The sequence below is a fragment of the Accipiter gentilis genome, chromosome 33 (genome assembly GCF_929443795.1).
Source record: "Accipiter gentilis chromosome 33, bAccGen1.1, whole genome shotgun sequence".
Lineage (NCBI taxonomy): Eukaryota > Metazoa > Chordata > Aves > Accipitriformes > Accipitridae > Astur > Astur gentilis.
The window spans coordinates 13,469,136-13,613,314 of record NC_064912.1 but is presented as its reverse complement, the minus strand read 5'-3'; the positions used below and the strand labels follow the sequence as shown (position 1 = coordinate 13,613,314).

Genomic DNA, 144,179 nt, shown 5'->3' with positions numbered 1-144,179 from the left:
CAGGCAGTGGCTCAGAGCTTAAAGCCATAACGAGTTAACTGGCATACCCACATGGGAAGGTGCTGCCCAGCCCATCTCCGTTGCTGAAATACTCGGCTGCCGTTGCTGAGCTTCAGAGACTCCCATTACCGCAGAACGAAGAACTTTTGGGGCATCTTTAAATTGACCGAGTCTTGTGTTCTTACATGTCTTAATCTCACTAGAAGCATTCTGGATACCTGTTTGGATCGAAGCCCTTCAGGAATCTGAGGGAAAACATTCCCACTGTCAGCTCTGCTAAATTAAGCAGAAGAAAATGATTGTGATCTTCTACCTGACTGCCTTTAAAATACTACTCCCACGGACTTCTTGCAGCGATTACCCTGTTAAACCGTATCATTTGTGATTCTCTCTAAGAAAGAACTCTGATGTAAAGACTGAGCCAGGGACTCTGCAGTGTTGGAAGTGCAGAGTGCTCCCAGCTTTGGCAGCCTTCAGCACCCTGCCCACCCAAATGACGTCTAGTGAAAAAGCTGGGTACCTTCCATTTTTGGCTAATAGCGACCTGGGAGTGATGCTCCTGTTCTTGATGACTTTCTTTTGCAATTCCCTTGGACAGATAGAGCTAGAAAGGTTGCTTTCATTTGTATATATTCGGAGGTCTGGTGACCTGATTCTCATTTGCACCGAGTGAAGAATTCCCTGGCCTCACATTTCTTTCATGAAGAGTAGTGGAAACAAACGTTTCCATGAGTGACCATAATGATCTTTTCCTTGCTGTTTTGGCGACAGTTACTGTATTCCATTCTGATCTAATTTGTGGCATTTCCTCCTCATATTTGTTGTTTTATATTATATATTTAAATATGATGTATCCATAATATAGAAAATATGTTCTATACTTCTGAGCACATTTACACAAAGGCTAATTCTTATGCCGTAATTTGAAAAACATGAATCAAAACCAAAAATTAAAAGGAACAACTGCCTTAAACATATTTAAGGTAATGGCATACTTTCAGGAAAAACAGCAGTGTATGCATTTTCATACCAAGTCAAATGTACCCTGGAAGAAGAAGAAGATCTGGATATTAATATTCACTTATTTTAAAATCCATGATATATCATAACTTAAACAGAATGAGGTAATCAATCTTTATATGGTTATATAAATAAAACAAACTACTTAATTTGGTTTCAGTTACAAAGACCTGGACTCCTAACAGGAATCAAGTGCATTTGTGAATTTATGTAACAAACATATCACTAGCAACACCAAATTACATCTCAATCAATGTTAAAAGGCATCTGACATTTCCCTTTGATTTATGGATTAACCTTTACAGTTAATACAGTCTAGCATTTATTGTTTTCATCAGTTTGTGGTTTGGTAGCAACCCCAGAGTTCATTGCAAGGAACTGACTAAATTAATAGCTTTTCCCACCATGATCAAACGACTAATGAAAAAGGTCTATTTTGCACAGCTGGTGGATGCTAATATTTAAACAAACAAAACAAACCTTTATGAAGGACAAATGAGTCTTGGGTCCTGATTCTGCTCAGTAAAGTTATTTATCTTGGGAAACCAAGGTGCGCCTATTGACTGGGGTTAAACCTGGCTAAAATGTAATGTATTATAACCAAAGTGACATGAAAGCATTCCCAAAGCAGCAGCCAGAGGAATACATTTTATTTCAGGATCAATTTGCAGGCAAAAAATAGAAAGTTTGCATACCTCATTGTCTGACATGTTCTCTCTTTGGCATGGAAAAGATTGGGAAAAAAATTACAGGTAGTTTTGCCAAGTTCTGCTCTCATTAATATTGTTCAGATGCTGAGGGATTACATATTAGAATGACAAAGCATTAAGCAATTATCTGCATCACTTTGTGGAAATAATTCAAATACAAATGAGCTTTTTTGAACAAAGCATAACACTGCCTTAAAATAACCAAACTAGTCCTCCAAATTACCCTGACTGAGGACTAATTATTTTAAAAAGAAAAACATTATGCAACTTAAACTGATTTTAGTGATGAAAAGTCAGTTAACTGGGGACTTTTCATTTCAAGCATCACTTTACACACATGTAATCAACATGAAATTCCCATTAATTTTTGTATTGCAAGCAAAAGGGGATTAGCACCTGGTTGAGTATAACACAGTCTGGCTCCACATAAGCCATGGAGAAGATATGACAGGCTTGTCCAACTGCCAGATACACTCATCTTCTACTTTGTCATGATCAAAGATAAACTGAGACTAAGAGCTGTGAGAAAATTGTCAGATTTGCAGGTTACATTTGTACAACTCTTTTGAATTTCTCTTATTTTTGTCCTAGATGCCTCATGGTAGCAGTGAAATTTCCACTCTGTCCCATTTGGAGGAAGGAAAAATTCACTAAGGAACGTCACTGTCATTGTATTTTGGCATGTCTCCTTCCTCACTCTCTTAAATATTCATTTTTCTTAAGGTTCACAGAAGTTTTCCGAGCCTTAAAAGTCAGGGTTCATTATAGCTAAGCTTTTGTTTGAATTGCAAACATCTGGCATTGCAAAGAGACAGAAAGTCCTATGCTGCATCCTTATAGCTTAGGGTGGCCCCAACAGATGCTACCTTACACCTTCAGCAGCGGCTGCAGGTGGAGGATCTCTGTAATTACAGCGCAGTTTTATCTGTTTTATTCACACTCACAGCTAGTTTTTGCTGCAGCTTAGTCATACTTGCAAAGCCCCAGGGACTTCTGAAGGATGGAGGAGGGCAGAGCTCATTAGCAAAAGCTCTTTTCTCACAAGTCACACAGGCAAGTAAAAAAACCAAAACCCAAACCCAAACAACTTTCCCACTTCTGCTGAACTTTTCTTCTGAAAAGGTTGGCCTGTCGAGAAGCCACGATCCATGACAATCCACTTTTTCTCAGCCTTTGCATAACGGATGGCCATGGATCATTACTTCAGGATGGCACCAAGACTAGGTTTGTAGCAAATGCTGAGTAACGAGCTTGTTTTCGCCTGGGAAACTTCTGTGAAGGCAAAATCAAAGCTCTCTTCTTGTCGAGCCTGTATAATTGGGATAATGAATACTAGTCCCCTCTGAATAGGGTTAGGAATATCACAAGAAGAGCCAAGCTGGATTCTCCAGGAGATCTTGTATCCATGGAGCATCCACTATGGCAAAATAATTTCAAGCTCCTGCCTGGGTTCCTTGGATTTGAACAAACATCCTGGCATTATAGAGATCCTTTGAAGAGAGTGGTTCGATAACTCATTGCAATACCATCATTGCTGATGCTAGAGACTCCTCTTGAAATTATAGGGGTTCTCTGCTCGTTTTTGCTGCCAGTTTTGTTTGTGGGCATTTTTGGAAAGAAGTGGCTGTAAAATGCTTCTGCTTGCTACAACAGCGCAATGTTTGCCGATGCAGGTGGCAGTGTGAGTTAATATGTGATGTGAGTTGGAAAGTTTCTTTCATTTAGCTGCAGACGTGCTTTACCTCATCTTGAAAATGAGGAACAAGAAGATTATTTAAAAAAAAGCAACAACATTTCCAAGCCTTGTAACCTGATCTCAATTTTCTTTGTATGTTTTTGTGTTCTTAAATTTCCCGCTCCTGGAGTCATGTGAAAGTGGAAGAGCTGGTAGTTTTTATACATTTATGCACGAATCAGTCCTCTACAAAACTGATCTGTGGCAACTGGTAAGTGGCAGGATGGATGAAATGTTCAAGTACTAGAGAAGATTAAAGCAGAGGCAGGAAAGGTGACAGCAAATTAAGAGAATGTAGAAGGTCAATAACATAAGGTTGCTGATATAGCATGATTTTAACAAAATGCTTTGCAGAGGTGAACTCTCTGTACTGCCTTGCAAATGGGGGTGTGGAGACACAGAGACATAAAATTACTTCCCCCAAGGCATTGCCCATGTTTGAGACAAAATAGACCTGAATCTCTGGAGCCAGAAGGTTTTCTTTTCAGGCTATTCCATAGAAAAGGCTGAAATACAGAATCAAGCAAAATGTTTTCTTGGCTGTGGTTTAAAAAAGAAGTATAGAATTTCCTGCTATCTCGAACGAGCGCATTATAATCAGAGTATGGCTAAATCTAATAAAGGAGTCCATGTGCCACCACTAGCAATACTCCTTTTGTAATTGCCTCCAGCTATTGCTACTAGTAGTTCAGATTGCAATTTCCTTGTACCATATGTCAATATTACTGGATCACAAGCGAGGAAACAGGAAGCCTGATAATCAATTTCAGTAGATATACAGTCATTTAGCTTGTGAATTCGGCAGTTGGAAAATTTTAAACTTCAGCTCCAGTAATTGCAACCCAGAATTAAGACAGAGATATCAATTTCATATGTGCTGTACACACACCCACATGCCTGTAGAGCCCAGTACACAGCAAACTCGCTTGCTAATAGGAGTAATCCTTACAGGAATAAATTGCAGTTGGGTTTACAGCTCAGGTACAGTCTTTGCTCTCCAAATTCAGCTTATGCTGTTGGCTTGATATAAATGATTTAGATTCAGGCAGGCTTCGGAGTAAAGAAAAAAAAGTTCCTATACGTTAACATATATTCATTTCTTCTCTGAAATGTATGTCTGGTGTTAAGTAGCAAGCTACAGCTTTATGATGCTGTAGCACAGACCTGCCATAGTTATTCATTTTGTCTTACAAAACATCTTCTAAAAGAAGAACTGAGCCTCCTCTCAAATAAACATCTGGCAAACAAGGAGTGTTTCAGGTGAGAGCTCTTCGTTACAGAATCTCCTCTGCCAGAGAGTGTCAGTGGACATGCTGGTGGTACCCACACCTCGCTCCGCTGTCTGTCCCCATCACGGGCAAGGACAGTGCATGCACTACACAGCAAGTGGGCAGCAAATGTCTCACAAGGAGAAGATCCTATACTGTTTTCAACCATGCAAAACGTGCTACCATTTTTCCCCCAAGGAACTCAGCCCCAGGCACAGATTAGGCAGTGGTCGCCAAAGATGAGGTGGTCTGGTCCTCACACATCTTTCCCAGTGGCCCTATGTCCCTTCTGCTGTCACCTGATGAGAAGGGACATGGGTGAGAGCAGGCTGCTGGGAGTGGGGATTGCCTAGGAGCAGTTCATACGGCTTGTCCCCTCCATCCACTCCTGGGAGAGACGTCAGGTGAGACTGGGCTAAGGGATGGTCTTTGAGGTATACATGTCCTGGGTGGCAAGGATCATCCCAGGTGTCTTTATGAAACACCAAAGGAGACCATGCCTGTGGAAAACATGTGTTTCCCATCCCAGATGTGAGGTTCCCTTAAAGGCAAGGGAGATGTTTTCTAGAAAATAGCTCCACCTCTGCCATGTCAAGGTAAGTATGCGTCAGCAGAGGATAGAGATACTTTGACATCGGTCCTTCCTTCATGTAGCTGAGGTTGGAAGTCAGGCAGGTCCCCTGAGCCATCTGCTGCCCTGGGGGCTGCTTGCCTTCCCACTGCAGCCAGCCCTGATTTCAGCTCTTCCCCAGCTGCTCCCCCAAGCACGGGTGAGGACCAACAGATGGAAGAAGGACTGAACCGGCCCCCCCCTCTCTTCTCCTGACCCTCCCGTCCTGGTCTGGTGTGGGAGCAGGCTGCTACTGCCTTTGGGTCATTTGTTCTCTGATTGACAAGAAATTTGTCTTCTCTTCTCCCTCCTCAGCAAACCTAGCTGCGTGCTTCCCTCCCAGTCTAGGCTTGTCTCGGTTTCATGCACTGGGGAGCAGAAAGACCCAAGCTTCCTCTTGATGTCAGGATCAGAACCTAAACCGGATTAAAATGTTGCTGCTTGAATTTTAAAATGCTGTTTTCCATGACATGATTATGTGACCAACCTTTGTTTATTATAAATCTAATACCACAAGTTACAGTTCAATGAATTCACATTTTATTTGAAATTTTTGTCTGAAGTAGCCTAAAGCTCTTCAAGAAACAATTGCACAAAACCATATGAGAGCTGCTAATTTATAATCTGCAGCATCACAGCACAACTAGCATTTCATTTGGTTAAAAGGAAATGGTTACTTAAAACAACAAAGCAAACCATGTGTCCATAGTTTATATTAAATGCCCTTGGTATTTATTAGGGATACACAATGTATCATCTCGAAAATATTTATTTTCCTGTAATTTCAACAACAGCAAAACAAAATAGAAAGTAATACAGTGTCATCCCATTGCCAAGATGTAGCAGAGCTTGGGACAGTTTCTTGTTGAAAGAGAATGTGAGATCCCAAGTCTCAAGCCTAAGTATTAGCATAGTGTAACTTGTTTATTTGAGTGTGTACACCAGCCCCAGATCAGAGGTGCTCTCAAAGAACATACAAATATTTTTGCACCCGGAGTTTCACCCCCGATGCCAACATCTGGTTCTGCTGCGTTTGGCCCTTGGGCTTTGGGGAACTTCTTCCCTATTTGGATACATTTCCCATTGAATTCAGGAAGTATTTTGTCTGGCTGAAAGACAGAGCCAAAGAAACCTTTGGAAACGAGCTGCTATTTTGTCTTGAGAAGACACCAAGTAACTGCTAGAAGGTATTTAATTTTCTCTGTAGTCCACGTGGCCTTTAATCTGATTAATCTCTGGTCCTGGCAACAGAAGATGAAGTTTTGGTCCCTTGAACCCAGTGGCAAAACTCCCATTCATTTCATGAGAGTCAGGATTCAACCCATGGAGCCAGTCCCAGATGCTCCAATGCAAAACAATGTTATGGGCTGATTAGTACTGAAATGCCTCCCAGGGCTTGATAATTGCTCATATAGCCCTCAGCCTCGGAAAAGCTTGAGAGAGATTAATCACAAAACACAGCTCATTGCACCTGTTATTTTCCACATTCATTTTTATGGGGAGTACTGCTTCTTTTTCCCAGTCTCAGAGAGGCCGTGCTGGAAGGAGAGGATGGCATCAGAGGATGCTGGTTGCAGTCAATACTAGCACAGCGTAACGCCTTAAGGCAAAGAGGAGAAGACAGGGAGCAATTTTGTTGTAGGAATAAATATCTGTGGCATGAAACCTCAAAAAGGATTTTCAGCTAGAGCAGATCTTGCTTGGGACAGATGGCTAATGGTCAGTGGAGCCTTTGGGCTCAAGAGGAAAGTAGATTCTATCCTAATTTTTTTCCCGGACAAAGGAAAACATGACAGTGTTTTACCATTAGCAGCTATGGAAACTGCAGCTTCAAGGGGACAGTTAGATCCACAAACATGGGGCTGTAAGGGCAAGTGCTAGTAATAACAAAAGGTTTTTATGACTGAGGGAAAGAGTAGCATTCCTGTAGCTGTGCGAATTTCAGGAGCCTAATTTTTTTAATTAGAACCACTGATATGACTATGAAAATTGAACAAACTTACAAGCCTACTAAGTCTTCATCACGTCTTCAGCAAAGACCTAAGAGGGAGCGGCTTTTGTGCAGAACAGTTAGTTTGTGGAGCCGTAGAAAAGACAAAGCTGCACTGAGCTGCACCGTACAGGCTGACGAGTCAAAAAGCATTTCGGTATCTTATTTCTAACCTGCTCAGAGCAAGACAAGAATAGTATGTGCCTAATGTAAACACTGATGGTGGAGACTGGCAGCTCAATTCTGGAGTGCAAAACTTTTTTCTGAAATACTCCAGCAGAACAACAACCCCCCAAAAGATGAAAGGCTGTTCCTGTTGCTGCACACTGCAAACCCCTGCTAAGAAGTGACAATGAACAGAGAGAGAAACACTCATGACAAAAAGAAAGTTGGTTGGGCTTATTGCAACTTCTAGTTTTCTTCTCTGACAGTACTCTGCAAGTGCTATTTTCAGTTTCATAGTTATGGTGAGAAACATGGTGTGTTTTGATTCCTAATTTAGCCTGTTTATCCTGAGAGATTCCAGGATCTTCATTTGAAAGATAAATTCAAACCTTGTTTTTCCTTTGCAGCGCACATTCCATAACAAAAACATTGCATGCCATACTTCATTACAGGGTTTGGAAGACCTTCATGACCATAAATTTAGGAACTTGTGGAACACAATGGACTTCAGGATGGAAACAAGCCAGTTGGCCTATCTGGTCAGGTCCATCCCTTCTGTTTGAATTAACAGCTGGATTTCACAGTGGGAGAAATCCGGCAGTTCTTTCTCAGGCAAAATTCTCACAGTTGGATTTGCCTCCAACTGTTGTAGCTAGGGTGGGAGGGAGCACAACTTACTTTGTTATTTTATGTTAGCTCTCTGGGTAAAAAAATTCCAGTGCAAGTTCCATAGGACTTGGACCTACCCTGTTCTTTAATTTAATGACCCTAAGTGCAATAAGAAAGACATTCCCAGTAAAATAGAGACAGAGGGTATGTACTAGGTTCTTTGTGCATTGCAGTGCATATGGTGCCCATGTTCTGGAGAAAGCAATTAGAAGCTGGATGCCGAGGCAAAATAAAGAGGCAGGACCATTTGTTACTCTGAGAATGCTATCTAGGACATGAGTTACTGGCACAGTTGGGCAGACTGTGTGAGTAGAGATGTTGGGTAAAACATCAAAGTTCAGTTTCACATGTGCTATTTCAATTAAAAAAGTAATTGTACCAAAGTTATTGGAATTGCAAGGATTTACACCCGCACGGCAGGGAAGACAATGCACCCCAGAGAAGACAGAGAGGAGAGAGGCCAGCTGCAATGAGCAGAGCAGGATTTCCATGTCTTTGGTTTGGGATCTGAAGTGCCGATCACAGACAGGGATTTGTGTTACGCTGTCAGAGGCAAAGGTTAAAACCCTGTTTTCTTAGGGGCATGCGGGCTGAGTTCCCTCTTTTGCCTCAGCTTGTGTGTGGTGGGACACTGGGGAGATGCTGCCCAGGATTTACAGTACAGAGACTTGATATGCAACCCCAAGGGCCCTTGCACTTTACCGTTCACAGAGTCCCAACCAGTCTGTACCACAGGAAGAGGTGTAGCAGAGATTTTTCCCCCAAGGTTTGTCCCATCAAACCCCTTCCCCTCTCAGTGTGTCCACTCTATGGGTAGAAAGTGGAAAGGACACACAGGATTTGGACCTGAACAGGCAATTGCCACTCAAAAGGAAAACCCTCTGCCAGAAAATTGTGCAAAAATCTCAGTTCAGCTTTGAGGGAGCATGCAGATCGCTCTGCAAGGTAGCTGAGAACCAACCTGCTGTGTGGTTGAGGAAGGTTGTGGCAGCCCAAGCAACGAGATGGAGGACAAAAAGGCATGGGGAGAGCCAGCTCTCCAGGGTGGTTTGACCTTCAAATGCTCCTTGAACACAGCTTCTGTTTATACGGGGAGTTAATGGGTCTCAACTAATAAGATCTATCTGATTGGCAGAAAAATAGGGGAACTTGGCTTTACTGACAAAGAAAAGGTTTGTTTTCAGCTATCCTAATTTGCATTAACACTCCCATAATGAGGAGGATGTTCTGCTGAGGGACAAGTTCCTGTAGATGAGGTCAACCACTGGCCTGCTTTGGGTGTTATCTGGCCTCTCTTCACTCATGGTGGGAAAACAAAGTGCTGCATCCTTGCCCAAGTACTTTGAATTTCATTCCGAGGCAGAGCACCATCTTGCTGTGCAAAAACCACTTCTGTGACACCAATGACAAAAGCCTAAGAAATTAAATCATTAGAAGTCAAATTGCTGCAGAATAACCTGGCGTGGCTCCATCAAAATCTTTGTTTTATCATGGGAAGCCTTCCTTTAAAAGGCTAAGTAAACAAAACACCCCAGGGTCCCTCAGTGAGGCCGAGTCTAGCTTCTCCCCAGAAAGAAACCTTTCATCTTTCCTTTGCAAAGGTATTTATGATCCCAAAAGGAGAGGACAAAAGGCTTGTTCTCCCCCCGCCTTGCCCACCAGCCCGGCAGGGAGGAGCTGCTCTCCCGCGTCTGCCTCCTGCCTCATCCCGGGCTTGGGACAGGCAGAGTCAACAACCCCCCAAGGCAAGCACCTCTTTTGGGGGTAGGAAATCCACGGCTCATTCTGGGTCTCTCTGTGCAGTCAGGAAGACCCCTCGGGATGAGGAATTGAGCCGAACACCAATACCTTTGCTCATTTTGGCTGCTGCGCACAGCCAAACCAGCCCGGTGATGGCCTTGGTGGGGTGCAGAGCCCTGCCCTGCCCTGCTCAGCCCTGGCTTCAGCTCAGCTTTTAACCCGTGTACCAAACCAGCTACAGCTGCAGAATATTCACTTGCTTCAACGCAGAGCAAAGAGGGATGTTCCTGCGAGATTTTCTTTTTTTCTTTCATTATGGCTTTATGTAAGTGGCTGACAGGCTGTGATGGAGCTGAAGAAATAGCTCTAGACTCAGAGTGCAGGGATAAAAAGAAAAAAAACTAGACTTCATCCCTTCTTCCCTGAGAAAAGGTAATTTACGTAAATTTATCCACGACCAGCATACGGCAATAGCTCACAACTTTGTTAATGGAAACCTGGTGATCCATAACACTTGTGTGGGAGACATTTGCTCGGGGGTAATACAATATTAATGTTAATATCAATGATCGATCAGAGGATTTGCAAGAAAGGCATAAAGTATTTAATTATAATTACATTGGGAATGGCTTTGTAATGGCTACGACATTTGAATAAGGTCACGTCTAGCCCTCACCCCTGTTATGTTGTTCTATATTAAATGCCATTCACTTTAAGTGCTGGAAACCTTTCTGGAGTCGTCAGAATATAATATACTGTGTAAATTGAAATATGTCCCTTCATTTTTTGAAATATGATTGATATCCTTTGCAAAACAAATGTTAACACCTATTTGTACACAAATTTCTTTGATTATATGTTAGGGAAACTCAAGTATGACTGACTCTCCTAGCAGGCACTTTACTGTGAGCAAAGGACATGGCTATTTGTGAATATTAATTCATCTTATTGAAAATGGTTTTGGATCTCTGCTCTAAATCCACCTGGGTGTATTTCTGCCTTTCCTAATACATTTATCCTATATTGCTTAGTAGCCATAACTGAATCTCCTCTAGCCTCAGCAGCCCACTGTGTTCACCTGGGTAAGGTGCATGCTTAGTAGGAACTTTCGCTGTCATTGAGTTACCTTTTGCTAACGGCATTAACAAAGAACACATAGTAAGAATCATATCTGCACATTTCACAGCAAAAAATATATATTTCAAATATACTGCAGATGTGTACTATCAGCCTAACAGCAGCATTGCCATGTTTAAAACAATCAAGAAAAAATCTGCATATAAAGCATGAATATATAAATGTAGGGAGGATCCTAGAGGTGCACACATACCAACCCACATGTGAGTGCATGCATACATTGAAGTACTAAATGAGGACATGCTCTTCTCACATCTATTTACTACTGAATATAAATACTAAAGGAGCAAATCCTTGTCCCTCTTCAAATGAGAATCCACCTGCCCAGTGACCCCAGAGGTTTTCTTCTTTTTCTAACATCAATGTAAACAGCAGATCAATCAGGTCTAATGAGTCAAATTTTGCTTTCAGATAATTGCCCAGCACAACCATCGATTCACAGAGAATGGAAAGCTCCCATTTGAAGGCAACATTTGGTCACAAGAAATCATCCCTTCAAAGTTTGGAAGACATGCAGTGATGTAACTGACATGATTTTCCATTTTGCCTATTTTGAAGAAGAAGCAAAGACTTTTGCATGCTATGGAAATGCCTGAAGATAGCAAGTTTTATAGTTTTCCAAAAAATGAGCATTTATTACCAATCAGTGTGAAATACCACTGATGGTAAATTTTAAGTATATGGCAGGAGTTTCAGCATCATGACAACATACATCATGCATTTTTACAACATATAAGTGCAGTGATATTGCTCCCTTTCTCAATAACAATATATAAGAATATATAGTATAAATGTACAGTATATATTAGACACAATGTAAAATAACTTAGTGAAATGTCAAAGCTTCTGCATAAAAATTCAAGTCATGCCTGAGCATACCTCTAGCACAATTTTGCTTAAATTTATCTCATATACCTTCATTTACCTTTAGTTCATGTTGCAAAGATAATTTTACCTCCCTGTATATAATTGCTTAAAACCACCAGAATCCTTGTCTTTTTTTTTTTTTTTTTCTCCTACTATCTGCAGTAGGTGAAGATTGTAGTAGCCAAGCCAAAACCAAGATTTTGTGGAGTCTTTAGTAATGCTGCCTAAGGTACTGGGAAGCAATTCATTGTGAACAAGTTGTATAAAAGCAAGTTCTTAAATGCTCATTACAGTTCATCACTGTCCATCAGGTTCTGTTCTGAAATACCTGACCGCATGTAAATGGTAAAGAAATGGCTTTCTTTAGAAATGGAACTCATGATCTAACATTGCTATCTGTAAATTATAAATCTCACCAGCTTTGCTGAAATCTTATCAAGTACTACTTTGGTAATTGCTTCCAAGAAGGATCAATAAAAATCTATTTAATAGGACTATACAACTTGTCTCAAAGCAGGTAGGTAGAATTTTGGCTTTGGTCAACACTGGATACAGCTTCTTGCAAAGCTGGGTGTCCCTTCACACTTGCTAAATGAAATATATTCAAGGACTTTCCCGCAGCATCTCAGGAAGCTTTCTGATAGTACAAGGGGAGAGGGTTATTTTTTTTTAAACCAAGGCATTAAGAGGCCCTGTGCCTCTGTCACATTACCCATCAAAGTCAACCAGAGTTCAACAGCCTTGAGATTAGCTTTCTTGGAATTATTTTGAATACAACTTCACTTCACCAGTTTAAACAACTCTGCCCTGAATATCAACAAAAATATACTTTTAAAACATTAATAACTACATTTTCTAATTAATGATGAATTGGAGCTGCACAACAGTTTGAAACATGATGTTAAAATGAAAAATAAGGGAAGATAGAGTGATTTTCTGTGATTCCTTTTAAGAAAACTAAGCCCCCCCCCCCAGCTCCCCTTACATTCTCAGCCAGTGTAAGTCGACAGAATTACACTGTTTTAGATCAGCTTAAGTTCTGACCTATATACTTCAGTGGAATTAATCCTAATTTCCACCAGTGTAAGTGGAATCAAATTCACTTTGTCTTTAATAAAGCAACGGGTGATAAGCAAGTCTCTTTTCTGTCAGATTCTGCTTGAGAAAGGAAATTTTTTTGTGGTGTTAAATGATGTCCACGACAGTTAAGAAAACAAAGCTAGAATTTCATGAATTTCAGCGTAGTGAGAACCGATATTGGTAACTGTTATTTATGCTTTAATCTTAGCGAAGTTCTTTGGGTACAGACAGAGTATCAGCTCGTGAGTCGGTGACCCTTTCTGAGTACTGCTCGGGAAGCAAACGAGGAGGCAGGCGCCTGAATTTCAGTGACATGAAGCTGCTGAATACACTGCAACTCGGATTTTGTTACCACGAATAAATAACATCACATTGTCCAGAACTGGAGATTAATTTGCTGGGCCTCCAGGAGATGATATTTATTTTCTTGCCTATTATATTGAGATCTCACGACAGGCAAAGGGTCAGGGGCTGAGAGGATGTAATCGATGCTGAATTTAATTTCAGAATCCGATTTTGCTAAGGAGGAATTGCTTAGGCTTTGCCTGTTGGTCACGCTGTTTGGAGCAAACCCACGAGGCTCCAGCAGTCTTGGGCCCGATTCCGTTCTTTCGTGTTTACTTTCAGAAGAAGAAATGTTGTTTAAAGCTGAGTCCACAGAAGACATATTGGGGGATGAAGGACTTTTCCCTCTGCTTGTTCTCTGCTCCTTATGTTCCCTTTTCACGTTCCTCCTCCTCCGTCTTCGCCTGTAATTCCCGTTTTCAAAGAGATCCAGCATGGATTCGCATCCCGTTGCAAAGCTCCAATAGTTTCCTTTCCCCTTCTCATTCCCTTCTGTTCTGGGAACCTGTATTTATTTAAAGGGAGTTGAGTATTTGTATGTGTTACAGATGCTGCTGCTTAACATCTGCATTCATTTACATTCAAGAATGGTGTAAACACATTTGACAAGACTTTTAAGCCTATTCTCTTTCATTATACCAATAGGATGTAAACTCCATCCTCTTCAATTTGTTATCTATTAGCACGCATCAGACAAGGATATACTCTGTATCTCTGTAACTGACAACTCAGAGAGATTTTAAGTGATTCGCAGCTCAGCTGTTTGTTTTCCTTCTTTCTCAGTGATGAGATTGTTCCTGCATATATTTTTTTTAGCCACGCACAGTGTGTATGTAAATATACAGTTAGTGATCTTACCTTTACAAAACAACTGTTAAGCGATAAGTTATGTCGGATGGAGTTCTGCCAGGCTCTTTGATTTGATCTGTAGTAAGGAAATTTCTTCATTATAAAGTCATAAATGCCAGAGAGGGTGACTTTATTTGAAGGACTTTGCTGGATGGCCATTGCAATTAAGGCAATGTAGCTGAAAAAAGGAAAACTTGCTGTTACACCATCGCCTAACACACTCAGGTTTTAGGACCACATGGGTGTATCCGTGCCTATATCCTGCTTCCAAAAGTTCTCCCAGTGGATCTGCGCCCTGACCCGAGGCATCCCAGGGGTAAGTCCCGAGCATGGTTGCTGCCTCTCCGCCCCGAGCCCCCGGGGTGATACTCAGCCGTTACTTCCAGGCAATTGAGTCCCGACCGGGCTGTTTGCCCCAGCGCTCAGCACAGAGAGCTTAGATACAGGAGGACTGCAGAAAGATCACGCACCTCTCAAACCCCATCAGAAAAGTTTCCCTGAGCTGGCAGGCTGCAGTGAGACAGACCAGGCTCAGAGACACTGTCACTGGAGACCTTGCCTGCTCGTGGCAAGGACCTTCGGTGCCCCTGCGAACATTTACACCGCGCATCTTCCCACCACACCGGGGGTTATCGGCATCCGTTTCACCCGTTGGCATGTCGCGCATTTAATTCCCCTTCTCCCGGGGCTCCTGGAGGTCGGAGGAGACCATCTGAGGTCTGGTGGCTCAACGGCATGCCGGAGTTGCTGTGACCCCGCACAGGAGAAAACAAATCATGAACACTTCGAACAGGGAGACGGGGCGAAATCTGCCTGCTGCGGTGCCTGCGCCGGGGCCAGACCCACCGCCCACACCTGGGGAAAGGTCCCACGCTCCCCCAGGAGCTGTGGCCCCACCATCCCAGAGCTCAGAAACCTCCCCAGAGATGGGGAGACTTGGAAAAACTTCATCTTACCTGTACGCCGGTCGGGTGAATTTTTTCTCTTCGTCAGAACTACAGGTAGGATAATCATCCCCATCGTAATTAAAGCAGTTATAGGGGTACTGCGTGTTGTCAAACATCGTCCTGCTCCTTGCTCAGCTCCTGTGGAGTGAGAGAGATGGAGTGATGTTTCTCAGAGCTTGGACTCCCTCCTCCCTTCTTCCCTCCCCTCTGTCTGTCTCGTTGCCTCTCTCCCCCCTCCTCACGCTCCCTCTCCTCCGTGCACACATACTCTCCGTGATGGGGTGGGGATTGTTTTTGCAATTTTCGCGTCCCAGACAGCCTGTCTGTTAGGATTTTTTTTTTAATTTTTTTTTTTTTTTTTTTTGGGGGGGGGGGGGGATGTTATTGTTGTTATTGCTGTTGCCTCCAATGGGGTGGCGGAGCCAGGCGGCTGGTGACTGATGGAGCTGGTGAATTGGGGGTGAACCTTTGAACCGGGGTGTGCACCGCCAGTAGCTCCGCTCAGCTCGCTGGGTGGTCTGGGCTGGAGAGGGGCCAGCGCTCCCCCCGTCACATCCACAACGTGACAAAAGCAAACAGCATGATGTTAATAAATCATGCTTCAAGGTCTCTACTTGGAAATTAAAGTTTGAGAACAGAGTGCAGCTCCCCCCCCCCACAGCCCCCTAGTCCTCCCCCTTTGTATTTTTCTCTCCCCAGCGAAGCAGGGTGGCTTTCTTATTTATTTATTTTTAGAAACCCGACGTACAATAAACAGACGTTCCAGGCGGTAATGCACGCTTGTCCTGATCTGCAATCTATAATACAGTATAATAGACATAAATTATATTTCCATGACTAAAGGAAAATGTGTATGTTCAAAGAAAGTAGAACAGAGGGATATGAGGGACTACTGTCAAGCAGGAAAGTAAAAGGAAAATAGCTGTAGGCAGGAGAGCTGCCTGTGTGGGCTTTGATCTGAAGGATGAATTAGACTAATAGCCCTGTGTGTTGGCATCCAATACTGTAACAATTTAATAGTTTTTCAATGCTTTGGAGTGTTTTCCAACAAGTGATGTAAACCAAAGGCATCACGCACCATTTCAGGGGGGACTAAAAAGGTGTATGGCACATGATAATTAAATTATTTGAAGACAGCTCTGTCCCAGGAACTAGCCCCAGGAGGAAATGGGTATTGGAAAAGAGAAAGCAAATTGGTGTGCAGAGAGTTACCTGGATGGAAATATAAAAGCAGAACCACTAGCAATGCAACTTCTGTTTTCTATAGCACCTTTCATACAAAGTATGTCCCCAAACCCCTTTTGGAGTTAAAGGATACAATTAGGGGAAAATTCATCCTAGTGATACAGAGCCCTTGAAAGTGATGGTTAAGTGGCTCCTCCAGTTTTGATATAGATGGACTTAAGAAAGCTTTTTCTGTGGAATATAACAATACATTATAGCAGGAGTAGGGGGAAATACGTGGCATGAAAAAATAGACACAAGAGGTGTTTTCTTAGGAATATGAAGCCAGAGCAGGTACCCAAAATAAAAAATTATCTCCACTCTAAAATACATCAATGGGCATATGCATGAGGCATCCACTGCAGAGGAGGTCTTAATACAAAGGGTCAGCTACTGCTGCCTAAGGCATTAGCAGGGCTTTAATATTGAGTAAGATAGAGCAGATTCAGTGGTGGAGAACGAAATATATAATGTCTGATCTTCATTCATACTCTGTCCAGCTGGACTAGAAGGTTTAAAGCAAAGAAGAAGCTGGGCCACAGACTTGGAAAGATTTTCCCTCACTAAAACCCATGAGTCTTGAGCCACAAGTAAATGCCTACTTTGATTTTTAGCAGCGGCTCTTCTCTTTGGAGGTATTTTATCTCACTGAAATTCCAGTTATTCAAACAGTCTTGCTTCTGATCTATGACAATTTTTAAAAAGCAGAACTGGGTTGGTGGTTGGTTGACTCTGATTTTACAGAACCTGTTAGCGCTCTATTTTCAGTTCTTCATATTCCGTTTATGGAAATTGCCTCGCTAAGAAAGTCGGACAATACACTTTGACCAAAATCCTCACATATTTACTGGCAGTGTATAATAGCTAAAGTTTTCTCTAACAGGAATTAGAGCAAATAATTGTAGTGTCATATGTTTAGTAATGCTATTTACCTCAATGCCTGTATTTTCTTGCTGTGGTGAGTGTAATCAGCTTGCCCATGTCTAGCACATCTATAACATGCATTACAGCTGGTGGTTAGCTCTACTCTCTATGCAAGAGCTCATGGCCGCTGTATTCCTCACCCATTTCAGTGGAAAATAACACTTAGATTAAATTTCCATCTCAGCAGATGGTTTGTCAGCCTAAATTCAGCAAATGGAGGTGGGTCATAACAACCAGTGCTGGTGTCCTTGAGCAGCATCTCAGGGGTGAGTGGGACCATGGATGGGTGCAGGGGCAGCTTGGCAAGATACATGGGGAACTCCCACCATTGCCATTTGTGTAACACATAATCTGTGGATAAATATTATTATTTCCTGATAGCCAGCAGTGGGCTGGAGGATTTAGTTTCTGCCTCTGTAAATATCACTAAACTCACCTGCTGCAAATTCATATAGACCATGAGAAGAATGCAGACCATTTTTGAATTCTAGATGATCGGAAACAAATTATATATTATCTCTCGTAAACTTGCTTCTGAAATCCATATATGCAAAACTGGCTGAGTATTTCTCAAGGTATATATTTTTAAAGCCTGCATACTGATATTTTATCCCCAAGTGAATGTTTATGGTCCAGTTATAACCCTTGAAAATAATATTCATAAAGAAATGCTAATACCCTCTTATATGTACCGTGGTGGGGCTAGCAGGTGCCATGCTTATGGTGGCAAAACATGTTGTACAATAGCTTTTCCCCAGCATCTGTGCAGCCATTATAGTTTAACTAGAGTAACTATAACTCATCCCTGTCATTATCATAAAAGCATAATTTTGCCAGGCTAGTGTTTTCTTACGTTGTATATTTTCAGAAGACAAAGTTGTAAACCATTTGATTTGAGATTGTAAATAGGCAATAAAAATGCTGTGAAAGATTTGCCTATTTTTTTTTAACATTGATATTAAAAAGTTATTTGCAATTTTTGTAATTATGACACAGATTTTGAAAACTGTACATGAAATTCAGACTGGTCATAAATCCAAACAGGGATGAATTACAGGTCATTATAGCTCCTTGGAATAACAGTGGGTACCTCAGTGTGTAGGACTGCACGCTGATAACCCAGTCCTCTTACTGGTGTAGACTGGAGTTTCCCAGCAGCACAGCTTCTCCTGCTCTCTCTCACTGACTTGGGAGCCAGAGCTGGTTGCAGTTTAGGACTTTATCCCAAATCTTTTAAATTTATCATAGAATCACAGAATCATTTGGGTCAGAGGGGACCTTTTAAAGACCATCTAGAACAACCCCCACCCCCCTGCCATGGGCAGGGACACCTCTCACTAGATCTGGTTGCCCACAACCCCATCCAACCTTACCTTGAACATTTCTAGGGATGGGGCATCCACAACTTCTCTGGGAAACCTGTTCCAGTGCCTCACCACCCTCATAGTAAAGGATTTCTTCTTTATATTCAATCTAAATCTACCCTCTTTTGCTTTAAATCAGTGGAAACCAGTGGTGGCCTTCTGCAGGCTTTGGATCACTCGACGGTAGTCTGTATCACCAGTAAACTGCTTTCTTTTTGGTACAAGATCCGTAGCTCTGGCAAACAAAGAAGAGGATGGGGAAGTAAGGGTGGTGGTACTTAAATTCCCAGTTGCTTTGATATGGGATAAGGAGGAGAGTTCCCCAGACTTGGCTGGGTATTTGGGCTGCAATGGCACCTGATTGAATTGCTTTCCCTTCTGCTTCTCTTTTGTGTTCATACGTAGAACTTCATGGAAATACAATTTACACCACAATTTGTGGTTTTCTGCTGGAGCTCAGTGAGAATTGTTTATATTTCCTAGCTAGGGGATTATTTGGAGAAGCATTCTTCATCTGCATGCCTTCTTGCTGCAGCAGTGTAAAACTCACGCATAAAACACAGCACGAGTTTCTACTAAAACAGGAATGTGGATAAGAAACCTTCAATAACAATTCATCACATTAGAGGCGGTAAATAAGAGAGCAAGTACATAAACTAGCTCAGACATATTATCCCTGCCCTAGCTAGATATGGAGATTCACAAGGCATACGTGAAAATCCATTTCTGGAGTTGCTCAGTGTGTTTTAGTAGTGAAAAACAGGAAAAGAAGGGTGTTCAGGGTGAAAAGCCATTTCTCCTACCTGGGTTGTGACTATTGGTCAAAAAATGTTTTTTTTTTCCCCAGAAATTCCAGCTGGCCAAGCTGAGGGCTTTGCACAGTCTTATGAAGCTCTGTGACCACATTGTCACCAGGAGGGACTGTATTTCCCTTTGGGCCAGGGATGAGTTTAGACGGTACTTTCTTATCTGCTTGGCGTGCAGATGTGGTACCCCACTCCATCACTCTCCAATGCAATGGACTGTTCTTTTTTCTAACATTATCTACCTTTCCCAGAGAACAGCAAATCCTTTTCTAGCGAGCAGCTCTCAAACAAGTGAAGTGACAACCACCGAGTGGGCAAGAAGCCAGGAGCTGTGGAGAAAGCCTGCAGGTCTCTGAGACCAGCTCCAGAGAGCACTGGGTCTCCTTCTGGAGCCGCTCACACTGACGTTCGAGGGTTGACTGCGAGTAATATCACACAAATTAGCACTCCAATATATTATTTCTCCTTTGCTCCCATGAGGTCATGGCTTCAAAGACAGTGGAGGGAGAACATGGACAGGTCTTTAGCTTTTAGCCATTTATTAAGCGAAATCCTTGAATTTGTTTTTACTCATTTTCTACTTAAAACCAAAAGTGATGGGAAGAGATTTTAAAAGCTTTACAAATATATATATAAAAAATTCAGTTTAGGTTGGACAGAATGGTTTGGGTTCACCGAAACAGATTTTCAAAATTTTACATTCTGTCCTTGGTTTGCCCAGCACCTTTCTGCAGGAGGGCTGCTGGCGGTTAAAAGGACATATCCCCATTTCTTTATTTGATACGAATACACGAAGCAGATGTTCAGAGTTTGCCTGCTTGTGATTTGGTATTCTTCTCCTTCTCAGCAGTACAAAATTACATCCTTCTCTTTCACTTTTCAGATAGATGGGATAAAACGCAGTAGGCATATGCAAGGTTCACAGGAGACCTGTCCTGCATGTTAGTGGGATTGTTCCTCCCCAAGCTGAGAAAGTCTCTGCAATCACTGATCCATGAGGCTTTTGGAGACAAGTAGGAAGAGCTAGAGGGTTTGAAGACGGGATAAATCGAGAGGTGATGCCTATTCTTTGCCACATAGTGCACGTCTCAGTCTGGTACAACAATCATGCCTTGATTCAGTCTACACTTGTTTACCAAAAACGGACATTATCTTGGCAGCTGCCATACCTCATCCATCTTTGGTCATTTCTCATTTTAGCTGTGTACAAAATCATTTGGCTATAGGCCTCACTTCATACATTGTTTGAATTCTGCGCCAGACACAGCTAATAACTCGGGCCAGGAAACTTGTTCCAGATGTTAATTAACTCCCTCTGCATTAACTGGAATCACACAATTAAGGCCCGATTATTTATAAAACCATTTTGTCGAGAGAATTAGGAGAATGAACACAAACATCCTGGCTCACACTTTCACACAAATGTCCATGTGCTGTTAAACTGTGGAAATTGGCACAAGTTGTCCCACACATTTATTTTCAGCCATCATAATTATTCCAGAGGAGAAAGGACAACAGTCAGCCAGGCGTGGAGGAGCAACGCTGAAGCAAAGGAGCTAATTCCCAGCCGAGCTAAGGTCTACTGTTGTGGCACCAACAGGCATCAGAGATGCCTATCAAATATCCCATAGGCAAAGTGGCTCTCCTACTGCCGTAAAGCTAAATGACAGAGCAGACTCATTTTACCCAGTCATAAATTGCAATATTTACAAGTTGGTAGCTACTCATGGGCTGGAGGGCCTGCCCAGTGTCTGTGGTGCTTTGTCTGCTCTCTACCACACGTTTCTTGGTTTAAGGGATTTTTGGGACGTCACACAAACACTTGACGGATCCACGACACAGCAAATTCAAACCAGTTCAAACATGTCTCTCCCATCTGCCTTGCACACAGCTCAGAGTCAGAGAATCAGGGACTTTTTATTATCTGATATCGCAAAATGGACAAATACAAGGCAAGCAAATACAAGGTGCAAGCAAGCTGGCTGGCCGCACGTGGTCCCGTAATTGCAAAGGTAACTGCCCCGTGGCGATGCAGGTCACCAACTTCTTGATGGAGGAGGAGGTGGGCTCTGAGCCGCTGGAGCACATGCACAGCTCGTCTACATGTTGTCTGTGTCCCCAAACACCAGAGATGGTCACTGTGAAAAGCTGTGACCCTCCAGGGACTGTTTGAATCAAGTCTGAATCAAGGGGCCATTTGAATCCCCGGACTCCTGAATCCTCCCTCTCCTGGTTTCAGCTGGGATAGAGTTAATTTTCTTCCTAGTAGCTGGTATAGTGTTATGTTTTGGATTTAGAATGAGAATAATGTCAATAACACACTGATGTTTTCCGTTGTTGCTAAGTCGTATTTATACTACGTCAAGGTTTTTCATCTTCTCATGCCCAGCCAGCAAGAAGGCTGGAGGGGCACAAGAAGTTGGGAGGGGACACAGCCAGGGCAGCTGACCCAAAGTGGCCAAAGGGGTATTCCATACCGTGTGATGTCATGCCCAGTATATAAACTGGGAGAGTTGGCTGGGAGGGTGGATCACTGCTCAGGAACTAGCTGGACATCAGTTGGCAAGTGGTGAGCAGTTGCACTCTGCATCCCTTGTTTTGTATATTCCAATCCTTTTATTATTATTATTGTCATTCTATTATTGTTATTATTATCATTATTATTTTTTTCCTTTCTGTTCTATTAAACCGTTCTTATCTCAAGCCACGAGTTTTACTTTTTTTCCCAGTTCTCTCCCCCATCCCACTGGTTGGGGGAAGTGAGTGAGCGGCTGCGTGGTGCTTAGTTGCTGGCTGGGGTTAAACCACAATGCTCCCTTGGACAAGCCTGTGAGGTTTAGTGGTGTGTTTTGAGCTGGGACTCACACCTGTGGGGCACAGGCAGGCTGAGCAGCTGGTGGTCACTTACTGCCTCTTTGTCACCCTGTTGGCACCTTTAGCCTTACAAATCCTGCACCTTGGGGCACAGAAGAGATAGGGAGAGGCAGCAATGTTGTGTTTTGCTGCTTCTATTTTCATTTGAAAGTAGTAATTCATTCCAGTTCACTTACTCATAACTCTCACCCACGCAGAAGTTTTCTGGGAGCTGCATGAACAATTCCAAAACAACGCAGATCAAGCTGGCAGGACAAAAGTAACTGGAAACTGGCCCCTAAGCAAGTGCTGTTACTGAAGAAAGGGATGGTAGGCAGGGACTCCTCCTTTGCTCCTAACTGAGCTGCAGGATTACATCCCTCCAGGTTCTCCACCTACTGGTTTCGCTTCAGGCATAATCCTTTCCTATTTCTCAATAAGTTTGTGGTGGGTTGACCCTGGCTGGATGCCAGGTGCCCACCAAAGCCACTCTATCTCTCCCACCCAGCTGCACATGGGAGGGAAAATATAATGAAAGGCTTGTGGGTCGAGATAAGGACAGGGAGAGACCACTTGCCAATTACTGTCACAGGCAAAACAGACTCAACTTCAGGAAAATTAATTTATTACGAATCAAAATCAGAGCAGGATAATGAGAAATAAAACCAAATCTTAAAACACCTTCCCCCCACTCTTCCCTTCTTCCTGGGCTTAACTTCACTCCCAATTTTCTCTCCCTCCTCCCCCCAGCAGCGCAGGGGGACAGGGAATGAGGGTTGGGGTCAGTTCATCACACGTTGTCTCTGCTGCTCCTTCCTCCTCAGGGGCAGGGCTCCTCACACTCTTCCCCTGCTCCAGTGTGGGGTCCCTTCCACAGGCCACAGTTCTTCACAGACTGCTCCAGTGTGGATTCTTCCCACGGGCTGCAGTCCCTCAGGCACAGACTGCTCCAGCATGGGTCCCCTGTGGGGTCACAAGTCCTGCCAGAAAACCTGCTCCAGCGTGGGCTCCTCTCTCCAGGGGCCACAGGTCCTGCCAGGAGCCTGCTCCAGCGCGGCTTTCCCACAGGGTCACAGCCTCCTTCGGGAACCCACCTGCTCCAGTGTGGGTCCTCCACAGGCTGCAGGTGGAGATCTGCTCCCCCGTGGACCTCCGTGGGCTGCAGGGGGACAGCCTGCCTCACCAGGGTCTTCCCCACGGGCTGCAGGGGAATCTCTGCTCCGGCGCCTGGAGCATCTCCTCCCCTCCTTCTGCACTGACCTGGGGGGCTGCAGGGCTGGTTCTCTTGCGTATTCTCACTCCTCTCTTCTCCAGCTGCAATTGTGCAGATTTCCACCCCCCCTTCTTAAATGTGTTATTCCAGAGGCGTTATCACCACTGTCACTGATGGGCTCAGCCTTGTCCAGCAGCGGGTCCGTCTTGGAGCCGGCTGACATTGGCTCTGTCAGACACAGGGGAAGCTTCCAACAGCTTCTCTCGGACTCCACCCCTGTAGCCTCCCTGCTACCAAACCCTTGCCATGCAAACCCAATACAAAGGCGCAATTTGTGGCTGCATAAACATCCTAGGATATTCCAGTTTTCCATAATACCCATCTTTAAGATAGGATCACACTTCAAAAGAGGTTTCCCACCTCTTAGTTACCAAGTGGTAATAATATTTCCCCATTATGATTTCTTTTTTATATAACCCACCCCTCCTAACTGACAGATCTGATATGATGTATTTATCCCCATAAGTAAGTTCAATTGTCAAGGCTTTTCTTCATTCTGAAAAAATTTCATGTTTTGATAGTACCAGTTAAACTACTCGACTTCATTCCAGGATAAACACTTGATGGTTAATGAGTCAGGGACATCTGATTACATCTTCCTCAATGCCAGACATAAGCCTTCTTCTCTTCCTCTGAATTAGAATAATCATTCACAGTTCATAATTTATCATCCTTCAAGTATTTGTCTATCTATCACATGAAAGCAACTCTCAGCAGAGAGCCGTCAGCTAACATTGTATTTTGAGGTTTCTGCTGATAGCTCCTTAAAGAGGTGTAAGCTCCCTTCTTGCTTTTCCATCCTTTTCATCTTATGAGAGGCTTTCCAATGCACACAGCAGAGTCTAAAAAGAAATAAGCTTTGATCTCTGGCACCTGAAGTGTATTCTCACCATTAGTAGTTTCAGGTGAAAATATTTGTAGTGTAATGCTAGTCCTCCGTTCTGCTGTCTTTAGGAAGGTTGGGAGCTTTGCTGTGTGTCTATTTGTGAAGTCATATTTTATGTTTGAACTTGGTTAGTGTGATAAAAAGAAAATGTATATATAAATATAAACCAGTTTTGTTTCTGCTTCTTCTCATTAAATTTTGACCTTAGTTTACTTTTCTTCATCAGCATTTCAGTTTGATCAGTTTGAAATGTCTTTGGGATTTAAAAGTGTTTGAAGCCAACTTGTAGCACTAAAAGTTTCTCACTTGCCTTGTGCTCAGTGTATAACTGCCTTCCTTTAGACAGTTGAATTTAACAAAATGAAACTTTTAAGAAGCTGACTATTTTAATGGAAGCTCAGCTTCTTCCCACATATTTGGTGTGAGGTGCTTTCAGGTATGTAGACGTAAGTTCTCAGTAAACCTTATATTTTGATTAAGAGTTGAAGATTTCCTTATCTGAGAGTCAAATCCTGTGTATTTTCTGACTAACCTATTTTTGCAGTAGCATGCTAGACTAGGTGCGTAAGCAAAGGCATGGTTATTTACAAGTATGCCTCTCAGTTAATGAGTATTTGTGAGAGTAGTTTATTTTTCTTTAGTGTCTTCCTTATTTTCCAAGTTGTTCATCAATTCTGATGAATAATTCTCAGGACTTCAGAATTTAGAAATATTGGTGCTAATTCTTGAGCTCTGGATAGAACACTTTTGGGGAAATAATAGAAGATGACTTACACATATTTAACTGCTGGTGTGAATTTCTAGGCAAACAGTAATTTATGAAACTTCTAGCATTCAGGGACTCTGTATTTGGCTGTATGCTCAAAAGCTAACAAATAGGATCTCAGAAATCACAGGGGAGCAAAGTCAGCACTTCTACCATGCAAAAAATATTCCTAAATCCAACTGCTTATGTGCTCATCTGCTCTAATACTGGTGAACGGTCCCCAAAGTGAACAAAGCACATCTCTCCTCAGAGCTGCAGCCCAGCCATATGGTGAAAATGGTGTTGTATGAGGTATTTTGCAACGTGAAGCTTCACAAGCAACAGAGCTAGGTTTGTGCCCCATTTGCTGCCCACGCAACAGTCTGCAGCCCCAACTCCAAGGGCACCCAAAGAGCCCAACGTTGTACTTGTAAAATAGAGCCACAAGCAAGGGACTTGTATCAGTCGACACCCCAGCAGCTGCTTGGGGTGAACGTGGGTGGTGACAAAGGTAGTGACATGACCCAGGAAACAACAAGGAATGTATCTATTTTTAATTGCAGATCCTGTTGTTCATGATAGTCTTAAGTAGGAACTTGAGTGTTACTATTTGTAGACTGGTCAATAAAGGGGTGATCAGTGGGTGGAGGTAAGACACGGGGATGATTTCAACCATTCGTTCTCTATAGCTGCCTGCGAGTCTTGACAAATTGCCTTCCCCCCCCCCCTTCAATACCAGTCAATTTGGAAAACAGATAGGCACAATCACAAAAAGGAATTTTAAATGCTCTAAGACTAATAAGGAATGTGCTGACCCTCCAAAACACATACTGCCACTGCCCGACACAGAGCATTGATCTGAAAGGAAGCAACAATACAAGACAGTCCTGGATGTTTTGCTTCATGTCTCTAGTTTTATCCCAGCCAAACAATGCTGTGCCCATGCTAAAAACGAGAAGTAGTGATCTGCAGTAGAAGTAACCCCACTATGCAAGCTGCCTTTTCCAATGCAGCGTCTGACAGCAGGAGAAAAAGTATGGCTCTTTTCTGACTTAGATGGGCTCGATGGCACTTGGTGTTATTTATTCAGCATACTTGGGAAAGACTTGAAGCAGCCTCTTACCTGACATGGGGCTCTGGGCTGCTAAAGGCAATTTATACTGCAGAAGCAGCCTATAAACAGAAACAATCTTGAAAATTGCTCAGATGTGGAGAGAGGCATGGGTATTGACAAAGGACATTGGGGTAGAATTAGGATTTCTAGGAAGCAAAGCAGCCAAATTATCACTTAAAATAAGCAGAGAATCCTATTCTGGCATGTACTGCAGAGTTATCTGCTGGCAGTGCATTGCTGTGTGCTGGCAGTTGGGAAAACTGGAGCGTGGGAGTTTTACAGGTGACACAATGCACTTTTGAGCTATTCTGCAATAACTAAGCTTGGGAGAGAACACTTCTTTTTGTTCATTTTATTTAATAAGTAAAAATCAGACACCAGGATGAGAAGATCACAGAAGGGCTGTCTGAATTGTGAACTCTTATTTGCATTTTGAAATAGAACTCAGTAGAAATCTTGGATCACAATAACTCTAAATTTGGAGCATGCAGAATTCATTTCGGTCTTTTTGTGGTTAAGGGCCTATATATCTCTTGCTAGCTTTTGTGGGGAAAACTTATTCTAAAAAAAGGCATCGCAACTATTTATGTTTGTTTGTTTGGTATGGGGTTGAACAGCATCAAGCAGAGAGCCAGAGATGTATTTAGATTCATTCCCCTGGAATACGGGTGGGGATGGACATGTTCTTAATTAAAACTTGGAGTTTAGAAGATTGTTTCCCAAGGTTATTTTTGGTTGCTGGAGTCTGGATCTGAAGCTTGTCGCCTGGCTCCAACTCCAATGCATTCATATCTGATTCGGGCAATTTAGAACTTAATCTTTATTTGGACGCAAAGAAGAGCAATTGTTCACTTCACAGATTTCAAGGGAAGTCCCCAGACTTCTGTAGGACAGCGTAAAGCTGTTTGAGCAATCTGAGTTTTACAAACGCACCCGTCTTGCAGCTTGTCAATGTATTTTGTTACTAGATGAGGGGTAGACTGGGAAACCTCTAAATTTCCTTGGGGGGGGTGTCTATGGAAAGGACAACACCTTTGTGTAAGAGTACCCATCTGAAAAGTTTTCTCGTCCCATTGCCCCGCTCTGGCATTGGGTCCCCCATGCAATGGAGCTCAATGGCATAAGCTGTGCTATGATGGGAGGAGTGGTGGGAGGGGAAATGGTGACTTGTTGGAAGGGGAACCAGGGATCGTGGGGACAGATCCAGCAGCTTCAAGAAGCTCCTGCTTCCTTCCATCCACAATGGGAAAGGCAATCCAGAGATCCTGCAAAAGGCAAAACATGACATGTATGAGCGATTATCTGTTCAGGTGTTAACTAACACGATTCACGGGGGCTGAAGTGCTGAAAATGCTCAATATTCAGAAGAAATAACTAACTTGTCCATTCTGAGGAAACTAACCCAGTGGAGCTAATGAAATCATCACGAGAACTACGTTACACGAAGTTGTCAACAGCAATTTGGCTTCAAGTTGTAATGTCAAAATGCATTCAGAAACTGGCAGTATTATAACGCTGGAGCAGGTCGTCACCGCAACGACGTAGCCAAAAAGGGTTTGGCTGCATCGGGATGCTCTCATCAGAGTGCCGGCATCTGGCAGAACGTGGGGATCCGGCGAGGGAGCACAGAGCCTGCTGCAGGTCGCGTGGGTTTGGCTAAGGGGAGAGCACAGGGTATGCCAGGCTAAGCAAGAGCGGAGGTTCCCACACTGTATATTCCGTCAGGATGCTCACTGCTTGGGATCAAATCCCCCTTTAATCCCTTGGAGGGAAAGACCCCAGATGCTGCCTGCTTGGTTTCATTACGCAGGAGCAGAGCTGAAACCATTAGAGAGACCATATCCAAGCACAGCTGCCTAAAAAACTTCATGGTGCGTATTCACGCCTTTTCCTCCCCAGACGGCCAAGCAGCAAGGACTTTTTGTGCAAAACGCATTTAAAGATTTAACTCAGCTTCTGCGCTGTGCTCCCTGAGGAGGAAGGTCAAGGTCCTGCAAAGATGAGAATGATGCTAAAAATTATTAAACTGCAAAATGAGGGTCACCGTCACTGTTCTGGTCATTTAGTTTGTACGTTTTCTTCCTACTCCCCCCAGCCTCTTGCTGTAAGGCTGGTTGCATTAGAAATGAGAATTACACGAAGACATTGTCTGTGTGCAGGTATTCGTGCATCAGGCGGTTTCTTGCCTCAATCTCTAGGCCTGTTTCAAACAGTTTTTGTCGTAGTTCAGAATTTTATTTAATTAACTTTATTAATGGTTTATTTATTATCTGATGGGAAAGCTGAGCCTGGACACATCTTTTGCGGGATATCTGAGACATCACATGGACCTGCACTTTGGAGGCAGAATTGGTGGTTCTGCCAAGCTTCACTGCTCCCTGAATCATCCCCTGCCATTTGTAGCAGCATCCCAGTCCTCCCCCAGCTGTGTAGCACCTAATGGCCATCAACTGGTAATGCAACAAGTCAACAAGAAAATTAATTTCCCACTGCACCACTAGATGCCCACCTTTCTAGATAAGTGGTCAAGGGACTGGAAAGGGGTTTTTCCTTTTTGAAAGATAAATATTCTCCAGCTGTCACAGTGTTTAAGAGTGGTTTTTTGCTTCACAGGCGACCTCAGTTCTAGCTAAGATTTCATGGATCACTATGTAACCTGACAAAAATATTCACCCTCCTCTGAACAGTGCCTTGATTAATACAGTAGCATGTGCTAATAACCTAATAATAAACTGGTTAATGGTTTGATAAATCAGTTGTCACATAGCAAACCAGGAAATACTTCCCTTGCCAAATAAGAGGTGATTATTAAGCTTAAGGTGAATTTAATGAGAGCACCCATGCAACTGCTGGCTCGGGATGGTGGTCTGCTCGGCTACAGGACGTGCTTGGCCACAGTGAACTTTCACGCAGAGATGGTGAGGATAGTTATTTAAAAAAAGATGTAAGCAGAAGAAATGAAAGAGGTCTGTATACATCATATTGTATAAAGGCTTCTTACTGGTTAGAGGTTGACCATAATAACAAAAGGTTATATATATAAAATATATAATATATTATATATATTATACCTATAATTAAAGGAGGAGTCTGATGCTAATGAGGGCAGGGAAGATTTACTGTGGTCAGGGTCATGTCCCTGGACGTATTTCATCCTGCCGTGGTACACCGAGCCCCTCGCCTTTGTGCACCTTGGCAGCAAGTTGCACGGAGCCAGGAAAACCTTTTCGATAGCACACGTTCCTGCAGAGCTGCGCCGACTATAGCAAGGAGGGAGTGGGGCTATAGAAATATTTTCTATACAGTGGGATGGAGAAATACCTTCGCAGTGGTGGTACCCCTCCAGGAGCGGTTCCGAGCTGGAGCTGGGTGATGCTGCTATCGCCCTCTAGATGGTGCAGTCTGATAAAAAATTTGAGAAAAGACTGTCATTTGCTTTGATTAGGGTCTCTCCCACTTCTTTCTGGGCAGAGATTTTTTAATTGCATTTACAGGAAGGCATATTGCCAACGACGGGGAACTGGAACACTGCACCGCTGGTAATTCCCTTAAGTGTTGGGATGAGAGCCAGATCCATATGCTATATGCATATTTCCTAAAACCTGGTGCACCGTACTGTATGTTACCTTGAGATATATTTTGCACATTAAGTTTCTACCTAAACCATTCTATTTGATTTTTCAAAAAACTTTTTTTTTTTTTAATCCAGGAGTCTGTGTCAGGAAACGCACAGCATTTCAGAGGTCAGACTGGGAAATATCAGAGAGCTGAGTAAGAGAGCTGGTCTAATGGTTTTCGGTATTTATAGCTCAGAACCACAGGTTGCTGACTGTAAATTTTTAGGGAACAAAACCAGTAGTGTATATGTTGTGCTGCAGAGGAGATATTTCCCACAGCTGAACACTGTCAAGTGGAACGGGTTGAAAAAGAAAGAAGGAAAGAATATGGGGATAAAAACATGCCAATTCTTAAATTGCTGTCTTCTGTCTCAAGTGGAGTTTTTGCATGATTTTTGCAATTTGAGGTGGAAGCCCACTTTTGATTCACTGATGAAATAAATGCACCCGCTAGGGTGAAAAAAAGCAACCTATACCACATGAGAAAGAGTTTGTGCATGAATGGGCAGCAGCAAACACAAACTGGAGATCATTTGGTCCAGAAAATGAATGTGAATCCAAAAATGCAGAGCAGGAAGGGCTAAGGAAAATAAAAGAGATTTGTTTTTAAGCAAAAACATATCCTAGCAAAATCACAGGCCTAATGTTACGTAGCGATAACGGAAGCTGACACAGTCATGGGAAAGGGGGAGGTATCCAATAGATACTTTCTGTATTTGGAAAGCAGATCTCTTCTCACATGAGCTCTGCTGGTACCTCCTGGTCCATCCAGCTAGGAAAATGCTAGGTATCGTCTGCTAGTGAAAAAATCAGACTTAATTATTCTCGCCACTAAGCATCTCGGAAGAATCGGCTGAGGAAGTCTCTGGCCCATGAGATTTTGTTTTTTGATAGCTTGAACACGGTAAAGTCCAGGACTAGAAGGGTGCTACTGCTGTGTCAGTACTTGAATGGGGCCAGCCATTCCTGCTGGTGGGACATTTTGTCATCCAAGAGGTAGACAGTGAATCCTATGAAGACAAAATGCATGGACAGGACTATAATTAATACTAAATAAATAGAAAACAGATTTTATGGATAAGGCCTAAGTTTACATAGTTGGTAATTGCCTAGATGTGGTCCGATTGCTGGACTGGAGAGTAGGTAGATAGGAGAAGGTTGTTTTGCTTCTGATCAAGCACCTGTGATGCCAGCGATGGGACCGTTCACGTGTTGAAGGGTTTCAGAGTGCTGATGGGAGCTCAGAAGACTGGCACTGCCAAATTGGAAGAGCTTAGCTGAAGGGAAGGTTGCAAAGGAATGTGACTGCAGGATATATATAACGTGGTGAAAAAGGACATAGCAAAAAAGTGACACATTCAGACTGGAGAGAATGCACCCATGTTAAATGCAGGGCATCAGAAGAAGCTGCCAAGGGAAGCAGGTCACTTTGCCATTTCCCTGTGGCTTCAAATCAGCTGTAGTTGCCTTCAGGTAACTGCTTTTGTCAGATAATTACTGGGCTCAGCCCAGGGATACCTGGTGAAACACTGACATAAGGAAGATCAGGTTTAGATCGGGTCTAAGGTCCCCTCCTGGCCTTTAACTCTGCAGTAACAAAAATTGTCTCTGAAGAAAGGTTGATAGAGGCAGTGCATGAGAGGAAAGGATAAGCTGGGGATTTTCTTCTCCCTCCTTGTTCATGTAACCTGAATTTAGTTGCTTCTTATCTCAAGCTTGGTAGGTCTCTTAGTCTGCAGAAGAAAATAACAATGTTTGCAAAGGAGAGCCTCGAGAGGTTTTTAAGGACGTTCAGCACCTGTGAGTGTTTGAGGACACCCAGCACCGGCCCTGACCCAGCTGCCAGCCAAGTGCCACACAGCTGTGTTGGCACGACGTCACACCTGAGCTCAGAAGCCTCAGTGAAAGGCTCGTTCCGGCACATTTCGGCGATTCACTGTGTCCTCCAAGGTGACACGTCCCCTCCAACACTTGGCAGGTCGGTGTGCCACTGCCGGGAATGGAGGTGACAAATCTGAGTCTGTGCGCAGGTCGGGGGACCTGGACAAACTGCTTGACCGTGGACGTCCCTTAGAGGGGTTGGGCATGTCCACACCAGCAGCCATCCTGCCAAGCAAAGCATCAAAATAAGAACTCTGGTGCTGGAAATGTGAATGAATTTTTGTGGGTTTAATTTTTTTATTTTTTAATCTTTACGTTTTCTTCTTGGTGTATAATTGCTATTTACAATGAATTCTTCCTCTCCTGCCCTTTGAAGTAACCTTTGCTCAGACCTGATGGCCTCTTCTCCAGGTTGCAAGGGGGACAGCATGACTGGAGCAGCTGGGACTTCTACAGATCAGGGAATGTGGTGCAAATATGGCTGGTTTTTGCAAAAGACTGTAAGTTCCAGTCCAGTGGGTTTTCAAAAGTATTATCAGAAGCGAAAGGCTACATTTAAAAATGTATAAGTGGGGACTTTCAGCACTGCATGCCTTCATTCATAATTCACCAGTGCTTTTTTTCTAAAGAAGATTTGATATTTTTACAAGGTAAATGTACTTAAAACCCTTTCTTTACTTTGCAGTGAATGTGCAATTAAGTGAACTTACTGAAAAGGAGGAGAGGGAAGCAAGGTTTAGAATAGGGTTGCCCAGATAGCCATGAACTGATTGTAATTTTCATGTAATTCAGCTGTGATTGGGAAATGTTGTTGCATTCCTGTTCATAGTACAGCCATGGGTTTGGTGCTGGTAGAGCGACTTTCCTGAAAAGATCTCCAAATTCTTGGCTGGTGACTATTATTACCTGCACCTTTATGCCCAAAGCAAAGAAGCTGCTTGGTGAAGAGGACATCATTCTCATGTCTCCCTGACATGCCAGAGGCCCACATTGCTGAAACCAGTTCAGCAGACTGGTCTGGCCTGAAAGTTGCACCAGTGTGTCCTAATAGTTAAACCAAGCCCAAAGACCTGTTGATATGTAGGTACAAGAGAGAGCTCTGTATATGCTAAACCAGACTTGGCACGGAGCAAATTGTCCACTGAGTGTAAGACCATTTTCCCAGCAGACCAAAGAAAGAAGTGACTCCAAGTCCCTGCCTCGTGCCCACAACCACGAGGTCTCGCTTCTGCTCGGCTTTGGTGGTGTGCTGAGCCTGGGCTTGCTGATTCCTGCAGGCTAAGAGAGATTCACTTGTGCCACTTGCTTTCCTCCCACGAAGCAAGGATGCAGGCTGAAGTTGTTCATGTTTTCAATGATCTTCCAATGCATTCCCTTGGAAGTAGAGACAAGGTTTTCCTGTAAGTCACTGGGAAAGAGTTATAGCACATCACGGGTCACTGTAAGCCAGAAGCTGAGTGGAAAAACTCTTGAGAAGTTGGGGCAGACATCAAGTCACAGCAGTTTAGGTCCAGTTGTGCAATATGGCTCTTCACACTTCAGCTAAGCTACCCCAAAACACAGATATGTGCATACTTGATTTAGCTCTGTTGGAAAGAGACAATAAACTAATTTGTCCAAAGTCACTGCCTCTGGCAGAAAAGGGAATGGGACTACAGTTCAGCCACAGGTTGGGTTCGACATGTTGTGTTGTAAGCTCTAATGCTTAAGTGCCAACACATAGCAGCTCCCTGGTTCTGGGAAGGCTTGTGCTTGGCATGACAGATCAGTGCTGTTGTACCTTGAGGATCAGCTCCAAAAGAGCTGGACTCTGGTCCATGCAGGGCACGAAGTCCCCTGAAGTGAGGACGCTTAGTGCTGATGGAAGCACATAACTTTACTCAAGTCCATCATGCTCAGGCTCCTGCTGGCAGTAGCCAGCTGGTACCTGCTACGCTCCCGCCTGGATGTGGTCTGATCACCCAGGTCCAGTGTTGGCACTTGCATAGATCTGAGCTGGGGGAAGGCCTGAGAAGATGTTTACTCTAACAAGAGATACCCACCGTTTCAGTCTCCACAGTAATTAGGAGCAAAGCACTTTTAAAGCACCTTCCCTGCACCTATTACATAGGCACAGTGTGCAGCCATTAATCAGACAAGCTGCTGGAGATAACTGCTAATTGAGAGCAGTCTGACTCCCTGAAGTTTCCCTCCCTCTTTCTACCCATGCTGAAATATTTAATTTGTTCTGTACGCTGGTGTTCGAGAGCAGGTTGTAGCAGGTTGTGGTTTTACACGTCTACTGCGCAGGGGATCGGGGAGGCGATAAGCAGTGTTTATACAATAATAAAGCGTGTGTGTCCTAAATGCCCCTGTCCACATCTATGCAATAGTGTGGATGCTGTGTGTTTGTATTCCAGTTCTGCAGGAAGAGGTAGGAGTGGGTGGCTGATAGGAAGCAAAGGGAGAATTTCCATGGACATCTGACTTTGAATGTCCAAATCAGTGGCCACCAGCTCACCAAAGCAGCACCAGTATCAAGAGGGTTTCCAGCTGGTGTTGGAAAACTCAGCATGCTCAACTCATTTGCTTAATGCAAGATTGTGTTGCAATATTCAGTACTTCAACATGAGGAAGTCTTTCTTTGCACTGGTAATCCTCTTAAAGACAGAGAGCCACTTGTGGATGAAAGTGATGCTCACTAGCAGAGCTCTAGAGCACGACTAGCTGGCACTAAGTAGCGAAATGGAGAAAAAATTGTAATCTCATGTATGGTTGGATGTATCAGGTGGAAAATTCATGGAAAGCACTGGAGTTGTACCACGGTAAAACCAGAGTAAGAGGAATCAGTCAGGCCCCGTGTCCCAGATGTGCCACACCACACTCGGCAACCTCCGGACAAGGTCTCTACTACCTCAAACACTGTGAATCAGCACCTGCTGCTTTATTTTCTCACCAAAATCAGCATTTTTATCCTAATTTTAATTTTCTGCCGATAGATGCATTTTTTTCCCCCCATCGCTATCATGCGCAAAGGGTGCTATTAAAAACTGCACTAAGTCGGAATTCACTAGGAAAGACTTTTGATGTGGCACTCTTATCCTTCCTCTTTGTCGCTGGCTCAGGTGGGTGAAAAGGGACATTGGCGGTTTGGGCTCCGTTGTACGAAGGCGGATGGGACAGGGACGGTCCCCCATGTTGCATCTGAAAGGGCGTCGGGAGCTGCCACTGGTTGGACCCAAGACATCTCTTTGTGTGGGGTGTTCCTGCTTGGTTTTGTTCCCAGCATAGTTTTATTATCCAAAGGGAAGTCTTTCTGGGGAAAATATAAGGAAAAAAGCCTCTGTCCCTAACAAAGCCATTTGGGGACAGTCTCTGCCTAAGCTTGTTCCCATGTAATCCTCAATTGGATCTGGCTTTTTTTCCTTCACTGCTCCGTTCTTCATCCTTTAGGAGTTGCCTAGGACTTAGCGATGAAAGCCTGCCACATTCCCTCAAAGGATCAAATCCATTTGGCCTGTTTTCCAGCCTGATTGATGTTTATATCTATTAATTGTTTTCCCTCTCATTTTCTGATTTCCTACTGATATCACAGAAAGCCCTGAAGAAAACAATCTTTGATGGAGAATAACATATTTCAGAAGACAACTTCCCACCTCCAATGTTTGTGGATAATTAGAAGATTGAGTATAAATGGCTTGCAAAGCTGCTTATTAATGTATTTTTCCTTCCATTACCTAAACCAGTTCATTTCTCTGTGCATTTTAGACATCCCAGACTCTTTTCCTTGCAAAAGACAAAGGTGACCCCCTCTACGCCCATTGTCCATGTCCTGCCAACTGTGGTTTTAAGCCATAGCAAATTTTTAGCATCTCTTGCAAAGATGAATCCTGGCGTTTACATACTCCTTTATCTTCCACATGCATTAGCAAGTGAGAACAGTTTGACCTATGCACTTCCCAAGACAGACAGGTCCCACGAGTTTCCATAGATGGACAAATTGAGGTGAAAAAATGTAGTGATGTCACAAAATCACAGGAGGAATCAAGTACTGGTACTGGAGATTCTCCTACCTGGTAAGTTTTGGCTTTAGATGAAGGTACACATAAATGATGGGATGTGACCTTATCTGAGTCAGGTTAATGTTTTCTACTTTTAACAAAGCCCAAGCTAGGAATTCAGTGGAAAAGGACTTCTGAGTCACAATATATGGCAAACTCATATTCAGGACAGATGGCATTTTCTAAAAGTAGCTGTTTACTCCTAGAATTACTCTTCTTCCTTCCTGTGGCATTTCTTCCTCATTTTGTGGTGCTTCTGCCCACAAACTTGTCTTTTTCAGCATATTTCTGGTGGCAATTTTAATGATCTTAAAAAAACCCTGAGCTATAAAAAACCCTCTCTCCCTGTCTTTGTCTTCTTACCTTCATGTTCCTCTCTGGCAATGCCCTAATTATGGATAAATGTACAATATTTAGTTATTTTGGAAAATGTCTTTTGTCTTCATATAGGAGGTATAATTAGCAGCTTAGTTCATCTTAATTTTTGTTCACCTAAATGTCACACTCTCTATTTGTGTTGTTGCCTTTGTTTCCATCTAAGTAAGGAAATCAAGAATAGATTGCAAAAAGAAATACATCTTGTTTCATTTTCTTTTAGAGAACTGCTTTCAGCTGCACTCTCCTCTCCTCCTTTCACCTTTCGTAAAGGACAGCAGACTGCTTCAGATGTCTGCCACCGTGACCTCTCCCTTCTGACAAATCCCATCTGGTTTTATGCCAGTGTGCAAATCAAGAGATCAGGATTTGGCCCAGAAAACCCAACAGGAACCATTCGCAGGGCTTGACCCAAATCGTTAGGCACCTTATGGGGCAGAACTAGACCCAATTAAATACCTTGAAGGTGCCGTTCTGTGTCAGCCTTATAGTTCTGTGACAAGACTCAGCTTTTGTATTCCTCAGCCACAATCTTGAACATTAGATTTTCTGTTCTTTAAGCCATGTTTTCTTTCAGTTTGGATGATGGTGACTTTCCACTGGCACCATATTCACTAAACCGCCTGTGAGTCCACAGCAGTATTCAGAAGTGCTGCTCATTAAATCTTGGAAAGCAGACAACCTTTCCTGTTGTATGTTGGAGAGGATGAAAGCACTTGCAAAAGTCTTCTTTATAGAAATAAAAATAGTCCCAGAAGCACAGCATTTTTTTCCTTCCTATTCTACCCAGGTTGCTCTGCTAACAATGGCAGCTATATTGTCTTACGTTATTTCCAGATATATTTACGATATCCCCAGAATAATTTTACAGAGATTCTTCTCTTCATGTAATTTACTAGTATTCTTGCTCTAGTGTCTTATTGGGACCCATCACCTTGGTTTCAACACTCATTTCAGAAATCAGACTAGAGACACAGATGCTGAATTTCGCACTACTCACAATGCTGAAGTTTGCTTTGCCTGCTTTTATCTTTTAACTCTACGCTTCTTATAAAATTAAAGACATCATACCTCTCAAATTATGGAGTTGCACTTATTTTAGGGATAATGGAACAGCAAATGTAGTTATTAACTTGTTTGCTTGGCGGGGGGGGGGGGGGGGAAGTAAGAGAATTATTGTTGGTACTGCAAAAGAAATGTGGAAAAAGCGCTGGCTTCAGATTACACGTAATATGTGACTGAAAAAATGGAGCCAAGTGGGAACCTGCAGTGCCAAACTGTTTGCAATTAATCCCAGCTCACCAAAGCTTGAAAAGCAGATTTTCAGCTGATATCTATTACATAGCACCCTGGAATAGGCAGGCAGTGGCTCCATTCCTCTGGCAAAATAGTTGTCGGTAAGAGAAGAATTCATTTGTGCGGGAGACTGAGCTTTCTCTGAGGTTACGTGCTGTGGTCCTGCTGAAGAAAGGGGCTGCGGGAAACCCCGCTGCTCTCTGCTTTGATCCGGACATGGAAGTGCTACTTCTTAAGTTTTGCCTTCTCCAGTGGAATCAGAGTAAAGGGATCGGTTAAAGTGGAAAAAAAAAAAAATCCCCAGACAAAATACATACTTTGCTATGTGTATACTGCACTGGCTGAGTAAAACCACCTGTGACAGATGTCAGTCATGCAGGACAGGACTGGAAAGTGCCCAAATACTCTAATGGTGGCAACAGTATCATTACTACAGCCTCACAGCCGAGAAGGCTGGGCAGGAATAAGCAAGAACAGAAGAATAACAGTTTTGAGTTAAAATGTTGTTAGGCCACTTTTTAGGAAATTGTTCTGTTTATGAATATTTTCAGCATTTTCTTCTTGTTCTTGTTAATTTTTCCCCTGTAAAAGAAAAACTTTTCCTTACTATTCATTTGACATCTGGTCTTTAGAGTGCTATTTTTCGTAACTTCTTTGTTAAATTTTTCAAAACAATGGTTACGCTTTCCCAGATGGTGCAAAGATTGGGATTTTGGGAGAACACAAATCCCACTTTCACTATTAATTAAAAAGAATTTTAAATATATTGTAGGATACTCCTGCTGCTGAATTTCCAGTGGAAGACTTTGTCCATCTTCCTTGCATGGGTGGGACCATTCTCTAGGTCTCTTCCCAACGTCCCTGTCCTTGTTTGTGTTTAGTCTTACATCTCTACCGCTATTTTATGTTGCTGAAGTGAAAGCATATAAGTTCTCTGTTGAAACAGTTGCCTTAGACCCAGTCAGTTTTTCACCATTTAATAAACCTGGGCATGTAGAACTTCAACAGTCTTTAATACTACTTTAAGGGTAGGACAGAGCAGCTGCTTTCATTCACAAGCACCAAGCATATTACCACAGTCAAGCACAGACCGATGGTCTCACGAGCAACACTTATTTCCACTGTTGTTCACGCTCATGCCAAAGATTAATCTCTTTGCCCACGGCAGTCTACTTGTCTATTTCTCTGTATGGAAGGGACCCTACCCAGGGCTCTGGCTCTGTGCAGTCCTTGCAAGGACATCCAATTATCAGTTCATCATTTTAGTTTGATTAAGTGATAGTTATGATGAACAGCCCCACTTGTATTGTGTCCTCTGCTCTTCTGTGTTGCTATTAACACACGCTTAGCACTGGCTGCACAAGAGACCAGCCCTTGCCTTAATGCAAAGCCAGCTGGACTCAAAAAGGGCTGCCTTAGTGACTTCAGGGGACCTTGGATCCAGCCTCTGATATGAAGTATCGTAGGCTGGTAGTCATAATAATTTCCTTTTTCAATCACAGGAAACTCCATGCTTCTAGATACAACCAGCTCAAACAAATACATATTCAAATGAGAGCGCACCATAGGTGGGAAGATAAATATAATTGCACCCAATTTTGCACTTGCACTTGTCCTCTAGGAGCTAAAACGAGATTTTTAATGTACTTATTATGAATATGTGCATCTGCTCTGCCATTTTTGCATAATGAGCACATTTCTGATACTTAAAGAATTAGCTTCCTCTCTCTCTAAGAGATAGGCAAAATGAGGCATGCTGTTATTCATGTATTTATTTATTCATTCATTATTTTTTGCCTGAAGCATACTGGGCAATCCATCTTGTTCCCAGGAAAACCCCAGGGGATATGGAGAAGGCTCAGCCTTCAGCTCTGAACTCAATTACCACAAATCTCATCCTATAAATTAGAACATGTTGCAGAGAAAGAAGAAAATGCAGCTCCCCATAGTCCATTCCCTGAAAGACAGAGAGGAAAAAAATGCTTTCGGACAATTGCCTTGAGAAACGCAGGGGAGGGAGATTATCCAGCCTCCCCAGATCCATGCTGCAGGAATACAAGGAGCTGCTAGCTGTACTTCCAAACACATTTTGCCACATCATGGTTTCATACACTGAACAAAGTCCAAAGCAGCGGCAATAAACATGGACAACGTACATCAGCCTCGACTCAAGTGTCTGGAACTCAGACATGACCCTTCCCTGAAAGGAAAGCAACTTTTCTTGCTTGAGCGAACCAAATTGTGAGCTTTTATTTCGCCCTTCGATGACTCAGAGGATAGTTCTAAAAATATATTATTTTCCAAAGTAATTCAGATGCTAGAAAGCCATCAGGAGAGCATCTACAGGGTATATCCCTGCAGTAAGACTTATGTCCATTATACGTGACACAGATCCCTTCCACAGTCTGCCAAAACCTGCTCCACAACTGCACGATGTGCACCCACACCTCTGAACACCTCCATGAAGCCAGTTCTCCAGGAAAATAACCCCAGCTCATAGGTTTTGAAATGTTTGGCTGCACCAAACTCCCCGCTTGCTAACAGATTGATATAGCCGATATTTTCCTTCAAGTGATCTTCATAAGCAGATGTGATTCGTAACCAGGGTGATTGTTGTAGTCCTCTTAATGACTTCATTTACAGCAGAAGCCAGACACCCACTTGTGCCTGGTAATAGGGGAACAGGGTGCGCAGATTGTGCTGATGCAGCACAAAAGCCGTGAAAGTAGGAGCTGCTTTTTAAAACTAAACGATATTGGTGCATTGCTGACCTCTTTATGACTTCGCTTGATTTAAATAGTGGTCCTATTTAAACAGGTTTCCTTGTTTTAGGTAATTTTTTAAACGTGTTTGGGCTCTGACTTAATCCAGACAACTGCATTGGTCTTTGTTGCAGTGAGAGACCGCTGCTCCTGCTATCTCTGCAGCTTTGCACTGAAGGCTGAAGACAGAACGAAGGGCCTGAGCTCCCCAAATAGCTCGGACAACCCACACCTCTGTGTTATGCTGGTTTAGACAAATCGCTACGAAGGGGTTTGAAGGCTGATGAATGAACAAGAAGCTTGTTGCCTGGCTGAAGTGGTGCCTAACCAGTCAGTTCGCCACAATTTCTAGCAACACAGGAGAATGTGTAAGGAACGGGCTCTTCAGCTGCTGTGGGATGCCGTTAGACAGGCAACATACTGTGAGTCGCCAGGACTCAATGTCTGAATTATCCAGTCTGGGGTGTAAAGTGGGGAGACCTGGTAAATAAGTGTCTGAACCTGTTAAAATGCTAATCAAGCATGGCACGCTTGAGGTAGGATGCTCTAATAAGAGCAAGGATGTGTGAGATGCTCTCATAAATATGCAGCAGTTTGCCAGCTGGTTTGTATCCTCTTTGCAGACTACACAGGACTGTATAGTCCATATATTTTTCTTCTGATTTCTTAGCCTCCCTCCTTGGTCCATAACATTTATTTTCACCTGTTGCAAAATTAAGCCCCATGTAAATAGCTACGGGCTTACTCTTTAACCAGGAACCAGCTATACCACCACCAGGTCAAATAAAACACTGGTACAACCATTAAGGTCTTTTAATTTTTAACATCCTTATTTCCAGGGTGTTTCTCAGAAGCTCAGGCGAGCAGGTCTGTACCACTGGCCCTCCACAGCTGCTCTGGGCTGGATCCAAAGAAACTTGAAACCACGGGGAAGGTTTCCATTAATTTCACTAGATTAGGTCCTCTAACAGGAAAATACTGATCATTTCTGGTGAGTGTGGAGTCTTTGTGGGATGGCTCTGCCATTGCCTGTTTAAGAGGTGAAAAAAATCTACTGTGAGGACCACGTGTCCTGAATGCTACAAAAACTATTTTTCCACTGGAGCTATCACTCAAACACCCAAGGCATGACACAGGTTTTCCAACCCTATTTTGGCTTCTTCAGAGAGAAGAGCTTCCTTCCACTTCTTCCAGCAAACCTGAAGCTAGCCAACAGACTCCTCTTGCTTGCCCTGCTCTTAACAGCTGTTAAGAGTTTTTAGGAGAGCAAGGCATCAGGGGGACTCAGCTGAATTTCTAGTTAATTTTTTTTTACTTCACCTGTTGCCAACACATGGAGGAAAGAAGGCATAACAGCTACCATGGCAGAGCCACCCCCTCCAAATACTTTGGTGATAGAGCAGTGCTGAAGGACCGAAACACCGGTTTCAGTGAGACTTTCAGGATAACGACTGAAGCCAGGAGGATCTGTAGGTACTGAATCAATAAGAATTGGTTTTTCTTACACCAGAAAAGCGGGTTGCTTGTGCCAACTGGACTTGCGGTCCCTCCTGATGAAGAAAAGAAGGGGTTTGCTGTACTGAATTTAAGGAACAAAGTTCAGCAAGGCTTTTCTATGCTTACAGAGACAGGGTCTTCATCTCTGCAGGTACAGATAGCGCAGAAGATGTCCTCAAATATAGCCCTCAGATGGACAATGAGGGTAAAGCCCTTGTTCAGGCTGTTATGAATGGGCTCTGGAGGAATGAGTGCTTTCACAGGAATTATCACCCAAGCTCCTATAGAAGTCTACTAGACGTGTCACAAAGCGAGGGCTCTGTAGGCCTGGCCAACTTAAGGAAGCTTGCTGCAAACAGCTGAGTCTAAAGGCCACTGCCAGCATTTAAATGAAGCTCCAATTACAAGGCAAAGACTTGGCTATAGATGCCTTAATTTATAAATAATGAATTTTGGTGTTTATTCAGTTTTAAAAAAGCATCCATTAAAAATGGAAACCTAGTGAAAAATCAGTGAAGCAAACAGCTAGAAATATAGAGAAAAGATAAACAATACTAATAAATTATTTAAGTGTAGAGCTAAGAAAGCCATGAGAAAGTCAGAGAGACTATTTATCTGTAAATGGGGCAGTGGAAGACGATAATGGGCCTGAATTCTGCTTCTGTAAAACTCTGACTTCACTGATTAGGAAGGAGTTGCTTAAAAAACAGCTGAAAGGGTTCTGCTTTGGTCTGGAAAACGATGCGAACTTCACTCAATGGACTAACCAGAAAAGCCTTTTATCGTCACTATTTATAAAGTGCTGCCTGTGGCAAAGATTCCTGGTGCTACACTAAGAGCTTGCACAAATTGTTATGGTGAAGGACTAAGGAGGATATGCTAGAAGGAAAGCTGCTTGCAATTCTAGATAGCCTGATTTGCTTAGTTTACAAATCAGAAGAGGATTTGTCCTCCATTTCCAAAGCTCAGGCTGAGATCGGAGCAATATGTGCTGCTCCTGGCTTATGTATCAGTGTGTGCAAGAAAGGATTTGACCATCAACTTGCCTTTGTCATTTTGGGTTCATTCCCTCCCCCAACTTGGGCTTCCTCAGCTGCATTGCTTACATTTTGCTGACAGCTTTAACTTTCATTTGTCATTTAGCTGCGCATGAGGATGCAGAAGATGCATGCAGATTGTAGTCCTCACTTGATTTATGGCACCTTCTGCAGGTATCCAGGTGCTCCAGTGAGCAATGTGGATGTACAGAGATCACCATATTTCAACAGACTCCAGCAACCACCTCTGGCGTTAGTACAGCACCAGCAGCTGGAGGGATGAGATTTTAAATTGTCTGTCTTTCGGGTAGGATCTATCTTAAGTCACCCTGGGATGTATTCTGAAGTGATGTCAGGGTCGACTAAAGCATGTAGGTGGTTTTGTACATATGTCTATCAATCAGCCAGCACCTTTCTAGAAGAAGTGGCAGAGGAATTTATGTAGGGATCCTAATGTCATTCATTACTGTGGCCAAGGGACGACATGACCCAGATTCCCACATTCAGAGAAGTGGAGAGTGCTCTGATCTGACACCTCCAATTTCGAGATATTCTGCTTTAGCTCAAGCTGCCAATTCCATCTGCAAGCTGCTGGGTTTGGGCCCATATCTGAGCAAGACTCAAGGCATAACACATGCTCCTTCTGACAGGGGACGGGGGCTGATTGTGTATGAAGGTCATTTGAGAGAGAGGAGCTGATCTCCAGCACGTAAATCTTCAGTTAGTGGATTGGATACAAATGCAGGCATTCCCCCATCCTGCTCAAGATCCCCTTATTTCTTCATGTTAACTACATCAAAGTTGCATCCAAAACCTTGGAAAGTGTTTAATATCTCTAAAAAGATGGAGCAGCAGACAGCATGTATTCCAGCAGCTCTTGAAGACAGTCTCTAGACACAAACTTTTGCTCTGACCTTGCATTAGAGGAAGAGATACTGGTACTGCCAAATCAATAGCCTCCTTTTTGCTTATGCTTCATTTTTACCCATGACCAGAGCTGGTCTGACCTCCGTTCTCAGGTCTTTTGACCCACCAAATTGAATTGCTTTTAATTTTTTTTCTAGACAGCCCCCAACAGCATTGGATTTGTACTTTACCGATGCAAATGTAGAAGCAAGCAGATAATTCAGTTTGATCTGGTCACAGACTGAGTTATGGCTGGAGGCTACCTATGAATCACTTTTAGCATAAAAAAATATTCTCAAGAAATCCAGCAGCTTCTAACTGGTAATAACTTGAAATTCCACGTGAAAACTTGTCCCAGGCAAATCAACATTTCCCTCAAACACTCAGTTTACAGTTTAAAAAGACTCTTCCTTGTGCATGTCCATTTCTGCATATTGATCCCCAAATATTTTAGTAAACAACCACTTGCAAGAAAGTCCATAGAAACAACTGATATCTAGAAAATTAATTTCGCGGTCATGCGTTCAGTACTAGAAGACAGTTTGCTCCATCAGGATACAAATTATCAAGGCTCTAGTGTATGTCCAGCTCCAAGCTGGGAACTCAGCACTCTTAGGCTGGGGCCACAAAAGCCTTGACGCAGGGACATTCTTCAGGTGGAGTTTGGATGCGTTAAGGGGACGATGCTGTTGCTGCAATGGAAGAGAGCAGGATCCCCTCAGACCTATAGATACCATGTACAGACCGACTAGAACAAACGAGAATACCCTTTGGACACTCCTCCCTCTAAAGCCCACGTAACACAAGTTCATTTTCAGTTCAGCGCCCAAAGGCAACAGTCAGGCTGAAATCCCAGGTTCCCTCCTCCCACACAATGCTTTTTGCTGTTGCTTACATTGCAATCTCCTTCAGGCTTCCAGCTTGTATACACATCACAGGCTCTACCCGGTATTGCTGATCACAACAGTGATATCTAATTCAAACAATGAGAAGTTTTTTCTTTAATTTGTGTGAATTTCCTTTGATGCTTAAATAACAGAAGAACAGCAAAACAAAATGAGGCTTTCGTGAATTACTCAGGAGAATACAGTAGGCTATTCTAGGCTGTCAGATACAGTTATAATTAGGTGCTTTTAGAAGTATATTGTCTATTTTTATCTGTTATTTATTGTGCTGAGCATGTTATGCCCCTGATAGACTACTGCAGATTTCTTGGTATGTTATTGTCTAGGTGCTGTTGCTACACCCTTTTTTGCAATTTGGAGACAAACCAATTGGATCCTGACATTTATTTATCTTCTTAGAGCGAATCTTTTTGTCTGGTAGATATGTAGGACTCCTAAAGAGATGTTACACCGCGTCATGCTAATCCTCCTTAGTTCACGGATTACTGACCTAACGCACAATGACAGCCCGTTCCGAGCCATCGTCTCACACTGCGGTAATCTGCTGCCACACGTGCGTGCTGAAGTGCACGACCTCTGCACACCAAACCCCCTGTGCCCCCCCACGAGACCCCCCCAAAACCAAGCTGTCCCTGCGCAAAGGCACCCTCAATTTGCACCCGCTGCTGAGAGAGCTCGGAAAGCTCTCATTGCCTGTAGAAGGATGCATTTCAGCCAGGAGAGCAGCATCCTTTGCCTAAAGGCTCTCCAAAACCCACGAGGTTTTCAGGGGAAGAAATTCGGGCCAGCTGCTAGCTCTGTCTTGGGGCAATGTAGACGCACCCCAAAAGCGGAGGTTTGCCCCTCCCTGGGCTGTACAGAGCTATTGTCGAGGCTGTGTTAGCCCCAAGAGCTGAAAGGCAGAGCCACAAGTTCACTCCCCAGCTCCTGTTTCCCATCTGTCATGCCCACTCACCCCTGCCCACGTCAAAAAAAAGAAAGAGCGGAACAAGGCGAGAACTCTTCTCCCTTCCCAAATACCCAGCAAATCAGTATGAGTCAAAGCTCTAGCTACCTGGCAGCATGAATGCAAACACACCAGAGCTTCCTGGTAGACACTGAGAAGCGACTCCGCAGCTTGTTTAATTAATCTGCCCTTCCACTTCTTGCAATATCCTCCAGATCAGACCCGTGTCCTCAGCTCCCCCGGCCACACAAAGGGCCTGAACTCAGCTCTTGCCACTCACTACCTGAGCACCCTGCAGTGTATTTAGGCTTGAACTGCTCAGCTCTGCTTAATTCACCCCAATTTCTCATCGGAGTCACAGAGGAAAGGAAACCTTTCCCATACCTCCCTTCTTCCAAGATGCTTGCATCTCAGGCCAAAGAAAAGGCTCCCTTTCAGCTTTTCTGTGTGTCTAATTTAGGCCTGGAAACAAGATGAATTTTTATAGGTCTAGAAAGCTGTAACACAGGGCTTGCAAGGGGAAGCTTCAAAGTTCAGGAAAGGAAAGAAACTGGAGACCCTACAGAGCTGGTTACAATATGGCAAGGCTAAGTGACCTTTAGTTAATTATTCTATAGAAACACTACTAATTCTGCTTATAGAAATTCAGAATCAGGTTCCTAACAGTAAGTTTATATCCCTGACAGCACCAGGCAGCCTTCTACAGAGACCTTCATCTTGAACTGGCCTGCCAGGAGCTCCTGACCTGCAACCCAGCTCCTAAAGAACAAAGACCTTCACTCTTATCTGCCCCTCTCTGAGCTAAGATGCTGCCAAGCGCTGCTCTCCAAAAGAAAGCCAGGTCTGCAGCTCCAGAACCCCTGGCTGACCTGAGCCCAGAAGCAGTGAGCAGAGCTGTGCCGCAAAGGGGATTTTATAGCCCCTGTCTGCTCTCCTGGCACAATCTCATCGTGAGAAAAAGCTGCGCCGGCAGGAAAATCACAGCCAGGCACTGAGGATAAAGCAAGGATAATATCACCCATTTACAGTCCCATGTTTTGGGGCTTTTGGCTGATGGGGAGAGAGAGTTGCAGCGCAAGGGCTGCATTACAGAGAACGTCTTTGCTACCACAGGTGGGTCTTGGAAAGCTAAAAAAAAAGCGATGGGGTAACACAGAAATTTTCCAAGTTCGTGGACAGTTGTATAATCTGAATGTTCTGTTGTCTTTGTATGTCAGAGTGATGGGAACTTGAAATGGGCAGTAAAATAGTAAAAGACATGTTTTTTTGGTGATAATATATCAACCTAAGAAGTGAATGAGACTATATAGCAGCTTTTTTTCTCATTCATAATTTTAATATGCTGAAATCCCTACATTTTAGTCTATTTGGCTACAAGCTTTTAAAGTAAATGTTTATAAGTCCCTGAGAAGAAAGACATAAAATGAAACAAATGACAGCTTTGAATTATAGTTGTGACGAATATTGTCATAATAAATTCTCTCCTCACCCAAAAGAGCGATGAGGGATTCCTTCTGTACCGCACCATGTTTTCACAAGTCAAATACAGCTACTTGTTCAATTTATAGCTTGCTTTTGGGCTCAAAGTCTCCACACGTGTTACAGGAACTCAGCTGAACATGATTCAGAACTCTTTGTTTAAGAATACCGTGTTTCTAGATCATTTAGGCTGAGATTTTCTGGGCTGTACAAGGGCTTTTGCTACCCAAGCCAGAGGCACTGGTGTATCTAAATCCTCTGGGCAGCGTGTCAAGCTATAATCTTTTAGAGGTGTTGCTCTACAGCTTGTTTCTACAGCTATAACTGCAAGAGGAAGGGATGCTGAAATGGTCGTCAAAACAATGCTTTCATATGACAGATTAGCCATTTTCAACACCATGGTCCTTATCTGAGTTGTAATGTATATTAATCACCAATTCCCTACTTTAGCTCGATTTGCTGTTGCTACGAAAGGGGATGACAATTTAAACAACTGCTTCTGGAATACTTGGCTGGTGTGCACAGCTTTGCTCTGAACCAGATTTCCAGTGGAAAATGAATCCATTTAGACACGACGGCTACACATTTTGCCATATCTTTATTGCACTTTTACCACGTTGCAAACAATTCCACAAAAATGCTGCAAAAGTAAGCCTAGAGCTGCTGAAAGCAGCTTTTTACCCATATATGTATATATTTACACAAAACTATCAAAAGCAAAGTTGAAAAGTAGCAGCTCAGCTATGATAGTCTAGAAAGATAAGAGCTGCCACCTCCTTATGGACAAATAGTACAACTTGTCATTTTACATCACTTTGTAAAACCAACATTCAAGTATTCCTGTCAATGCACAATCAGTGAAATTCCCTTCTGGTAACCACTGTATTTATTATTATTATTATAATAATTATTATTTTTTGCCTTTAAAAGTTCATAATGCCTTAACCCTTTAAATACTGAGTAGCTGGGAAAAAAAAGCATTCAATTTAAATAAGATACAGTGGATTAGAGCACTTAAAGGGTTAACACAAAATACTAAGTGGACCGTCACCACAAATAAAGTGTGAGTCACAAAACTATGCCGTCCCTCTTAGTTAAATTTGGTAGGTAGGTCTGGGGTTTCATAGATATACCATATATAAATACAAAATATTAAGTAAAGGCCTCCTTTCTATACAAAAAGGACAGGAGGTGTTTTGCTATCAGACTGTTGTCTGTCAATGATCTGAGTATTTTCTGAATCTTTTCATAATCTCTCTTTAGGAACTAACGAAAAGCATCACATTAGACTTATTTTTCTTAATGAACTAATCCTTTGCAGAGTCTACACTTTACCTACTTTGGGAACAATTATAGCTCATTTCTGAATTCACTGAATTCACAAAGTGGCATATACAGTCTTTTGCAAGACTTCTTTTTTCTTTTTCCTCTTTGAAACTTCTTTACTTGGCTGGTAAAAACGTAGTCTTGCGATTTCACTACCTCTCGGTCGTAACAGTGTTAACATCAGCGTTAAAGTCATTTTCAACCACATTGTCATAACCATCCTTTTCTATACAGTCACTAACAGCCTTGAGGACAATCCGCAACCGCCTGTCCATCGCCTCCAAGTGAGGCTGGTAGAGAATGGGAGCTATTTTATCTTTTAGTAAAGATTCCTTCATCAAGAGACTGAGTTTGTATTCCTCCTTGGCTAACAACTGTAATCGCAGATAGGTAGACTTCCTTATTCTAAAGAGAAAAAGGAGAAAGAAAAAAAAAAAGCAAATCAGTATTTTCATCACTATTGATCTTGACAGGGCTAAAAGGCATACAGTCAGCATAGCAATAATAGTGTAAAAACCTTATTATGTGATCTGAAATGATGAGAACCAGGCCCTGTCACAGTCCTAATGAGCGGCTGGCATTGTCACCTGGCCAGCGATCTTTGGGAGCCCTTAGGGGTGGAGAGGTTTTGGAGCACGCTCTACAGTCAAGTACGGACAGCCTCCGTGTTCCTCGGCTGGCTGCGGCACCCGCTGGACCTGGTGCAGCTTTCACAGCGTCATGCCCATCTTGGCAACGACACGCACGGCGCATGTGGCATTGAGGTGGGACACGGGCGATGGCAGCGGGGGCTCCTGCTAGTCCACCCTGCTGGGACGCCCAGAGCCCCTGCAGAGCTCAGCTGTGCAAAGCTGCAACTCTAAATATCACCTCTCCTCTCTGAAAATCCTGGCCATGGGCACCAGGGCAAGCCGTCGTGAAGCTCTTGAACAAGCCGGGCTAAGTTTCGCCACTTGACTTCCATGGGACGTGTATTTTGTCTTAATAAAGCCTCTCTCACAACAGCTCACAGCCACGGTCCTGCAAGGTCCTGATCTCAACAAAGCGCTTAACGTGTTAGTGCGAACGCTCAGGGCTCGCTCAGGTCAGGCTCCCCGGGCAGGATGATAACGTCTCCTCCTCTCCGTGGTATGCAATAAAAGATTCACTTCAACATTTCAGTCCTATTAGCGGAAACAACTGTATAAAAAGGGAAACGACTCCAGAGGTGAAACGTACCTGCAGCACTGGTTTAAAGGCACCAATATGGAAAGTTCGTCATGGGAATATTTTCCAAACCTGTTTAAAGATAAGAGCAAGAGCATGACAAACACTGTTTTAAAGACTAACTTTTTTCTTTTTTTTTCTGCAGAAAGATTATTAAAGGTATTTACCCTCTTCCATTATCTAAGTGGATAATAAATGTTTCATTTCCAAACTTCTCAAAGGTTTCGTAGTGATGTCGATCCATGTTACCTGTGGAATAAAGAGAAAAAAAGACCGTTCTCACTCTGGCTTGCTGCTGAGCCCGCAGGCCGGGATAATACAAAAGCCACGGTTCAGTGAGAAGCCCCGTGCTCCCCAGACACGATGGCTGTGTAGGGCGGAGAAAGCAATGGATCTACTGAGCATATTTGCTTCTACTGTGGAAACCCCAAAGGACACGATACTGGAAGATGGGCTGTTACACCACTGGGAGCTTTTCAAACTTTTATACTTAAGCACTAGAGGACCCATCAGGAGACAAACCCAACCTTCCCACCCTCCAGCAACCCCTCCTGGTGTGTGCCAAGGAAATCCCTCTCAAGTACGATGGCATCTCAACTGTGTGGGGAGCCTGGTCATCCATGAGGTAGCTATGTCCTAAGCCAGCAGAGCTTCATTGGTGAAAACGAGCTCTGCTACTCCAGCGCTGGGTCAGTACGGCGTGCAAAGCACCCATGGTACACGTGCTGGGTGTGAGATTTAGCTTAGGGAGGGGAAAACGCATCCTTCAAGCAGGGACGTTAATCCATACGACTTTGCTAATATTGTATTAAACTTTTTGAACTACGACCAAAGATCCTTTTTTTCCTCTAGTAAGAACTTTGTCCAAATTTCTGGCTGCCTGGAAAGCCAAAACGATATTATGGCTCTAACATATGGATCAGGATGCTACTGCAGTGGTACAGCTGACCAGCTCTGGGCACCCACGGCAGGCAGAGGCGTGATCTGCTTCTAAAGGTCAATGTGCAGAGTACTGGTGCCAAACTATGAATTTTGTCTTCATGGCAGGGGTCTTGAGCCACTTAGCGATGCCACATATGGCTCCTGAGCTGTGATTTGGCCTCTTCTGCTGCAGCCTATCGCAGAAATCTCAGTAGTGGCAATGGCAGAGGATGTGTCCGTGCTGGCATGTGTCCAAGGATCAAGTATGGATATTGGCACCTTACAGGTACACTAGCTGCAGCAGAACAGGTTTCATAAGAGAATGTCTCAGTGTTAACCACTGAGCAGGCTTGGAATAGGTGACTATTAGCTGCTTGTTAATAATTATTTTATTCCAGTCAGGTTACATAAACACAAAAAACCTCCCTGATACATACCACAGTTGCCTTTGTGACCAAGCAATACTTCTTTTCTTCCCCCCTCTGACAGTTTATAGAGCAAGCAGCAGTGAGTACTACTGCAGGTTGAGAACAATGTGCTTAATTGAACAGCCCTTGCATGTGCATCCAGGAGCCATACATTACAATGGTAAAGCACTCACTAAAGCAAACTCTGAAGCCCTTAACTGTTGTGAAGTAGACTAGCCTGACCTACGTTCATCAGCACCCTGCATTTCTGAACATCTTTGTTCCTTTAATCTGCACTGATGGGAATATATAACCATGTAAATCTGCATTTTCTCATAATCATCCAGAACGGCACATACAGTAAATGCAGCTTCATCCACGCTTTAGCAAACTGCTGAGCTATGCAGAGCGGCGTAGAAAGAAATGGTTCTTATTCTAATTAAATGTTGCAATTAATTTTTGAAAGAGATGAAACATACCCATTAGGAAATCAAAAACTGTCATATCCATTATATCCAGAATTCTGGTCCCACTGTCATACGGGGGGGTTTGTTTAACCTCTTCACAATAATCTGGATCAACTTCCCATCTGGAAAAGCCAATATTTCGATATTTTATGCGACACACAAAGCTTACCGAGTATTACAAAAAAATGTTATTTTGCAAAGATCTAGTTGCATCACGTTCGATTGAGGGCAGGGTCAGGTAGAGGCAGCAAATTCTTCAGGCTGCTTCCTGTAATGCAGGCAACCGATAAAGATTGTGACTGATGAAAAAGGAAGAAAATCACAAGATTGAAAACTATCTGGCTAATAGCTTAAAGATTTAGGAGACCAGCTGCACCATCAGTCATATGATGAGAACATCTGAGACTTGTTTAGGGCTGCTGATAGCAGTGAATCTTTCTCTCTCGGATAGGACTTAGACAGGTCCCATTGCATCCTGTCAAAGCCACTGGAGGTATCTATCCCACGAGGGAATTATGCCATTGAAGGTCCTTTCAGGACCATAAGCTGGAGCTTCTGGCAAGTGTAAGTACTCTGTCCCTTCCCAGGAGCTGGACCTGCTGAAGAAATGCAGATGCTCTCCTAAGCCTCGATGCTTCAGATCAGGCAAGGGCAGTAACTGTTAGCAGCGCTTTATTTTCCTCTCGCCCTTGGCAGCTGGCGTACCCTTTGCTCACCACTACTCACTCTGCTTTCTTGCGCTTGTGGTAGGAACGTCTCCAAGGGTTTCTCCAGGTTTTCCTTTTTGCTAAAGACAAATCGGGTAGGAAAGCAGCCAGAGACCCCTCGATCTGATCTGGTTTTCCACACAGGGCGTGCTCTGTTGAGCAGTAGTAGGAACATTCCCCGTAGAAGCAGATGTTGTTGGCTGGCAAATAAAGGAAAAGAGTTTTAAAACCTACCCTTAAATTAGTGTTCAAGAATTTACAAAAGCACTGATGTATGTATGAGCAGAAATAAATCTCGGACCCAAAACGCCGTTACCACACATAGTTTTCTTCCACTGAAACCACTAGAAAGACATTCACTTCAGTGCCTGGGATCACGCCCTATGCTGAGCTCTCTGTGACTATTTCCAGTCTATTTATATTCCAGAAAACCAATCTTTTTTTTTTTTTTTTTTTTTTTTTTTTTTTTAAATCCTTTCCCTTCTCCTTTCATTTTCCCAGACTGATACATCCTTTGGGATATATTTGTTACCCCAGGCTGGAACCCCAAATGCCACAGCTAAACAAGTGGCACGTGCCCAAAATTAAGTCACCTTTCAAAATCTTGGCTCGTTTCTTTAAGAAGAGACAACAACATTTCATTCATCTACTTGCTGGTATGAGAAGAACTGGCAGTTTTACTAAGGAGAATTATTTACCATGAAGACTCATGTGGGGGTGTGTGTGGAGGGTGGAAATAGCATAGATGTAACTCCGTCAGCACACATCTCAAACACAAATTTCTTTCTCCACGCATCAAGTTACTCCAACAACCACAGAAAAAAAACCTGCAGCAGGTTTTGGAGCGTGCGTTACCTTAAAACCTCCCCAAAGCTGCCTCCACATATTTCTGTACAAACAAGAACACCCACCTCTTTACAAGAACCCTCTTCCCACATGAATTCACCGAAGGTGGGAGAGCAGCTCATCCTCAACCCCCACCAACGTTGGACCATGAACAAGAACAGCAGCACAATGCTGATCGTCTTGTCGATGTGCTACAACTCTTTTGACATTGCTTTGTGCACGTAAAATGTCATTAGAGGAAGACTGTGCCCTTTCCTTATGGTAATGCACGAAGCTGAGAAGTCACATTGCTTCCTCGTTCCCCACAAGGCCCCTAAATTCGAATATCGCTTCTGAGCTACTCTCCCTTTGGGCAGGATCAGTATAAATGAGGCAAGAAGGGCTGGTGAATAGAGGGAGGTGATTTTTCTGCCTGCCACAGAAGACCACGCGGCTTGGAAAGGTAAGCCGGGGGGTTTTCACGGCAGCGATGCCCTGCAGCACGCCTCCCTGCCCATCACCCTGATGTCCTCCCCAAGCCAGACCCAACCCACGGGTGACAAAGTGCCGAGCGGAGACGGTACGCTGCCGGTGGGCAATGCAAGGGAGACGATGAGTCAAGAGAACAGGGAGTGATACCGGTGCCGGTGCTACGGAGATAACAGGAGGGAGGGAGAAACAGGGCAAAGAGCTGCGACTGGGGAAGGAGGAGAAGGAGAGCGTGGAAGAGCAAGGTCTCGTGATGTTTTTGATTGTATTAATTAGCCATATTATCCAAGACCAACTGCTAACCTTGGAATTACGTCATGAAATTGGACTAAAAGGCTGGTGTGTTACTACTTGACGGTTTGCCTCAGTTCTTCATTTCCAAGCCTCTGTCGATGGCCATCAGATTTGTCCATTACGTTGTGATTACTTTCCTCTGGACACAGCCTTTTTGAAACCCTCTGTTGTGACTGACTCATAAGGGCCACCCATCTCTCTGTGCTCAGGAACAACTCCAACTCGAACTGTATATTTACATTCACAGGGTTGGCTCATACCAGTTAAATACATCCTGACTCAGTCCAGAAATATTTACCCTGTGGTCAAAAACCTCGCTGACAATTACTGAAAGAAAAGTACTTCAGGGAACAGAAAGTGAAGAACAGGAATTAAAAAAGGAAGGGAGGGAGCACTCAGCACGTCTATACTTTTAATTTTGTATTTTAAAGCATTTTACCAGGCAGAATATCCTCTCTTAAAAATTATTTTAAAAGCTTTTTCTTACATAGAAGGCATACTTAGTCCCTTACCATTTGAATTAAAGGAACAGTAGTTTGAGACTTCCCATGAGCTAAGAAGTGACCATGTCCTTGGCTGATAAGCCACTCAGCTTGGCTATTTCCTATGAACCCCAGCACAAATCTTGGTACTGCCTATCACACAGTATGCCTATTAACTTCTAAACAGAAATCCCACTCATTTTTCCTTTCAAGCAACTCAGGAATATAACTCATATCGCTGAGAGTGAAGTTTTGAAAACCTTTTTACAAACTGGATGGGAAAAGAGCAATCATGGTTAGGGAAACTCAGGTTGGAAAGGTCTCTGGACTTCCCTAGTCCAAGCTACAGCTTCAGGCCAGCTTCTCCAGGTTAAAAAAGTCTGAAACCCTCAGCTTCTCCTTGTACACCAGATGCACCAGCTCCAGGACCATCTCAGTGGCTCTCCTTCAGACTCACTCATTTCATTAGTCTAAAATCAAGTCAACATCTAGACAAACCCAACCTAACGCAAGCCTTGGGCGTGCTGCCCTGCAGTCTATAACCTCTCATGGGTTTCCTTTTCAAAAATACTATCACAGCCTGGACTTGGCACAGCTTTTGGAGGGCTAACACAGGTGCCACAGCTCCACCTTTGATCGTCCCGGCAAAACCAGGAGGGCTTCATGCCTCCCTGTGAACCTCGCCCATAATTCAGGATGAAAAGTGAAGAGTTGTCCAAGCACCTGTGGGCAGCACTGCCAGCTGCAGGCAGCCTGCAAACTGGAGGGGGGGGGGGTGGGGGTGGTGTCATACTGGGCTGGTAGGAAGGTTGGGATATTCTCAGCCACTAAAAACTGGGGAGAAACATCTGTGATTTATAACCTTAAAAGAATTACTGCGGACAAAATATTTCAAGGGGTTCCAGGCTGCCACAAGGGATGATTTACAAGAAATCACATACAGATGCTGCTTGCTACAGGCTAGCACCAAAGAATTAGGAGATTTAAAGAGATCCCTTATTCCCTGGGCACCTGCTGCCTCGGTGGGAAGGTAGGGCTGCAGCGAGGGTTTATGGTTCCAGTGATCTGAAGCTGCAGTGGGGCTTGTGCTCCAATTCACCTGTGTCAGCATTACCCGCTCGCCTGTGGAGGGAGAGAACCCCCCCCAGATTTGTCTTGATCGTCTGAGACAATTTATCTTCAAGGGTTTCTATGACCTGACTTCCACCTGGCAGCGGGAAGCTGATGCTCGGTTATCTGCCACCGTAACAGTTTTGTGAAGAGCAAATGGCCCAGCAATGCCCCTCCCGCGCTATCGCAGCCTCTGCTGCTCACTATGTAAATCTGACCTTTCAAAGAAGGAATTATATTAAACACAGCATTTTGCACAGTGGGAAGATAAATACTGTGTTTAATAGTTTGCTTCTGAATTTAACTTCGGGAACAATGAAACCCTGCTCCATATTGTCAACGAAAGCAACTGGGACTAATCATTTGACAGTAATCACACATTCGTATCCAGATAAATCTTCAGGAAAGCTCGGGGGCTATGGCAGTGATGGCATTCACTGCTGCAGTGACACAGCTAGCACGTGTGCTGCCTGCACCACGCCGGGCCGTTCCGCTCCTGCTGGGCTCCTCCAGCTATTGATTTTCCTACAGAGCCCCCATCGCCTGCAATGGGAGTCCGAGAGATGGCGGGATGCATCCTGTCACTAAGACAGCAAACTTACAAAAAAAAAACAGTAAAAAAAAAAAAACCCACAGTAAAACCCGGTAAAAAACAGTAAAACCGCAAGTGTATTTCTTGGTGAGAAGTTATTTTCAATGGCAAAGCTTTTTCTGCCGGCTGTTAATTTTCCCTGTGGGCTCAGACCTGTGGTACTTGGTCTCCACAGCTCCCGTCCGATTTCTGGGGGTAGTGGAGATGAAAGGATGCTGTATCTCACGTTACTATTAGAGAAATTAACTGCTTTGATTGATACAGAATAGACATCCTGATATGTCTATCCTAGTTCTTATATACAGGCAGTGAGATGAAGCAGCCTCAATTTTCTGGGGAAACATTCATTTTTAAGGTTTCTTAAAAATGCAGAAAAAAAAAGGTACCAAATATAGAAGAACACAGTTCTCAATTAAGACTTCGAGGTGCAGTAGCAAGCCTCTTTGAAACCTAAGTAGGTGACCCACATTCTGCACAGCAGGCTGAGGGTGAAATTCCAGCTAGAGACACAAGCCCAGTGCTTCGCTGGCAATCCCACGCTAAGAGCAGGGTTTGGCCTTTCAAAGGCAAAAATAAGAGGGAAAGGGGAGATGAGGCCTGTTGGAGTGCGGTCCTTCTGCTCCCATGAAAATTGCCCAGCCCGTATGTTCCTCTCTTATCCGAAACGGGTGTTTCTGTACACACCCCTGTCCCTAAGTACACCTGCAAAAGAAGTCACCGCCAAGAATTTGTGCTCCTGCAGAGCGGGTAGAAATGGCAACAGCACCAGTGCTGGCAAACCACAAAGGGAGGGATGTTTATACATGCTGAAATGTTCAAATGCTGCGATTTTGCAACTTGCAAACTCCTGCTTCATTAAAAACCAAAATTGTTTCCCCAAAGCACTAGAGAGGCAAGAGAATCCCAAGCAGTGTTGCAAATGTCTGATTTTCATTATCTGAGGATGAATGGATACGATTCGTAATGAAATCCATGCAAAAATCATGGTCTGGTGATCGAAACTCCAACTAATTACAACAATTAAGAACCAGAGTGTCTGTGTACTCATCTGTACATTCTCTGTGCGTCATCCCGATAGCTGAACAATAATTCTTCTCAGGAAGAAAAGGAACAAGTGGAGATACCTTAAAGCAAATTGCTTGGCAGAGCAATTCTTTTCTTGAGATTTGCATGACTGTTAATAGAGGACATTTAGCAAGCCTGTGCAATTGGAGTACTGGAAAGAATCCTGAATATTTACTACAGCAATGCATGAAAAGATCTTTCTTCTACCTGCTCAAAATAATAGGTAATTCAGAATTGCTATTGTTTGCTGAGAGGGGAAAAAAAATCCATAATCCCTTGGAAATGGCTAATATGAACAAAAATGTAGTGCTTACTAGCTGTGTAACATTGATTTCTTTAAGCTGCTGCCTCAATTACTTCCAAAACGAAGGCTGACATCATTAACATGTCTCTTTTTTCTTAGCAAATTACCATTCATTTGTAAGAGTAGCAGGGCTACTGCAGCCTGCCCTACTGCAAAGGATGTAAAATTCATTTAAATAATTACTGACCTAATTCCATTTCTCACGTTTAGTCCAAACTGCCTGGAAGTGCACTTTTCTGCAATCTGCTTTCTCTCTGAACGCAGCCTAACACATCGGCCGACCTGCCCGCTCGCAGCCATCACGATTTCCCAATGGAAAAAGGGATGTCGCTCCGCAGCCCGCTCTGAAGCTACAACCGCCTCCAGCTTCCCGGCCCTGATTTCCACACCTGACGGGACAAGTGAGATGGCCCAGGCGTGGAAATGCAGTGAGGTTTCTTCCAACACATCCCTACGCCGGTCCAGGGAATAACATGGTGTATTGATGAGCGTCGTCAATATTTATCCTCTGAGGGTTTGCGCTGCAAACAGTGGTCTCCCAGCCTGAGGAGATGAGCTTTCTATAAAATCAATTACATTTAGTGCTCGTTTAATTTTGGAGATGTATACGGGTGCACGGAGAGGGATACATTGCCAGCAGCCACCACGCGTCCCCGTGACCATTAACCGCCACGGAGCACCGCTGGGGATGGAGATGCAGAGACACGACCACCTGAAAGGGAGTCCCAGAGGGGCCTCGAGAGCTTAATGCAGGGGCACAGACTGGTTCTTGCAACTATCTATACGTCACACCTCAATTTCTCAGCTTTGCAACCAGTTCTCCCCCAAAACCAACTGACTTTGCTGCCCCTCACCTGCCGGAGGGGACAAGCGAGCCTTTCCCCGTCGTCCCCAGGCTCCCCATTCCCTGCCCATGCTCACCTCCCCAGGCCACGGGGCTCACCCCAGCACGCTCCTCTTTTCCCTTTTCTGCCCTCAATCTGCCGCCTGAGCTGCCTGCCAGGTTTGTGAATTTGTTTCTAAATGCTTAATTTAGGACCTTTATTACTTTTTTCATTAAGCATTAGTTAATGCCTGCCTCTTAAGGTCAGTATGAACTACAAGACGGAGGTTGGGCATATGTTAATGAGAATCCGACTAATTAAACCGGGGACTTGTAGGGAAGAACTCTGACAAGTAACCAACATGATTTAAGCAAAGTATATTGATTTAGGAAATGTAAAATTGAAAGAAAAATTAATTGCTTAAGCGTTTTATTCTTCAGAAAAGCCTGATTCATAGTTAATCAAATATTTTAATTGAATTTATCTGAGGCCTCTAAATAAATTTGAATAAAGGATTATGCTTGGATCATCCCTTGGATGTCTAGAATTTCATAATGACAAGATAAAGATCTTCATCCAAACCGGCAGCCTTAACTCCGCATTGCCGTGCTCTGGCTGCTCTAAGCTGCTCAGTACTTGAGTGCAGTTTTATAATTCTCAGAAATCACTCAAGTTCAGCCCTAAGCCTTGATATATAACCTGGGAAGACTAAAAAGCAAGCAAACCTACTAATCCGTGTCTTACTTGCTAAAATGGGAATAAAATGGCTTATATTTCAAAGGAACCAAAGTACCTTGTGCACATAAACAGTCACAAGATTTTTTTGCCATCTTTTGTCTGTGATTGTTTGCCTACAAAAAATCAAGCAAAAAAAAATAAATGTAGACAGAGAGAAACAAAGAAGAAGAGGGAGAGAAAGTGACCGAGGCACCAGTGCCCAGCTGGAGCACACAGAAATGTCTGCACATCAGGTTTGGTGAACGCTGTCACCATGTACTGTCACCACTGTCACCACGACTGTACATGTAAAACTGGAGCGCTCATAACACGGGGTGAGATGAAATCTTTTGTAATTATGTAATGGGTTTTACAAGTGAAGTTACTGGAATAAATAACTGTCTGCTCAACTGTGTCCTGCAGAGCTGAACATAAATATGAAGCTAAAAATAACAGCCATAATAATGACTTTACTGGTGATCACAAAAGTGTGATAAACATTTTAAGAGAGAAAGCTCTGCAATGACAGGGCTGGTTCCTAGCTAACAGCAATAAATTACAGTTATGTCGGAAGAAACTGTAATTAAGTCTTTGGATCTTGACTTTAGGGATCTCGGATAAACAGCTTCTGGCCAATCACACACAGAGCAAGGGAGAGATCTCCGGAGATTTCTGCTCCAGATTGCCTGTTACCCAAGTCACAGCCCAAGTTCAGCAAAGCACATTTGCACGCAGCTGAAATAATATGAGTTAAGCTCACTGGAACACAGTTACATGCTTTAAATTGAATGTTTCCCTATATAGTTTTTCTTGAAGAACATACTTAAGCATGTATTTTTGTGCCTTTAACTCAGAGCCTTAATTTCTCCATCTCAGCATCCCAGATGCTAAACAGAGATGACGCCACCTTCTCCCACCCTTTGCCCATCTTCGCCTATTCCAGTTGTACATTCTGGTGAGCAGGGCATGGTTTTACCCTGCTTGTAAAATTCTCACCCTGTGGAGCTCCATCTTTGGCTGGTGCCACCAGATGTGAAAGAGCGAAGAGTAGTAGAGAGTGGTATCGGTTCCTGGGGTCAGCCCTCAAAGCAAGAACGAGGACTGGGAACAATTCAGGTCACTTCTACTCTGGCCTCTGCCCAGCAGAGAATTTGAGCTGGAAGCAGGATATGTTACACATCTGTTTGCTTGATTTTTTCAAACTCCTGCTGTAATAAAAACTGAAGTACATGACTCTGAGAAAATTAGGTTTGGGTCTTCCAGTCAAAACTGAGAAATTTGACCAACAGAACTGACGGATCACACTGCAGTAGAGAAAAAAGTCTAAATAACTAATGGGCTAAGTAATAAGGTTTTGGGTAAACTGAGAGCAACAGAAGAAATTGCTTTAGAAATTGCTCTACATAAAACATTTGTTGAATACATTGCTTTTGTGAACATAAAAGCCTGTCTCTGTGGATAATTTGTCAAGGGGAAAAGGCACTCAATTCAAAACAATAAAGTCTTCTTTGTAGGCTATGTCTCCACATTCATTTTTATTCAAAGGTCTAGAAGACAGTTCTATTAGAAATATCTGAGCAATTAAGCAATCTACACATTGTTCCCTTAAGTACGTGTTCGGCGGCATAGAAAGAGTATAGAGTTATTTCCCAGACTACCTGGTGAGATGAAAAACGTTCTCCACAGTTTCTTGTCACGAGTAACATCTCGTATTTCTCTCGTCATGTTAACCAGTCTACCTGCAACTGGTGGCACGCGACGGAAATCCAGGATCCTGGAAGAGAAAGAGAAGAGATAGTTTATGTAAAGGATTAAAATACAGTGATAGTGATAGGTTTTAGGAAGGTTCATTACACTCTGAAGGCACATTTATCTGTGGTCTTTAAGGAGTAAAAAGCCCATCAACTTTAAACTGGATAATCCTTTGTATAATATATTACAAAATATGTCCTGAATATGATCAGCTCTGACTTCCCTACATAGTATTGAGCAGATGCAAAATACAGAAGAGTATGGGGACACATTGTTCCATGAAAAAAATGAAGACACATAGAATTCCAGAAATAAGAGACAGTAAGAACTTATTTTTGACTTTGTGCTACTTCAGGATTGTTATAACATGCATTTTGCTCACCAATTTTTTAAGTGACTTGAGGAATGGGGCTTCAGCCTCTTTCTTCCATAAACACCATCTAATGATAATTTTTTTTTCTGGCAGTCTTAGTATTTGTTTGATTTATTTGCTTCTGCTCCTCTCTGTTTTAATACCCTTATGCCAACCTAAACAATCTCCCTGAGACGAAAAATTTTCCCACGGGCAAAGGCTAGGTGAAGAGCCTTTCCCTACCCCAAACTTCCTCGCCTTAATAGATCATTAAAAACTGCCTATGAAGCAGTGCTATTAGATACAGTAAAAGAGCAAAGGCCCCACACAAAGCCTCCCCACAGTGGGATTTTTATGTCCACTGTCTGCTGATAAGATTTTCTACATTGGGTAGCAACTGCTTTTTCTGCTTAGTGTGTGGATATTTAACGTACCTCCCTGCAGGAACTCCATTAATGTTTTTTCCTACAGCACCATCTGCTTAAAATGGCAATATAAAATATAAAGCAGAAGGGATCAACGCCAAGGTCAACAACAATAAAATAGAGAAGACCCCTGAAGGATCTGACCAGGATGGCTCTTAATGGCAAGTCTACCCTGTGCCACCCGCTGACGGGTTCTCTTATCCTAACCATCAACCCAGAAGGCAGCAATACTACAAGTACCCCCAAATAATCTGTGGCTCCAAAGCTTCAAGCTTTTGAAAGGATGTTTCTTGGCACTCGGGCGTGAAAGATGCTTCAGTTCTAACCCAGCCTGTGAAATGCCCTGGTTTCTAGCCATACCGTTAATAATTCATCACTATTATTAAGTCCTGCTCATAGTCTGGGCAGGCTGAGAGGGCTGCAGACCCTTCCCAGTCTTGGGGTATCCACCATACCCTGCACTAATTCTGCCTGGGGGGACACTTTCAGCTAACGGGAGCATGGGATGCCCACCGTTGCCCTCTCCTTCCCACTAACTTGTGGCCTAAATACGCTCCCGATTATGGGACGGCCGCAGCTTTTTGCTGTGAAACCAGAACTCCCTCCCCATCTCAATTATTCCTCTCTGAATACTCACCCCGTTCCCCACGTCTCGCTCGGATTTGCGTGCCCTGGAGCTAACGGGGTGAGCCAGACTCCTGTCACACTTGTGCGGTGTACTCCCCGGGAGACGGGTCCCCTCCATATGCACTTCAAGATCACAGGGGAAATCCATTTCTCCGCTTCTCTTCAATACAATTTCTCTTTCTTTTTGAGAATTACTTATTGTCAGGTTTCTCATTCCCAGAGCAAGTCACATCTCCTAATTATTAATCTACCCTTTCATCATCTGCCATTTCATTTATTCTTGGCATTTGCCCACCTTTGTTCCACTTTTCCCTCTTTTAAAAGTAATTCAGTTACAGGGCTGGCCAAGTGCAGAAACTTATCACAATATTTCCACTTTTCTTTTAATGCAAATCCATTTTACTTGCCTGTCCAAATGAAATGCTGCTATTTCTGCATTATGTCTTTCATAGTCTGAGAAATAAAAAAAGTCAGGTGGGGTTTCTTGTTCTCTGGTTTGTCTGCAAAGAAAAACAAGGAAAGTGTTTTAATGAAGGGTTAGCATTTCTAAGGAGCAGTACTCAGTCATCAGCGTGTTATTCAGGAGTTCAGTATCATTTGCTTAATGGAAGGCCTTTAAATACTTCATGTGTGCATTATTTGCCATGTAGCTTTCATTTTTTCTTCTTTTTTAAACTACTGTAACAAAAAAATAGGAATTCAAGACTTGTGCATGCAGGCTGCTGTCACAAAGCTATTCCACTCAAGACTCCCGCTCTATTTAACAAGATCTGTTTTATCACTCTCAAACATTTCATTAGTGATAGCGGTGAAGACAATGTCATTTCATTAAATTATCATTAACTGTAATTATGAAACTTCCAAAAGTAATAACATTTTTCTTTCATCTTTGGCAGCCATGCAGCTCCTATCTAAAATATGACTCTCCTTTTATATTACGTAGAGCCAAAAGTGACATGTTTTTCTCATTTCAGAAAAAATGGGATCATTGCAGTTTGACGGCCACGACATATGTCATGTTTCAAAGAACATTAACAAGACTGTGCTCCAGAGAGGATGCAGAATTTGTTGTTTCTTCAGTTTTAAGAACCAATAAAAAATGTCATTCTGATGGAAAGGCCAAAGCTTCAACACTGAACTCCATGGAAAACAGAAAGCTCTATATAACAGAGGAGAAAATCCTGGTCTCACTTTAGGCAATTTCCAGTCCTGATGCCTTTTGGTGGAGCACAACTCAGGCAGTTGACCAGTACCGTGTCTTGGTCCCACCTCAACCCGCATCATGCCCTATTTTGAAGGCTTAAACAGGAGATAAGCACTGTAAAGCTGTTCCGTGGAGCATCTGCAAGGGAGGACAGCTCCCCAGAAGAGGAAAACAAAGCTCTTTCTCATTCCCCGCTGTCACAGGTGGCCAGCTGACAGCTCGTGCGTCACCCATGCTACACACTGGCAATTAAAATACAACTTCTGCACCATGACCTTGTTGCATGAAAGGCTTTGGGGTGGTGCAGGTGCAGAGCTCAAACCTCCAGAGAATTCGCAGCAAGCCCTAATTATGGGGCTTGTTGGGAACACGAAGCTGTGTCTATTCCCACAAAGACCACCATGACTACCGGGACTGGTATCTGCCTGTGAGTCCTCCCACATCTACCTTGCTGAAGAAATCAGATGAGTGTCATGGTGTTTTGGCTATATAAAGATTTTGCTATGCAACCAGCAGGGTCTGAAAGGCAGATATCCTTTCTCAGACATTCTTCTTTACATTAATATCTTGGCAAGGTACTCTTATCTCGCCCCAAATGATGAAAAATTGCCATCATAGAGACAACATCAAGATATTTGACTTGTGTCCAATATAACTCAACGTCAGATGGGCCTCCAACACCCCAGTGATGCTCTGGCCAAAACAGTCTTGACCACTGTCATAGTGGTGGTCACGGAGGTGGCCAACACTTGGCAGAAGTCCTGCTAGGGCATTGCTGTGGCTGCAAAGGGTTCACAAGGAGGCAAGCTAAAAGTGAGCCTGGCATAAAATAAAAAATATTTCGCTTTGTCGCCATAATAAATGCAAAAATGGAAGGAGCGTGCCCACAAAGAGGAATACGGGAGAGCCAGAAACCTACGGCACGTCACACAATACACCATGAAATCAAGACAAGAGCTAGGAGAGCTGCAACCTCGTTGTGCATATTCCCCTCAAAAACGAAGAAATGAGGCCTGAATATAAATTCAAAGGGAAAGATTAACATATTTCCGTTGGGCAGAAAATAACACATTTGTGTGTAACTTTCTCTTCCCTCCAGATTTTAAAATATTCAATTTCTTCAACAAATCTAAGAGAGAAAGATTCATCCCAAGCTCTTGCAAACTTTACGCATATCAGCACAGCTGAAAAGTTGCAGAAAATATTACTAATTAGCTAATCAATGCCATCTGCTTTTTATCTCCCAAAGACTTTAAACAAATCGCGGATGTTCCTTTACAAGAAAATCTTGCTCCAGAAAATCAGACTTAAATAAGGGCTAGATCTCAGGCTTGCAAGCACAGCTATACCCCCGGCCCAGCTCCTCCGCGCTGCCTGCTCGACACGCCGGGCAGTCAGTACATCACCGCCGGTATAGTCCGGTCTCTCTAATTTCACTTTTCTATTTGCTCCCTGCCACCCCCGGCAATGGCTGGGGATATTATTCGTTTGGGAGTAAGTATAGCTGTCCTGCAGGCTTAGACTTGTTTGTACATATTTCTCTCCTGTCATAATGTATTATTAAGTGGTAGTGCACCCTCCTAGAAAATCGTGAACTTGATTGTCCTAAAACCTTCAAAAATGGACACCAAATCCACAGTGCAATCTAGACAATGGAAATACCGGTATTTTTTGAACCTGACTACACATTATGAAACAAACTCCCAAGTTTCTTTGGTGCTGCAGCTGCTTCCCTCTACTTATCTACAGAAAACCGCTCTCCAGCCACAGTCCCCACGGTCCATGCCCATGTCAGACAAGTATGGTACCCGCTTTTCTGTCTCTTGGAAATATTGGGTTATTCTGAATGTAGACTGGAAGGAGGATTTCTGAAACCCCCAAGCTGCTTTACATTCCTTATGTTCCTTCGCAAAGCTCTGCAGAACTAAATTGTAGCAGATCCAAACGTGAAGCGCTCCTCTGAAATAACCTTGAACAATCCTTTCTGCTGACTTATTCCAATATCCCATAGATAGAACAGGAATCTTGTTCCTTGGATCTGACTTTAGCTGGCAAGAGTTTTCTTCAAACATACATTTATTCTTAATTTGATGTCTGCAGCAGCACCTAAAGAGATTCGTTGGTAATTCCTCAGCCACAGTAAGCTGCCGTACTGCCAGCAAACACTAACCTGTGTGATGATCATAGTCTAAGGCACACAACTGAATTTAAAAAGCCACATGAGCCTAACACAGCTTTGCAGCAATGGAATCAATGGGCTGTTACGAGAACGGCTTTAACAGTGTTAAAAGGGCACCTACATCATACTCTATATTTTTTTCTCTATCCAATGTGTTTATACCTGATTTTATTTTATCCACGTTAAAAAAGTTGCTATTTTTCAGTGTGCACAATCTAAATATGCATTGCCTGCTTTGGTGCTAATTCTTCTAATGATCTAGTCTTGTGTATATGTATAGAGAGATGGAAGATCAAACTCTGACGTACGGTCAGCAAGTCCTATCAGTTACTCTGGCTTTAGATGGTGGTAGCTGGCCCTCAGTCTCTAAGTGACAGGCTGGGAAACAGACACGCACTCTGAGTCCCTTCCAGGTCAAGTAAAATATCTTCTAAACCGACACTGGAACCGACCCACCCCACAGCATGTTTTAAATCAGAATTGCATTTTAAAGGGGAAAAAACCCCAACCCTCAAGTTATTTTGGTTTTATTACTTGACGGCTATTGAAGGTTATTTTCTAATAAAATGACCCGTAATGAGATATTTAAGCAATCAGACCAATATGCCGAACCTCCGCAGAAGGGTACGCTTCTGAGGGACAATAAATTAAAGCAATGGTCAGAGCTCCTCAGTGCCAGCAGTAACAGCTCACCACGTGCAGGGGACAGGTTCTGCACAGGTTGCAGACAGTGGGAGAGGATTTCTGGCAGCAGCTCTTATTTTGCAAACAGTTGGAATCTGGTGATCTCTCTTTGGAGAAGGATTTGGCAGATATTTATAACGGCAGGCTGGGAAGCTCTGGAGGAGAGACAGATGGAGGTCTGTTGATACTGCACACACTTAAAAATTACACAGTGGCACCAGACCAATTACAGCATAAGGAAAAGACAAATCAGCACGGTAAGACTAGTAGAGCAGAAATAAGAACTAAGGGGAAATCAAAGTCCATGAAAATTTCCCTGCCATGGCACAAATCGGAGAAAACATGGGAAGTAAAGAACGATTTTAAACAGGACAGGGACACATTTGCTTTGACACAAGATGAGATGCAACTGTGATCTCATCTTGTGGCTAGAAAAGCAAGTCATGCTTACAAATACAAGAAATAAAGCTCCTCTGATAAATGAAGAGAGTCAGGAATAAATCTGGCGAGTCAGCTCCATCCTAGCTATGGCTGGGACCTGTTTTGGTGTTCAGTAGTATTTGGATAAACCAACACAGCGATTTGTGTGCAGAAATAATTGCAAAGCCTCAAGTTTTTCTTAAATGTTTCTGTAAACATCACCCAAAACCCAACATTAATAATTTCTCGCCTTTTTTTTTCTTCCTGCCATTCGTGAACCTCATCACCACAGTGAGATTGCAGGCTCTGCAGACTCTCTGGCATTTCAGAAAATGCCGTTACAGAAACTAAACTTTTAACTTGGAAATCTATATTTAGTCTCCAGGATCACTCGCATACACCTGCCTAAATTGCCAGGATTAATACCCACTAGGGCCATCTATTACTCGAAAGAATCCTGCCTCGATGCCAGACTTCCTCCGCTCTGGAGGGGTCCTATTATCTGTACAGCAGCCAAAAAGCTAGAAAATAGGGCAAACATCCCAATCTGAGTCAAGTGTTATCCTGACAGACACATGCTGCCTTCCTATGCCGCAGTCCAGAGACATTTCAGAGACACCTTTTGCGTCAACCCCCCCGTGTACCTTAACTAATCAAAGGACGTGCCGCTGATTTGAAAACAGCTCCTTTTAAATAGGTTGCGCTCCGTTTCTGACACGTAATCAGGGGAATCAACCACGGGGATTAGGGATGATTATGGATCACAACAAGGAGCTTTGCCACAGCAGGGAGTGGGTTTGCTTGGGTTAGCCCATTTTGCAGATGGAGACCCTGACCCTCTCCAGCCAGGGAAATTCGGCAGCAGCAAAATCGCTAAAAGACGGAACAGGCCAACAAGGTATGGTAATTGCACCGGCAGGGACACTACTAACATTGACAAGAGCGTAATTTGGCTATTGGAACAGATAACTGGAGATTATCCGGGTCTACCCACAGCTATAGGTCGCTATTCTTCTCCTTTGGAAAGCAGCTTTCCTCTCTCCTAGGGGAGTATTTAAGGTGTTTAAATACCTGTCCTGGAGCCGAGTTGCAGGCTCAACAGTTAATATGCAGTGCTACCTGAGTGATAAAATATAGTTAATACAAGACTAAAAGGCTACCACTCAGCAGTTTGCTGCTGTTTCAATGACTTTGTGGTCTGCGAGGGACCTGGGGACTTTTTGCGTTTGGAAGCGCCACGGTGGGGCTTTGTAGGCAGCCCCTTGCTCCGGCAAGCAACTGAAGCACAGCTGCTCCATCAAGTCCGAGAGCCTTTCTTCCAACACAGACAGGCATGAAATCTCCCCGACGCTCGCCTGTGAAGTTCTTCTCTGTACTAGTAGGAAACTCAGACAGAAAGTCCGGTGTCTGCTTGCAAGATTTCCTCCCCGCCGCCCCGCAACCCTTATGTCAAATTGGATTGTGCAGCGGGGGCATCTAGAGTGCCCTGAGATAATCTAAAGCTTATTATTCTAAGTGAAGGAGGCAGCCCATGGAAAAAAAATGATGTCTCAGAGGCAGCTGCAGTCCTTAGGAGGGTACTTAGATTTTGTATGCAGAGTCGTATCATCCCGGAGGGCTTTCGATGCGTTTGGCACCAGTTAGAACAGGTGGAAAAAATGCCACTTAATTTTATAATACATTTTAGTGGCTTGGTAAGTCCTTAGGAAGATAAATGATATTGCTAAAGCAGCTACATCTACAGTAGCGGAGATATCTGGTGCCTATTTCTGACTCCTTATGGAGTCTTGGCAGCTGATGGCTTTGGCTTTATCAAAGTGTTCTGCTACAAAGAGCACTCCCAGGAACGATAAGAGCTGTTTACAAGAGCAGAATACGGTCCAGAAAATGAGTGGCCAATCCAGGAATGCAAAGACATGCAATTTAAGTGGTACAGAAAGGATGTTTGGCCCGTTTCATCGCTATCATCCGAATGACAATATGGGCCTCTGCAGGATATTCAGGCTTCTCCCGTTTAAGTAGCAGTTCTGCAGCTAGAAAAAATGAGAGAATATTTACTGTGGCAGAAAGACAGAAATTCACACAGGGATGTGATAGCAATAGGAATAATTAGCAAACCGCCAAAAGGATAAATACCGAGATCATGCTGTTGCATGCCAGCCCCGGAGTGCTTTTCTCCCGAGCAGATGAAGAGAGCTTGACAACAGCACATGCTCAAGGACCAGTTAGCTTAATATAAATCATAAACTTCTGATGCAGAGAATGACAATAAGCTTCCAAAAGAGCATTTGTATATCTAAATATCTCGTTACCTGCCACAGGAGGATAGTGGGGCGAAGAGGGGGAGAAGATCCACAGGGAAACAGTACATTAAGGTGGTTTTGCTTTCCATTTCCAGTTGCGGAGTCAAAGAAAAAAAAGGCTCAGGAGGTCACCTAACCCATCCCCTGGCTCCAGGGCAAGATCAGCTATACCTAAACCATTCTTGACAGACGTCGCTATAACGTGACCTTCTCAATGTCCTTTCACAAGCCCACGGCTACAGCCTTCTCCTCCTTGTCCCCATGTGCTGGCCTTACTTTTCTGCCCATTTCCCATCTCGCTTTTCTTCCTCGCTCCATGATCAAGGCACAACCATCCCAGCAAGACTTGCTGCAGCTGAGCTGAGTGCCTTTCCTAGGCAGGAATACATGCCAGAACCTAGGAAGGCAGACACACCAGAACAACTGGCTCCCATTCCTGAAAAGAGCATCCCCAAGCCCAGACCTGGGAATTAAGCCTTAACACCGTTAAGACTGCAGATTCCTCAGCTCAGGGACCCCTTCTTTACTAAGCACAACTCATTTATTCTTAATTCATTAAAAACTCAACCAACCCAAAGCCTTGAAAGCCTACTTTAGGCCTTCCCCTTAAAACCAGCACTGTTTCTAGAAGACACTGAAGCAACCTCTGATTCCTCTACATAGATCAGGGCAGTTGTGCAAAACCAGTCCCTTGCTTGGAAGAGCACCAGTGAAAGGTTCCTGCCACCCCATGCACAAGATGTAGATAGATATACATAAATGTAAAAGCAGATTTTCACCTGAGCAAAACATGAGTTACCACTCCTGACTACACAAGCAGATATGATATGAAGGGATGAATAATCAGGGTAACTAATATGATCTAAGAATATGAAAGATTCATTTTATTCTCCACTAAAATATAAAAATAATAATAAAACCAGACATTTTCCCCTTCTTTGGGGCTTTTCTGTTCTTTCTAGTGTTCTGGATTCGGTATTAATATCTCGAAATGTACTCTCTCTATACTGTTGCCTTCACTGACATTGTGCTGACAGTAAAGTCAGGGCATAATCTCACCAATCATCATTTCATTGTCTACCAGCACAGGAGAATAGCTCTTTTTTTCATTCATTCTTTTGCGCTTTCAGATACATAAGACATGAAGAGAATCTTTGATCAGCACAAAACACATAAGAGTTTGATCAACTGGGAAAATTTCCTTCAGCAATTCAGAATATTACTTCCAGCTCTGCCTAGTAAGTAGCTGCCTGTCACCATGGGAAAAGCAAATGGAAAAAAAAATATTAGCGTAAGCACATTTGTCAGGATGTCTTCCCCACCCGCGCGTTTCGGCGCGACAGCCAGCAGTCCCCTTCCCGCTCCCAGCAAACGCGGCTAAAGAGAGGGGGGGTCCCTGTGCTGGGAGCTGCACTTTCAGCCTGGTCAGAGCTCAGATTCCCAGGTTGTTTACGTTAATTAGTTGTTATTATTGTTGTTGTTGTTATTTAGAAGATGGCTGAAAAGAAAGCAAAATGAAAGGCTGTTACAAAGCAGGTAAGCCGTACAAAACCAGAGAGGTGAGCTCCAGCGCTACCAAACCCTAGATGGATGTCTCTATGTGTGCTTAATGTATAATCCAACACATACAGCAATATCTAATACTGCCTGCTCTGGTACTGGACATGATTTGACCAGACAAGTAGGGTCATTCTTTATAATATTTGCCTGTATTTTCCCTGCCCCCCACAAACATCTCAAATTTAAGAGGCAGGCACAGTGTTTGAGAGCAAGTAAGTTGAAAATACTTGAGGTGAGGTGAGTTTTTCCAACATTATGGGTTAGAGGCTGATCTCGGTTATTACTGAAAAGCAGCACCGAGTGCTGCGGTAAGTGAAATAAAGGGGCTTTTCACACCCGCTTTTGTAAGCTGTGTACAGGGGTGCTTCTGTTGTAATGACACGCATGGCTGCTTTTTGGTCAGTAGTGGGGACCGAAGTGTGTATTTCCAAAATTAGAAGCTCAGCTCTTCATACCTTGCTTTAAAGAAGCCTACCCTCTGCGCAGGGAGCTCAGTGGGAGCTATATAATCCATACTGGTACGCTGATTGTGCGGGAGGCAGCACATGCACACAGAATTGCAGGTGTGCAAGTGTGGGGGAGCTGCTACACGTTCATCTTCCTCTCCCTCTTTCGGGGTGCTGGTGGGGAGAAGGGATGTGGGATGGAGAATAGATGAATGTTGATGCTATGGTTTGGCTAGGTGGCAGGGCCCGTTGGCTAGATATTTTTCTCTACCATCCGGAAAAAGCCAGGGCTTGTACAGAAAAACACATGAGTCATGGTATGAAGAGAAAGGGAAGCTCGAGGAAGCTCCTGTCACTGATGTACTTTGCAGATAAAAAAAATCTTACCCCAGAAATAAGATTTGATTCATGTTTGAGATAGATAGAAACCTGACCTGACATACAGGAGTTGAAAGATTAAGAGGTACTTGACAGCACAACAAAAGAGTTCCCAGTGCCAACGTGAATAGGGTCAATGCTGTTGCCACAGCAGGGAGAAAAAAAGCCTCGTAGCAATTAAATAAGCAGGAGGCATCATTAATAAGGTGCTACAATGATGTTTTGTGCCTTTCTTTAAGGTATTGTCATTAAGAAACTATATCACTATCAGTATTTTCTGCTTCTGTATGGCTTGGATTCCTTGGTGCTCTTAAACAAGTGGTGTGAGCATTTTTGCCATGCCAAGTCCATGATATCTGTCATCTTTCCCCTTGATTTATCCCTTTGAGGCTCTGTTGTACATTGTCTGCTGGCCATAAATTGCAAACATGAAAAATGATACAGCTGCAAAAACTATTTTTGAAAAACAGGCAGTGCAAGCAGAGCTCAGTGTGAGCCCAGGTACCTTCAGCCTTTCTTCAGGAAAAAGACTGCAGAATATTTTCTACAGAGGCTTTTTGGTACGTAACATTTGTAGAGCTCTGAGAGCACAGGAGGAAAAATGTATGTAAAATTAGAAGTCTGAAGCATTTCTTCAGCCCCGAGAATGTTATTTAATATGTCTGGGGTCATTAAGGGTAGGGATTTAATGGAACAATAACATTAAACATATTAGAAGCATAGCAGAGCTCAAATTTCTTTCAGCTTGTTGGATTTTTTCTTTTCGCTGTATGTGATATATGTGCCATTGAAACTCCAGGGTTCACAATGGGTTCCAGTTCAAAATAGGTTGGAAAAAGTAATTACTCTGAATCTGATGTATTGATACATAACTTCTTCCTTTTTATTCATGAGTTTCCTCCCCATCATTCTGAGAACCGTGAATGCTAGTGAGCTTGTCCTCAAAATCTCCCAGGAAGCAGGAAAATATTAGCCCCATTTTTCAGCAAAAGCTGCAAAACATGGAGCTATTAAGGATTCAGCTCTGCCTTAAGCGAAGCACTCTAGCCTCATTAAGCACATGCTTAACTTTGGGCACACATATAGCCAGTGAACTACACGTGTCCTTGACAGTCAAGCACAGACTTAATACTTCCTCGGAGCTCTTTTGTGCTCAGCGCTTTGCAAGAACAAGCCAGTGATAAGCACCAGATCCCCGCAGCAGCTCTGGCCGCTCACCCCGTCCACTTCCAGACGCACAGTTGGGTTTTTTTCTTCTTCTTTTTCCACACACGACAACAACGACTTTGGGGAAAAAAATGTGTCGTTCTGCCAGAAGCACAAATCCGTTTGGCCACAGGCTTTGGAAGATCCCAGATGTCACCTTTCAGGTTGACACTGAGGTCTGCAGGTCCTAGGTGTGCTCAAGACTCCTTGTACCCGAATAACTGCACCATGCAAAGCACTGCAACTCCTCTAAACAAAAAAATAATTACTTTTCTTACTTATATTGCCAGACTAACCAGAAATAAGACTCAAATCCTGCCTTTCAATGTGTTTCCTGCCCCACACAGGGAAATACAAATAGATCTAGAAAAGCTCAGACAACTTTAATGAGCTCTTATATTCCAGAAACGCCATTTGAGCTGAGCGAGGTACAGGAACGGGCTGAAGGGCCGCAGGCAGTATGTATGAGCAATAAAGACCCAACACTTTCCTCTCCAGCCCAAGTGGAAGAAGTTGTTTGGACTGAATATTGACACAACTAGAAGCACCACAGTGTTTGCACTCTGTATTCAGCCCATTTGGTACTGGCTCCCTCTTTCAGTTTGTAGTTCGGAGTTTGAATTTCTCCTCTCCCTCTCTCAAACAAAATGTTTGCAGTTCTTAAGATTGTTTAAGAGGGATAAAACCTAATACAATCACACCTCTCTATTAGACTTAAGCAGCTGTCATTTTATTGTGGCTTGGAAGAATAAATAAAAGGATGCTCAAGCTCCAGTTATGAAAGTGAAAAATCCTTTCAAATTTCGCTGTTCTGTGTCATGGGTGACCTACATATCTGCATTTGTACAGGGGAGCTTCACTTTTCCAAGGACTCCAAAGGAATAACTATGCTAACTTATGGCATGCTCCCTCCTCCCTTCCCACCTACCCGTGCAGAAGTCAAACACTTTTGGCTTTTTATTTACAGTTTACCGTTCAAGAGCTACTGAATACTGAATGGCACAGAGTTAAGTGCCCAAGATTTCACAGATAAATAATTACCGTCAAAATCATTAACGGGACAGAGCCTACATGGTGTGTATATGTAGACCAATACATCAAAACCAGCGTGAAATTCTCATTTGTAGAGTGAGCTGCTTTTACCAGCTATGGATCTCAAAGTCTGGATCTTGTCCTCACAGCCAGTACAAAACGAGAAACAGGGGATCAGAACAGCGAAGCACCTTGTGCAATTCCCTCCTGCAAATCCCAGATCTTCTGAGCACCAGCCGATAGCTCAGCTCAAGCCACTACAGCCCAGAACTCCCCAGGAGTGCCCCGCACGGGGGGCCAGAGGATGCGCTCGTGCCCAGTCCTTCTGCTGGTCAGCCCTAAACATTCACCAGAAGAACCGCAGGTTTTGCTTTTCGGGCTTGTTTCAATCCCAAATCCTGAGAATCTTCCGTAATTATGCCAGTGAGGCCAGCAGGCATGTGGTTACTGCAAGATAATCGCTCCCCAGGGCTGAGTGTTTCTAATTCCTCGGAGGTGTGATTTCCCAATAAAGCACACGCACCCCTGAACTCGCCTTACCGCTGCTATTAACATTTCTTAATGTGTGGCAAAGGGTGATGTGCCTCTCTGAGCTGGAAAGAAGGTGTAATTGCCTGTTTCAGACTACTTTGTGGTTACAAAAGAAATGGGAATTGCTTTGATATGGTGCGGTATTTCATTGCTCTAATAAAGCAAACTATGCAACCTCTCTTTTTTTATTTATTTTATTTTTACTCCTGTCTCATTACTACTCCTCCTGTCAGCAAACATGATCTCCGTGAAGGGCGTCTAACTTAGTCTTTGCCCTAAGCTGCTTCTGCAGTTCGCAGGTAAACTTCCATTTTTTAATGTATTTTCTTCCCAGCCAGAATTTTGCCTAAACAAGGAATACAGAACAGCACTTTGTTGCTCCCCATGCCCCGGCTGTTCATGGGCACTGGTCCCATCCTGCTGCAAAAACCAGCGGCTGCTCAACACATCTCTGAGGCTGATTTCCCCTGACGGACAAGTGTGCCACCTGGGTTATTCCTGTCTGCAAAGTGTTACGTGTTTGGGAATGTGCGGACGTCACCACTTCGTCATTTTGAGGATTTCTCAGGTAGTTGCTTTCTGACTGGCAGCTGCCAAGGTGATTTACAAGCACAAATACTCTAGGGTATTTGCTCCTAAACCTCTTGAGAACAGCGTTTCTCAGTCTCGGTCAGACAACGCTCCAACTTTTCAAGAAGAAAGAATCCATGGACCATCTTAGTATTAACTCAAACATTTCACTCTCTGGATAAATTTGAATTAACTAACTAACTTTCTCAGCTTTGGATGTTCATTTATTGCATGAGTAAGAGCGCACTGGGTTAGGAGCCCTTTTTTGTAGCCGTTTCACAGATTAATTGCGCTGCTTTACAAAACTATAAAAAACTTCACTTTCTCTCTAAACTTCTCCTCTTCCAGGCTGGAAACCCCCACTGCTAATCCGCGCTTTGTATTAAGGGCACCACATGAGTCACAAATTACATTGGAAATTACACATCAGGGTCCTTTTAGCTTGCAACCGTCTGGATAAAGGGTAGGTTAACGCTCTGCAGCCCACGGGGAGTCACTGTGTTACTCCCAGGGGAAAATCAAGCCGTATTAACGTCTCTTCCCTCTTCTGCATCTCCACTGAGAAGGCGGATTTTAATCTCCTGACCTCCACACGGGCCCTGCTTCTGGGGGCTGCAAGCGTAGTCCCCGCTCCCCACAGAGCATTATCCTTCTCCTCCTTTAATCCTAGTTATAGACACAGCATTTTAGGAATAAAAAAGTAGGTGGAGGTTTTGAGGAGCATCAGTTAAAAGGATGGTAGTTGCCGGATTTCAAAAGGGCTCAGTGTTGGCCTAACCTGCTCTTCTTAAGTAAAAAAAAAAGACTTATTGAAATCTCTGAAAAATATCCCATATGAAAAAAACAAACAGCAGAAGGATGTTAGGGGATCTGCTCCATGATACTACAAGGGAAGAAAGACTCTTGCTGGCTTGGCTGCTCAGGGCAATTTCTGTTTGATATAAACATCTCCCATCAAGTGCAATGCATTCGGTGAACTCCCATGCTCAAGGTGCAGAGAAATATTCACGCTTGGTGGATCGCAAAAATGCATCCACTCAAACCTGGAGTGAAGATGAAGAAGGGGTGGGGGTGTATTTGTGTGCGTGTGTACAGGCATACAGAGAGGAACGAGAGGAACACTTTTCACCGGTGAGACTCAGCTGAGTTAGTGTTCAATGTGAAACAGGTGTTTCCTCCCCTTCACAAGACTTAGAAATCAGATTCGGCTAATTTAAACTTCAAAGCCTCCCTATGTTGAGGTTGCTTGGTAAGATAAGGGGAGATTATACAATAAAGTATGTGAGGGCTGATAATAAAAGCAGACCTTAGAAAAAAAAGCACAAGAAAAAAGAGACAAGAGTAGAGGACAAGAGAAGGGAGGAAAAATCTGCAAAAGTTGTGCAGTACAACCTTTAGTGAAATGACATTGTTGCCAAAATTTTTTTTTTTATGGACCTGATTTATGACACGCAGCTGCTTTTCTCTAACTGTGCATGTCTGGTTACCTCTCCTTGAATTTTTAACTGCGTTTAAATGTCTACAAAATATGAAGCTTATCTACTGTACAGTGCAACGGATACGTGTGTGCATAGCCCACAGGAGTTGTGTGGGAGTCTGGTTTCAAAGAGAGGACTATGTTTTTACTAAAGCCAAGGACGCCTGTATTTCAGTTTTCCTACCTTTTAATATGAACTGGCAGGATAAGTATATGGTGGAGCAAAGCAATCGCACGATTTAATCATTGGACTTCACCATTTCATTCCTTCAGCACTTACTGGTTTTCCCTGGGTCTGATCCAACTTCCTTTCCCCTCAGTGGAAGGTCTCCCATTGAGTTCAAGGTGAACTGGATGAGAAAGGACAGAGCCAATTCCTAAACTGGGACCTGACCTGCCCATACTCAAATTTAAAGGCCAGCAAAGTCATGGGAAACGTCTCCCATTGACTTCAGTGGAGCGTGGAGCAGATGCAGATTAAAGTGAATAACTAAACGAGCCGTCTGTGACAGCAAACACCCTGTTCTTGTCCGTGCCTGGAGGTGGGGGGCAGAAGACATAACCTCTGTTTTTAGTGTTTAGTTTAAATACGTCCATGACACCTTCCACAGCTCTTGCTAATATCAAGGTGGATATTGCAGGATTAAGCAAGAGCAGGAGTAGAAGAGTCTTAAAATTAATACTGGAATTTCAGCTCTGTCCAAAGCACACTGTGTGTCTGACACTTTCAGGACTGAGATCTTGGATAAAAAAGAATACACAAGCCATCTTTTTGTGTTTTATTACAGGTCCCTCGAGTTCTGTCCCTAGCAATCTCCAGTAGGCTGCTCTTACCATATGCCTGAGTAAATTCCAATAAAGTTGAGTGAAGACCTTCATCTTATCACAAATATTGGTAAGAATTAAACCTGTTGTTTGGTGGTTTGTTTTTTTTTCCTGGGCACTGTTTTCCATGCAGCTCACAGGCAATGATTGTATTGACAGAAATGCTCAACAGCAGGACGAATGTCAAGAAAGTATTACAGGATTAGTTACAGACAGTCAGACTACTTTCTGAATCGGCTCATTGGTTGAAACAGGTAGAAGAGGAAAACAAAGAAAACAAAATAAAGTGGGTTCATTGCTCACCTACAGGAATACCTGCAAACTGGCCCAAAGGTGCAAAGCAGGATTAAATTTGCCATTCCATTTTCTACACATTTATAGACCTTTTTAGTTGCATCTTTAAAAATATTAGCTTCACCCTTTGATTTCCAGCATCGCATACGCTGGTGCCATGCTGTCACATCAGTCACATTCTTTAAAAGAGGGATTTCACCTACATAACTGCTGTGCACTCTGAGAGCGTGAGATGGACTGTCCCCGGAATCTCGGAGCGTTGCCACCTCCTGCTCTCACCATCCAGCTCTGGTCCACCTCCACTAACAGGGAGCAGAGGACAGAGCAATGTGAACATTGAAAACAAACAAAAAACCCCTTCTGTAAAGTCCTATCAAAATTAAATACTCAATTATTCTTCATCTTTTACACCGGAGGAAAAAATAATGAGGAAAAGAGAAGAAACCACACCTGGCAGATAATAGTCTCCCAGCTCAGTGCTATTGGAAGGGACTGGAGAAACCGGTATGGACTAGACCAGGCTATAGCAGTCTTAGGCAGGGTTGGAAAACACTCTTTCCAAAAGCTCTGCACTAGTACAGGTTGCTTCATAGCTTGCTGGAAAGGACGGGGGGACGAGTCAGTCTAAGAAAGTGCATTCAGTACAATGTTCATCTCCACTACAGAGCCAGTTCATCCCCACTAAAGACTCTTTATTGGACTCTGCTTGTGAATTCAAGTCTTTTAGGACATATTTCCAGATACACCTTTTCCTCCCCCAACCTACAGTAAGTCTTTAAACTACAACCTAAATCCGATTGCCTCTGCAGCAGGCCAGTGAGCACTGTGGCCAAATAGCAGATCTATTTTTGATATGACCTTAATAGTTAAATCCTGCCATTAGGTACACACACAGAGCTCCTGGGGACATAGCAAGACTTCCCTTGCATCTTGCAGTGCTGGTTTTGCTAATGATCAATATTCAGTTTTGTAAGTTTAATGAAGACATTGTTTCCACTTATCTACAGGTCAGATGGCAACTGCAAAACAACTTACTTGTTAGACGGCTGCGGATTCCCTGCTGATACATCTGATTATCTATGCACGATGTGCATTTCCAAATAGATGACCATATTAAATTATATGCTTCTGCCTTATTATTTCGTGAGTTTTAATGGTTTTCCATTCCTTTTTTATTAGAAAGAAGGAATAGTTACTCATGCTAATGATGTGCTGTAGCTACGTTTTACATCCGCATCTCTAAAGTTACTGGAACTTATTTCCAAAGGTGTATCAAAGAGCAACTGCCTGAAATTGTTGACATTTATCATGAAAATAAAGACAAGAAAGCAGATTGAGGCTTTTTTCAAAGACAGTGAGATTTTTTTGGCTTTTTGCACTATTCTGAGAGATTCAGCAAAGGCTTTTCACACACAAGCCTCGTGCTCAGCTGAATTCATTCCTGTACAATGTCCCTTTGTACCAGTTACACCTAACTCCAACTCTGAAAGCGGATCTATTCCAAAACCACCGGGCAAACACATGCACTCCACATGGGTACCACCTTTGAGGGATGGGAAAACCTAACCTGGGTTGCCAGACAGCAGACACGGTCCACTCCCACACCAGAGCGGCTGGCTCCAAGTTGGCAAAACCCACGCGAGCGCTCTGCACGCAGCTGGGAGGGAAAATGGAAAGGCACAAAGACACACAAAGCTGCTTTGTGGGAGTTTAAAGTCCGTTTCTGAGCTGCGACTCACTGATCCGCAATTAGACAGGCAGCCCCACGGCATTAGGGATTCAGCTTCTCCTCCAAGGACACTGAGCGTGGGGACATGAAGGTTTGAAATGAGACGCAGCGAGAAAGGTCTGTGAATTCCAGGAGAATTTTCTTGCTTCTTTAAAAGGCAACTACTACGGTAACGTTACTTAACTAAAAATAACCAAGTGAGTTCTAGCTCAAAATGTGATCAGCCCATAAATAGTTAGATAAACTCCTTCTAGGCACATCATGTACTTGATTTCCATTTGCAACACGTACTAAAGCTCTGCTTATGCATAAGTAATGCCTACAAATGGTAGATGGTAAATTCTCCTTCTTAAACACACAAAACACTCTTACCTTACCAAGCAAAGGGACACAACTGCGCTTTTATACACCAGATGATCTTTGCTGCCTGAACGCTACAAAAGCAACCGCTATTTTCACAGAGGAGATATTTTAACATCTGAATTACAGATTTCAAATGGCAGCACGTGCTCACAAACAAAAACAAGTCTGTGAGGAATTTATGGGGACCTTTTATTTCCAAAACTGCTCAAATGTGCGTAATTTTCATTACGCTTATTGACTGTGCGTGTTTGGGGTGGCAGGGGAGACTCCAGAGCTCTTCATTGCACTTCACCTTTTGCATCTCTGAGTCCTAACCCTGGGTTACAAATTCAGAGCCCGCTTTGACGGATCATAGTTCGACTGCCATGATGTTAAGTTAAACAACACTCTCATTCCACGCTATAATTACTGCAAACAATTTCATTGTCTGAGGTGTGCTTTGCAGGGTTATGTATTGCTGATGCTGCTTCTGTCACTGTTCATCACATGAATATTCTCTTTACCTGCTGTGTCTGTGTGTGCCTGAAAGAACCGTGGCATTTTTAATGGCATAATTTCCTGGGATGAACTGAAAAGCAGCACAGCATGGTCTGCATTATTTATATGCTGAGTCCTACAAATGGCAAGGAAAATACTGTAGGTTTCCTTGAAATAAATATATTCATTATACTGAAGCCTTGTGCATAGTAGACTGTATGCCACTGAAAGAATTCAATTACCACGTCAAAAGTATCTTAATTTTGCTAGATTTGTAACAAAAAAGAGTGCCTAGACACATTTTAATTCGAAGACAAAAGACTCCTTACCACCCAAAAATATCCCATGTTGATAAATCTAGAAACATGCCCTACTGTTGCTGCTAATCAGTAGAAGATTCTGAGCATTTTTACAGCATGAAGTAAATTGTAGATTGAGCCAATTGGGAATACTAATGACAGAAGCCATAAAACATTTTGTAACATCAATTACTACCAAAGGAAAAGGACTTGCACCATAGATCAGCAGAATATTCTGCAACCGTGCTTCATTTAAGACTGTGAGTCCCAAACCTGATTTGGGAGTTGATTTGCCAGGAAGGATGTTCAGAACTATGTAATTGGCACCTATGCAATAGCGGTGCTCCTGCAGTTCAGCTGTAGCTGCAGAATTAGCTTAGATGAGAGAACGCAGGTCTATGGAACCTACCTGACAAATCTCCAGACTCTAGCTGAGTTTTCCAAATCATACTGGAATCAACAACAAATAACCTGATTTTGGTTAAAGCCTTAAAATGCTATGTTAGGTTCAGTCCAGACCTAAAAAGTGATCTGAGAACTAACAAAATCCTCTTTATAAAGCTCAGATTTGTTTTTACACGTTCCTTATTGTTATGCACAGACCACCTCCCTGACCATGCTCAATAGTCAGATTCCAAGTAAATGACCATTTCTGCCTTCTGACATGCAGGATTTATCAGAGGAGGCCACTATTTTCTGCTTTACACACTATCGTATGCAGTAAAATTAATTTCAAGTCATCATTGTAATTTCACCAGCATGTTTTTTTAAAACCTGATTATAAGGGTCCTTCCACCCTGATGGAATTACCATTTGAAAAATACAGACAATAACCAGAGGAATACATTAAAAGAGGGACTATGACAAGGAGAAAAGTGACAGGGAAAAAAGCAAAATCCAGGCTTCTATTTCCTGCCCTTCCCTCTTCCCCATCATACAAAAATTATCTCCTTGCCCCAAAACACACAAATCAGTAGATTCTGAAACAACATATTTGAAAGAGCCTGTTTCCTCCTGATGCAGAGTACATTTCCAATAGCTATACACCACAGGAGAATAATTTCCCACGCAGATACAGCTCGTATTCCTCACACTAGACTTGCTGCAGCTCCACACTCAAGACAGGCAATATTTGGTCACAAGGTGGTTAAATTAAATTTCTCTCAACACAGAGGAGTTATCCATGTTCAGCCTACAATGTTCCAGCCAAATAATGCTTTGCTAATGATGTCTGCAGTTAGATGACAAATCAGGCTATTTAAATTGCTTCGGCACATACATCCTTTACAGGCAGGGTATCCAGGTAACCGTTCTAGCACGGCTTCGAGGTGGGAGGGAGAAAGCAATAGCTAATTTCTTCAGCTAGGTGGAAAATTAATCCTGAAGAGATTTGTCTGGTTTGTTATGGTCAATTTGAAGAAAAATGATTTAAAAATAATTATTTTAAAATGTATTTTAAAGTGTGTAGTTATGCAAGAAAGGACAAAATAATTGTCCTTCAAAAATACAATAATGGCCAGGTTTATTTCTGAAAATAATTAAAAATATTTTAAAGCCCTCAATAGGAAGGTTTTCTGTACTTTAATACATGTTACTATCAACATGCTTCACATGACAGGAAAAATATCGGTGCAGAATTTCAGATGCTGCAACCGATCACCTTTTTTAAGTTTAATGCTAACTAAAATATAAAATACTAGATTGTCTTTTTTTTTTTTTTTTTTTCTCTCCCTTAACCAAGCTCAATAATAATTTTAATCCCTGGTTAAGGAAAAGTTATTACTGACCAGTATTAGATGATATTGTGACTCCACTTGAGAGATGCCTGCTGATGTCCTTGAGAGCCTTCGGAAAAGTTTAGCTACATTGGTGATGTCGGTTTGGGTGGAGATGGGGGTTTTGGCACCTTTTTCATGCCCTGGCCCAGGCTGAGGCTTGTTCAGGGTTTCAGAAAGGGTCTTCACGCGGAGAGGCAGGAGATGGGGCAGGCTCCCCATCTCCACTGGGGTCTCCAGTTTGGGGCCCCTGTATTGATTCCTCCCTTGGGCATCCTGAATATTTTAGGTCAGGGGAAGGGGATTCCTCCAGCTGATTGACAAACAGAAATGCTGAGATAAGACGAGAAACCAGATCTGGTTCCCTCTGAAACCCAGGAGAGCCCTTCCACCACGCCTGCCGAGACCCGATAGCCCCAGACCCTGAAAATCGATGTGACCCCTCTCAGAGCCCACCCGGGGAGTGATGGAGGGGAAAAAAAATGCCCACTCTGCCTGCAAACCTGCAGTACGTGACCCCCCCCCCCCCCCCCCCCAAAACAGAGGGGTGGGACAGGGACGGGACCATCCCAACGCCCCCTCGATACGTGCCAGCTGGGAAGGCATTTGCCGTTCGCCAAGGCAATGGAAATATTCACACCCCGGTGGCGTTTCTCTTGCGACGCAGACCATTTTTAAGTATTCGCCAGATCTGTTAAAGAGGAAAATACAAACAACTTCTGATATCCCTTTCCTTGAAAACTGTTTTGGAAAATATGACTCATTTGCTTCCCTTCTAAACAGGAGAAGGTGTATTTTCCAGCACTCCCTGCGGATGCATTTAACCAGAAGCTAAGCCAGATGTAGAAATGTCTGCAGAGGTTTTTGTTCCTTTCATAAAAGAAAGAGAAAAAAAAAAAAAGAAAAGAAAACTATAAAGCAAGAGTCAAGGTATTACTGGGTTTTAAAGCACTGTTGGCCTTTTGATTACCCTTAAAATCAGATCAGATCACAGAGAAAACACAGCATATGACCAGCTAGAGAAGGTCACATTGCAAAGAATGCAGGTGGTCTCATTTTTTAACAGCTAATGTAATGGAAGCACAAATCTTCCAGCCACCAAAGAGCCTCTCCTGGTTTGGCAATTGCCACGTATAATATCTGATGAACTCCGATGTCTCACTGCTCAAGGATAAAATCCCAGCAGGCAGGGGCTGAAGGAACAGCTACACAGTCAGAGGGAAAAAATCTTGTATTATTATAGCAGCCACTTATTTTATTCACCAGAATTAAAACCTCTTCACAGATAAAAGTGGGGATTTTTTTTTCATCCCACAAAGCAATTTTAGATTTCTATAGAATCATTCAAAAGCAATTAAAATCCTGCTCCTGTTGATGGATTTGTATTCCTTGCTCGCAGTGATGTCAGGCTTTGAAATTCAGGGCTGTTGAGTGTAATTCTTTGGGGCTTTGGAGTCATTGCTGAGTGCCAGAAAATACCTTCCCTAAGTTCACTGATATTAAATGTCTTTGGTAACACCAAAATAGTTTCAAGGCCTGTAGCTATTAAAATCTAGAAGATATTGCAACAAAGAATCGGTGCAATATCAGGCAATTCAATACACTGCCATTTTACCCTTTTAGTGAGTAAATTTTTAGGGGATGGGAGAGAAGAGAGAATACAATAATCTAATAACAGTAGAGTTAGATAAGAGGGACCAGGGAGCTTTTCCAAACTGTCCTACTGCATCAAGAGTGATAGACTTACATTGCCAGGGAAAAAAAAAAAAAAAAGAACAAAATCCTTCACAGACAAGCAAGTAAACAACACAAACGCAGTATCTACACAAAAATGATTCATAGCCCTCATCCATTTAAAGGTCTGTGTTATTTAAACCAGAAAGTGAGCCTCCAATACCAGTGTTTGTTTTGGCTTCGTTTTATGTAACAAAGGAAATTGTTGTTAAAAACGTAATTCAGATGTCAGCAATGTGAGACCATTCCCAATTGCAGAGATGCAAAATGGCAGGATTAGTCCTGCTGTGCCTGAAATTGCATGGGAGGGATGAACCCTGATATACAACCCTGAATAAAAGGAACAAGCCATGCCAAACCTAATGGGGTTTAGGCACCTCCTGCAATATAGGTACCATTCTGATCCCTGAGAAGGTCTTTCTCCTGCCAAAGGATGCGGCACATAATAGGAAAAGCGTAGGGTCAACAATATTGGACAAAAAACCTTGCCAAAACATCAGCAAAACACTGATCGGTGATTATGACTATTGGCTTATCAGCACCACGGCCGTCTTATCGAGATTGGCATCACCCCAAGAAGCTGGTGTTTGTGGATAAACAGGACAATTTCTTTTCTTAGGCCACATTTAGTCTACAGAATTGCTGCATTGTTGCTCCTTGAAAGGCAAATGCAAAGTAAGTTAAACAAAGCTGTAATCATGCTGCTGCCTGACATATGAGATTGTTAGAGGCCACCAGGCAGAACTGGCAGAAGATATGGGCTGGCTCAAAACGATTAGAGCAAAATAAAGTCTTCAAGGACACCGGCAAAGCCCAGCTGAAGTCAGCACGGGAAGAATTTGTCCCTTCTGCTGCCGCTCTGGGTGCAGCTCGGCACTTTAGGACGGCTTAGGCTGTGGAGAGCAGCGGGGAGGTCATCACGCTGGAGCTAAAACAGAGGCAAGAATGGTTTTCTGTCCTAACTTTGGGCTTTCGTAGCACGAGCAGCCTAAAAGGAGGTATGTGACCATCCACACGCGGAGCCAGCATTATATTACAGACGCATCCCGCATCCTTCCCAGCATCATATCCTACACAGCAGTACAGCAGGGAACAAGGGGAGGCTGAAAGGTGACAACCGATTTTTTTTTTAATTTTTTTTCCATATTTCTCTTCCTCTAAACTCAGAGTAATAGGTACAAATAGTCTCACTCCTGCAAATCATGTTTAAACTGCGGCTGTCAGGAAATGAAGGTGGTTGAAGGGGGGGCTATAAAAGTTGTTCATTATTCCTGCCTTCTTTATGAGCTCCTTCGGTCCCAAAGACAGATGGGTTTGGGAGTGCAGCAGAACAGGGGACTTGTGTGTTCAAAGAAATGACAGGATCCAGGCCTGCAAGGAATTCTTCCCCTCCATCCTTTCAGATTATGGGGTTAATTAATAACAGTTAATTAACGAAGTGTCAATCATCATGAAATGCGTGCCTGTGTGAGAAAAGCTGCCCCTCGGGGCGATAAGCGTTCCCTGGAGTTATGTTTTAAAGAAAGCCCTTGTGACAATTTCTGCGAAACCTCGAAGAGGCTGGTTTAATCCTTTTATCCCAGGATTCACTTCTGGCAAGAGCCAGCCTCTTGTAGGAAACCACCTAGCAGAGGTAGTTAAAAAAAAGAATTGCTGTGCTGTCGCCTTCAGGGTGAGTCTCTGGAGGACACGGGACAGCGTTGGTGCTGGCTGTCCCCAACAAATCGGGGAGCTGGGGCTGAAAACATCTCGGAAACTACCTCGTCCTCAGCGATGGAGCGGCAGGAACCAGGGAGAGACCGTGGGGAGTATCCCTCCCGCTGGGAAACACCCCGTGCCCAAACCAGACACCCCACCGCCGTGCCCGCTCTTCCCACGGTAACTTCGGGAGGGATGGGTATTTGGACACGAGCACCGAGGAGCTCAGCTCTCGCTCCCCTCTGCCAGATGAACATCCCAGGCTCTTGGCTGCCAGGACATTCGTGCCCATCTGCTTGCGTGGCACGGTGCCCGCTCACAAGTTGTCAGACAATTTCACGGGTGCCAAAAGAGCCGGAATTTGAATAGGTGGCCTGGATACGCCGCAAAACCCATCTTTGCCGCGGGGCCTCGTCGACTGCTAACGGGAGCAGGACCCCAGCTGGGCTTACACCGCCCGGAGCCGCGGAATCGCTCCGGATCGGCGCTGCCCCGCGGTACCGCAGCACGAAAGCGGAGGTTTCGCCGCTGCTTCAGGCGAAGCGTTAGTGCCCTGAGTGCTACAGAAGTCCATAAAAAGCGGCTCCTGTACCAAAACACCCAGCGCGCGCCAAGAGGACTTCAAGACGCCGTGATACAACCAGCAGCGCAAAAGCCGGACTCTCCGAAGCAAAGGCACGAGAAGAGCAGGAACCCCCACAGCTCCCCACGGGCAGCAACGAGTAGGTCAGGCAGAGCAAAAAAGGGCACTTTTGGGGCTGAATTCCCCAGCTCTCATACCTGGGGGCAGGAGGCTGCAAAAAACCAGATGGATTCAACTCGGAGCTGGCTTTCCCAGCTAATTTTTTTATTTTTTTTTCCCCCAGCTAATTTTTTTCCTAATTCTCTTCTAATGCGAGAATTAGGCAGGCAACGGGGAAAGCGGGCTCTGCCCTCCTCGGGCACCCTGTTTTGTGGGTGTCAGAGCCCCCAGAAGTCAGGCTGGCCGCTGGTGGGAACTGGGGGGAGAGACGGAGGCTCGTGGGGGCACTGGGTGTCCGCCGAAGGGGACGGCTGCCGTCCCCACCTCGCCCAGGGCTGGCCCGAAGCCTCCTCGCTGCATCCCGTCCTTCTGCCAGCAAAAAAAGCCCCAGGGAGGCAGAGCTGGCGTCGGAACCACGGCATCGCTCTTCCCCTCCTCCTGGTTGAGGCTCAACTCAGGGCTCTGACACAGAACCTGGGCTTGCAACACGAAAGGCTGAAAAACCTCTGGGGTTTGTGCCCTGGGAATCAGATTTTCTGCTTAATAAACCCCTAAAGAATCAGATGCAAAAGAGACGTGTTTGAAATTTTGGCCGGATTATCGTATCGTGGTGATTCAAACAGGCACAAAATACAGGGAAAGACAAATACGCGGGGTCAAAATTCTCTTCTTGTGCATCAGGAGGTAGAATTAAACAAAATACAAGCCAGTCATGCTGAAAACTAAAGAAAATAATACCAGTCATTGCCGGATTTCCCCTTAAATCTACAGATTAATTTAACATCTTCATTTCTTTTGCCACTTCATGCCAGCTAATCAAAACAGTTTAAAATCCATATATAGCCTGTGTGTATCCGAAGCCTGTGTGCAATATTTCTGCTAACTATTACAGGTCTCCATGCACAGCCATGGCGTTATTTGTCCTCTGGCCGGTGACCACCCCTGCATGAAGAATTTGGACCACTGATTAGCAAGGTTTACAAAAGGGGCTTGAAGTGCTAACAGGATCAGTTGGACGCTGCTGCTGAGAACAGTATCTGGCTTACGTGCTGGCTTGGGGTATTTTATTATCCGTAGCGCATAATCCAGCACTTTAAACTGTTTCTATTTACAACAGTTTTGTTGCCCCCCCCCCCCGACTCTCCAGCTCCCACACATTTGCAGATGCTATTTACTCTGGGTTTCTGCTACTTCTTCACATGCAAATGAGTCTTTCAGGCTTTCTCACTTTTATTTACCCACATGCAGAACGTTACGGCAGGGTGGAAAATTGTAAGTCAACAAGTACTAACACTATTGAACCAGATACTGAAAATGAAAAAACATAAGAAGTCAAAAATGTCCAGCATGTCCTAAAGCTGTGTTATTAACAGCTATTACGGCTATTTTAAACCCACTTTCTTGTTTGTTTACAACAGTGAGTCACCAATAGCACCGTGCCAAGGGCGTCGTTTGGACATGTGCTGTGCGCTCTCTTCTACGGCTCTCAGCTTTGCCAAAACCTTCAAGTCTTGACCTGCAAGACACTGTTCCTTCGGTTGTGGGTCTCTCCCGAATGCCACCCAGCCTTCACGTCGTCACTGACCACATGGGACTGCATCGCCCGAACTGGTGACCTCCAGCAACGCTGGACGCGGGTCCTCAGCCACCAGACACCCCGTTTCATCAGCTCCATTGCCCTGCTGCTTATCTCCTGCCCCTTCCGAGAGCCAGCAGCCCTAACTCAAGAAACCTGTAGAAATGTTGAGGGCTTTAAGGAGCTGGATGTTCCAAGAGTAAGCAAACTCCAAACGAATGTTGGCGTGAGTGGCCAAATCCCCATCTCCATCCTCCAAAGGGATCCCCAGAGCTATCCCTGTGCGAGATAAGGACCAAGGGCAGAGGGGGAGCGATTTAGCTCCATAAAACATCCAAAAATAACTCCTTTCAAGGGGGGAGATGAGTACGGTGCAACTCGTCTCCAGGATAAAGCTGTGCGTGCTGCTCCAGAGGGAAAACAGCTTCAGCCTCTAGTTTACACCACAAGTCTTGCACAAATCATTTTCCCTCCCTGAATTTCAGTCTCTTGAGCCTAGTTTAAGGATTATAAATTGTAGAGAAATGGAGACAAATTCCCATGAAATATTTCAGGGTAGTGGTATCTGCATATCCCACTGAAAACATTTTGGACACATTTTTTTGCTTAGATTTACTAAGGACATCTTACTTCACTGCTACCCAACGAGTCCCCTGTGTGCCAAGCCCTGTTACTTAGTAGTAAATTACAGGTTATGTATTTCATGCCAGCTCTTCCCTCGATAACATTTGCCGCTTTTCTGCACGGACGATACAGGGTAAAATGTGTGAACTAATAAACTGAGGAACTGAAAGTGTGTCTCTGATTAAAAGACAAAGCCACGGGACTGCATTTCTTGGTACGTAGAAAATTAAAATGAAGAAGTAGCTTGATTAAAATCAGACACTGAAGATGCTTCTTTCCTAATACACTGTGGTAACTTGTAAAAAAAAAAAAAAAAGTTAGCTGCTGCAATAACTGGCTTTAAAGAAAAAATAAACACCAGGATGTCTTTGTTCCCGAAGACTAATTAGCAAGATTCTACAAGCACTTAGAAAGCGGCTAATCAAGCAGAGACACTTCACTACTGTAAAATCTGACTGCCCACTCAGCTCTTCCTTAAAACGGTGACAAGGGGCAGGTACAGTCAGTACCTGTGGCCATTTGCGTCTGTGTCAGACACGAACAAAAATAGATACCAAGCATCGTGTTATCATCTGCTGGAGAAACCCCAACAAACGAGTTGAAAAAGGCAAGGCTTGACTTATTTGTGCAAAAAGCCCCAGTCACAGGGACTGTGGGGCTGACGTTTCTGCGAGCCGCAGAGCAAAGTCTTCTCCTGCCAGGTGCTGAAGATGCCGTGGGAAGCGAGGGGACAGGGATTTGGGGGAGAATTCACCAGCAGTGGTGGATGGCAGCTTCCCAGTGCTGGGAAGTGGGATGGGGCTGAACCCCACGGACACGGTGATATCCAGCAAAAGCCTCCTCCCTCCCACCGCCGGGATTCATCTTGTCCTGTCCCGGCTCCGAGCAGCTCCTGCCTGGCTCCAGGAGGGGAAAACCCAGGGCAGCTCGGCTTGGGACACCGCAACAGAGCCGGTGCCCAAAGAGAGGGAAAGAGGTTTGTTTTCTCCTTCCTGGCTGTCAGCACGGTGAAACGCTGCTGCCGCGGATCCCTACGGATCCTAATCGAAATGGACAACCTTTGAGCTACCTGGACTTTGCAGACTTTGACTCCGGGGTCATTTCATAAACATGCTTGCAGAATTTGAGAACAAATCTCTCCTGGGCTGGATGGGATTGATCAATATTTCAGCCAGCAGTTGCTGAGCTGTGGCAAGGGGAAATGCGGTGCAGAGTGACAGACAGAAGACTGGATTTCCTTGCTGTCCAGGGCCGTCAGTCAGCCTCAGTCCTGATCCAGCTCCCCTTGAAGTCACCGCAAATTTTCCAGTATGCATAAATGAGATTTGGACCAGAGGCAGGGCTGAGTCCGAAAACACAATTTGCATTGAAATGCTGAAGAAGTCTGCTCTGATGAACAGGATTAGTTATGAAAGAGAAAAATATTTCATGCACAATATACCAAAAGTTAAAGAACTAAAATACTACACGGCAACCTCTAGTGTCCTTATTTAGGACCACATTCAGCTCTCATGTACTTTAAATATCAAGTGATATAATTCATCCAGTTCACTCCAGATTTATTCCTGATGTAAGTACGATCAAATCTGCCTGTCAGTCTCACTCGGGTAAACATTTCAGCAGGGATTTGGTAGGTAAGGATTTGAATGACCTTAAAAACCCCAAAATCTCATGGACGAGGTCTACAGAATATCTGATTATTACTTCCAGCAGCAAAGAAAACATTTCTTCTTCATGATGTAACGAGACAGCGCTCCTTGCAATTTCAAAATACGCCTATATAAGCTGAATTCTGGGATTACCAGCTTCAACCTTTCCAACCAGTTTATTCAGCTTAAGGTCGCCAGTAACACACCTTGCGCAGAACCAGCATTCTCCAGTGACTGGGAGAGTAACACGGCTTAAGCCAAGTGACAAAACATCGCGGCTGGGTTTGCACTTTGCCCAGCGACTGCTCAGTCAGGTTCCACACAGCACATTCCAGTGTGCCGAAGTGCTAATCCTGGAAGGCTTCTAGCATAGCAGCTACTGTATGCATATCTCACTTCTCTAGCTGCTCAGAGAAAACATTGCAATTTGATTTAATTGCTATGTTGACTTATAACAGTATGTTTATACTGGATGCCTGCCAGCTGAAATGCAACAGGTTTGCAAAATATATTTCCTCAAAACAGCATGATATGCAATGTAATAAGGAAAGCAATCTTCCACGGGCCCCGATTCGGAGGTTCATTTTGACTCCTCTGATTTGGAAGCAATGCTACCAATTCGGAAGAATTATACCAGCCTAATTGATATGATAATCAGGCCTGGAGGGTGCATTTCACAGGTACAACAGTCACACTGCAGCTTTGGAAAGGGAATATTACTGTAGGAAATGAAAGCGATTAACAGTTGTTTATATTATGGGGATTGTTTGGCTTATTTAATATCCCTATCAAAAGATGCATTATTTCTTGAGCAATCCTGAAAGGAAATCAAAGAGAAACTTAAAGAACGTTGCTAATCCTTTGTCGCTGTATGTATGACATTTAAAAGCCAGTAAAAAGCTTTCCTTTGCCACTCGAAACAAAAATATTATCTTCCCCATGACCTTGGCTGCTAGATTCCAGCCCAGCTAACAGTGTGGATGTCTTTGAGCCAAAAGATATGCCACAGGAACGTTACGGAAGGTTAAAGGTGAGTGTGCTTGTTTTATTTCGGCAGGGCACTAGCTTGGCGCTAGACTGTGACTACCAGCTCATTTTGTGGCTGGGGCTGGGATGGGTCGTGTCTCTTGAGGGCTGCAGGAACCAGGAGATGCTCCCACAGCATTTCTACGTTTCTACAACATTTCTACAGCAGCGAGTTTCAGGAGGCATAGCGGGGGCAAAAGGTACAAACAAGGCGATCGGGAGTGTTTGATCAGTTAATGAACGGGATTTCAGGAGACAATCGCCTGCGATTCAAGGAGACTGGATTTCATGACCCCAAAAGTCTCTTCTGGCCTGATATCACCCTGATGCTAATTGGTGTGACTTTAATAAAGACTTTAACTGCGAACTTCAGTTACTGAAAGAAACAGCCATGTGGCTCTTACCAATCCTGTACTGCGACTTATAAAAACAGAAGAAAGAAAGATGTTAAAAATATCAAGCAAAATCTAAAGCTGGAACAGAACTGGCTTTTATCTCAGTTTCAGTCAAAAGCGAGTTCACTAGATACACTAGTATTTCTTTGAATGGAACAAATAAACCTCAAAGATTTTATAATGAATACCCTTTCTACACATTTCTACAAAGCGGTCTATAAAACTGGGAATGAGAGATGTCATTCTTAAACACGTACCACAGGACACTTTTCTCACAACTCCTATAACAAAATGCCATTTTCTATTCGATCTTATTTGGCTTTTCCATAAGGAGCTGTAAAAACCTCTCTCAAAATCCTGGCACCAGCATATGCAATAGGAATCCTAACCCTGACTCTGCTGGAGCAGAATCTCCCCCTTCAAGAATAAAGCCTTGGAAGGAAAAAAATAGTGTGTTGGTTTTGTTGCTGAGCCAGCTATTTAACTCCACCAGCTAGCAGAAACAAAGGGAAACCAAACAAAACTATAAAGTGCATGTTCTTTTTGGACAAATACGCCAAAGCCCTTTGAAATTTATGGCTCTACACCATCCCTACCTGACTGATAAGTCATACAGAAAGCTGCAGCTGCAGATATCAGCGATCATGTAAATAAATTTTATTATGCTGTACAATACTAGTACAGTTATACACACTAATCATGGGAGAAGGGGAGGTTGTTATTTTTTTCCTGTCCCATATGGTAATAATTTTGTATGATTGAACTGTTATGAGCTAAATAAAACTACACATTAACTGTAAGATACATTGCAAATACATTAAATCTTCCCCGGAGTTTTAGCAAATACTCGCTTTTTCTATGATGCATTTGGAATTAGCAAAGGAATCTACACTGGGCCATAGGATTTATAAAGAGATTTGGCTTGCTCTGCATTACTTTATGGGCAATTATTTCAGAAATGAAGATGCAGAGTGACAAACAAATAAAATAATTGCAGCTGATCAGGCTTTATTTACCACTATCACATTTCCCTGACTGTTAAGCTTCCCTCCTCTCATTTGCTCCACTAGCCTGAATCAATGACCAGATGAAGAGTTGTCAGTTAATGTCAAACACTGAGCACAAAAGGTGCCAAAGGCAGATTCTGGTTTCCTCATTTCCAAATCCTGCCTGGGCCTTTCTGGAGCTGGCTTGCTCCCTGGATAAATTCAACGTGGAATTGGGAGGCTGGGAAAGGGCAGAGCAAGTCAGATGAATTCTGTAGGGTTTCAAGCAATTTGCCAGCGAGTACATTTTGCTGTGACTCCCCTGCAGAAGTCACTGCCAAAGGTCTGGAGACCTCCCCTCCTGCCCGCAGATGCCCGACCGCGTCAGGGAAGGGTTCACAGGTATTAATTCAGTTTGGAAGATACCGAGTACGGCAATGTATAGCAAAAACAGCTTTCCAGGTAGTTCAAATGAATTAAATCCAGGTAGAGACTGGTCTCGTGTCTACGTGTTACCCTACACGTACTTCACACCATTCAACTTTCAGCACTTCACATCCCAGACAGGGTGGGAAACTCTGGATTACCAGTTTTCCTTGGGATCAGGCCTGAAATCCTACTGATGCCAACTCTGTTCTCTAAAAAACAGTGGCTCGGTTCAGTCTGATATAGAGACGAAACTCATATTGCCCCCTCCAGCACCGAGAGATAAACTGAGGCCCCAGTTTTCACTTGCAGCTGGACACTCAGTACTATTTAACGTTCCTGTTACCTGGGGTTCATGAAGAAGGTTGCTTGTATGAAGAGGTTTATCAACTCAGGAGAAAGAAAAGCATAATTTCTGCTGCTTTGAAAGGCCATGGGGCTGATAACAGTCACAACTGAAACACACAGGATGCGCCGCATGGAGACATCCTGACCATCCACCAAGGGCTTCCTTCACCTCATCTCAGAAGTAGCCACCAAGATGACATTTTATGGTCCTCAAATTAAACTATTTAGAAAAAAATGTACTTTATACTGCCAGTCCTGATGACCAGAGATGTCTGGCCCTGACCTGTGAGCTCCCTATAGCCTCCTGCCCTGGGAAGGCACAGCCAGCTTTGAGAAGCCTGGATCAGAAGGGTACCCTGCAGAAAAGAGGGAGCACCAGAAACAGCCTGGAAGGTGCCTTCGGCCTGAAGAAGGTCCTACAAGAAGAAGTCTCATAGCTTTAAAGTCTGATTTTTTTTAATTATTTTTTTTTTAGTTCTAGGCTGCTTATTTCTGTATAAAGAAATGATGCTGCCAATCTCTCCAAGAACTTCATCAACAACAGTCCACAAGCTGGTGAAAGAGGCCAATGGGACCAGATGCCAAAGGAGCTCGGAAGATTTACGCTAGCAGAGCACCTGGCTCCCTGTTCACTGTTATCAGAATGAAGACAAATGCTCGCAAACATCCTTATTCAAAATCACTAATGTGTTCAGCGACGCTCAGCACAAACGCGGCAGCATTGCTACCGTAAGGTGTGGTGCCTGGGAACACGGCAGCTCTAACGCTGCTTTTTCCAGTAGCGTATGTAATGCAAAGAGCAGTGAGAAAATAGGGTGTTGCTGCCCTTCAAATCAAGCAAAGGGAGTGATTAAGACATCATCATTTTCTGTTATTGTTCTAGTGGATGGTAGTAATTGCTTCTACACAGGAATGTGGCTATACCCCTATTGTCATCCATCATCCTGCTGAGGCTGTGTACAGAACAGTAGAAACGGTAAACTTGTGATTTGACCTCATTAGCATTCCCAGAATTACAATGTCATACCAATGATAAAGATTGAGATTATCTGCATCTGAGCAAATGGAGAACAAACAAATCACACATTATGTAAAAAGCCAATAGCACAACCATGATTCTGCCAAATACTTAAAGGCTGCTCGAACCTGGTGAGTTCTTCATTTCGCATGTGGGACAAGACACAACTAAGAATTGTACCTATATGCATCAAACTTGCAGATATAGGGGATGGACCCATGCACGGATAATCTGATGATCTGAAGATGAGGGAGAGGGCAGAGAGAGGAAGGGAAGATGTTGGAGCAGATGCTCTCTGGTACCACCTTCCCTCTGACTTGTATTATCTGGGCTTCCTCTGACCTCTCTCAGGCAATCAATGATCCACTAGAAACAGGGAGAAATTTGCGTGCAATTTGGGAAATAACCCAGAAGCATTTGGCCTTTGCACGAATGCCTCGGACTCCCTGGAAGTTCATAGGATTTCCTTGTGATTCCCAGGACGAACACACAGCACGTAAGGAGGGTTCCTGCTCAAACTTGGGTTGAAAGCAAGTGGGACCAATTATTTGGCCCTTCTGGCAGTCAAGTAAGATCAAGTCAAATCTGTAGCTGTCTGAGGTCAGAAGAGCAAAATCTATAGTGAAACAGGGAATTTCTCAGTCTCCAGGCAGCAGCTTACCCCCTGAGCTGTGCTCCCCACTATCGCTGTAACACAATGCCAACACACATTCCAAACCACTCGTTCTCAGTTACTTTAGTCTTTTATGTACTGTCTTAGAGGAAATTAACTGAACTTCCCTACAGTGGGAACAAAAGAAGGAAATGAATTTATTATTCTGGTAGTACCCTTGACACAGATACTGAGTAGCTTCATTAAACATTTTGCAGCCCCAAGTGTCTTTGCTAAACCCTCTACAATAAGCACAGAGTCATTTTCTTTATTACAACACAAACATACAGGTCAGGATTCAGAACTCATTTACATCTGCTTTGTATCTGAATAACTTCCCTCATCTCAATGGGATCTAGGCAGGCACAAACCAAGGCTGCATCATCCCAGTCCTTCCCTTTCTAGATTCATTCCCTTGCAGTACCGCTCTCAGATAAACTTATTTTCATAGGAGTCAGCATAGCCACAGCCAAATGACTAATACGAACCTTTAATACAAACAACAATAAATCAACGGATTAAATATAATTTATCGGACAAATGCTATTTAGCTCTTTGCAAAGCTGTTCTGAACCATCTCTCTTGTCTGGCCATATTCCAGAGGAGCACTGACATGAGATAAAGCTCAGGCCTGCGGAGTAAGTTTACATAAGAAAGAAATGCCGAAAACATCCTGTATTTATGACGGGAGATTTCACAGAGATCAGAGTGAATAACATTCCTGAGAAGGCTGTAATGTATCTGAAGACTCCTCAGTACCTAGTATGAGCCTGGCAGGGCAAGGTTTCCACGGACCCTACATTCTACATTCAGCAGCAAGCCTAGGGAACCAGACACATTAACCTTGAGAGATACTACAGTAAACATTTAACGGCTTAGAAAATAGCAACAGGCTATTCCACCACAACTTCACTTTACGACACAGACTTTTTTTTACTTACTTCATCGGTTTGAACAATGCTTGTCCATAGTTCTGGAACGTCATGATCAGCTTCAGCTGGGTGCCTCCTGATTTCATCGCTGTGGGGAAAAAACAAAACCGCTTTAAAATGCTACATGTGGATCTACTTACATTCAGCTTCCTTGAAACAAAATCATGTATCTTTTGCTCTCTATTAGATTCAGCACTGCAGCATCTGAGCACCAAGCAGGGTAATCCGAACTGGACAAGAGATTATTCAGCGGGTGCAGAGTATCAGAGAGGGCTTTGAGCTGCCAACCAGGACTGAAAATGGATCATAGTCCCTGACATGTCTTTGTCTTCTTCAGCTGACCACTACGACCTCCATAAGCACCCTAACTGAGCAACGTGTATAGGAACAGACCATTGGAGTCTTGTTTTCTCTGTCTTCAATGACTTTTGGAGTTCCTTCTAACAAGGGACACGCACCGGGGAAGAGGATGGGGTGCTTTCGAAGACAACTGCAGCTGGGATGTACAGTCCAATGCGCAGCAGACATCGCCTTCATTAAAAGTATGAGCAGCTACTATAGCAATCTCAGCTCTCTGCTGCGATTGTTGCCGAGCAGTAGAGATACATAAATTCACCTCCTCTATGCACAACGGATATGTATCCAAGCCCATCCATTAACTTGAAGGGATCCCGAGGCGGTTCGTACAGGAGAGCAGAGCGGTGGGGAGCGGGTCACTGGTTCTGCTGGGAGAGGGCACATGGAGGCGGCAGGGACTGGGGTCCACACCGCACACCGAGGGCTGTCTTTGCTCAAACGTGAAATGCGCTCACTTGCCAGCTGAAGAGCTAATGGGAATTTAAGACTGACATTTATTCATACCAGTCGGAACAATTTGGACAGTATCATGTTAACAGCCAGATTATAGTGTTTCTAATGCCATTTTTTTTTTAATATAAGAATTCATAAAAACGCATTTCACTTGATGATAAGGCTACTTAAAAAAAGATAAATATATACTTTGGCAAACCGGCTGCATTTTTACCATCTCAATCAAAACTGCTCTGAATAAATGAAATGACCTATACCCTGATTCCTTAATTCACTTCTGTGTTTGGAGAGGCAGGCCATGGCAGTTGTGTCTGTATGGATGAGTCAGTCCTTTAAAAATGCTTCCTATGAATGATCAGATAATCAATCCCTTTCTTTACAGTTCTGACAAAACCTATGGCAACTGGAGAACTACATAATGTCAAGTTACCTTGCTCTGTAAATTTTGGCTTAGAGCTGCCCTTGTTCCACCTATATAGCTTGTACATTTTTTTCCTTTAACCAATGCCATTAGCTGCACATCCTTTTAATTACTCGTCTCTGTGCCTTATTACTGACAGGTCATCAGCTCTCTTTCAGCACTTGTAATCTATATTTTTGCAACAAAATGCTATGCAAATCTGGTCAGTGTAATTATACTTCCTCTAGAATAAAATCCCTCCTGCCTTGCTGTTTTGCTGACCCCAGCCTTCTCTTGCATTTCCAGTTTATCCCAAAGGAACAAATAAATAATTAGAAATTAAAGGGCATTAAATAACTTGTACTGAACAGGTAAAGCAGAAGCACATGGCTTTCACCCATATTAAACTCCCTCTCTTGTGCAGAACGTGTCAGTTGATCCGCACCTGAGGGAAGAAGGAGCAGTAGGCGTTTTTGTACCTAGCCCAGAGCCTGAAGGCAACGAGAAGCAGCAATCCTCCAGCCAAAAACCTACGTGTGCTGCCCTAGGACCATCACAGCCCAGCTACGCACTCTGGGAACACTCCTGGTTAGTCCGGACAGCAAAGAGGGAGCTGGATCTCCCGTGCCATGCCCAGGACCAGCCCCAACCACCTTCCGTGCCCAGCCGCTGCTGAAGGCGCAGGATTTGCCCAGCTCTTTAAGGCAGAACCTGAATTTGCACCCCTGTTTCTGTGGGCTGTCTCCATATAGATCAGTACTATCAGCCTCAGTACCAAGGGGCAGAATTGCCTCCCGTCTGTCAGACACAACTGCCCACCGACCTCAACACAGCTGCTTGCAGACTGCTCACACCAACCGAAGACAGAATGTTTTTTCTCTAAAATTGATGTAATTTATGGTTTTTCGTTCAATTCTGAGGAGCTCAGGACTTAGAGATTGGCTCCCTCTCCTCCATGAGACAGGTATGTCCAAAATATACTAAAGATCCTGTAAGCCCATGAGAGAAAAGAGAAAGATAGAGCCAATTTTGAGGTCCGGCTGGGAAGCCAAGCGTTTGGGAAATCACAGCAATGCAAAGAAAAAGAAGAAAGGATGTTCCAGCACGCTCTTTTTGAAGCACAAAGTTTCAGATACACTAAGAAGACTGCCTTCTCAGCAAATTGAAGCCACTCGACACATAATGATTTTGTTAGCAGCCGAACTCAACGACGAGTGTGTCATCACCAAGCAGGGAAAGGTATGCAGAAGATTAACAATTCAGAATAATTCTTCCATGAGACACAAAGGCCTGGTTTCCTGTCAGAAGGAATTGAGCTGAAGTAAGACAAAAGCATCACCCTGGTCTTTTTAGATCCATCTTATTGTATTGCCTTAATTGGTTGCAAAAGTAGCCTCGACTGAACACAAGTTTTGCTGGCATGTTGTCCCTCCACTGCTACTAGGAGTAAACTTTGGACCTCCCCAAAACAGACATTGGTGAGAACGGCGTCCCGTCGTGCCTTACGGCAGGGTGTGCTGGAAGCCACATGCATCGTGGCCAAAAACCCGTGCCAGAGCTCCACGTTGGCTTCCCCGCACATGATCCGGACTCGCACGCAGATATTCCCACTTTGGCTGCTCGTTCGGTGGCGCTGATGCGCTGGCCAGGCTGGAGGTGATTCAAAGCCACCCTCCAAGTCCAGACTAGACAGAGTCTAACATTGTAATCCCTGCAGAGAGGGAAACACCTGAGCTTAGACTGTCCTTTTGAACTCAGCAAGACCCTTCATGCATCTCTGATCTAAGCAGACTTGGGAGCAGTCCAGGGTGCCCAAATCTTGGGGGTGGCAATGCCAGAAAAGAGCAGATCTCATTGGAGATGACTCACTCAGACCTCTAGGTCAGATTATTTCCCCTGTCCTAACTTAGCGTTACATCTGCCTACTGCCTTCCCTCTCATTTTCCGAGCTGTATTCCTCCAGGAACTCCCTTTCCTGCTCAGACCTCAGTTAAACAAGTCCCTCTGGCCATTACGGCCAAACAGTAGAAGCCCCATCATCTTCCAGGAGCTTATCCCAAACAAACACTGTTTGCTCATCCGGACATGCCGTTGTGGCTTCACCTACTGCCCGCAGGAACATTTCTGAAGAAATTGTAATACCTAGAAGCAGCACATACAATTTTCCAAGACACTGGAGGATGGTACACCATCGCAATCTGTCACGTCTACGATCAGCAGGTTTAGGTATTTTTAAGAAGGCCTTGCAACGTAAAGCTGTTCTGACTCCAAGGGAACCACTAGTCACACTCTGAATTCACCTTTTTTTTTTTTTTTAAGATTTCTGAATATACTGTATCATCACAGGTCATGAACAGCTCTGTAAAAGACTTTATAAACCTGCTAGCTCCCAGCAGGTACCTCAAATCAAGTCTCATACAGTTCCTGGAGGTACTGGCATAGCGCTAAAAACAAATCCCAATACCATCATTACTTCTTATCCTCAGGCAACTCAAAGCCTCTCTTTTCCCCGCAAAGTAGTAGGAAATGGAAAGCAGCATTAACTTTTCTTGCTAACCCACTGCAACGGCTTTCGGATGTGATCAGAAATCTTCCTAACTTTAGGAGGCTTTGCAAAAAACCCCCTGAGATATCTTTTTGCTCGAGTGTCTGTGGGATTGGAGTCTTGTCCAAAGACTAGTGAAAGCGGTGGGATTCCTTCTGTTTTCTCAGACAGACCTTGGATCAACCCTCCAAAAATCCCCACTCCATTTACACCTATGAGCCTGTTGTCATGGCCACATGCCACGTCTGCTACTTCTCCACCTTGTCCCCTCGCCAATACAAGACCTGAATTCCCTTCCTGATCCACAGACACTATCCGATACAGAAGATGCACTACCTCATTTTAAAATGTATTTAACTGTGCAATGCTAATGCCTGAGAAGTGAGATCCAGTCAAAGCCTGGGATGCAGTTAACATCTGAAACAGAGGACGTTCGGATGCGTTTTGGACTCCTATTTATAGATCAAGCTTAAATCTAACATAAACGTGTTGATTGGCTTTAACAAGTAATACTCTGCCCCAGGCTAGAGACATGGCCCTGTACAAGCTGTAAAGAACATATTTCAAAACAAATTCAAGCCCTCATCATCTCTTAATCTGGTCTTGTTCAGCCAATTCTGCTAATTTTTTTTTCAAGGCCTTTCTCGGTTTAGTCAAGAGAGTAAAAGACTTCTGGAGGGGAAGAGATCTGTGAAACCATTCAGAGGCTTTGTTGTACATTTTAAGTCCCCTCCTTTCATCTGGAATTGTACATTAAATCAATCTGTTGACTCTTGGCAGAGTCATTGTTTTCTTATACAGTAGATCGATGGTGCTACATTTCATTGTGTTTTTCACACATTCTCAACAGCACTTTTTCCATTCCTTTGGATGAGATTTTTATAATTTCCTTTAGCACCAGAATTTATGTTCAATATTTAGCATCTTGCCTTTCTCTTTTCTTTTTTTTTTAACTGACTTGAAGCAGAGTCCACCTCAGTTAATTGCAGCATTTATTCACTGCTTGAGTAATCTTGTGCGCTTGCTTTCTAATTACTGCCTGTACAAACTGAAGGCATTGCAGGTTCAGAAATGAACTCAGTCAGGTAATATTTCCAAACCTTTCCAACCAGAGAATTTAAAGAATCAAAAAATAAAACCCAATGAAAGACAGGAATTACAAAAGCTTATTCTGCTCGCAGGCAATCCCACAGCACAGCTCCTCTGGACAGCAGTACAAGCAAGACCAAGACCACACTGCCTCTACAATGCACCATGCCATATTTGTTGTTAAACTGCTGACAGCGCTGCCACAATTATGCACAGACGCCTTGTAAATATGCAAGAAAATAGCTAACTATGGTTATTTATGCAGGCAATAAACAGTTATGAAAGGCAAAGGAAATGTGCAATTGCCTGTGCATGTGCTTCTTCTGAAAACTGGGTTTCAGTGCTCAGTGCAAAAGCAATTCTCTCTAGGCTCCTATTTGTGGCAAGAGGAAATTTTCAGCGAATTAAATCAAATTAAGAGCTATCCCTTTATGCTGAACAAAATGAATAGGAAATATATATATATATATATATATTGATGCAGGGCACAGAATACATCCTCAGCTCGAAAGCTCTGCGTAACCCTGTCCTTTTCAAGGCCAGCTCTAGGTGTCACTGTGGGAGCTGAATGTGATGCTCCTTCCCATCCATTGATTTGTTCCATTTAAACTTTAACATCAAGAAAATGTCACCTTGGTGCTCCCTGCTCTTGGGAATTGCTTCTGTCACCGTTTTCATTTTAAAATAACACTGCACGTTACAGAGTCGTGTGAGCAGTTCTGATAGATGGCGGGGGATCAATCTGGTCACCACTCTCCTCCATAAATAATGCAAAGCTGAGCAGAGAAATTACAATGTGGCTAAGAAAGCCATTTAGCTGCAGTTTGGATCTAATTACTGTAGGTATCGAGAGCTCGCACAGCAAATCACCTAATTCTATTAGAGCCAAAGCAAATCTGAACACTGGGAAGAAACTGGATAAAGCAATATCCCATTTCATCTAATGCATGTAAGCTTGGATATTTAATTGTCCTGCTTGCAAAAAGAAGCCTGAAGATTGGGCATTATGAAGGTTTCCATTTATTTGGTACTTCTAACCTGGCATCTTTGCAGCTGCCTTAAAAAAAGAAAACAAAAAGCAAAACAACAAAAATGGACCGTAAGGAAAAAACCCAGCGAAATTAGAAGATATGCGGGAATATGCAAAACAATGTAACAGCCCTATAAATGCCCTTTAGTCAAATATATTACTCTTTATTAATCATCTGACATGCTTTTGAATCCCTGCTGCTGCTCTGCAGTAAGCTGAAAACTGGCAGGTATTATTTTAAAACATATATTTTTAAGCACCCAAAGAATTTGCAACAACATAAAATAAGAGATGCTGCACTGTGTAATAAAAAAGAAAGTATATTAACAATATGCTCTTTCTTGCTTTGCAACCTGACAAAACTCCTGAATCCCCACAGAGGCAGGCAGTGGATGCTACCAGCAAAATTCAGATCCTGGCATCTCTACATTGGCAAAAGACCCCTTGCATTTCCATACGCTGGATTTTAGCCTGGGATTTATGTGTAGGAATCCTTCCCTCTCAGTTCCCACAGCGACCAATAGCAATACCAAATGGACCTCATGTTCTAGTTTATGGAAATTGTACTGAATCATTGATAGAAACCATGGCTCGGTGTTTTTGTTAGGGGCATAAGAGGCCCTACTGGGCTCTGAAGAGCCTTGTTCAAACATTAACAGAGAGACAATCCCATAGGAAATCGCTAATAACGATCGTAAATCTTCCTCTGTGGTCCCGTGGCCCTTTTCCCCCCTTGATCTGAAAGCTCTATCAAATTCGTAATTAATGGAAACCTCATGACACATCTATATGACACATTAGGTGAAATCATGGCCCCAGGGAGGTAAATGGCAAAACTTCCACTTACGTCACCAGGGTTAGGATTTCACTCCTATTTTTTATGATAACCATTTTGCAGCTAGGTTAACTGAAGCATAGAGAGGTTAAGCAACAAGCCCAGAAGCACAAGCGAAGATCAAGCCCAGAAGATCAAGTGAAGAGTGAGTAGTAAACTGTTACTTCTCAGTCCTACCTCCCTTTCTCTCCCACCAGCTTCTCTGTCCCTACATCAACCTTAACCATCCCACTGCTCTGCAGAAGTGACAGACTTCGTGGCTCGAACGCTGCCGAGTTTGCTGCAAACGCTGCTCTCCTCCTGCGCAGACAACGCGGCTGAGCTCTCAAGTGTTGAAGAGGGAAATGGAGATCGATACGCTTAGCAGCCAAGCAGTACAGAACACCGCTACGGCCAATGCATTTTGTGTAAACCTCAACAGATGAGCCAGGAGATGGTTTGCTTGAGCATCACCTCTGCACAGAGGTGGGGACAGCCTGGGCACTGCTGCTCTCTGCGGTTACAGCCTGCATCTTTTCCTCCTCCATGGGTGTGCTCAAAGAGCAACGTTAACGAATGTGTTATAAAGCGCTGGCTCAATCCCCATTCGCACGTGTCACTAATATTCCAGACACTGGTTGACGGGAGAGGTTAGGAAAGGTGAGGGCTATGTCAAGGAGAAAATCACCCGGGACACATCCATACAGTGTCCTCGTTACCCTCCCGCATGGACCAGAGGAGCACGGGCAGAGTTTGCTGCTACCTGCAGCGTCACATCTGAGCTAGAAAAGGGAAAATACATGGCTTAATTGTCAAACCTGAGCTCCTTAAGGAATCACTCTGATCCAGAGTTTGCGGGGCAGAAAACCCATCGCGGGTTAATAAACGAGCCCGTTCGTCACCTCTCATGAGCTAGGTGCCCACTGGACCCTTGAATCCAACATGTGGGATGGCACCTGGGTAACTGCAAACTGCTTTATTCAAAATCCTGCCCCAGCGGAGCTCAGAGCTGTGTGCCGAGTACAGCCAGCGGGCAGCTCCATCCATGGAGGTGAAGCATCCTGCATGTTACACCTACTCCATCCGGATCAGCTAAACCAGTCCGCTCTTGACGACAGAGGATCTCCCTTATTCCTGCTCAGCAGCCGCTCGCTGTGATTCACACGCTGGAAAATGTAAACCTTAGGGCTGCTCGTGCTATTCTTGCCCAGGCCGTTTCCTGCTGAAGCCAGGGGAATTTTTGCCTTGCAGGGTTAAAGACCTGCTGACCTCATCCCACAGTGCCAACACACCATCAGCGCTTTTCCAGAGCTCCTGCTATTTCATCCCTCTGAAACAGACTTAGCAACTTTGCGGTCAGCGCAAGCAACTTCATTTTCTGCGTGGCTGACGGAAACCGCCGGCCGTGCCGCGGCTCCCTACCTCTGCAAACCACGGGGTGTGCATTTGTTTAGCATCCCAGGCCTTTCGTTTGGGCTTGTGGTTTTTGTTTTGTTTTGTTTTTTCCCCTGCGCTGCTACGCAGCTAAATTCAAAGAGACGCACGTTGTCATTAAACAGCCCCGGAGAACAAGCCCTGAACTGTGTCACCTTGTTTAACCAGAGCCAAAGGTTGACACGGGCACGTACCCGTCGCGGATTTACAAGCAGAATAAACAGAGCTGAACTCTGCTCATCGGGAGCTTGGCTCGCCTGGAGCTCCCCGCGCGATGCCCGGGGAAGCTGCGGCTCCGCAGAGCCCCGCGGTGCCGGATCCTCCCGCAGCCATCGCTGCAGGGCTGCAGGTCAGCCGCCGCTCTCCTTCCTCGGGAAAACGAGCGCTGCCAGACACAACCTTCGAAATAATAATCGGCTAATCATGCAAATCTAGCTCCTGCGAGATGCTCTCTGCTTTTCGCCATCCTGTTTTTATCATCATATTTATTTTAAGTAACTGAATAGGGCACTTTCAGCCTGATCGTGACTATAAGATCTCTGAAATGAATGGGGTTTGTCTCGCTGGCAGACTTTTGCGATTATTCAGGTAATACAGAGCTGGCAGTATCTCTTTATGTTAAACAGGGAAAACGAGCACAGAAGTCAGGAAGCAATGTTGTAGGCACGCCAGAGAGAAGCCATGCAAAATATTAATATTCAAACAGCAATGAGATCCTGAACAATGAGCAAATAATGATAAAAAAATGATATATATCTGAACATACCAACACTGGTTATCTTTTGGGAGACCAGGTCTTGTAGCAAAGCCTCAATTGCAGGATTGTGTCTGGAATACAACTCGTACCGATTAATGCCAATGTGGAATTTTAACCAGTTTGGGTAGGAGTCTATGGAGGTTTCTCCAGTTGGCAAAAATTCTTCATTATCTTCGTTTTGCCTACCACCAAAAAAAAAAAAGAACAACACAAGAAAAACCCAAAAATGAGGAGAGAAAAATAATGTTACGGTTTGTAACAGGCATCAAGAAACAGGGCTTCAAAATGTGACAACTTGGAAAAGCAAAGCGCTACAGGGCTGGGAGAAGTCCCTGGTTTGTCCCCGCTGTACGCCAGGAGCCGGCTCCCACCTGGGGCCAAGGGGGAGATGGATTTTCACCTCCCCTCATCGCGCCTCACTGAACGCCCATGAAAGTCAGGAGCAAAATGCGGGGTGACACCACGGAGCATTAGCAGAGGCCCTTATATAGCAGAAACACAGAGCTGCAAGTTTGATTTTGTGTTTGAGTTGTGTTATGTTGCACACATCTTTTAAGAGTTTGACCCAAACGACAGCATCATCCCGAACCCTTATTTAACAGGGACCTCCAAGGGAAATGGAGAGCGCAGCGGTGACCTGACCTGTTCTACCAAACGCTCCCACTCTCTCTTCTTCTCTTTTTTAAAAAGAGAGAACGAGAAGAAACTGGATCACTCTGAACCGGTCGCTAAAAAATAACTCTGGAGGGTTTTGCCCCTTCCCTATTACAGCAAAGAACTGTTAAAATGACTTTTAACTCCTCAATTTCATGTTAGTTCTGTGAACTTTGGCTGCAGCCACTGAGGAAAATAGGTACAACAGGCAGCTGCATGGTGGACAGCAGCGATAACTTCACTCTTCACCTACTGCGTACACCATCACACTTCTTCCATCCAGAAGTCCTCTAGTTTTAGTCATCTCCAGATGTTCGTACATCCGTGACTCTTGTTTTTTCTCTGTTTTTTTTTCTCCCCCCCCCTCTCCTCTCAGAGAAACCAGAACTTTTGCAGGTTATTTCACTTCACAGTCAGTTTTGATTCTTAGATGGAAGGGGCCTGGACAATTCACGTGCTCGTGGGGCGGAAATCAGAAATATTTAGCCTCTCTTTCTAAAGGTTTAGCTCACGCTGGCTGCTCTGCGGCTTGACAGAGCTTTTGCACGGTACAATGCAGCTGTTTAAACATTACAATGTCAGTGTGTTTGGAAGAGGGTGCTGTTGTATTAGACTAAGCCTTTTGATTTTTCAGACGTTGAAATTTCTCAGCGTTTCTTACGAGCCAACAGGGCATACGATTCACAGAGGCAACTAGCTGCTTTGAAGGCTGGAGAGCAGTGGAGGTGCTAGGACCCTGGGAATTAATCGAGGCTGAAAAAAGTAGCACGGAGCAGATCCCGAAGGCAGAAATACCTGCTCGGATGAATGCCTTTGTGATACCAGACCTTGCTTGGGAGAAAAGTTCCATCTATTAACTGCCTGGTCCCACTGCTTAGCCCCCACACCTCCGAGGGGGAGACTGGGAAGGTACCGGAGAGGGAGGCTCTCCGCGCTCGCCCTTTCTTGCGCTGTTTTTCTGGGTAGCGTCTGCCTCTGGCTATGGCCGGAGAAGGGCTACCGGGGCTGGAGAAGGGCTACTGGGGCCGGAGAAGGGCTACCGGGGCCGGAGAAGGGATATCGGGGCCGGAGAAGAGATATCGGGGCTGGAGAAGGGATATCGGGGCCGGAGAAGGGGTATCGGGGCTGGAGAAGGGATATCAGGGCCGGAGAAGGGCTATCGGGGCTGGAGAAGGGCTATCGGGGCATACGGACCCTTTGGCCTGGCCTCAGTACCCCAGCCTTCTCCCGCTCCTGTGTTTATTCTGGATTTCCCGGCTTTTTTCGGAAGGAACGCAAGCGGTCAAGCCTGCGTAGGATTCCTCCTTTTTCCCGGTGCCCCCGAATCGCCCCGTTTAACCCCCCGCCCGCTCGAGCCAGCCTGTTCCATCGATTCCCGGGAACTCGACCCCACGCTCTAAGAGGGAAGGCAGGGACCGGGGCGGGGGTGGGTGGGAGAAGCCCCGGCCCACCTTTCCACACCGGGAGCAGCCCCCCAGCCCCCCGTTAAGGAACCGACCCGACCCGACCCGGTTACTCACCACTCGGGCTGCTCGGCCGCCCGGGGGTTGAACCTGATGTCGCTGTTGACATTGAAGAGGAGGTCGCCGTCGGCCAGCGGGGGCAGGGCGGCGCGGTAGAGCGGGTGCTGGAAGAGGGCGGCCAGCGGGGCGGCGGCGGCGGCGGTAGCGGCAGCGGGGGGCGGCGGGCGCGGAGCCCCGGGGGCGATCAACCGCCTCGGCCGCGCCGCCGCCGCCGCCTCCGCTCCCCCCCCCCCCTCCTCCTCCTCCTCCTCCTCCTCCTCCACCTCCTCCTCCTCCTCCTCCCGCCGCTTCCCGCGACTGCGAGGAGAGGTTGGAGGCCGGCTCGGCGCTGAAATCCTGCAGGATCCGCAGCGTGTGTTTGCTGGGCCAACGCGGGGCGGCGCGGGGAGGCGAAGCGGCGGGCGGCGGGCAGGAGCAGCCCGGCCGGCCCTCGGTCCCCCGCCGCTCCAGACGCGGGAGGAGGTCGATCATGATGTGCATGGTGCAGGCGACGAGGAACACCATCAGGATCAGGACCCGGAATTTACGGACCAGGAGCATTTTCATGGCCGGGGGGGGGGGGCGGTTAATAAATGAGCGGGGGAAGGGAGGGAGAAGCTTTCGTGGAAAAAGCCCGGACGGGCGTGGGGCTTCCAGCCCCCCCCCCCGGGGCTTTGGCTTGCTGCTTTCGGATCGGGAAGCGAGCGATCAAGTCAATAAAGTTATCTCCATAGGCGCCGAGAAACAAACAGGCTAAAAACAATAGGTCCTCATTTCTCAGTATCATCAAGAACTTAGGAGGGGGAGGGAAAAAAAAAAATAAAAAGGGGGGGGGGGGGGGAAATAATTAAAAAAGGAGCACCGGACCGAGCCTTTAAAATCAATAGGAAAACAATGCCGGCGGCACTGCAATATATAGAGCCATCTGTTCACGGTTTCTCTCTCTTTTTATTACAGGGATCACAACAAATAGGGGAAAACTGGTTCTTGGAGAGAAACCGGCATCAGACGCTAGCACTGATTAAATAAAATAATAATAATTAAAAAAAAAAAAAAAAAAAAAAACCAAAAAACAAACGGGGAGGAGGAAGGGGGAAGAATAATATTAAGAAAACCTGTACGGAAAGGCGACAGAAGAAAAAAAATCATCCATAATATTTGGCTGTGCTGGAAACGCTGACTCCCTTCCTTTGAATTTGACCAGTGATGCAGCAGAAGTGCTCTCCCGCTCGCTTTCGCTCCCTCTCTTCTCTGAGACTGTTTAAGAACATTGGCCGGAAAATAATTTTCTTAGAGCGGTTCCAGTTTCTTCATCCATCGCGTCCAGTGCTTGGGAGAGATTAATACCTTCAACTGAGATCAAGTCTGGGTGGCTGCTGTATCCGAGCTGGGCTTTTGCTTTGGCTTGGGTTGGTTTTTTTTGGCTGCAAAACTGTCTGATGGCACAACTGCAACATAAAGGTTAAATATGGCACAGAAAAAAAAAAAGGGGGGGGGGGGGGGGAGGAAGGATTAGAGGAAAGAAACTAATATAAATCAGTAGAGGTTCTTTTTAGCAAAGAGGTCCCGTCTTTGATCTCTGCTGGGTCCTTACAGATCTGCCTTTTAGAGAGAGGAAGGGAGAGAGAAAGGGGGAGAGAAGGGAAAAGGGGGGAGAGATCTTTGGCAGGTGCAGAGTGAAAACCTCTTTCAGCTACACTGAATTCTGGAGACTGGTTGGACTAGTAGCTCCGCAGCTCCAGCTTTCAGTGGGTGTGTTAAATATTATGAGCGAGCCATGATTCCTGCCTTCCTCACGTCATAGTTAGGAGATTGGCTAAATAAACGCTACAGTGATAGTAACAGGAAAACCTCAACCAAAAGCGGGGGTTTTTTTTCCCCTCCTCTCCTCCCTCCTTCCCACCCCCATTTTCATTCTACTGCAGCTCCAACTGGGGCAAGGAGAGGGCGTCTGTTCCACAAACGTTTGCGAAAAAAAAAAAGAAAAAGTGGTAGCGGAGAGAGGAATCTGCGCTAATAACATTGCAAAGTATAAGCGCGATCTGTGTGCCCAGGCTGGGAGCAGCAATTCTGCTCTGTCATTGCCTGGGCTGGAGAGCGGCCGTCTGTCCGTCCGTCCGCTCCCCATCGCGCCCAGCCCCTCGCCGGAGCAAGGTCAACACGGCAAGTGTGTGCTCCGCTTCCTCCGGAGGAAGAGTCTTTATTCTTAATCCGAGACCCCGTAGGCTGTGATAATCCGTGAGCGTGCTGCGGGGTAATCTGCCCTCTCTCCTGCTGCCGTTAGCTGCGCGGTCGGCTCCGTGGCTGGGTGGCCTAATGGCTAATGGAGCTGGTGGTCCTGGGGCCAGGGCAGCCTCCGGAGCCCAGCGAGTGCCGTTGATGGTTGTCTGAGGTTGAGGCGGTCTGGAGGAAAGGAAAAACCACTCCAGTGGTCTTCAGGTGATCAGGCAGGGATGCTCTGGGCTGCTGATTTTGTCTTTGGGCAGGGGGTCCCCTAGATTTTATGGTCCTTAGCAGGGCTCAAAGAGTTGTCGAGTGGGGCTGCAGTAGGAGTGAGAAAGGTAACGTGCTTCTGTCGTCCCCCCCAATGCACTGTTACAGTGTCCCCGTGTTTTGCATAAGGGAAGCCACTGCTTTTCCAACGGGAAAAAAATGTTGATGAAAAAAAAAAAAAGAGCTGATGGGGCCATGATCCTATGGACCGGTCTATACCTTTATGGAGGAGCAAGACTTGCTGTCCTCGGGGGACCTCTTAGTGCCAGGGTTCTGAGGTACAACTCACTGTAGATGCAGCAATTCAATTCCCCTGGAAGCCATTACGTCACCCTGGCTCCTTCAAGTGCAGGGGTACTTCATCACGGCAAACCATTTTGCTGTGGAGCCAGAAGCAAGGCTTTTTTCCACTTTTTCACCAAGATCAGCTCAGCCAAGGGGCATCTGGGCAGTTGGCTATGAGGACAGTGACACTGGTTCCATGTGTGCCATTGCTTCCCACCAGTGCTCGATAGCAAGTCTGTACGGTTCTGCTTGGGAAATTGAATTTGGTTCATAAGTTCACTACCTCTCTATGCAGAGAGCTAAAGTTCAGCTTATTTTAGCCTAGTTTAGCAAGCTGGCATTTTAGGTCCATCAGGAAGATGTCTGCAGTTTTGCTTCAACTGGGGAACCCAAGGCTGCTGGAGGGGCGATATGATGTGTGATTGGGGTGCCGCATGAATGGCGTGTGGAAGACTATCTGCCTGGTTTGGGTTTTTTGGTTGTTTGGTTGGGGTTTTTTTGGGGGGTGGGGGGGGTGGGGGTGGCTTTGGTTTTTTTTCCTGCCTGTGGCTGCAGCTTTTCTCCTGCTGACCTTCTGGTGCTGTCTTTTAGGGAAGTCAGCTGAGCTGGATTATCAATCAAGCCCAAGGAGACAAAAGGAGGCAGGTGGAAGCTAGAGCTTGTGTCTCCGGGAGTGGAGGGATGGAGGAGAGCAGCCAAAGCTAGTGCTCTGGGGGGGGGGGGGGGCGGGGTACACTGTTCCATGTGTATCACTTGTATTCCCTCTGCTGTGGCTTTTTAAGGGGTTCTGGGTGAGCTGCTTGTAGCACTTTATGTAAGAATAGATAACGTGACACATTATCTGCTTTAGCATAGCACAATAGGGTTTGTAGGTTACAGGTTGTAGCTACGCAGATTTTTTTTTTTTCTTAGCGTTTGACCTACTAAAGCTGAAGGCTTTAGTATTAGATGGGGGGTGAGCCTTTACAGATATGATGAAGAGAAAGTTGCAAATTACTTGAGTTCTTAAAGTTGTTTGAATACATCTATTACTTTGCAGTAACAGAACATTGTATCAAACATGTTGTAACTCCACGTGCAAGAGTTATATAATGAAAGTGAGATTAGCTTTGAAATATAAGCAACTAGATGTAATTAATTACATGGTTTTCAAAAGGTGAAATAGCAGTATTGTGAACAAGTAACTGATTCCTTGAAACTACATTATTTTTGTTCTTATCAATATGACCTTTGGTGCATATTTGCTATCCAGTTAAGTATGGTTTCATCTATATTGTGTCTGCCTGTGAACTGAATCTCCCCAACACTCTTCCATGAGCTTTTTCTTCCTTGAGCATTTCAAACATCTGAGTTTTAGCTGAAGATGGGAGACTGGTGGATGTACCCTATTCCCCTCCATAACTGACCTTTGTGGACAAGTTTTGCCAGTTCCCTCGAGACGTGAATGAAGGAAAGCTGTCTTGCCTCTCTGCATTTCTTCCTTCACCTTCCATCTTTTTTTGTGGGATTCGGAAGAACTGAGTCTTACTTTTGCAAGAGTATACTTACTACTTTTTGGAGGAGCTTTTCTGTAGTGTAAATAGCACCCATATGCTAGTGAAGTCAAAAATGTTGAAACAGCAAGTGTTACCAGCTGGAGAATCTCCTGTGATGATCTGCAGCTAACCGCTTGGAGGTGCCCATCAAGGGCAAAGGCCACCTCACCCCAGTTTGCTAAATAAGCAGTAACACCTGCTTTTAGCAAGTCTGATTTTTTTTTTTTTTTTAAAAAAAGACCCATGGGGTCTTTCAGTGCACTGTTCTGAAGTACCCCTCGTTCTCTGGTGATTTAGGATGAAGAGTGCTGGTAACCCAGGTGTGGGCAATAAAGTAGGGCAACTGCTGTGATCATCCCATGTACCTCCTGTGGGTCAGTCACTCGGGCTGGTGCCATTCTTACATGGACAAGAGGATGTCTCGCAGCTCTGGTCCCAGTCTCCTCGAAGTCTTGGGAAATATCTTGCAAACTGGTTAATGGGGGCTGCCTTCAGTGTGAAGTTCTGTGTTCCTATTGACAGTCTGCAGGTATAATTTTCCTTAAATTGCCTGATATCTTTCAGGCTTCAGTCTTTCCCAGCAGGGACGAGCAGATGCTGTTACCTGAATCAGATTTTTCTTTTGTCATCTTATTCAATGCAATAAAGCAAGCTTTAAAGGAAAACAAGATCAAATAAGTCTTTGTTTTGCAACTTCAGTATCTACAAATGCCTTTACCCATCGATGTGGTCATCTGTGAAATAAGACACGCTGGCTAGTTGGCAAACACTAGCAGAGAGCAAGCTTGTGGCTTTGCTTTGGACTACAGGGCAGCGTGTAATACTCTGTTTCCCGAGTCTTTCTTCCTCTATCCTGGAGACTGTTAATGAACGGCACCAGTAGTATATTACAGCCTGACTGTGCCTCTAAGCTGTGCTGACTGGTAAAGCAAGGGAACAAAGCTGACACATCTAGATTTTTCCCTCTCCTTTATGGGCTCCATCTCTAGCACATCTCAACACAAGGAGGATACCAGCCTCCCTGCTTTCCCGTTGATCTGACTGCTCAATAGGTGCAAGAATGGAACCTTGCTCTTGTTTTGGAGCTACTGTGCCTTGGGTGTGAGCGAAGGGGCTCCTCCTGCCTCTCTAATCATCTGGGAACACAGAGTAAGTGACAATCTCGTGTTTGCATTCCTGTTGGTGGCCCTGCGGGGCTGGCAGGGAGCCTGGTGTTGGGGCCAGGCTGGAGATCAGAACCTGAATATCTGCTGGGTCAGGAGGGCTGAGGTGGCTTGTGGTTAGGAAACCACAGGTTGTAGATGCGTGAAGCCACTAAGATAAGTCAGGAGCTGGGCTGCAGGTCAGGATAGCCTGGAAATTGGGTGGCAGGTACAAGATAAGGAGCGGGCAGGGCAGGCAAGCTCAGGGACCACGTATAAGGGCTACCAAGGCTGGCGCAGCTTCCCAGGGCGACCTCCTTGCTGACTCGGGGCAAGCGTGAGCTTGGTGCAGGAGAGCTTTTGTGCTTGTGCTGGCATATGGGGTGTGTGTGATGCACGCCTAGTAAGGAATGGTTCCCTTTTCCTGCTGCAAGGGAAGAAATGGGGATTTGTGTCCAGCCAGCTGGATCTCAGCTCTACCTCCCTGTCTATGTACCATGATGCCCTGGCCCCTTTGCTTTTGGCGCAAGCGCAGCGTTTGCATGCAAGTTACCTCTCCCTGGTTTCAAACATTTGCCTTCAAGACTTGGGGTTTGATGGGAAAGCAAACATTTTTGGTAACTGCTGACTGTTGTTCAACCTTTTTTTCAAACAAGCTTTTAACCACAGAACTTGTGTGTGTAGAGCCGTAGAGTCTTTGTAATAACGCCTGACTTGGGTAGTTGAAGTTAGTTGTGTGTTATTTTACTTCCCGAGGTCTTGGGCTCAGTAAGAAAAATGTAAATATTTCTCCTCATCTAAACTATATGTCTTCATATGGAATTCCAGTACGGGGCAAATAGCTTTTCATTTCTGCTGTGTGTTGGACCAGCATTACCGCTATAATTGCTAGCATTATGTAAACAAGGAAATAATAAGTTCTTAACAGAATATTATGATATTAATAAGTTATTGTATACAGCTCATTTCAGTAATTTCAATGAAATCAAGTCCCTTACATCAACTCTTTATTTTCTTTTTTGGCCATTGAATTAAAATCACTTTCCTCTTTTTTTTTTTCTTGGAAGTCTTTGAATGTTATTGGAAATTTCACATTGAATTACTACAATCACAAACCAAGATTGCTTTGGATCTAACAGGCTTTTTAATTTGATGTTACCAATTAATACTAAGCACTTCTTTTGCATGCTCTACTTTTGCTTTTATTTAATAATACAATCAAGAACTCAGGAGTGGTTATTGTCGTATATCCTGGCATTTCTTCATTGTTTTGTGCATGAATTAATAGCTTATCTGCTGGTGAAATCTGCGTAGATGTTTATTTTCCCCATTTTTGTCTGCTTGCCTCACTGAGCAGTGACAATGGTCAGTGTACGTGATAATGTATTCAGGTAAATAAATGAAGCATGGCTTTAGGTGAGTAAACATATCTAGCTATTATTTTCCGTTATAACAGTTTACAGCCTTCTGATGTAAAGCTTGAATGCAGCAGGGCAAACTGTAAGTCAGGCCTGATTGCACACTTTCAATCAACGTAATATTTTTATTGTTACTTCTAATGGAAAAAATGGATTTTCCTTTCTGAAAACCTCTATCTATGATGCTGGAAGTCCCGAGGGCATCGCATGCCTTGCCTGGCCCCTGTGGTGATGCTGCCTAGGGTGCTCTTTCTGGTCTCCCTCTCTTTCCTCCCTCTGAAGATTCATGTGCTGACCCAGTTTATTGGTGCTTTGCCTTATAAACACGGATCACACTGGCAAGCTAATGGGTACTGCATATTAACCTCCCACACTGAAAATCACCTTTATTGCTAAGGAGTATGCTTGATACTGAACACAAGGCAATTCCATAATCTTGATTTCGTAGTCAACTTCTTGTTGGTGTACGGAGGATCAGTGATAGGTGTTTGAAGTGGTGTGCTAATATATTTTTTTTTTAAAAAGGCAAACTAATGTTGTGTTTGTTGCCTTCCAGCCCACGATTTGTTTAGCTATGTGATATTTTTTGAACAAAACTTGACCAAATCTCCTCCCCAAAATCAAACAGGCAGTGTGGCTAACCATTCCTTCCTGTAATGGTTTTGCTAAGGTTGACCGGAGGGACAGTGAACTGCAAGCTTGAGCTAAATACTGATGGAAGGAGGGACATGTCATTGGCTTCCCCTGTTACCGGCAGAGCTTGCTGGTACCGTCAAATCATCAGAGCTGGGCAAAGGGTAGCTCGCCCTGGAAGTGCATCACCCGCCTCAACTGATTTCAGAAGGCCAAAGCTTCCAGCTTCAGCCTTTTGCTTTGAGTGTTCCCTTTCTTTAATTTGGGATACAATATTCTGGATGATCCCAAACCCCAGAGATTGCTTGGTAAACCTGTTGAAAGAGAACTCGTATCAAGGCAATGGAACAGAAAGCTTTTCCCTGCCTGTTTAGTACCGCTCAGCTGTTGCTGCTGCAGATCAAGGGTTAGCTCCTCAGCTGGTATCAGCTGGCCTCGATTTCAATGAAATACCATCTAATTATATCAGCTGAGGATCTGGTCCACAATGCTTAATTCTTCCATTGGCTGGAACAAAGAGCTGCCTGGCAATGCAAGAACAAAACCTGTTATTGTTGTTGCTAGAGCAATGTGATTGGCCTGTGGAGGGATCACATTTGCTCTAGTCATTCAAGTGGAGCGGTAAGCTTGCATATAGCTACATTACAAAGAGGCTGAAAAATTACCTTCTTAAGTGGTAGGATGTCTTAAAGAAAATTAGCTGTTAGGAGGTTGTGTTCTTATCTAAAAATGATTACTTAAACTAAGTCAAAACAAATTATCTTGATGCACATGACGTAAGAGCATGCACTATTTGAGTTATCATAATTTTGTCTTCCAATAACAACCGATTCCTTTAAGAAGAATTGTGGTCAAATAACCTGTATTCCTTGTGGAGTTTCTGAGTTCAGGTAATAGTGCATGAATCTTAAAGTGTATAAAACATGGCTTGCTAAATTACACATAAAATCATTTTGCGGATTCATTGAAATTGATGGAGCTACATGATTTATGCCCGGAGAAAATGTGTCCTGATGCTAAAACAAGATGTAGTTACGCAAGCACGCAGGAAGTTTCTGCATGCTGCAGTGTGCAGTCACACACGGACCCATTTGAGTGCATGCAAAGACATGAATGCATGCACACATGAACAGTTTAATTGTATACTGAAGAAGCTCTTCTGGGAATTCTTTTTCTGTTGCTGTCTAATTTTGATTTGTATGGATGCTTTGACTTCTTAACTCGAGCTTTTTTCCTCTTGGCTGGCTACATTTTCAATCAGATAATTTTAAAAACCTGAGGAAGTAAGAGAGCAAACCACAAAGACATTTTAAGCATGCCACAGCCTGAAATAGAAATTTAAATACTAATAAAAAACCCTCATGGGAGACTCTTACAACTAGGCAGTGTAACCTCACAGGCTGCAAATTACTCTGCCCCCAGGAGACACCAGGACTCTCCCCAACTCGGATGCTCCCTGCCTATGTGATGCTGGAAAGCTGCTTCAGTTCTGTTTCCTCATCTGATAGGACGGATAACCTAGAGCATTTTGAGATCTATTAAAAGCCACGACCGGAGAGGGACAATGATGATATTTAGGCCTCACTTCTTTGGAGAATAAGTCGTACTCCTGACTGTAACCCCACGAGAAACTCAAACTCTTAAAAACAAGTCTGCATAGGAAAGTCTGAAACACTGGGACTTCAGGTGAGTCTTTGAGTCGTGAAATGCCTTAAACTTAGTACTGTCCTTATATTGACAAGCAATCATGTATCCCTAAGGACATTGTGATGTGATTGGAAATGCAAAGCAGAGTGAGTGTCTCTAATGAGAGCGGAGCTTGTGAGAACCGCCTTGCACCTCCTCTTTTCCCCAGTCCCCTCTGTTTTTCTTGCATCCTGTCCTTAAAGTGTTTTCCTGAACACTGTTCAGACGCAATCACAGATCCACTTTTGGTAATTTGATATTAAAGTTACTGAAAACTTTGACCACAGAGGATTCTTGTGCAATAGTTGTCACTTAAAAAAAACCAACAAAAAACAACCAAACAAAAAAAACAAAAAAAGCCTCTTTTTCCCAACATTTGATGATAGTTTTGTCTAATCAAGCCTTGCCATAAAGCTCATTGCAAGCTTAGAGAAAGACATGCGAAAGGCAGGTGCTTGCAAAGGGTGCTTGAGTTTCCAGCACCCCTTTTACTTTCCCACCTCCTGAATTGTTGCTTAGTAGGTCACGGTGAAAACACAATTCTGTAAAAATTTAAATTTAAAAATGCACCCTCTCTGTGTTCCTAGTCCCTAACCAATATGTAGCTTTAAAAATTTATTAGCTTCCTTTCTAACTAGAATTTTTTTCTAATGAATTGCCAGTTGCCCTGTTCTGCCAGGGTGTCCCGGTGCTGCCGTAACCCGGCCGAGGCAGCAGCTCCAATCCCAGCCTGCGTGGTCCCTGCTAGACACCCTCGAGATCTGAATTAATCCATTTTAGCCTGAGTTAAGGTGGGCCCAGGGCTGGCTCGGCCTTTCCCTTGATGGCCTTTCCCTTTCCTCCCTCCCTTCCCATCAGCAGGATGACGTTTCCTGGAACCGTTTTGTCGCCAGTTTTTTCTACAGTTTTGGTCCTAAATTTGTCTTTATTTCCCTAAGGGTTTTTTTCACACTGTCTGACTTTCTTGGGTTGTTCTATTGATATGTTGCAACAGTAAACCCTAGCGATTAAACGCGGTTATCTTGCATTCGCCGTTGAAGGTGGGAGGATGTGTGTAGCCCTCACGGTAAAGCAGCCGTGCTGTTACGAGGGAGGGATGATCTATGAGTATGGGAGCGTGCCAGGGTGTTGGGGGCAGGTTTGTTTTCTGGCTCTCTTATTTCTTGTCAGGCCTTGAGCTTCTCCAAGGGATGTGTTCAAACACTTGAGACAGCTTAGGTGCCTGAGCTGGAAGCATAATTGCCGTAGACTCCCTTGTAAGTCAGACCTAATTGCCTTTGGGGTTGTCATTTAGTTGAGAGACACCAACACCGATTTCCATATCTAGGTTGGAGTAATAAGACTTGATTTATCTGCTCTGTCTCTTCAGAGGGGGGATGCTTTGAGGCAGGGCCTATCCTTTATTCTGTGTTTGTACAGTGCCTACAGCAAGAGAGCAGTGTCCTCGGGTGGAATACAGGTTAGAAGAAGGATGGGGATAATATATATGCACAGTGCCTGTAATCCAGTGGTGAAAGCGGTTGCTCGCTTGCCTTCTCTGCTGGAAGGTAAAAACTTTGGGCAGTTGCCAAGAAAAGTGTCAAGGTTATAACTCTCGGGTGGGCTGCAAACATGAATGTCAGACATGCAAAGTGAAAGTGGTTTCAAGTGCAGGCTTTTTCCTTCTCTGGTTCTTTGAAGACTGAGGTAACTTAAAAAGAAAAGAAAAAAGATTTCCGTGGAAATTTTTGAAACCAAAGGAGTGAATATTAGTGTGCACTTTGTTCTATGTTCTTTACAGCTGATAGAAGTCACAGTGTAAATGGACCTAACTGCTGAGTGACCTTTGACAAAACCAGATAGGAAGTCTTTGTTGTTGTCAGTGATGGTGATTTCTTTTTTTTTTTTTTTTTTTTTTTTTTTTTCCCCCCAAGGTAAGAAGTCTTTTTCAGTGAAGTGATTCTCTAGTTTTAACTGAAGCTTTGAGACAGGGACATGGTGACGAGATGGAGATTGCAATGAGTAACAAGGCTCAGTCAATTATTGACTAGCCCATCTCGGCACCTTTGTTTTCTTTGCTGACAAAATATCACGACCTCTGTATACAGAGCTGAACCTGCAGGAACCAAGCATTGACCATTCTGGGTGTCACTGTGAGAAAGGAACATTTTCTTGTTACAAAGTGAATTGAATTCTCTCCTTCCAAAGCTTTTCCTATTATCTTTTAGATTAGCGTTCTGTACATGGCTGTCTGCTCTGATTTCTGTCCTTTCTCATAGGAAAACATGCAGAATAGGTACAAGCCAGTGCAGTAGCTGTTGTCTTGTAAAATATTCCAGAAACTCAAGTAAAGCTAGCTAGAGCAGGGTTAGTGTGGCCCACATCTCAGCTGGGACCCTTTAGACGTGGCTGCCATACACACAAATGCTAATATAGTGACTTCTATAAATATGAATCCTTCTTCAGATGGCATATCTGCTGTTTCTGCTGGAGCTAATAGTTTCAAGAGCACAAGGGGTTTGTAGTAGCAGTGGCTGCAAAGCTCTGCTATGCTCACATTTTGCTGCATGAAGGTATGCATCTCCCTATCTCCTTTCCAGCTGTCTTCAAATATAGATTGTGCCCTTCTGGCAGGTTAGTCGGGGCCCAGGGACTGGACTTCTTTGTGCTTTTTGCAAAGGTGTTACTCCTTTCAGCACTGATGTAGCCAGAAAAATCTGAAAAATGGCTAATGCTTGAGATCCCCAAAGGGGCAGTGCCATGCCCCTGGAGCTCCTTGCCTTGTTGTGACATGGAAGAGCCTGCTGCAGTTGGATCAGTTCCCCTCAGCTTGAGATGGCAGCAAAACCTGTCTGGATTCCTTGTTTGCTCGTTGAAGTCAACAGGAGCTCTGATCGTGGATCTTCAGCTTGGCAGTTTGATAATCAAGGACCAAACAGATTGAAAGGCTGGTGAAGCCCTTGTACGTAATGCCATCACCAAGAGCAGAGGTCCTGCTCAGCTCGTGGTGGAGACCTCGTGCATAACACCAGGAATGTGAGTAGAGGTCCTGCTCAACTCGCTAATGGTCAACACTTTGCTGGACCGAGTTCTGCAACACCCACATTCATAATATTGGAGACCTTCATATAATGTAAGGCCACAAAGATTTTTTTGCTTGTTATCATTAAGGTCCACTCTAGAATTCCAGTCTACAAATGGAAATGAGGTAGGTAAGTCAAGTGCTAGGGGTAATAAAGTAAGAATTAAAATTAATATTTGTATTTAGTTAAGATGTGGATTGATGCAGTGAGGTTCCTTGTATCTGATTGCTTCTGTGCCACAGAAAACAAACAAGCCAGCAAGAAAAATAAAAATTGCATGAAGAGCAAAGTAGCAGCAAATCCAAAAAATGCTTCAAAGACAGCACATTGGAACTGGTAGGGTTTTCTAAAAAAAAAAGAAAAGCTTTTTGGAAAGAAACATTAAAAGGATAAACATCAAAGGCAGAACAAAAGGAAATGGGGACAAATAAATTAAAGAACAAAATTATGAAGCAAAAGAACAAAATGTCTTGTATAGAAGGACTGAAAATGAAGGACATGAAATAATAAACCAAGGAAATAACAGACTATGAGATGCAGCTTTGAGTATCATTTGTGCAGGTGCTAGCAGTCCAGTATGAACACTTGCTTTATACTTCCTATTTTATTTTCTTCCACTTACTTTATTGTTTCTTAACCCAGAGAAAATAATTATAGGCTCCTTCTAATAATAATTACAGGTAGGCTGTGCCTTCTGTGTTACCCTAGAGACCAGAGGTAGAAATAGCACTGTGAGTAGTCAGGAACTGCTCGGATGCTTTGCTTTGTACCACCGGCAGAAGTGTGTGTGTGTGTGGGGGGGGGGGGGGGGGTTGCGGATGGCAAAGGGCAGAGCACTAGTATGTGCTTGAATTTGGGTAGGCCTTGGGGGTGTGCGTAATGGTAGGGTGAAGGCTGCTTTCCCTAGGGAGTCTTTGAAGGAGGACTCACAACGTGTGACTTCTCCTGCCTGCCACCTCCGGAGAGGTGCAGGAGGACATAGGAGGTACCACTGCCGATAAAGTCCGTAGGGTTACTTTCTGCGCTAAGGAAGATGCTATTTGCCAGACTCTTGGCACGTAGCTGTTACTTGAAAACTTGATGTGTGGAGATCAGCATATAAATTGGGACCAAAAGGTCTCGCTGTGCGGCTGCTCCAAATGTGCTCCCCCTGCACCGATGCTCGGGGCGCGGTGACGGCAGCACTGGGGTAAGGGACGAGGCTTGCTGCGGGGCTGCGGCGTGGAACAGATGCCCAAGCACACTCCAGGGCGAACCCATTACAGAGGCAGCGCAAAAGTCAGAGCTTAATCGCTCTATTTTCCACCTGGTTTTGTGTTACAAACCCGTGGCGAAATGAGAGGGAAATGGCCAATGGATCTCACAAGTCCAGCCAGACCCAAACTGTTTTCCTTGTAAAAGACTTCAAAGAAACCAGCTGAACCTCCCCCTCCGTACTTGGTCTGGCATTTTGGGTTGTTCTCAGAAGGGAGACAGCAGCATTGCTGCAAAACTGTTCAGGAGGGGTAAGGATGCGGGGAAGGCACTGAAATACAAATAGCCTTACCCCAGGGGGAAATATTGGCAGCTTGTATGCCCCTGTAGCCTCTTTTCTGCCATTAAATTTATAGAGGCTGTGTTCCGATGCAGCAGCACTTTCTCATCTGCTTCTTCATTGCAGTGGCAGCAAGAACATGCTCCTGTTTGTACCCCACAGTAAGTGCCATCTAAAGTAATTTAGTTCTTCACTTACTGGCACCTGACAGCCAGAAGGGCTGAGAAACAAACAGCAGAAAAGGAGAGTGAGGAGAAAAAAGGACTGAGGCTTAGAGAGGTGAGAGACACAGCAGTGGCAATCGCTTCTGAAGTCTTTTAATAGAAAGGTCTGTGGAAAATTATTTTCTCCTTTTCTTTGCTCTCCAGACCCCAGCATTCAAAGGGCAGGCGGCGACTCCGATTGCGGCCAGCCGGAGCCTCCAGAAGTGCAATCCTTTCAACTTGGGCAGGCTAACGCCAGTAGTGGGAAAACTTGCCCTGGGTGCTGAATATGCACATTTGCATTCTTGAAACCCAAGCTGAACTTTTATTTAGTCTTTCTGAGTCATGATTTTAAAAAAAAATAAAAATGCGGGGATCACAGTTGTGGAGAAAAGCAGCAGGAACAGCTTTCTGGCACAAACATATGCAAGCCATATTTCTCCAACAATAATTTCCCATGGAAGTTTAACCTCTGAAGGACACTAAAGTTATATTGAACTGTAGGTTTTGGAACATAAGATGGTATTGTCAGTCTGGCAAGTCTGACAGCCATAGAGCAGTAACACAATATAAAAGAAAATGGTACACCCATATTTAGAGCAAAAAACCAAGGAGCTCTTCCCAGAGTCCTGGTTAGTGCTGCCATCCCTGTGTGACTATGGCCATGTCATTTAATTTCATTGCATCATCTGAAAATGGGTGTGAAATTAGTACCATATGCAGCCGGCATATAAAGGCCAGGGGAATAAATCATAGTGAGAGACAATCACATTGTCCTTAAAGAGGAAAAATCTGAGACTCCGCACATCTGAAACAACTGTACTTTCTCATCTGCCCGGTGGGTACGCGGGCACATGGTGAGCACTTGCCCTGCTTGGGGTGAGGGGACCCAATGGCATCTCTGTGTCACAACCTGCCACAGAAGGTAGATGAGCCTTGTAACTCACCTTATTGAGGACTGTCCCCTAAAGGCAGTGGGCTGGGACCTACAGATGCTAGGGGCTGGCTGTGGCTGGGATGGCGGGGCCAGCCAGATGTGCCTTTGCTAATAATAACAGGAATTGCCTTACGAGCAAAGCTCCATCTGGGTCGCTTGCGTAAGCCGCTGGGTATCGGCTCGTCTTCTCCTGGACAGGTTATGTAACCGCATCAGAAATCAAATATACAATCTGGATTTCACCTTTTTCTGAACATCTGGTTGTTTGCGGTTTAGGCCTGCTGAGTTTATAAGGGTCCTGGCTAGAAATAGGTCTCTGTGCATGCAGGCATGGCAAACAAATGCTGAAGGGTTGCCAAGACAATGACCTTGGAATTAATCTTCAAATTCAAGTGAATATCTTTATATTTTCTGCACTCGGCTCAAAGTTTCAGTACGAGCAGCGTTGTGGTGTGTTGGCCTCTCTAGCCATCATTCAGGAGTTACTTGAAAGAGTCCCTCTGTCCTCTAATGCCGCATTGCCACCTCTGAGATCAGGGGAGAGGAGGGCACTGGAGCCCTGCGATGAGCCGGTATGTGACCTGAAGCTGGTGGTGTCTACAAAAAGAGTCCAGTTGACTTCGGCAGGCTTTGGGGTGAGCTTGTAAAAGGCTGCTGGCGAGGCACTCTGCCGTTCCCTCGCAGCGTTTTAATTTCCTCCCTTTGCTGGTCTCAGATAGTCTGAACCTGCTGACCTTTGGTGCAGACTGATCATTTTCTGTTTTTCGCCGGGGAGGCAAAACTCAGGACAAGTTTTGCTGGAGAATTGTCAGAGAAGTGATTGCAGCTTTTAATTTGCTTGACTTGCTGGCTGAGGTCCATGTTGGCAGATATTTCGGTAGCTCGTTATTGTTGGAGGCTTTTCTCAATGCGTGTTCTTTAAAGCTATGCTCAAGGTATCTGGTGCACCCTGATCTGTGTCCCTTTTACAGTCAATGGGATTGTATGTCACAGCAGCAGCATGTAAACATGAAGAAAAGTTTCATGGCCTTGTTCTTAATGTTTTTAAGCCCAGGGACTTCGAGGAAATGAGAAGATAAGTATGATAGTCTGCTCCTTCAAAGCTCCCCCAAGCATTTTTAACTGCATTTCTAATTATCATAGCAGATAATAAATACATGCACCCATGCACATAAAACAGCATTATTTTGTGCTTAGTCCATGTGTTTCATGTAGAAATCTGGATGACAGCCAGATCAGTAAATGACTCTGCTTTTTAATGGAAATCAAAAACACAACAGATGTACTGTATACTGAAAAGAGTTAAAAATAACTGTTTGCAATCTCTATGCTTGCCTTTAAACAACATACATAATATACAGAGCAGTGGTTGTTTAGCATATGGAGACTTTAACACTAATAATTGCCTCCACTGTTTCTGAGAATTTGCCAGGTTTATGCAGGGGGGCCTTGAAGTTAATGACAAGTTTCATAGACAGGATTTCTGCTAACATTTTAAGCACTCTCTCCATGTTCAAACCCTCTGACTGCTATGAGCTGTGAAATTCTTTATGACTACTTGCATGTTACAATAACTTTTGTGCAAAGATGTGCAAATGCCTAATAGCAGTTCGTTACCATCCCTGCCCCTGCTCGGGAGCTGGGCATTTTTATTTGCTTTGTATCTGGGTAAATTGAGAAGTTAATTCTGGGTCACACAGCAAACTTTTTAAATGCCGGTGCCTCTTTCTTATGACTGGTAGCAATTCTTTCTCACTACAAATCAGAATAACTAGTTCAGCATTACATGGAGGATTGGCTGCATCTGGCAAAACTGGATTAATTCCAATGTGCTGCATAATTCCAGACTGACTGCCACCCTTGTGAGAAAAGGATTTGTCTTTAGGAGTTAATTTAAGTGCTATCCCAATGTGTACATCTTCCAGTGTGTTTGGCCTCATTGCAGCTGTCAAATGACTAGGGAGCCTTTATGTAAATAATTTTGACAATACACATTTGTAAGCTGGTGTAAGAAAACATTTTCTTCCTTTATGAATATTATATAGTGGAAGAGCTTCATCTCCACGTCACTTACGCTTTAATGCGCAACAGTTTTAAATAGTCTCCATGTGAGATACTCCGTGTAGACACAGAAAGAACTTTTAGGGAACAATTAACCAAATTACCTGAAAGGCTGATTTTTTTTAAGAGGAATTTTACCTATTTCTGCCAACTTCCATACAGTACATTTTTGATTCAATATGGTGCTCTTGTTTAAAAAAGACCTTATTTTCTTAGAGTGCTAAAAAAAGACCTTTGAAACACCATGAGACTATAGTGATGAGTTATGCTGGAGAAAGCAATATTATATCTTTCATCATTTGTCTGGTGTCCTTGCCAAACTTCTAATTTAGCAGCGCACAGTAGTGCACCAAAGTGAGTCATGAATTCTTCAGTATAATTACCACGCAGTGCAAAACCGAGGCTAGAGAAGTCTGAACCTTTTCCTGTCTGTCGTTTTTCCCTTCTACTCACTTTTCAAATACCATATGCTTTGCAGGAAAGCTGTGCATTGCATCACAGCTTCAACCCTGTTCTGAGCAGATATGATTAAAAGCTAAATTTTGAGTTAATAACTAAAAGTCCTTTTCTGTGGGACAGGCACAAAAGAAGAAAAAAAAAAAAGTGTTTGGATTACTTTTGCAGCTAGAATGTGTTTTTTAGGGAAAACACCCTGGTAGACATAGCCACTGTAGAGTTGCAGGACTTGATATGAGATCTGAGTAAATGCTGAGGGATAGTCTTGTTGACATTTCAAAATTAGTTTTTCCTTGAATTGATTTTTATATCCTCATATTTGTCTTGCCCACACATTTTAGAAAGTGATCCTTACACATGAGGTACTTTCAAAGGGCGATTGGAAAGCTCTCGCATTCATTCAAGGTCTGACCCCATGAACAACTCAATTGCTGAAGAGTCCCAAAGACTTTTTGTATTATTGGTGAGGTGTGAAGGTGCACCTGCAATCTGGAGCTTCAGAATTGCTACTGGATCGAGGATTCATCGAGGATCACTAATTTTTACCTGTTTTGTAAGTGCATACAAGGGCTCGGCTTCTTCTAAAAGATCATTACAAAAGACAAAATTCTTTACAAAGTTGCTGACAAGTGAAGTCTTTCTTCAGAAAGAGCTGTTTCAAGCTGTTTTTGAAACTTCACATCTTCCAAGTTGCTGCACATGACTGTTAATTTCAACAGGAGTCTGGAGTGGGTAAGAACTTAGAAATTCAGCACAACTTCTCCAATACAGGGGAGACTTATGTTTTCTCAGACTGTGCGAGAAGACGAATCATGTTTGCAGACGTGCTAACTTTAACGTGTTGATATGTTAAATATTACCTCTGTATTTGAATTATTCCTGCCTCCTTGTCTGTGTCAGAGGATGATTGCAGCAGAGGTGCTATCAGAGAGAGCATGAGGAGTTGAGAAGCTGCAGATCTGGGGGATGCCACTTCCCCCAGCTGCTGCGAGCACGGTCAGTGTTCAGTGGCATATCGTTTCTAGGTGTTGCGAAAAAACTGCTTCCTGAGCTCTTAACTGCATCAATACGCTTCCTGCAGAAGGCACAGGAAAATGTGGTTGCATTTCTGAAGGCATAGTGACATTTCAGAGAGCTACTACAGAAATCCTGCCGTTGCGAGGTCCAACTACGTGACCTTCCCGACCTCCTTCTTAATATTTCCCTATTTGATAGGGAAAGGTGCCTTTCAGACATAAGTCTGTTCAGCAACTCTGGATGAAAGATGATTATTTTCTAAGTGTGACCGTGGAAAAATACAATGACAAAAGATGTTACAAACTCCCCTTGCATTTCTGGAAACTTCTTCCCCTTTTTACCCATTACTGTTCTGGTTGCCGTATCTTGATTCTAGCTTGTGGCTCAGCCCTGTGCTTGTTTCATGCTTGGATAAAGGCAATTAAAGCAAGGGGCTTGCCTATGTGAGTGGGGCTGTACAGATGTAGGAATACTCAACACTTTGCTGTCACCGTGCTCTACCCACACTACTAACAAAACTCTCAAAGACCCTTTTTCAGTAACTGCATTAACTAAATTAAATAGTCTGACAAATTCCCAGATGTGTCATTTCTTTCCTTTTCATAACTGTGTTTATAGGAACGCACTGTGGCGAGAAGTTCATTCTACATCCATGCTGAATTAGATATCTTGGGGTTTTTTTTCTGAAATGGACTGTTTCAGAACAGCAGTGTTGCTGTTGTAGGAGCTTATATAGAGGTGAGACTACCTAGGCTAATGGGTTGTTATGTACACGCTATTCCTTTGCTTGCAAGTTGAATAATAAGTTAGATATATAAGAAGCATTGTTGTTCAGGTTATGGAGATGTTAGGCTTGTCCATTATGTGATCTGCTCTCTTCAGTTGCTGCAGCATCAATAGTGTTTCTCCTGATTAATTGTTTTGTAGTTCCACAGATGCATGAAGACTTTCAAAGCACAAGTAAAAACACTTTCTAAAAGAGTCCATAGCCTAAGCGTGAGTGTACATCAAGAGGAGATAAGAGCAAATGATAGAACATACTTGGTATGAAAGACAACATAATTATGTGAGAAGCTAGTGTAATCATCTGGGACAGGTGAACAAATCAATTGTTTCGATGAGAGCATGTTGGATGGAAAACTAAGACGAGAGCTGCTGAGAAAGGGCTTATACCAGAGATGAGGCATGGTGGATCAAATCCAACAGGACACTTCAGGCACTGGGACAGCGCAAACAAACCGTGCCCTACTCACTGTGATTATAATAGCTGCCTTCGAGAGATGGGTTCAGTCTGAAGGCTGCATTACTTTGATTTTTGTCAATTAAAGTCTGATGCAATTAGATGAAGCCCTTGCTCTGCATACTTGACACTGCAAGATGCTGAGGAGACTGGCCCTGATCCAACAAAGCACTTAAGTGATTCCATTAGCTTAAATGGCACTACCTGTATGCTTAAAATTAAGCATGCACTTAAGTGCTTTGTTGGGTTGATGCCAGTGTGTACAATGGGTGGCAAGATCAGATTCGTAGTGATCACCAGAGTCTTGTTTTGATTTTTGCATGCAGGAGGTCTGGATGGTTTCACATTTTTGCCTCTTTAGGCCCACTCTTCGGGTTGTGATTTTGATAAAAATAAGTGGCAAGGCTAACTAAATCACCCCCCAAAAGTGCTTCTCTCACAGAGTTTTTACAGTGCGTACTGTCAGAAACTGTTCAGCCAGAGTAATGCCAAACTGAGCCTTTCCAGTTAACTGCCTCAAACATTTTAGTGTTGTTAAACATACAGCCTAATGCCTTGTAACCTGTGAATGTTGTTTGGGAGCAGCTGAAGAATGTTATTTGAAATGGCTGATGTTCTTGACTGAATGAAGGATGTGTAGCCAGATGCCTAATGACATTCTTGGATTAAATGGAGCTATAGTCTGCGTATAATTGTGGTAAAACGATATCATAAAATACTATAATTATTATTACTTGGTTTATATACTGTTCTTAAAAATCCCAAAGGCACCGTTAATTCAGAAGTAAGCACATCCACTAAGTCTGGAAAGTTAGAGGTAGTACAGGTGCAAGAGTCTATGGAGAAATTTGAAATGATTTACCCTAAATTAAAGAAAATGGGCTTGGAAGAGACCTCAGGAGGTCATTTAGTTCATCTGTCTCTTTAAACCACCAGCACCATATATTCTCCAGTCTCCCTAAGCTATCTGTTCCAGGGCATAACAGTCTTTACCATTAGAAAGTATTTCCTGACGTCAGAATTGAATTTCCCTAGCTGTAATTTTATCTCATTATTTCTTGTCTAACCTACCATGCACATGAAGAATAGATTATTCCCTTCCCATCTGCAGCATCCTTTTGCAGCAGTCTCAGGGCAGCGCTGAGCTACTGTTCCTCCATGTGCGTCTCCCTGCATATTTTTTTGCAAATTTTCACACTTCCCTCATTTCCATCCCTCTAGGATCTTGCTCTGGACAACCAGCTGTGAGGGACTAAGAAGGGAGCTGAGCTCCTAGGGTTTTAGGCAGCAAGAAAGTCTGGTGGGTAGAAGAAATTCTGCCTTGCTGTATCTCATCAGAGGGTATCGGAATGCCAAGTCCCAGCATACAAGCCCGTGCGTGTGACTTCACTGAGATGGCTTTTTTTTATTAAAGAAACATTTAATTTTTCAAACTTCTAATTTCTTTTACTGAGCAGTAAGTGCTAGAGGAGACAAAGCGGTGGTCAGACGCAGCTGTTGCTGAAAGGTCCGTGTTTTCCCTGGGAAGCAGGTGGTGGATTTGCATTCTTGCTCTTCCCGTGTGACTGCTGACGTGCTCCTCACAAAGGAGCCTCAGTTCTGATGCTGAATTTTGGTTCTGTTGGGCAGCAGACAAAAGGCTGAGACTGATGCAGTTTACAAGCCACGCTGCAATTTCTGCAGGCCTTGGCTGGTCAGGCCTTCAGGAGAGACCCAGAAGCCAGATCGAATATAAAACAGAAAAAGAGAAGGGAAGCAGCTCCTGAAAGTCCTCTGCGCTGCTTTAGCTCAAATTCAAGAAAGCCCATTTCAGGCTTGGGATGTTCAGTTACATTCCAGTGACTGATTTTTATTTTTCTATTAAAGGATCAGGTTTTTTTTAACAGCTTGGCACGCTTGGTAGCCTTATCTCAGCGTTTGGGCACATCTTAGGTGCAGAGTTTTCCTCAACCAGCTCTACCATTATTAAAAAGAACTTTTTTTCCAGGAGTATCTCTGAGGACAGCCTGGGAACATCAGGAATTCAGAGGGCAGCTCTTGCATTGCACACTTTTACTGAGCCCTTTCCTACATATGCATGTGCATGGCTCTTTTTATTATTCCCGAAGCACCCCAGGAACCTTCTGCAACGCATGGCCCTACCTTCCTTGCAGCTTTGATAACGCTCTTGTGTTGACAGATGATACTCACGTGGGTGCAAAGCCAGTTATATTTACACTCTCCCAGAAGGCTCAGTGCAGTTGTCACAACTTGTCAGTGGTCAGGACCAAACAGTTTGCGGTCGGTATAAAGATATTTTTCTGTTACAAGATTTGGTATGTTTAAAAAGAAACTGGGTGACTGTGATTATTAAGGTCTAATCAAATGCATTAAGGTAACTATTTCCTTCACCATTATTAAATGAGAAACCTGGCAATATAATCTTTCCTTCATTCCCTTGTTTCACTTTTGTGGTGAGAAATGAAATGAAAGCAATCAGGAGCTCCAGGAGCCTTTTTGCACTGTGTATTTTTGTTGTCAAAAATCGTAAAATAAGTACTTCTGTCATGTAATTTTAGTTTAAAATTTTCCCAAAGAAAATCTTTCCTTATCATAGCTCTGAAGTGTTCCCCTAAATGAGAATTAGGTTCTTAATTCATCAAGGTAATTTGGAAAACTCTCCCTTAAACCTCACTTGCAATATGTACATTTCCTTTTCAGGTAGTCTGCTTAATTTTTAGTTTCCTATATGGTATATTTATTTGTTTACTAAAGCTTATATAATTTATTTTAAATCCTTCCTAAGAGTTAAGGGATTAGGAAATGATGGGTTATAGCAATAATTTTTAGATCGTGTTTAATATCTTAAATACTTCTCCACTACAGCAGGTTAGTCACCAGCCTTTACCTTATAAAGCCTCACTTAAACATAATACTCAAAGATAAACGTTGTAGAAATTACCGTTTAACACTTTTGTTTGACATGAGCTTACAATGTTTCCTCAACTGAGGAAAATGAGGAAAACTGAGTTGAAACGGTTGAATTCCATTATCTTTGATTCAGCTCTTTTTTAAAACTGATGATCTTTTCACAGTTTGTCTAATGACTCCCTTGAGTTTGTTAACCTTTGGAATTATACCATTTAATTTTTCATCTATCTCTTAAATCAATTTATATAGTAGATTCAAGATAATTTCTTCATATTCTAGATTAAGCACTCTGTTCCCACTAGAAACTGGAGTTCTAATTAGACCTCCAAGGTTGAGGTCTTCTGACATGCTTTGCCAAGGCTGGTCTTGGACTGATCTAACTGTAATAACACAGACTGGCAACTTCCACTGGGGGAGGCCTCAAAGGTAAACTGGGAGATCTCAAAGGTAATTCAGTCAAGTAGAAGAATACTTTTATTCTCACTTTCCAAAGTGATAAAGTGAATGAAAGCAAAGCAAAATGACTTGTGCAAGATAACAGAGGTAATTCAAAAGTCAGCATTGTGAATGGCAAGATGCCATTCATTTCAGTGGTTCTGGAGCTTTTCTCCTGAATCAGGGCAAATGAGACTCCATGGATATCTCTTCAGAGCCAGTGGACGATGTGTACAAACCTTTTTCTCTAGGTTAATTTGACTGGTCTTTGCACCGCTTATGTGCATGCAGGTGCTCAGCTGTGTTCTGGGTGAACGAGATCTGAGTCTTGCCTTTACTTCTTTCTTTCTTTTCTAGTTGGTCAGAAACAGAAGAATGAGGAGAAACCTAGAGCTTTGAGGTGTTTGGGGTTTTGACCTCTGAAACAAGTAATTCAATGAACCATTGCTGAAAATGAGGGAGTAAGAGTATTATGATTGAGAAATGTGAGGCGAAAATTCAGGTGATCAAGTGAATAACAGTTTCTTCAAATTAGACTTTTCACTGACTTCGGTGAAATCCCGGACTGGGGCTGCAGAATGGTGTATTTTCAAAAACAGATATAAAAATGGTTTGTCAGGAATCAGACCTGCGCAGGACTGTCACCTCTCTCTCCACGTCACAAGGCAACTGTGAAATCCAGCTCTACAAACAAGAAGTCTAAAATAAAGAGATTTTCATTGTCGTGTGGAGCCCCACCATCCATGAAACCAAGATTAAGAATATCTTGTGCTACAGCACTAGGAATGTGGATGATTTTGCTAGCAGATTAACTCACTTCATGGTGTTTACTATCACGGTTAGTCACATCTACACTGTTATTAAGGAAGCTTCACTTCCAGCCATAAAGCCTCTTCAGAAACATGTATGGGACCCAAAAGTCTTCTTATGGGAATAAAATTTCAGTTCACTAAAGTGGCAGAGATGTTAAATCTTCTAGCTTTTAAATCCTGTTTTTTCTGAGAGCTCACATGCCCTGGCAGAGCAACGTAGCACTGAGGTGCCTTAACGGGTTAGCCCTGAATCTTCCTGCTGGTGTTGGAATAATTGCTTTCCACAACTTTCTTGCTTTGTGTCTCCCAGCAGAAGTCTTTCCTCCCTTCTGCTTGGGTGCTGAGGCCTGCCCAGCACAGGGCAAAAGAAGTTTTACAGCACCTGCTTTTTTGACTGATATTTCTCGATTGCCTTTGAGTAAATGTTGTAGAGACAGTGGAAAGAGCTGGAAAAGTATGGATTATGGAAACTTGTTCTTTTAGAGACTGCTGAAGTGATCTTTGGTTAAGGCTGCTGAACTAGACTTCAGGGCGAATACATGAAGCAAGTTTGAGCTAGAGTAGCTGTGAGATGTTTGCCTTAATGGCATTAGGAAAACTGCTGTAAAAGCTGCTTTTAGGCTGAATGAGGAAAGTCCTTGAGATACAACCAGGCCTCTGTATTTCCGTGCTTGCTCTGTGCCCATCCCTGGCAAGGATTTCTCATGGCACCTCTGCCAAAGCGAAGGCTTGTAACCCTTAGGAACATGTTCTGTATTTCAGTGCTTTTATGGGCTCTCGGCTCCTTCTTGTTGGTTTCTTTTCTCATTCTGGGGAGGTGAGAGCATGGTTTTTAGTCCTCCAGCAGGAGCATCCCACCTGTGTGCACAGCACGCAATATGCTAAAGCCCTTTATTCAAGGACAGGCAAGTGTCTTTCCTGCAGCGCGTGTGCCGAGGGTCCCCAAAGCTGCCAGCATCTTTTATGAATTGCTGAGCTCCTGTTAGCCTGGGGAAGAGCCCTGACTTCTCACACTAATCCCTCCTGAGGTGATGCCACGCTCAAAAAGAAACATATGGAAATAGGCCTGTTCCCAGCAGCTCCCTCGCTGCCGCCTTTCCACTGGTGCCGAGTTCACGGTGGCAGGGAGACCTCGCTCATCTCCTGCCATGCCACTGTGACCTCCTGTTTCTGTGAAGCTGTCAGGATGGCTCCTCCAAGCAAATCGTCTGTGTTTCCAGTGATAAATACTATGATCCAGCTTCACCTTCCAGCAACTGGTGGGTCTTGGAAACAAGTTGGTTGGTGCTGGAGATGGCAAAGTCCCTCTCTGCATAATGCCCCGTGCCAGAGCCCTTACCCAGGGGCTGGGGATGCATTTGCCTTCGGCTTCTTGCTCCCCAGCTCACGTGGGTCATGTCACCGCAGAGCTCTGACTCCTGAAGTGGTTTTCTGCCCCTCCTGAGATGAGAGAAACTCCCTGCCATGTTTCCTCTCCAGTCCTTCCCAGGTTAGTGCTGTTGCATCTTCCCTGCCAGCCCAGTATCACTCTCAGCTCTCCTGTTTTGCTCCTAGCCTCTGCTGTGGCTGACTCTGCTTTCCCATCCACAGGTCCTTGGAGCTGCTCTAGAGGTGGCGTGAGAATTGCCAAGGGATTTTTTTTTTTTTTTTTTTTTTTTTTTTGAAGAGGGCATCCTAACTGTGCCCCTACAAGGGAAGGAAAAAGTAAGGTAGATTAAGTCCTTACCACTCGATCCCTGCATTTGGTTCACAGTGTATGGAAGAGCTTTCTTAGGGACAAGATGACTCTGTGTTCTATCAGCCCTTCCCTGGAAGGTCGTACAGAAGTAATGTCCTCCTTTCAGTGCTGGACTAGGGGGATGGACTTTGCCCAGACTTTTTCTCCTTTACTCTTTTTCCTCTCACCAAAAAAACAAACTGTCAGCTCTGCCTCTGATAGAGGGGCAAAAGAAAAGTGCTTTTTATTAATTGTTGCATAGAAAATCAGCAGCAGCACTGCGAGGATGAATTTATCTTGCAGCTCTTCAGCTTGTACTTTAGTCATACTTTGTCAGCCAGACAATGCTCATCACTTGTATATTCTCTGGAAGGGTTTTTATATAAGTAAGGAGAACACACATATAATGAAATAACAAGTCTTGGCATTTCCTACAGAAGCAGCCAAACATTTGGCTGTGATCAGTTTTATTAAGAGGAGAAACTGCTAGAAACAATAGTGGCCCAAATAATTGATGAGAGAAGAATTTGATCTCTGGCCAGCGGCTGTAATAAATTTCTCTTGTTGGCTCAGTTCATTTACTGCAGGTAGGAGTCCTGTGCAGTGATTAAAGCAGCAAAATATTTTAGATGCAAGAGAATGTAACAATTCTCCCAGTGAACTGGACAAAAATAGCTCCATGGGTAGATAAATGGAAGAGGAGGTGCTTTTATTTGAAATCCGTTTTAAATTAGGGAGCAGTTATTTTTGTTCCTCACCCCTTGCAGGTGACAGTGAAGCAAAATGATATTTCTGGGACTATTGCCTTGTACTGACTATGTCCAGCCTTTTCATTAGCACCTTGGGAGCTGAGGCAGGGGAAAGGAGATGCCCTTTCTTGGTGTGATTGCCAGGCAGGAAGATTTGGGGAGATGGCCGGGCAGGAGGAGAGGGAAGGTCAGGCATTGCTGCAGTGGAGGGGAGGGAGAGCTTGCGAACACTCGGGTTTTGGGTTGCTTTAACCATGGGTGGTGTTTGCAACCTGGATCTTCTCCCTCCCAGCACGTAGGGCTGGTTAGCCACTGCAGGGCAGAGAGAGGGAGCAGACAGGGCATGGAAAGGGCCCTGCCCAGAGAGGGGCACTGCCTGCTGGGTGCCCACCCAGCCCTGGCCCTTGTGTTGGCTCCTGTCATATGTGTAAAAGCATACCAGTGCTCTGCTCTAAACGTGAAGTTGCTTTTGGGGAGGACGTTTGGGTAGTCTGGGCTGCAGTCACATATTCTAAAGAGTGTTAGAGCCAGGCAGAGAAAGCCCCATTGCCTTTCATCGGGGCAAGGTAAGACTAGAAAGCACCACTGGGGCCAAAGACAGCAGCAGTTATTCATAACTCATTTAATCTGTGCAAGAAAATGAGTAAATAACAGCATTGTCCTAAGAAACAGTTATGTTTAATGTTTCATTAATGTTTCGTGAATGTTGATAATTTTTCTTATATAATTTACCATGCTGGGCTCTTCCATCCCTGGAGTTCTTTCCAGATGGGATAGCGAATGCAAGAGAAAGAAAGCTGTCACGGCCATCAGCATGTCGTTAGAGTTAATGCAGGAGTTGTCAAATGATGCCTGTTTGCTGCTGAAAAGCTCTGTATTAGCACAAGGCTGCAAAACTGTAACATTTATCACCAGCAAGTGTTATTTGGAAAGATCATTTCGTATCTGTCAAGGCTCCTGTAATATTTTTTTGGCCAAAGAATTTAAGTGGGAAGATGTGTGCGTGCGCGCCTGCACTTCTGATTAATTGTAATCTCGCATAATGCACTCCTCAGCTTGACATTTTTAAAGTAAGGGTAGGTTGGTTGATTCCTGAAATTAATTATAATTCAGATTTTGGAGTGTGAAAAACGGATAGAGAGCTTTCTATAAACCCTTTAGACACAGCTAGAATTTGGACTGATTTATTATGCACTTCTACTATGCTCTGCTGCTCATGTCACGAAATCTTTAGGAATTTATTGCAAGAAAATGGCTCCTTTTCACAAATTTGATGCAAAGATAAGATGGAATTGGGATTTTAATCGCATTTTGATAAAGGAAAACAAAGCCAGTCAGGGCTGTGGCCCTTGGTACACCTGAAGAATTGATTCTCTGGTGTCCATAATTCAGAAAGAGTAAGAAAAACTTATATCTGTGTGAATCCCTGTGTGAAACTTTTAAAATCATAAAAGCTGACATATGCTGGGATATCTTATTTGCCTTCCCTGGCAGGAATAAATTAGCAAAGTCAAAATACTTCCTAGCACTTCAGAAGGAATAGTCTTTTGGTGGTTCTCCTTTAGGTGTTAAACTTATTAGTGCATTTCTTTAGTAAGATTAAATTGTCTTCAAGTTCTCCTGAAACTGCGGCAGCAGAGATACTAACTTCTGAATTCAGCAAATGCCCCAAATAAAGGTCTGCTCTGGAGAGGATCTTTTGAAATTACAGCTGTCTGCACAAGGAGTTATTGAGAAACAGCCATGACATTATGAAGACTGCTGTCTTAATCTGAATCACCTTTCATGTGTAAACATGGTTAACTTTATCACACTAAATCTTTAATATAAATGAGGAAACTTTCCAGCTAAGGATTACAATATAGCCATACCTGCGCGCTCTGAAGTCCAGAAGATGGAGGAAAAATACAGTGAAATGCTGTCTAGGCTCTTGTAGAATAACTCAGATGGGCGATTTGGATCTAAAGAAATGTTTGTAGCAGTGTGATGGGTATCAGCGTATCTCCATCGGGTATCAGAGCCTCACTGGGAGCTGCAAGCAGATTGTAACAGAAGAACAATAAGATATTTTTTTTTCATTAAGCTCTTCCCTGTTGGCTAAGAAAGATAAGAAAGCCTCCTCCCCTACTTGACTCATGCAGTAGATAAGATAAAAATCTATATATAAGATAAAACTTAAGTGCAGCAGCAACTTGGAAGAGCCATTTTCTTGGAGACAAGCCTTAGTAAGCATCAGTTTGAAAAAGAAAATGGACATTGATTTATACTGTGTTATAGAGGAATTATGTTTCTGGTATTAAAGCACATCCCAGTTGCTGGCTCCAGATGTATTTTCTGTTGGAGACTGTGGATTGTAACAAAGGCATCATCTGCAGGTTGTAATCCCCCCTCTGGAGCTTTTGGAAGCTGGGGAAGTTTAGTTCTTTGCTCTGAGAGCGCCTTCATGCCATGTTAACATGCATGGCAATCATTTGTAAAAAATGCTGATCTTAGCAGGCTGTAAGGCTTGTGTCTCGTGTGGACGAGTATTTCCTGAATTTCTGTTTTGTGGTGAGGACAAAAAGGTATTTTGCAGGTTTATCATTCGTCAGCCTAACCTAATCACTGTGATGACAGCATCCCCAGTCATTAGGATAACTCAAAACCAAGCAGGAGAGTTTTCTTTTCTTGGAACACTCCCCCTTCAAAACAGTGACAGAGCAAGAGAGATTGACCATTTTTCTCCCTTGCAGAACTTATTTTCCTTTTCCTCTTAATTATCTGCACTGCTGGTCTCTGCATATTATCTACCTCACTTGCCCTCATGAATATAGATTCTGGGGATTGTGCTAACACATTTTCCCTTGCATTCAGAAATCCAGTCAGTGCTATGTGCAATACTCTAATAGCATATATGGGTCAGGTCGTATTCTGAGTTCACATGATGAGCTCTGACTGAATTCCCTAGGGACAAATAACCAAAATGCAGGCCTGTATTCCTCTAGTAACTTGGTTGTAATACACTGCTCATTACGTGACTGCTTGAGTACCTATACTTTCATGATTAATGTTATGCAAAATGTAACTTGGGTGTTCTGCCGTCTGCTATCTCAGGGAATATTTCCCTTCTAGGTGAATAAATTCTTTTGTCTCTAACTCGAATACTGCAGCTGCAGTTTTCACATTATCCAAATTCTTGGGGCTTTCTCTGCCACCCTCCCCTTCAAAGAGGCACTCTGCAGATTCTCTAGAGAATGAGAATTGCACCCTGAAACCCAGAGTAAATTTCAGAGGAAAATTAACTAGATTTAAACAGAATATAGAAACACATATAAAACTCTCTATTAAGCAGCTGTATATTGACACTTCATTTAAAAATGCCCAAAGACCCTTTAATGGAAAGGAATACACGAACCAAAGGGGTCTTCTATGCAGTGCAACACTTGACCGAGGCAGAGGCTCGAGTAGAAAAGGTTATTTGCTCTCGGTCAGGTTGGATGTGCTGTGTTTTGGATGCGTTTTTGTGCTGGAGTCCCTTGCTGCAGGAAAGCTGGGTTGTCAGCAGCTGGCTGGCAGCCAATGGGGCCATCTTTTCATAAGAAATGGGACGCGCGCGCTCCGGGTTTGCTTGAAACCAGGTAATTAATCAGAGGATGGAAGTGAGAATGAAATCAAGGGTGTTCAGGTATGATCATCAGGTATCTTCCGAAATGGATTGTAATAGAAAGTGGCAGAATATGCTGGCAATAAAATTCAAAGATGAAGTGCATTCATTTAATCAATTAAGATCGATTAGTGGAATCAAAGGCACTGTATTGGTTGCAGCTAATGCAGAGTTTAAAACATTTTATCACTAGTAATTAAAAAATTGGCTTGATTTCCTATTTCAAATCTGTGTCCTGTGTCTGTAGTAAGCATTATAAATAATGATAGTATTATGAGTTATTTAATATTTATCACCCATCTTTCTTAGTCGCTTGAGTAAAATTGTACTGTACTTAAACATGAGTTTTTCTCTCTCATTCTGAATAGCCAATTTCCACCACCTTTCTGTGACCTCTCTAGAACTGTTTCATAACAGTATCCACCCATGATTTCTTTCAATGAAGTGAAAAATGGTCAGGATTACATATATTTCCTTCCAAAAAACGCAAAATCTTTTCTCAAATGCTGATCTTCATTTTACTGCTTCACAGGAGTACAATTTCTCTACCGTTTTTTTTTGTTTTAATTTTGGAGAAAAGCCTTAATGGAGAAAGACTTATACAGCAACAACATCCTTTTGCTGTAATAGCTTGTTTGCTATCCTGACAAATGAATTCTTTTATGGGTGTGAGCTGTATTTCCCTTAGGGGTGTGTGTGGTCGAGCTCTACCAGCACATCCTTCCTAATGCAAGCCAGTCCTAGGCTTGGAGGAATAAGCTGCACTGGGGCAGGCACTCTTCTGCTGGCGTAAGGGCACCCACACCAGGCAGTGGGTGTCGTGAGCAGCGCGTCGCTGCTGTGTGAACGCAGGCTCAAAGGACGCTTCGTAGGGAGCATCTCTCAAAGGCCCCATTAAGGCATTTCCCATCTTTCTGGCCATATCAAATAAGAAAAGTTTGGCTTGCAGCGCAAGATGTTTTCAAGTGACTCTTGGCTTTCAAACCTGGACTCCACCCTGTTCCAAGGGTGCTGATTTAAATGCAAATACAAAATTGTGCCGAATGCAGCTAAAAAAATATGGGTGGCTTCTCAGCTAAAGCAAGGCTTTTGGTTTTGGTTTTTTTTTTTTTCACCTGCACAAACAGAACATTTCATGCAGACCTTTTCCCCTTGCTAGCTCCAAGAGGCGAATGTTTCTGGTCCTGAGTGTTGTTTGTTCCCAGCCCCTGGGGGGGATGGTGTCAAACGGCTGTTTTTTTCCTGTGTGTTGGCTGGGGAGGACTGTTCAACGTGTCGATCTTGGAAGAATCTCTCCAGGTGGGTTGGTACAACCTGCCACCTGATGTGCCACACGCTGAGGTGGAGCTGTGCTCTCTACTAAAACAGATTGAACCAGGAAAGGAAAAAAATCATTGTGTGATCTTTACCCAAGAAGGAGGAAACAGTGCTGTACACCACCATGTTTTCTAAACATTTCTTAATACATTTTTTTTTTTAAATGTAGGTATTGTCTTTTTCCATTTGCTGTTTCCATTGATCCTGATACTCTGAGGGTAGAAATCTGCCTCCCATCTTTGATGCCCGAGTAACACGGGAGGAGCTTTAACCTAACCCAGTAAGTACAGCAAAAACCACTGTGGAAAACAGGCTGTCAGCCACAGATTACTGCATGACCAGAACTGCGGCGCTGGCTCGCTTTTTTTGTCTGGTGTTCAGACTTGAGCACTCCGTATCGCAGCCTGCTCAGAGGGAAGTTTGTTTCAGTTCAGGACCCAAAGCAGAGGAACATGTATTCTATCTTCTGTAAAACAGGGTAGTCCCTGACAAATTGCAAACCATTACTGGGAGATTTTGAGATAAGCTATTCTCTACTTTTCTGCAAAAAAAACCATAAAACTGAGTTTCCCCCACCCACTCAAACTGATAAAACAAAAAACCACAAAAACTTGTAAATAACACATGAGGCAGAGGAATTTTCAGTGGTTTTGCGGGAAGGAAGAGACAATAGCAAAATATGTGGCAGCCTACAGCAAAACCCCACATGGACAGCAATGCATACTTGATGCAGAGTAAAAAAAAAAAAATCCACCCAAACCCCCAAGGTAGTTAATGAGTACTGTGAAACCCTGCTGCAGAACTGATGTAACAATTTAGATGGGCCTTTCTTCCTAAAGAGCAGCTGAGAATCCTGCTCGTCTCCAAAAAGTCAATTTAGACTCTGTCTGCTTCAGGTTACAGCAAATACCTCTTATTTGAAATCCTTGTTCACAATCTAAGAACCCCAGCACTTCTAGAATCCTGCTGTGAACTGCAGCTTGACTGACTCAAGCCTTGCATCCCTTTCTGCTGCGGAAAAGTTGTGTTGATGGAGCAAAGGAAGGAGAAGGGAAAAAAAAAACGTGGGAGAGAGTCAATGGTACGACAGCAACCCTGTGCTTGGGCAGCACATGCACATCTACAAGCAAAAAAGGCAGAGCAAAATCTGCTTGTTCAGTTGATTGGTACCTCTGACAACAAGACAGGACTGTCCATAGGAATGTTCACTGAGTATCTTTCTATCGGGGACGGAATCAAAACTGTGAAATCATAGTGTTTAGCTGTGTTTTTGTTGTTGTAGAGGGGTAAAAAAAAAAAAAAAAAAAAAAGACAGACAAGAAAATTGCAGCAGCATTGGGATGGTCCATGTCTGCAGTAGTAAAACAAGAAATTTCAATTCCCCCTTGGGGAATTTCAAATTATATTTTTCCTACTGTCAAAGAAACTGTCAAAAATAAGTAATTCATGCAGAAACCAAATGTTTTGATAAATCCAAAGCAACTATTTCATCCAAAATTTCTGTTGCAAGGAATTTTGAAATGGTGGTGGTTTGTTCTGATGTGGAAGAGAAATTCATCTGAACATGTCCTCCATGAAACAAGATGTCCAGTTGTGACCCAGGGCTGCAATAAAATGCTCTTACAGATAAAATTCCAGTGCTCTGAGGACCATCAATGATTTGGTGGATATGGCTGTAAGTCCTTTCATTAATACAGACTTTCTTATGTTCTATTCAAGTAGTTCAGTCTTTCTGCACTTCATTTATCTCTGCAGAAATGATCAGGACTATGTAGATCATAGAGCTCTAGATGAAAATCGTGAGAGGAGCTAAAGATTTCAGGTAGAGCTGAATTACCAGAGATGTAATTCTATAAGAAGTACAGTGAATTCTCAGGTCTGGGAAGCAAGGCTGGACATGAGATTTTAAACGGTTTGTTGTCTTCTTTTTCTGGGGAGTAGGCATGGTTCAGCACAGAGAGAAAAGTCTCAATGGTTGGCTGAGCATCTTAACTGCAAAAAATGGGGAGAGGGAAAATCCAAGGCATTAAGAAAGGCCCATCTGTCTAAAACATACACTGGATAAAATCCTAATCTGTCTTGTTGATTGGTATGAACGTATTTTCTCATTTTCCTCTTTTTTTTTTTTTTAAATACAGATGAAAGTGTAGATGTGTCCTTCTACCTTTCAAGAAGCATACACAGTAATCAGGATTATGTTGTTTTCATACAAACATGGAAATCAAAGTATTGCTCTTCTTTGTTCTGTTTCGGCAAGAAAGACAAAGCAGATTGTGCTGTAGTGTCCTCCCTGAAATACCTGCTATGTGCAAATGCCATCGGGGGGTGTATGGATGCATCTGCATAACTTCCACCTTTTGGAGACAAAGACAATTTTTGGTGTTCTCTGATTTACAGCTGTGCATCATTGGCCCTTCTTGTGGTCTCCAGGTCTACAACTGGACTCTGAATCTTCATCCCACCCAAGTCGATGGGAATGTAGACAGCTGTCTTGCTGGAAATTACCTCTATTTCTGAGACTGGTATTTCTGACCATCCCGGTGCTCCTCTTAGGCAGCACCTTGGAAGAGGGAAGCTGTGTGCAGGAGTTGGCTATAGCTGGGGCATCCACAGGTACATCCCTGCAGCTGAGCATTGCTGGCGGATGCCCCAGAGGAGCCCAGCAGTGACTCATTTCCTTTCTTTCTCTGAAGTGTCTTCATGAAAAGGTGTTTGTGTTAAATTTGAGGTCTCTTAACCTTAAATTGTCCCCTCCGATGGTGTTTCTCCACAGCAAATAGCTGGATCCAGTAAGATGGAGAAAATATTTAACCGCATTGTTCCAGATTTGATTATGACATGATCTATTCTGGGAACAACCACCATAATTTTAGTACAGATTTATGAGGATGGCAAGGGGCCCAACAGGAAGCATGACGTGAATCTCCAAAGCAGGGCAGCCCTCCAAGTTAGTTTATATTAACTCATGTATAGCATGGAGAGGAACGGGGAGGTCGGAGCAGCAGCCGATAGGAGTGAATGGATACACATGGGGAAGAGGTATTTTTCCATTCCGGCTGCCGAGTCTGTTCTGGCTCGAGGCTAGAGCTCAGCAGCCGTGTTTGTCCAGACACGTCCCAGGTTGGGCGTTCAAGGATGAGAAGCAGCGCAGTGAGACCATTAGCGCTGGCAGGGCTGCCTGCCCGGAAAGCTTGCCTGTGCCAGCAGCGCAGGCACCGACCCGCAGCTCAGGGGACACGCTGTCTGAGTCACTGCACGGGGGATTTATCTGATGCTGATTTTTTTTTTTGGGGGGGTGGGGTGGGGGAGACTGTGGGTGTGCTCTGCACCCTGACCTGTTTGTGTGTGTATTCAAACAATTTGAGTTTGGTTATTTATTTTTTCCCCACCCCTCTTAAAAACGCTAGGTGGAAATATAGCTGTTTTGGTTAAAAAGTCTTTCACGTGTGATGCCTGTGCCGTAGGGCAGCGAGCTCAGCTGCAGGGCTGAGCCATAAGGCCACGGCAAGGTCCAGCCCTTGCTGTAGTCGTACTGCCCTGGGTGCTGCACACTGTGCGCTGCCTGGGCGCTATAATGAATATCCTGACATGAATCTGGCCATTCAGGACCAGTCTGTGTTTTTCGGTAGACTTTCTCCTGGCCTGTCATACCCTTCAAATTGCTAAGAGTCGTGATCGCTGCTGCATGTGCAGGTAGGGATGGGCAAGCGCTCAATTCCTGTGTCTCCCCAGCAATTGCAAGAGGAGCCGTGGTCCCAAAGAACACGTAAATGCCCGCAGTGAGATTGCTGATCTGTGTAATGCCTGAAATCAGGCTCTGGACCTTGTTTAGAGAAGCTGTTCTTTGAGGACTGTGTTTTCTAAACACAATATTTGGAAAATCTGTGGCAAATTTAGGAAAAGCATGGAGATGTTTGCCAGTATTTGTGAAATGTCACAGAGTTTCAGGGGCAGTTTTATGACTCCTTTCGATGTTTTTATTGTGTTTTCTAGTAAAAGCAGGATTACAGTGTTGCCTTATAAAATAAGTAGATGCATCAGCAGACATTAAACAAAAAAGGACTGCTTTTACTGGTGCAGATAAATGTTGTTTCCTATTTGAGATTTGAGACTTATTCTCAGAGTGATAACCAAGCAAGCAATAAAATGGGTGCAAAGTTGCACCTAGCTTTATCTAGTTCCTACCCGTTCTTTTAAAGGCAGTCACAAGCAAATACTGTCTGGGGATTCCCATGTGCCTGAATTAAGAGGGAACAGAGTTAAGTGTGGTGCAGTTGTGGGAAACACCCTAAGGCCCAACTGAGAAGAAGAAACCACACGCTATGGTTATCGTCCGTCCTGGGCTGTTCTGCTCTTTTCTTTACTACACTATCCAAATTGAAATCTTTGCTTATAATCTGCAGCACTGTGCATCTGATTCTGCTTTTGCTGATGTCTGTGGCAAGAGTGCATTAATAAAACTTGGCTCCTCTCCATTGATACGGTCCTCCAAGCATTTCCTTCTCTGTGAAAGGCAGGGAAAAGCAAAGTAGCCTCATAGGCTCCAATGACCCTTCTCAAGCAGAAAGCCTAATGCAATTAGTCTCCACTGGTGTCTATTATAGGGAAGTTTTCCTGCCAATATAGTGCTATGAACGTACTATGGGCAGCAGGGATGCCTGCCTTGCCCTGATATCCTGGAGAGGAGAAAAAGGGGGTGTAGGGTATGTCTGTACTGTGAGATGTGGCTTTGCCACGTAGCCAGGTCAGACAGAAGTGGCCTTAAGGTAATGAAATGAGCTACCATAATCACAGGGGTGGCTCAAAGTAGTTTTCAAGGACTTTTGGCAAGCAGCACGTCCAGCACGGACTTACCTCCTGCTTGAGTCCGATAGCCCTGCCTTGTGTGACAGTGAGGTGGAATCCAGCCCGGGGCACTGTGTGGTGCTGGGCACCCTCCTCTCTGTCACCAGAGGCCCTCCGGGAAGTGCCCAGACCACGCAGGGAGGCTGGAAGGGAGAGTGGTCTGTCAGCCATGCACACCTTTCCCCATGGCTCTCAGATGTTTTTCTGATCCTCGCCAGATCTTCTTTCGTGCTCCCAAATCCCACCGGAGCCACTGGAGGAAGACGAGTCTCTGGGAACGGCTTCCAACAGCGGCACAAATTATGCGAGGACTCAGACATGTCCTAACCTGACATTTTTCAAAGTGAAATGCAAGACCCGCTGCTTGCTGATTGCTTTTGCCCTGTAACAGCAGCTGAGGCGCAAACATCATTTGCGATGGATGACATCAAGGAGGGAAAAGAGAGGGATGGGGAAGGAGTGAGAAAAAAGTATTGGATCAAAGCATGGAGGAAAACAAGCTTCTCCATAGACAATTTTGATGAAACTATTAATTTGGTGTGTAGTGCTTAGAAATTATCATGATATATCCGCCGTCCTTGCCAGAGCTAGAGAGCTAATTATATCAGATACAGAAGAAGATGTAATTATTTCCCTTTCCTCAGCAGGGCTCGTGGCTGCCACCAGAGCAGGATAGCGTGGGGGCTTCCTTGCGGCTCACAGCGATGGAGGAGGCTGAAAGAGCCCCCCTGGGATGCTTCAGGCTGGGATGCTCAGGGCTGCCTCCCACAGAAGGGTTTGGGCGAATGGTGTCCATTTTATGCAGCCTGTCACAGACATTTCTCCTCTTTCAACCCTCTTACCAACCAGCCCCCAGGCTCTGTAAGGTTATTCCTTATGAGATTGAACTTATAATTAGGTGGGGGTTTCCTCGCTGAGGTGACACACCTCCAAGTGTTAACCAAACCTTGCAAAATTAACTTCTGCAGAAAACCTATAGAAGTAGGGAGAGGGGAGGGGAAAAAAAAAATAAAAATTGCATTCCAGTGGAGCCAAAGACCATGGCCTCTTTAAATGTTATTAAGTCAATAATTAAGTGAATTTGGAGTGTGAACTGTGTATCCACTTTAAATGGATTAATGATATGAGAATTCATACAAAATTGCTGTGTTGATTTTATGTTAATGGCTGTTTGAATATAAGCTGAACTATTAACCAAGGATAAGTGGAACTAATGTGCCAGCATTACTATAGAAATATAATTGAAAGGATGGTCTGCAATTTGCAAAGGGCCTCGTTTCTCTGGAGTGGGTCGGGGGAACAAAAGCTCCCTTGGACAGATTGGAAGGATGTCAGTTAGGGCGGGAGGGCTGTAAATGGAGGGATGCTTAAAAGAAGCCTGAATGGCTTAAATAAAAACTCAAGGGAGGGGTGTAATTCAGCTGTCAGTAGTGACAGTGGAGACACCCAGCAGGGCAGGGTATCTAGTTTAAGATCACCAGTTTGTGCTTTAAACCTCTCAG

General features: G+C 43.8%; 2 protein-coding genes across 3 annotated transcripts; both read right to left on the bottom strand.

Moving 5' to 3' along the window:
• Positions 1–12,126: 12,126 nt before the first annotated feature.
• On the bottom strand, positions 12,127–15,278 carry FOXL3 (forkhead box L3). 2 transcript variants are annotated; one of them, XM_049791183.1, is made up of 3 exons: positions 15,142–15,278; positions 14,195–14,363; positions 12,127–13,841 (listed from the first exon to the last, which is right to left on the bottom strand). In XM_049791183.1, exons 1-3 carry the CDS (start codon positions 15,246–15,248, stop codon positions 13,359–13,361), a joined length of 759 nt encoding a protein of 252 aa, XP_049647140.1. In that variant the 5' UTR covers positions 15,249–15,278; the 3' UTR covers positions 12,127–13,358. The 2 variants fall into 2 exon arrangements, with proteins under 2 accessions (XP_049647140.1, XP_049647141.1); XM_049791184.1 differs by having other exon boundaries at positions 14,195–14,261.
• A 32,363-nt stretch (positions 15,279–47,641) lies between these two features.
• FAM20C (FAM20C golgi associated secretory pathway kinase) lies at positions 47,642–107,341 on the bottom strand. Its single transcript, XM_049791324.1, is given in 11 exon segments — positions 47,642–48,793; positions 49,607–49,666; positions 49,762–49,843; positions 51,402–51,511; positions 52,116–52,296; positions 60,457–60,572; positions 62,362–62,454; positions 95,522–95,600; positions 104,401–104,573; positions 106,566–106,792; positions 106,794–107,341. Coding segments are annotated over 11 exon segments (1,695 nt in total). The 5' UTR covers positions 107,115–107,341; the 3' UTR covers positions 47,642–48,540.
• Positions 107,342–144,179: the final 36,838 nt, after the last annotated feature.

Bases quoted from the DNA above. Each gene is read 5' to 3' on its own strand.
- FOXL3 (XM_049791183.1), bottom strand. From the start codon at position 15,248: ATGTTTGACAACACGCAGTACCCCTATAACTGCTTTAATTACGATGGG. The intron at 14,364-15,141 runs GTAAGATGAAGT...TCCTTTTTTCAG, and splicing joins TTCACCCGACCGGCGTACAG to CTACATTGCCTTAATTGCAA. The intron at 13,842-14,194 runs GTAAGATCACTA...AAATAAATACAG, and splicing joins TTAACAGTTGTTTTGTAAAG to GTTCCCAGAACAGAAGGGAA.